The sequence below is a fragment of the Haemaphysalis longicornis genome, unplaced genomic scaffold, assembly GCF_048455015.1.
Source record: "Haemaphysalis longicornis isolate Haplotype H1 unplaced genomic scaffold, Haemaphysalis longicornis Haplotype H1 scaffold_1, whole genome shotgun sequence".
NCBI classification, from domain to species: domain Eukaryota; kingdom Metazoa; phylum Arthropoda; class Arachnida; order Ixodida; family Ixodidae; genus Haemaphysalis; species Haemaphysalis longicornis.
Genome location: NW_027526203.1, coordinates 179,228,490 through 179,372,668, shown reverse-complemented (window position 1 = coordinate 179,372,668; position 144,179 = coordinate 179,228,490). Strand labels below are relative to the sequence as shown.

At 48.8% G+C, this 144,179-nt stretch overlaps 1 protein-coding gene across 3 annotated transcripts; it reads left to right on the top strand.

The window, feature by feature from the left end:
* Positions 1 to 52,993: 52,993 nt before the first annotated feature.
* Positions 52,994 to 140,645, top strand: LOC144139792 (organic cation transporter protein-like). 3 transcript variants are annotated; one of them, XM_077672051.1, is made up of 10 exons: positions 53,036 to 53,169; positions 58,542 to 58,954; positions 78,575 to 78,678; positions 86,696 to 86,850; positions 91,776 to 91,944; positions 96,676 to 96,909; positions 98,146 to 98,369; positions 129,379 to 129,560; positions 136,876 to 137,027; positions 140,380 to 140,640. In XM_077672051.1, exons 2-10 carry the CDS (start codon positions 58,562 to 58,564, stop codon positions 140,453 to 140,455), a joined length of 1,689 nt encoding a protein of 562 aa, XP_077528177.1. In that variant the 5' UTR covers positions 53,036 to 53,169; positions 58,542 to 58,561; the 3' UTR covers positions 140,456 to 140,640. The 3 variants fall into 3 exon arrangements, with proteins under 3 accessions (XP_077528185.1, XP_077528177.1, XP_077528180.1); XM_077672059.1 differs by lacking the exon at positions 58,542 to 58,954 and having other exon boundaries at positions 52,994 to 53,169; positions 140,380 to 140,645; XM_077672054.1 differs by lacking the exon at positions 129,379 to 129,560 and having other exon boundaries at positions 140,380 to 140,644.
* The last annotated feature ends 3,534 nt before the right edge of the window (positions 140,646 to 144,179 follow it).

Below are 144,179 nucleotides of genomic sequence, written 5' to 3'. Positions count from 1 at the left end.
GACAGATTCTGGCATAGGGCAGGCGGCTGCGGCGGAGGCCATGCAGGATCCCGTGATGACGATCACCCAAAACACTGCGAAGGCGGCCCTCGTGAGGAAGGTGGCCGCCGTGCACCGATTGCGATCGCCGTTGGTCCAGTGTAGCATTGGGGCAGGATTACGCAGTAGGGGCGGAAGCCGTCCTGTGATGTCGTTATCGGAGACAGTAGCAAGACTTACACACGTTCACTCACTTGAACAATGCACTCTTCCTCAATACCGTGAGCCGTGAAATGAAGGCGCAAGGGCATTGACAAGCTCGCTACAGAAAATCGATGATGCTGCTGCTGATGATGATGATGCTCTCGATGTTTTTGGCTTGTCACCACATGGGGGAATCGGCCAGGGCTATTTCATTGACTGTAGTTTGGTTGGACATTAAAAAAACCTTATTTTTTTGCAAGCAAAAAAGGGCATCAAATGAAAGACCAGTATGACAGAAACCCGAATTCTGCAATAGTTATACATTCTTTATCAATTGAAGCCACTTTTAGCAGAAAGATAAACTTGAATAGAAATAAAATTATCCCTTTTTGCCAATATCTGTTGCCCCAAAATATAAGTCGCATAGAATTCGTAAGCCTCCCACCCTCAATCGGCTCCTTCAAAAGCACCTATCTAGCTGGCAACAAGCGGCGAGTGGAGAAAAAATCATGTTTAACGACGACGACGTTCGAACGCAAAGCTTTCTCGTGATGGATTGTCTGGATGGACAATCCCACACTGCGAGTATGTACTACTCTGGAGGTACGCACCACTTTTCTAGAATACCTACAGCAACTCTCGCGTGCTCACTACGTAGACCGGACATTTTGGTTTGGGGTGCACGTACGGCGCAAGGTACCTGGAGCTTCGCGTTCGCGTCGACCATGTCGAAATGGAGCAATGTGATGAACTCCGGCTTTATAACGCGAGGGAACAGGTTCGACACCGTCCACGGGAAGCAATTTTTCCTTTCACTTCACACATCATTATCGTCAGAGAAAGTTGGCTTTTTGGCATTGTGTATTGGCGTACAACGGCGTCAGTCAGGACACGAAAGCTTGGCTTAAAAAAAACTTTCGCTTGCGTCGGGGACCTTGCACCATGCACTTAGTTCAGTAGCAGAAAGCCCTGATGTAAAGAACGATATATTTTAGCCTCGGAATCCGGCAGCTCAGCTCAGTCAAGCTAATTCGCATTGCCGCGGACGCAAATGCAAGCATTCCGCCCGAATTTTCAATGACTGTACTCTTCGTTTGATAAGAGTTCATCGTCTAGATCCCAAATTATTCTTTATAACCAGGATGCAAAAACCGACAGGTTTTCCATACAGAATTGACCGGCAGCTCTGAGAGCGAGATCCACGAGACCGTCGGCTACCTCGTTGTCCCTGATGCCAGTATGCCCAGGGACCCTCAATAATCGTACTGATCTCCGACTTCCGGAACGAAAAACAATAGTGTGCGGTACAGTGCAGAGTCTCTGAAGATGCTAGTGCCGGAATAACTGACGTTGATATGGATAAAATGATTATGTTACATGTGCTTTACATGGAGCGAGACCTTAAAACTCAGCGCCCCCTCCGTTCTTGTCGTGTTCGCATGGTCCTAGCTTGTCGGTTCCTAATTTATTATCATTTGAGGTACTGGCCACACGGATGTTGATCGAGCCATTCGCACTTTTACTTTGGAAATAGGCCGTCTACCCCGTGGGTAAAATGCATCACTGCATTCCTTTCCCGGAAGGTTACAGTAACTATTTTGCTTTGGTTGATATATGGTTGTCATTTCTCTCATCAGTATTTTTTTTTGTTTTTACAAATTATGAACATACCTTCCGTCACTACGATTTTCTCTAGTTTTAATTCTTAACCTTCTTCCAACAGGACACCCTAGTGCACCTTAATCAATTCCACACAGTGGGTACGCACGAGAGTTTTCTTTTATTTATTTATTTATTTATTTACCCTCAGGGCCGGAAGGCATTACAGAGGACAGTGGTTACAATGTACAATACAAACACAATAAAAAAAAACCAACCAGTGAATAGAAGCGGTGGCGGCAACACCAGTGTCACCGCCAATATCGTTGCACCACTTCTGGGGATCCTGTCAACTTTCATTTCTGGCAGCGCCATCTGCCGCAAAGCATAAATTCAGCCAAACTGAGGTGGAGTTCAATCCTAAATCAGTCGAACTTGCGGGGGATAAGGTAAATCTTACAGCACGAGTGTTATTCAATAAATGTTTAGCTAAGCAGTTCGTAGTGCAGAATTCAACAAGTAGCAGCAATGTACGGCATGGAGGGGAACGCTTCCTGCTGTTGTCCTCGTTGTATTCGTAGGGGCAGCTCCTTCTCTTGCCGCAGTAGTTTAGACCTTACCCGGTCATATCGCCGTATGCAGGCTTGGAATCCCGGGTTCAGATTTATTACAGCGAGGTACGTTAGCAAATCGTAATTTTTCGTGTCGGCAGTTAAAAATACAAAGAAATTGCCGAGCGCGCGCGCGGCAACCACTTGCCAGTTAATAAAACGACGAAAATGACTAGTGCTCGAGCGTGCGTACCTCACGAGAGACCAGGCAGCGTCCCCGGCGCACATTTGCCAAGCCAAGCATACCCACTTAAGAAGATTGGCCAAGATTGGCGAAACAAAGAAGAAAACTCCAGCGTTCGCCGTGATTGTGGCAAAACCTGCTCGGAACTTGAAAGACACGTCATAACGTACGCCCTTCAACATGATGTACAATGATTATCACTTTCAAAAAAATGAAATAAGCTCACGCTTATAGCAGGAGTGATTGAGTAACGGTCGTTCCGGTAGCGAAGAAGCAAAACGGCGGCAATCCTCGACTTGAGCCTTGGTGATGGCCGTGAAGGTTGCGTAGAGCCTCGCTACCTTCACGTCTTACGCGCAAGTGTGAGCTTCCTTCATTTTCTTGTTTTTTTAATGTTCTCTATACCGCATCCATACATTTTTCTTGCATAATTTTGCGGCGCATCCTCAGTTGTTGTGGAAATAAATAAATACCGAAAACGAACCCTGGCCTTCTCCAGTACAAGCACACAGGAAATATTCCATCATCTTGACGGAAGCCCTTCGATTATATTTATGGAGTACGGCTTGCTGAACGCATTCATCAATTTCATTTCCTTTTTTGTGGAGCACTCCTGTGTCGCGAAGATGTGATACGATCAAGGATTCTTCGTATTATATTATTACTCTACGTTTACACCACAGCAATGCATTTTACCGATCTGTTGAGCTGAAGTGCTCGTAAGTGCCGCTATTAAACGTAGACGTTGTCATCGGGCTTTTGACCCCACAATGCCCGGTAAAAATCTCACAAGGATTCTTCTTTTATGCTAGAAAATAGCTGCAACGCTGACAGCGCCTGTCTGGAGGAAAAACTGCAGAGTTGCGCAAGATAAGGGGACCCCTCGAACGAGATGCGCGTGGAGCAGCGGGACGGCGAGTGGTTATCTGGCGAGTCGACAAACACCGTTGAGGCACCGACTCTCGCCGCACGGTGTCGGCCAACGGAATGATCCGCCGCGGTCGTCTTGGTGTGACAGCGCCTTTTACTGGCCGGGATATGCACTACAGATGTGAGCTAGCTGAGCTTCTGGGGTGCCGGCGGAAACGCCTCGTCGTTGAGTGTCGCCAATGACGCGGAGGACGTTGGGCCACTGTGTATGCCTCGCTCGTCCTTTGGCCCTGAATGGTATGATACGTGCTAAGCCTGAGCGATGCAGATGGGCTTGTACTGCTCATAATGCACCCTACAACATGTCAGGAACACGACATGCCGATTCCTAATGTAACGCGAATGCAGGACCAAGAATAACGTCGGAAGTCAATGCATGTTGTCGCTGGGAGCTGGAACCGGAGCTGCGCTGGGGAGCACGACGTCGCGGGTTCGATTCCCGGCCGCGGCGGCCGCTTTTCTGATGGAGGCGAAAAGGGAAAACGCCCTTGTGTACGATATTTCGGCGTACGTTAGAGATCCCCAGGTGGTCAAAATTAATCCGGAGCCCTCCACTGCGGCGCGCCTCATCGCCTGCGTTGCGTCGGCGCGTTAAACCCTACAATCAATCAATCAATGAAAACGGAGCTGCAGTGGACAACTCTCAAAAACCAAATAACTACATTCCCACACACGTACCTGTTGAAAATATAACTAAAATTTCTCCTCAAAGGAAGCACCACTGAAGCAGGCGCGAATCCTTTCGCAAAGCGGCTTCCAGGCTTGCCTCCGTACTTTGTTACCCTGTGTGACGCACCGGAAAAGCAGCAGTCGCGCCTCCCTGTTGAACAAGGCCTTAAAGTTTGTGCTGCATCATATTACGTTGTGATTTGTAAATTTGTGTAGCCACGTGCACGCTAAAGGGGCAAGAAGGGCCATGTATCCCCGTAGCTTTATTCAGACGGACCCGTCCTGTCATCGTTTATAAAGCATGGTTATGGTCATGCTGGTTTTTGACGATCACTGTGACTGAGTACCCCTGATCTTGCTTCCGAAGAACTATGTACTTCCAACCTTTACCACCTGAAAGCCGGGGACCAAGGGCAGGGCGTTAAGAAAAGTGCGTCATCGCTCCGTTTTTGTTTTTGCGTTCGCTGGGATGCTTTTTATCGTCGCAACCCGTCCTTCGAAGGCCACTTTTCAGTACTATACCTGTTCTGTATAGGGAGTGTCAAAATGACTATGTATTAAGGTGGGGACTTTCACAAATGCGCTAAATATAAATTATTCAGTTATCCGCGGATAGTGATTCATAAAACAGGAAGCCGTTCTGAAGGAAAATCTGCGATTTCCTGCTTTTGAACGTCTCGCGTCAGTTGCACGTCTCGCGCAGAGCATAAGACGTCGAGTAGAAAGTTCTGGCAATAAAAAAAAAAACTTTTAAGCAACTTTTTAGTTGCCATTTAGTAGAGAATATTTTAAATGAAAATGCACAAATAAGTATATATTTTTTAATTTGTTGTCATTCAAAACTATCCGTAATTAAGTGTCGCTTGGTGCAAGTGAAGTAACTCGCCTTCACAAGTTCCTGGCATCGTTGTTATCCGCCGTTAGACGACTGAGCTCATAACATCATTTTGGACACTAGCTCGCGCTATTTATATTCAAGGGAGAACTGTGTGCCGCAGAGTAGGCTGGATGAAAAGAATGCTTGGATTTCTGCGAATACTACGGGCAAATATTAGGCCTCGTGCACCTGCGACGGACGAGTGCGTACGGATCGCGCCAGCTGGGCGTCGGGGCGAGCACCCCATTTCACGAATGTAAAATACGACCTGCAACGGCTGAAATGGCGTACGCGCTCTGTGTACACAGCTTCGTAGAGGCCATGCATGGTCGGCGACTAAATAATCTTGAGTAGTGACCTTCGCAATTTGATTTCTCTTCCCTAGCGCAACGGTCGTAGTGCACGCCATATTTGCTGCACTGGTTCGCTGAGGGGAGATTGTAGCCTGTTGTTTCGCGCCTGTCGCGATAGCGTTCGCACGCAACGTTGGCCGGTAGAGAAGGAGGGGATATGTGTGGAGACCGGTGGCTGGTGGGACATTGCTCGTATTGCTTTCGTTCGTGTGGAGGGGCAAATACTACGGAGTATTAGCACAGCGGCTAGCGTACGCTACGTTACTATCGGGGGCTACTTTACATTCGACGGGTGCCCAGCTCTTTCTTGGGCCTTTTCTTCCCCCATCCCCAAATCTCAGCAGAGAAGCATGTAGGCGACTGTAAACGCCGGCAAACCTCTCTGCCTCTGCAATAAAGAGCCTCCTCCCTCTGTCTCGCGGCGGAAACCGCGACCACACTGGGCAGGTGGGTATTAGCTCCCGCCCGCGCATGCGCAGTAGGGTCCCGCTACATGCCGACCCTGGAATAGCGTACGTTAGCCGCTATGCTAAAACTCTCTACTCTTTGCTGGCATTGTGATCTGGTTGCTGCCGGGTAAAATTCCGCTCACACGTGCTCGCCCCACCACCTGTGGCCGCTGGCATGTTTGTTTTCCCGGAGCAGCATCGCGCCTCTATCAACAAATGCGGCTCACGCAGTCACGCTCTAACTATTGCGGCATATGGCGGGGCACAGATCATGGAGTGGGAACGCGCGCTGTTTGCGCGATTAAAGCGGGGGACACATGGGCGGAGAGGGACGCGTCTGTGCACGCGATTCCCCCTTCCGGTAGCCGGAACGCCCCCGCCTGGCACCCAAAACCGGCTCTCCGCATGCGTCAAACCTGCTAGATATTTTCCGCCGCTGCCACGCGTCAAACGTGTGGACAATTAACTGGCCGGGGGCGGCAGCCAATAACAGCACGAGGCGCGGAAGCGTCATTCATGACGTTTCGCGCGGGTTTCAAAGTGGAGCCTGCGCTCCTGGATTTCGCGAGGTGGCTTTCTCCTACACCGCAGCCACGAGCAACTCAAGGGCGGCTCGCATCGTCGAAAACGATCTCCTGATATCTCTGGTACTAGCAGAACCAAATATATGGGGTCAAAAAACAACTGCGTATCGCTTTCGCTTGCCTTGTAACTGCAAAAGACCACGCTGCATAAAGTAAAATTAAGAGCAACATCTCTGAGAAGTGTCGGCATTGTAGTGTCTTTTTCTTTCTCCGTGTAGTCAGCGTAGGCTTCCTTTATCGTGGTTGATTCGGTGGTTTTACTAAAGTTCATGTGAACAGAACAACCATCGAAACCATATTCTTGCCACATTGAATGAGAAAAGCATTTGCATAAATCCACATAATTGTCAATAATGCGTAGCATTCTTACGCCGCTAGTATTCATTGAGTTTTTTAGAGAAAGATTTGGCTATGAGTAGACTAATACGTTGGGGTATTTTATTTTGATTTTTTATTTTGTTTCTTTTCGACTCTGATCCAAACTGCACCATTATATTGATTAAGCACTTGACCAATAGTTTGGTTTTCCGCAGATGACAGGCATAGTGCTGGTTTCGTCCGTTTGCGCGATTATTTATTCGTGTTGTCGTTCTTTTTATGGGCTATTTTAGTTGAGTTTTCGTTTTTCAGAGGACGTGTATAAGATGCATTTTTTTAATTTCGTCCTCATTTTTGCGAAATGGTTATATTGTTTATTTGGGGGGGGATATTGTGTTTTACCATTTACCTTCATTACGCTATTACAACGATTAAATGCCTTACTTCCGCCAGTTATGCATTGTTGTGGAACTGCAGGGCGTTACATGACTGGATGGTCTCCGCAATTTTTTTTTTTCGGAATTTCGACGTTCTTTTGTCGGCTTTTTTAAGTTACGTCTTCGTTTTCGAGCAGATGTAAGACATAGTTTTAGTAAGTTCACTGTTGTGATTACGTATTTTTTTCTATTTTTGTAGTACATTTTAGTTTCTCAAAACTCCGCTTGGCCAACTATATCCATTTACGCTATTAATGGATATAATTGACCCCAATTACTTAAAGCAACAATCTCCTACGAGAGGAAATCACGAGCATCGCGGGGCACCCAGGAAAACTCCGTCAAGCGTCAATGCGGCGCTCGTGCGGGCTGGCAAAGGCTGCATGCACGCACGACGGAACGTGGCGGAGCTGAGCGGCCCGACGCGTCGACGGCACCCGCGCACCATGTGTCTCCAATTCCACCAAACGGCGGCGGGGAGCGGTTTCCGGAACGTTTACCGGCGCCGAAAACCGGCTGCAAAGACGGACATGTGTCCGGCCCTGCTTCTGCGGTGTTAGAACGGTGGTTTAGGCTAGTTGGTGCATACTTAGTGAAATTCAAAACGCAAGACGCGGAACAAACCAACCAGTTCCTAGTCAGCGCCGTCTGTCGTCGTTTCTTGTCCCGGTTTATTATTTTTTTTTTTTTGCGCTGTTTGAATTTAGGTTAGCTTCTGCTGTTCCAGGCCTTCCGTTCGCCACAAGCTTGCGGCGTGTCAAAGCTGGTTCGCGGCAGAATTCTACATTCATTTCACCATGTGGCGAAGTGACAAAATGTTTGGTCTGTTGCTTGACATCAAATCATATCAAATTTTTATTTCCAGAAACAGTGGACGGCTCCCTAGCTATAAGCTACTGCAGCAGCTTGACATAGACCAGGGAACCGTGACAAGGCGCAGCGAACAGCGCATGAAAAACAACACGTACTCTTTAAAAAAAATACACGTTGTTAAAGAGCACAATATTTACAAAAAATTCACAAATCGCAAAATTCACAAATTCACAAATTCACAAAGCACACAAATCGCAAAAGTACAAGAGCGTGCATTTCAAAGGTAGATACAAAAATACAACATAATACCTCATAATGCCTTAAACAATACAACAAAAGGGGGGGGGGGAATACAACCACAACAAAATCTTACATTTACAATCTCACAAAAAATCAAGTTAATTGTTCCTTGGACAAACTTGTGGTTTGCTGGTATTTCTTAAAGGCCAACTGCACTCAAAATTTCGACCGCGCAAAATCACTGTTCCTGCATAGTATGAATATAAAGACCGCGATGTACGAAGTATGACGCCTAAAATGTGCGGAATTACGCCGCAAGCGACCAGCAAAAATCGACGATTTTGAAACCGAAACTGGGCAAAACGCGGCCATTACGGGCAGGCGGAAGTGACGTATCAGCCGTCGGCGCGAGTGGCCGGACGGTCTGCCTGGCCTTCCGGGTCTGACGGCGCACCGGCCGGCGCGGCCGGCTCGGCCAGCCAGGAGGAGATCGTGAACGCGCGCGTGCGGGGGTGTGGGAGGCGCGCGGTGGAGCGAGCGCTTGTCCCGCAAGCACGACACTATTCGTGCGCTCCGACCAAGCCTCAAGCTGTGCATTCGAAATTTTAAAGACGATAGTCTTTCTTGGGCTACTTAAACCCAGAAATTTTGGTCTGTCTGTATGTCTGTCTGTCCGTCTGTCTGTCTGTGACTCGATTCAGCCACCCGGCCAAAGCAAAACAATGCCTGCGCAATAGTCTTATATAGTCACAGCTAAATCTACCCGTCTATGTCCGGTGTAATGTTCATACTTGTCAACATTGTTGAAGAACAACAAGACATTACACAAATATGAGACAACAAATCAATACAGAAGTGATATTTGCAGTGTTCCTTTATAACAAAATCAAACATGCTTGACTTTTGCGAAATTAAATACTTCATCAACTGCAGAAAAAGAATTCACTCCGCCGTCGCCTGCTGTCACCCGCGCCACTATAGCTTCTTGCAGAATTTTAAGGAATCAACCGGCAACAGTTACGAAAGGTTCCACTAGATAGTTTCCACGTTCTGCTTGCAACGCACGTGGAGTAGGGAAACGCGGTTCTATAAACGTTGAAGCAGGGCGCCTCGATTAACGCGCGTCTTCGCCGTACGGCAGCGTTCGCATCGAGACACCCGGTTTGAAGCAGTGGAACGCGGGAAATTTAAAATGATTTAAGCAAACCTTTGGCGTCTGACTCTTTACCTTTGGAGGAGTGCGACGCAAGAGGAACAACATGAGAGGTGAGCGGGAAAGCGAAGGGAGGCATTTACTTCGCAAAAGCCGATAAAGACTATCGTCTTTTGACGGCATTTGCAACGAAAGGAGCAGATACGCGGCCAATTTTTTTTTAAGAAGTATGCCCAGCGGTTGCGTACAAAGCGTGGCTCGCGACCTGTTACCATAAAGCAGTCGTCGATTCATGCCGCGAATTTCAAACCGAATTGTCTGTTCGTATAATCTTTGAGCGCCGCACTTGCGAAATAACGTCGACACAAGAACCTCAGACATGTTATACGGACGAGATGCAGTTCAATGCAAAATATTGAACTTTGGCTATGAAAATATGGTTCGTGCGAAATGCGCAAAATAAGGGTCCGCATGTTCTGCCTTTTCGTGGTACATTTATTTCAAGAAGCCTTCTCCCAATCCACGGAGTCATGAGCATTGCAGGTGCAAGTAGCAGTGGTAGTATCACCTGCAGGTTAAAAAAAAACATATCGGTCAGTTCACCGTAAACAGCTGTTGGAGTTCGGTTACGTAAACTCGCGACACGCCGTTGGGTACTTACCTACATCCACTTGAACCCCGTGTACTGGAGGGACGGGAAGGTCTTTCGGATTTTGACCACCACACAGCTGGGCAGAACAACGCGGTTGCCGGACCCGAGCTCCCCGAAAGCCCACCACACGAACTGCCTGTAAGCAGTGTATCTGTATCGCCTGGGAGAAATTTGTATGTGAAGCAGGACCGCAACTTTCCACAACTAGTAGACGAAAAAACTTTTCTTACGCGTTCACGTCGTCGATGTCCTTGAACCTTGGGTGGTAGTGCACCAATTTCTTGTATTCGACATCGAGGATGAAACGCGTCAGGCAATACACGGTGAACTCTGGGTTCTCCGTGACACAGCTGTGGCCGGTTTCACGCAAAATTTTCGCGTCCACTGCTGCCTTTTCGTGGCAGCACACGCACTCCACATCGGAGCCCATAATTGTGCAATGGGCACACGTGCACCTGAAACAATAATCTACGTATTGGCTTCATGTTTTCAACTAGTTAGGGCAAATAACTCACCCCTAAGTGTTGAGTAGTCTCTCCGGCCGGGGGAAGGACGGAGGCGACGACTTTACCTCAACATCCGAATTCAATCCTCCCTTGGCGATGGGCTCGTAATCGTACGGCCGAACCCCGAAAACAACACCTTCGGAGTAGTCTTCCTCCTCCGAGGATATGTCAAAGCAATCGACACTCGATGTGTCCGACATGATGCCCTACTGGCTAGTGTAATAAACACCACCACGCCGCAGGTGCATGCCGCCGTAGCGGCGTCAGTGGCGTTGATTGCACTAGCGCGGCATTTCATTTGGCTGACGACTCGGGCCAGAAAGCCAAAACTAGTTTATCTCAAATTTAGAAAAAGAATGAACAATTAAAAAATATTGAAACGAAAATCAATCAGTATAAAACAAGCCGAGTACTAAACAGCACAAATAAATACCGGCAGTTACTGTGGGCTGTGGGTGTTCTGGAAGCACACACCCAAATGCCAAGCAAGAATGGAGGAGGCTAGCGTGGCTGGGTGCAATTATTTATTCAGAAAAAAAAGAAAAGCTCCGGGTGGTTCCGTGAAGGTGGGGGGGGGGGGTTATTGTTCAAGAAATAAAAATCGAGGACACTGCAGTTTCACTGCATGCAAACTATAAAACAATGAGAATATGCCCAATTTACTTTTATAAAAGAAAGCCAGGTAGATTTAGATGGCTCCATGATCGATACTAAATATCAAAGCACTGTAAAGTACACAAAAACAAAGACACTGGTGTATATCACAAGGGCAAGACTTTTTATTATTGGAGCATAGCCCAACACAGCTCGCCGAAGGGTCATACATTGCTTTGTACCTTCCTGAAATTCATGGTTACTAGTGCTACACCTTCCAATCCGTGTAAACAGCACAAAACTTTTTATGCACAGGGCCTGCAGCAACTAGCACAAGCAGGCACGTGTGGTAGCAGTCACTATTATTATGAAGGACGGTTGCAAGGCTGCACCTATAAATTGGCATGTAGTGATTTTCAATTTCTCAGATTTCCTCTACCAGCTGTTCTTTGTTTCAAATGACAACATCAACTCGACTAAGCTCGGTAAGCAGCGACTAGAGTAAAATCCCAGATGACCTTGGATTCCTTGGCAATACTGCATGTTTCATCAGCCCAAGTGTCTCTCAGGATAATACATTTTTTTTTCGGCAAGTGTTCAATGCGGTAGACAAAAATGCAATCACCAAACGTACAGAAAGTACGACATTTCTGTGCCACAATTCAGTCTAACAAATAGTCAACGTCTGAAATTTCCAGCCTTTTTTGCACGAGCAAAGCGACCAATGTTTCTAGGCTTTCATTTGTGTGAACACCATGCAAAGGTCAACTACCGTGTAACCACCATCATGCCCACACTGCACCACACCATCTGGGCTTGCCCGAACACAGCAGCAGTTTCCATTATCTCCACCCCAACCAATGAGCAGTGGAAGTCCGCATTAACCAGCAGCAGTTGGTTAGGTGGCCAGTCTCTTGGCGTACGGGTTCTGCGTTCGATTCCCGAGACCTCGGTTATGAAACAAAACATTACCACATTGAAACCGAAAACACACTGTTTCAGCCCCATTTTCAGGCATGGAGCATCACAGCAGTCGTATCTCGTCACTCCATTTGGGCTCTGTGGCGCAGGACAGCACTGATAAGCAAGTTTAGCACAATACACACCTTAAACTGCACCCTTCGTGCCCATCCTCCCCACAAGATAACGCTGGTATGGGTACCCGGCCACGCCAACTTGGACGGCAATGCGAGCACACGCGCTTACCCGAGTACTCTCCCCGAGTCCGTCCATGTTGTGGCCAAATGTGTACCACCCTGGCACTCAAAAGATTTCACAACATCAGGCACACCGACAGCATCTCTGCGCGCTACGCCAAAGCAGGCAGTGTTTCCCGTTCCCCCACCTCACCCTCTCCCTTGAAGCCGCATCTGTGGTCAGGAAAGCACAAACCTCCTCTCTTATCACTCCATCCCGTATCCACTACATACATGGCATCCTCTCGCTTCCCACTTGCTCTACACCCAACTGCCCTTCCTACCCATCAGTGCGACACCTTTACTGGGAGTGCCATCCGCCAGACCTACCATCACACCTGCTTTCCCGCATCGCTTCCTGGGAGGACTGGTTGAACGAGGGTCCTGGCGTGGATGCCAAATCGACGCAAGAACTTTTGGCGGCCCACTGCCTTCATGTTAGTGCGGACCTCTGGTAGTTCTACAAACCAGCCGTCTCCTAATGAAGAGACTATGGCACGACGGCCCGGACTAGGGCTCTATAGAGAATACAGTTCTCTCTCTCTCTCTCTTGGCACAATATGGGGCAGGTAAACTAGTTTGGCGCTCAATGGCGCCAATGGCACAGCTTTTCCCACCCTGTGAGTTACCTTGGATAACTCGCAATACCACTGCACACAGAGTGTCCTTTCGAAAAATAATAGTTATAAATAGACCTACACAAGCCCTTCTACAGGCCACTGTCTTACACTACACGCAATTCATCGCACGTAACTAAAAACAAAACAGTAGCACTTAGGTACAAGCCAATTGGAATGACATACTTGTTTTACACAATGATATGTACAGAAAAACCTGGCACTGTAGCCCGCTAATGACTTGCAGAAGTTGAACTTGGAACGTGGAAAAAGGAAACAGCAGGACCCAAGCATCCAAATTTCCCATGACAGCACAACAATCACAATTTACCCAAACACCAAGGTAGTGGGAATGGCCTTAGACTGCTTGCCGCATGACTAGCACACAACAGGTCAATTCGTGTACATGCTCTGCTATGAAGGCAGCTCCAGGCTATGAAGCAAGCGACACACGGCATCTTGCCAATTTTGGCACACTACCACACATCCTCAAATTGGCTGATTGTTGGTTCACTTGGCACTACCCTATTGCGTGGCCAAATGCAAACAACGTAGATGGGCCACGGATACAACATTTACAGGGCAAAGTATGCCGATAGTCTGAAGGGCGCATGCTGCTACCACGTCAGCATGAATGATGAACTCCAACTCATTTTCATATTTGGCTTGTCTTGCTCCGCAACCATCCACCAAAGTGGCCCGGGCTTTGTGCTGCTACTGCTCCATGGAGGTCCAGGCACGTGACTGCATTTAAAAGAAAAAAGAAAAAGCAGGGGACCAACATCAGTGCCGGTGAAGTTAGGTTGCTTGCAATGTAGACAGCCGGCAGTATACTGCCGTGGCCGCTCGATTGCGCACACAAGGTGCGGCCTGCAACGTCGCCCGAAACCGGCGTGACGAGCCTAGTTCTCTGCGCCACTGCTACGAGACAAGCACGCGCGGGAGACAAGCACTGGTTCTGCGTGCTTCGTGCAGCGGTTTGCATTTCATTGACGCGACATAGTTCCAGAGATAGTTTCGCATAAAATTTGCACTGGCGTCTCCATAACAAATTCTTGCTGCTCGTCGCGCTCAGGAGAAAATGAGGCCGAAGCCGGTATTGCTGTTTCCCGGCTGTTGCTCCTTTCACTGCACCAACAACACAATCACTGCTCCGACGTCGCTTCCGACATCGGTGCTGCTCATTTTCTTTGCACATGTACACTGGATAATTCAGCAAAACAGTCAGAACAGCTGTTGGAAGCAATATCTTGAGCTTTGTGGACTTCTTATAGTCACTGTCAATGAAATGACGTGAACAAACCAATAACCTGTCATTTGGCTGCCACATGCTTCCTTTTCCAGTTATCCCTTCGAAAAAGTTCTTTAGGCATGCTTTACGATGCTTTACATCGCACGGAAACTCGTGGTCCGCATCAGTGGGTCCTTTTCTTGCGTTTGTGCCAAACAGCGACGCACAATAGTTGCCGGCATAGCGCCGCGCACTACACGAGAAGGATCTCGACGCGTTTATACCATTTATACTGCCACGTGTATGGTCAAAGGGCGTGGACGTGAGGTGCAGAATTTCTCTGACGCACACAAAAAACTCATCCTGTACTAATTCGCGGTGCCTTCTCGGAGGGAGAGCCGGGAGAGCTGTCCCGTACCAGTGGCGCCCCCTCGAAAAAAGCGGCAGCTTTCGGAGGGGGCGCCACTGGTACGAGACTTTTGCTTCACGACTCCGCCTTTTGTTCGCCACGCGATGTAGCAGGCCGCACCTAGTGCGCGCAATCGAGTGGCCGTGATACTGCTACCTCTGATTGCTTTATGTGACAAAATTTCCTTCCAAAAGGCCTTCACAATGCATTGATCTAAACAATGCCCCACACCATGCCAACACTGCTGGTTCTGCTTTATTGCTGTTACACAATTAACTCATCCCCACCATGCTGAATACCACGGCAGTAAAGTGCAACTCACCTTACTTGTCGAACCTGGAGCGATGAGCCTGCTGCTTGACCACATCCTCCTTCGAAGGCCGTGCTTTCTCAGCAGCAACACAAGGTGGCGGAACGCTGGGGCCTCCACTGGCATCAAGGGCTTCTTTGTAGGTTTTGTGTTCAGTGCAGACGTCCAACGTGCGCTGAAGTAGTGCACGCACATAGCCTGCGGAAAAATGTTGCTTATACAACGATGCCTACTACGGAACAAAATTGCGCAAATCTAAGCTACACTACAGTGAAGCAAACTGCTGCTGGTGGCATTAGTAGCTTACGGCACTTTGTACACAAACAACTTAGAAAGCATTACGCTTGCTCAGTAGGAAGTTTCAGGCATTATGGTACCTAGTCCACATATTATTCTAAACGTTTTTGTTTATACGCAACCGGTGGTGGACACATAAACACATACAAAAAAAGTGATTGCAAGAAAGCTTCGGTATTTATTATTCCACGAATCGTAAAGGAAAATATACGGCTCCTACAATATTGAGAATAGTGCTGAGGATTATATTTACCATAGGTTGGGGGTTTTTTCATCGCTGTAAGGCTGGTTTCACCCTGCTGGCCTTTCCAGTAGCGCACAGCCCATCTCAACTCCCCAGTCTCCGTCTCTGCCTGCTTGCGCCCCCGATTCTCATTGTAATGCAAGGTTGAAATTGCAACCCTGGAAAAAAAAAGACAAGACAGTGTAATCAATACCCTTTCATTGCCAAATGCAACAAAATAAACTGGTTATTTAGCAACCACTCACCTTGCTTGCATTCCACCATAGCTATAGTGGTATGTCTTGGGGGCAAATTGGTTGATGAGGCTGTGGAAGGCCTCGCAGCTGTAGGTCTGCTGTGCAGTCGAAATCTGCGGCACATCCTTGATCATTGCAGGGGACCGGACAATCTCTGTCACCTTCCGATGGGCGTCTGAACCTTTTAAAGTGAAAGCATTGGTCCAATCACACACTTTAAAGATGGCTCTGTTTTACTATGTTAGGTACCTTCATTCAGCCAAACGCGCTGCTCTTCAGCAAGGTCCCTATGGGAGCACACTGGAAACAGGGGAAACTCGTGCTCGTGTATGTTGACTATGTGGTTTGTGAGCGAGCACCACTTTGGCAAACTCTGCTCTGGGTGGCCATCACTGGATGCAGCAGACCAGTACATGTGTTTCACAATGCCTTTCACCCAACTGGCCAAAACTTCCAGCCCTCGGCATTTCGATGCAGCGACCAGCTTCTTTTTGACGCCTGAAATACAAGCAAGGCTAAGTGCACATTTATGTTCTGAGGGCAAGCTGCAACAACTTCTTGCAAGGCTTTGTTAAGCTCGCCTTTTGCCATGTGCCAGCAGTCGAACAGGTGCAGCACTGATGGGCACTCCTTTCTCAGGAACGCTCAGATGGAACTGTGCCGGTCCGTTACAATTCTCTCGATGGAGCAGCTGTTTTGCAGAAGGAATTCCAAGCCTCTCTTGAGCCCCTCCAGCTCCATTCTGACGCTGTTTCCCACTTCAGTCACCTGAATAGCATTAACAGCCTTGAAGTGTGGCAGCTTTTGTTCATCCCCTTTCATACGAATGAAAAAAAAGACATACCTGAACAAGCTCGGTGTGCAAGATGACGTCGCGCCTTGCATCCGTTAGTGTATATGTCAAATACTTAGCGCAAAAGCCTGGCGAATCGCACCTGCCATCCCCTGAAAGGCTGAGTGGCTGCGCTGATCCATCAGACAGAAGCTGCTCCTGCTCCTTCTCCCAGAGCTGCATCAAGGAAGAATGGGGGCAAGGGGCGAGACAGGACACACTTTTCAGCACACACTTCTAGTCACCTATTGAGCGAGATGACCTGCGCTGTAGCCAACAATGCAGCAAGTGGGATAAAATATCACCGGGAAAAACCGGCACAAGGCAGTGGTGCAGAACTGTGGGCCCCATTCAGTTGAGCTGTACACAGACCAGCACAACAAACAGGGACCATGCAACAAGACTGCTGTGAAGTCTCGTCTGTATTTCCCAAATTACACAGCGGATTTGCAGAGCAAAGGTTTTTTTGGATCTGTAATGTTTTAAAGAAAAGCTGTCAGGCTTTCACTGATGTCATCTGCAGTCCACCCTAAATGCACTGCAGGAAAGGCAACTTTCTGTAGCAATGATGATTATGGGAGAAGTGAAGCAAATTAAAACACTATCTTAGGTTGGAATCAAACCTGGGTCCCTCACCTTATGAAGCCCATGTCTAGCCAATTTCGCCATTCCAGCATTGTCAAAGCAGTTTAGATTTGAATAGGGGCGCATGGATGTGCAAAATTAGTAAAATCATCCACCCCTCCATCTAACGACAACGATTGCTGAACACTAGGGAAAGCCATGGAATGCCCATATCAGTAAAACACTAGCGAGCACAATGACAGTGCAGCAAACTATAATAAAAAGCAATACCTTAGGTGCATGTTAGGGTGGTGTGATGTGGGTCTGCTTAGTCCTGGCTTGGTTCGTTTGGTGTTGGACTTGATTTCGAAAACTTTGGAATTCCCTAATCGTTTTCGTTTCGACGTAGGGGTACTTGATGTCATCTTAAATTGCACGCTGTGGCTAGCAAACTTAACAGAATAACAACTATTTGTTGATCAGCAGTATTGACAGCTCGCTTCGACGATGTCACCACTGAAAGCAATTCATGTAAAAGAGGGAAAGAGCGTGTGATTGCAGGATTTGTTACCTGTCGTGGCGTCTGTTTATATCGCATGTCGTTTTGCCCATCAGCAATGCACTAAGCAATACAGCAAACACAGCTCTTGTGCATACACCTGAACAAATACAACAACGGCGGTAAAGAAGGGTTGATTTCACTCGCAGCCACAGTTCTTCCACCTCACTGCACTTTAAGAACTTTGCCATGTCTCCTTTTTAACAAGCATCTGATGGCACCAGTGGAAACTGGTAAGCACCAACCTGCTTGAACACATTACGATTCACATTACCACCAAATGCCAAACTCCAAAGTACTGGCTGCCAGTAAGGTGGCAAAGAACCCATGAATGAAAAAAAACTTACGTAGCGAACTGCTGGGAACAACACAGCCTTTTGAATGACAAAAAATTGCCGCAGCTGAGGGGTAACGACACCGATGCTGGAGAGCATGTGCAAAGACTTTTTCGGGTTGGACCCAGAGAACAGAATGGAACCTAAAAAGAAAGGTGCAATTCAGTACTACAAAAATCTTTTCACGTTCAAGTCATATGGCGAATCACAACACAACACAGCTTACGACAAACATGAAGCAGTGTTCTCGTAGCACTTAAAAAGACCCATGTTTACAGAAAACTGGCAGTTACCAACTACAGGGGCCGAATTATCTAAGGCGACGCGGTGTTGGTATGCAAATGCATGTGCAGTATTTTCTCGCGTAATGATCGCACTTTTTTTTCCCAAAAAATTTGACCCAAAAGTCTCCGCGGAAAACTTTTGAGCACGGAAAAAGCAAGCAAGTTGCGGGTCAAAATTTTTACGGTAGGTCTCATGAACATAATAAATTTCATAAAATAAAAAAAACTCACACCGCCGCCAGCCGCTTTGCAAAGTGATGCAAAATGCAGTGTTTTTATAAATTACGGAACGCGCCGGAACGAGTCTGCTGCGTGGTGACAACAAGGCAACCAATTAGTGGCTGTCACTGTCACAGTGCGGGACATCAAAACAGACATCTTTGTGTTGTGAGTACATTATCTGCATTTAGGGAGATTTTCTTCCTCATCAATATTGAACGCATGCTTGCCGATATCGCTAATGTCGGCAACTCTGCAGCAATACCGTAGCCATGTCCGCTTTGAAAGGAAACAGAGGTAAGCAGAATCATCATCACATAGACTTGGCACACATATGACATACTGCTACGGCAAGTCAGGGTGCGTTCATTGCGCGGGAAATTAAAAAAAACGAATTCTGACGACAAACTTCAGGGGTGCGATCAATTCCGCAAGTGAATACAGTATTCAGGGGTTGCGGCGTGCCTTGGAGGCGTGGTAAATGGCATTGGACGTGTCATTTTGCGCATCACTTTGCCCCCGGGTGAAGGTGCCCCTCCTAACAGGTCCCCTGCCTTTTCCACCGTTTCCTTCCTTTCCAAGCGACACCCCAACTCAAGCATACATGAATTTGCTTGACAACATCGCGTCACTCCGAAGCGACCCGTGCCACTTTAGAGAATGTGAGAGCATTAAACAGTTTATAGACTGAAAAAACTGGCCGTAGCAGTGCCCAGCTGTGACACATTCTACAGCTCCTGCCTCCTATTTTAGAGTAAATCCATTTGCTATGGTTTGCTCTACAGGGTATGCCTCAGAAGAAAAATAAAAGGAGATAACGTGCTAACACAATGGCTGAAATGTGTCCCATAGCACGTGCCTGTCAAAATAAAGTATAAGAGGCAAGGGCAGAGTCACATGAAGAACTTTCACACACCAACTGCTTCTGCCTTACTCTCCCAGCTGTGCAGCAAAGGGACATTAAAGGCCAACTGCATTCAAAATGCAGACCTAAAAACGTGATTTCCGTATAGTATGACTGAAACGAGTGCAAGATACAAAAAATGACAAACACGCGTATCCGCAGTGCAAACAACCATAAAACATTTGAGATTTTGAAACTGAAATTGAGAAGAGTGCGGCCATTACGGCAGGGTGAATTGACGTTGCAGACGGCGAACGAGCGGCCGGCCGGCCCGAGCAAGCCTGCGCGCGACCACTCGCTCGTAGCAGCCCTTGCAGAAGCCCACCCAGTGGACCTCGACTGGTTCCCCCTTTACAGTAAATAAAATCACAAATGGTAAACAAACCAGCCAGAAGGATGTTGCCTACAGCCTTCTTGTTGACAGATGGCTGGCTGTCCCACGTGAAGTCTTGCCCAGCCGGGCACTCTACTCTCACACGCATCAGGGTTCCTGATGTTGTCAGAGACAATCTGCAGTCCTGCTGGCAGATCATGCAGCGTTTCAGCAATTCCAGAAGGCAGCTTTCAAAGACTATGTATTTGGCCTCCGATATTGTGTCACCACTGAGCTGCTCCTCATGGCTGCAAAAGAATCTCATATTAGTTCTAGCAATAACCGAGTACAAGGAGACAGTGCAGACTAAGGGACCATGTTTTACATACACACTGGCTTCTGTAATGGCAAAGCTTTGATCGTCCACATCCAGGTCCATACTCTCAATGCTTTCTTCGTCGGACCCCACGCTTTCTTCGTCATAGTCGTCAGTGTCATCCTCACTGTCATAGACGTTGTAGTTGGGGCATGCTGAGTTGGAGAAGAACTCGGGAGCTGGAGGAATGCCCGCAACAGGTGAGGAGCACCAGGCCCGGTCAGACTTGAGGAATGAAGCTTCGGTTTGTGTGGCTGTAACCGAAAATTAAACGCAGATGATTGAACAACTACTTGTAACCATACCTCAAGCATTCTTGCTGCAGTTCCTGTAGAGGCCTGCTGTCTGGGTGTACTGGCTCTTGGAGGGCCTGGGAAGTTGCACCTGTGCGTACTTCGAAGCAGTTGGCACAGGAGTGTGGCCACAGGTAGGGCACTTAGTGTCCCGGCTGTCCACTGCAAAAACATAATAAGGGTAAAAAATTGCCTGACACAAGTCGAGCATTTGGATGGGTTAAAGCCAGGCAACAAATGTCTTTTGCTCCATGGGAATAAACAAAAAATCTAGTGTTACATGACTAGGTACGTGCCACAGCAGGGATTACTGGAACATTTCAATTATACCACCGGCACCACAACTGCAGAAAGAATTGCAATCACGCTAGCTGTCCACACCGATCCAGGGTACGTGACAATCCTGGCTGTCCCTGGGCGAATCTCGACCATTTGCCTTCGCATTCTTAACCATTGATCAATTCCAGACACGAGTGCTTATCCACGTATGCCGCAACACTACACTGACACCCTAGCTCATTTCCGCTGATATCGCCAGCACTTACCCCCACGCCATCCAAAGCTTCTGGGTGATCGCCTCGACACGATATCCCAGGTGCAACTGGCCACTTGTGCTTAGGGCCTCCTGGACTTAGGCCCTAATCACAACCCGCAAGAGAGGAATGGCTTAACCATCCATATATATTCTGGCTAAAATAAAACGTTCACGCCCCCACCACTATTACACCCTGGATCTTGTACCAAAAGATGTTTCTGTTTCACTTCATAAAATAGCCTATGTATCCTGGTTTACAAATACAGACAATTTATACATCCTTCTGGTGGGTGTTTTGCTTGCACGGAATTTGAGCTGTTCAAAAAGAAGTGCCAGACAGCTATATTTCATTCCTCTTTGAACGACACGCAACTGTGCTGATCACAGTGCTACGCTCGGTTTGCAGAAAGTGTGAGCGTCTTGAACTGCATATGACAACATCTTAGGTAAACAGCAGGCAGTCTTGGTATGACATTGAAAGCAACTACATACAAGCCCCAGGAATACTATGCGCAACTTCAAATAAAACCTTAGACACCGACCAGTTTTTGTTATGAATGCGGACGTGAAATGGCCCACAGGCTCCACCAAAAGAAATCACAATAACAGGAATGACCATTTGCATCGACGAAGTTCACCATATAGGAACCGCTGATGTGAAATGGAAAGGTTCTGCACTCGAACGCCACAGTGCTTTATACGTCAAACATCGATTGGTTAGTTTAATTGGGACTAAATGTCTCGTTGAACGAAAACAATTCGTTTTGAAAGCACGACGAGCACGACAACAGAGAGTGGTTATTTACCTCAAACAATAAGATAAACGGCAAGGTCCTCGGAGGCGTTGCCAAATCACCCCCATACCCGGCTGGGTAAAATCAAGACATACTGATCAGTTGCAGCTGCGAAACGACACCATCGAGGATTGCTCTACTGGATGGGGAGCAGTGTATGCAAAATGTTGGCAAAGCCAAATACCGCTGATATCGAGTGCCTTACCATTTTCCGGTGCTGAATCCGCACAAGGCTCGCTAGAAAAGCTTGCACCACAGTCTTCAGCTCCTTCGAGCTGCTCAGCAGAGCTACAGTCGTCGCTCACGGGTGTAGACGGGCGCCTTTCAGCCGCAGCTATCAAAGCGCAGTTCACAAGCTGAAAGATGCCAACGGCGAGGTTAAGTGTAGTGCGATAACCACACTTTATCAAACTTGGAGGATGCGGTGTAGTACTACTTACATCGATGCGTCGGCGCTTTAGGAGCGCAGCTTGAAGCTCCTCATCCGGGGCGTTGTGAGCGAATATTGAAGCACCACGCCGCGCTTCAGCTTTCGCCTTATCTTACAAGGCACTGCCGATTCCAGCACAGAGTCGCGCTCGAAATCTTCGCTCGTAAAGTGAGCGGAACACAGGGTACTATAATCGCTCGGGCACCAACCATCGCTTCTTTGCAAAGCTCGCACCCACAGTTCACGCGTGTCGCGGCACTTCGGGAAAGTGTGGAAACTTGCTCCTGGCGTTCCATACGTATTTACGCAGCCGACAGCAGCACACCGCGTAGGCATGGTTCACGACGACACTCGAAAAGGAGAAAACCGTACGGTTAACGAAATCTCTTCGGAGCCATGAATGCCAGGCGTACCACAAACAGGGATCGCAGGGATGGCGTACCGGCGGCGCGAAATACGAGTTTTCTGTATTCTCCCGCTGCGAGGCACGCCGATCGGCCTGGACGGCTGGCATGTCACTTCCGCTAAATGGCTGTTTGCGCGACACGCCGGCAGGTGCTTTGTCGTCTTCAAGGGCGGTATTTTGAGTGCCTGAAACTGAATAGCCACGCATTGCACAGAGCTACCGGTCGCGTCGGAGTAGTTCTCATGGTACCTACTACACATTTCGAAGGCATTTAGCCAGGGTAAAATTTGAGTGCAGTTGGCCTTTAAATGTTACTCGGAGGTCATGTTTTAACAATTGCAGTTTATAATGTGCGGAAATGCGATACCCTCCATACGTCAGTGTTTCGGGCGCGTGCGTCAGTTGGTTTGTGCTCTAAGCATGCAAGAGACTTTACAGAATTTACTACAACAACAGAAGAGAAATAAACCGTGCATGAATCGAGCAGCTCTAGGACGAAATAGAAGAAAAACAACGACCACCTTGCGCTTGTGTGCTGCTGTTTTGTGCGTGCCCTTGCTCGCTGCAGGATCCCCAAGGTGATGCACGTAAATTTGTGTTCTCGTGCGTATACGGGTTTCTGGCAGCGTCACCGTACTTTGTTAAAAAAAACAACCACAGGAAGTAACCACGCAAGGAACCCGGCGCGCTACAACGACCAGCCACAAAAACTACCCGGTGAAGCTTTCACAGCACCACTTTGCGACGCCAAAGAACAGCGAATTTGGCCAACGTTACACATAGGTAACGTTCTTATGACTGCTTCGTGTGGCAGCTGCGCGCCGTCTCTCCTCTCCTTTCCACTTTCCCCAACCTCTTCGATTCTTCACCCAGCCTGCACTGCACACACACGCTCCATCGTCGGCCACGTCGGCGCCAAAGTAGTATAGTAAGTGATTTATTCAAGAAAGAAGAGAAAGTGGCACGGAGGATATTATTGAGCTCGATATAACCTGCATTTAACGATATAACTCTGGCCGTTAGGGGAAGGGAACATAGGAGGGAGGGATGTGTGGAGAGAGAAAAGAGAAATAGGGCAGCTGGGTGTAGTTGGCGCGGGTAGGGCGGCGACAGAAGCTTTGCACAAAGTGCCACGTCCTCTCCCTCCAGGCAGAGAGCCGGAGAAGTACCCGGAGAAGAGGAAGCCGGAGAAGTACAGCCCGCGGCTTGAGAGAGGAAATGGCGGCGCCTGCCTGTCGCGAAAATTGGCGCCGAAGGCATATTAATAAAGAACAAAAATCGTGAGATATTCCACTTTGTGAAAACAGATTGCGAGCGAAGTTCAGGCGACAGAGAATTTTGAAGAAATTTACCAAGTCTTGAAGGAAGTCATGATGTAGCTGGCCGTTGCTCGACGTCATTCAGACTCTGCAGACGCTCTGGTGTTAGATGGCCTGGAGTCGCGGAGTAGACATACCCTTCCTATGGGGTACGCCACCTGTAAAGCGACAGTGAAGCATATTTGTCAAGCCTCTGCTTATGTTTGAATCACATAGACGGGCTCAATTAAACATACATTTGATAATTTACCAGTCGGTAAAGCAGTATATAATACTTAACGCCGCAAAGCCGAAAAAAATACCATGCGAAGACTTCGGCGGCCGCAACAACTACAGCAGTGACGAAGATGACTCAAGCATTTCTTGCGATGAGATGGACGATGTCCAAGACATTGAAATTCATGCAAACCCACCTGCGGCAGTGTCTATGTTAATTTTTAAGAAATAGCTTTTGTTCTCTTTCAAAAGAGCATATTTGTCGGATTGTAGTTCTTAAAGGGACACTGAAGTGATATGTAAACATTGCGGGATTACTTGCGCAAATTGTAGTCCGGAGTCCCCAGGCCATGTTTCGACCACCCTGGGCGCGTTTACGCGATTTTATTTAGTAGAAAAATTAATTCGAAAATGCTGTCCTCCTCTCTTTACGCTCGCCCATTTTCTGTGGCGTTTTCGTGTGACGTCGGGAGGAGCCGAGCTCGCAATTGGCTGCGCTACTGCACGGCTCCCCGGCCTTCAGACTGAGTCAGTCGGCCCAGCGTTTCGTCCGCCGGCCGCCGACGGGTCGTCGCAATTCGTTCGCTCAGTTGAAACGAAGCCAGGACACGTTTGTGAATGGAAAAATGTGCCTTTCTTTACTTGGTTAGTTTGTACACTGTATCTAGCTCCAAGTCAAGGTCGCTTCACACAAGCGCTGCACAAGCGCACATGCGACGCTTCGCTGACTGGTACGCCAGTAGGAAAATATAAGGCCTCTTGAAGGCGGGAGAAGAGTCAGCGAAGTCAATATAGGTACTAAGGAAATAAAATCAACTGATATTTTTACCGTACAGCGTAAAACTAGGGTGCGGGAAGTACTTTTTTGCGCTGGGCGAACAAGCACAGCGGTCAGCAGCACGACTACGCATCTGCGAACGCTTTTCCGTCTACGAAATGCAATTGCTAGACGTGAGCTATTGTGGAAACTCGGGCGACGCTTACTGCACGAGCGCAATACAACAAATAGTCACCTAAGCTGCTTGAAATGCCAAAACTAAATAGAAGTGTAAACTGGTTGTACAACCTTTTCTTTCCTCCATGTACAATATATAACCTATATTACCAAGGCCAGCAGATCCCGGCCCGTGGCCGAGTGGCCTGGGGTGCTAGGTATGTCACCGCAAGTATTTTGCAAGTCACAAGTTCGAATCCCCGCGGGTACGTGCTTTTTTTTTTGTAACTTTTTCGTTTTCCGCCGATGTTTTCTACATTGAGTTCACCTTTTTTGGGGGCGGCAACGTTCATGGCTTCACGAACTAGTTCACAGAACGCGCACAGGCTGGCACTGGCGCGCTAGCGAGTTCTCGTTGGCGTGCTGTTGCCATAAGCACCGACTGCTTGCAGGCAGTGGGCACAGGCCAGAATGAACAGACCCTTGGCCTGGTGCGAACACGCTTTTTACGACACAGGCATGAGGGAGGCAAGCTCGAAATATGGGGGAAAAGCGCATGACATTTGGGCGTCTGCGGGTACGCGGAGGGCGTTCATGTACTGTGTAGGTCTCGGCTAGTGAATGCTACGATTCCAAGCCATCCTGGGAGGCTTATCTTTATGCATTTTTACAGCTGACAACATGGCAGAAGCGCGGTACGATGATTACTGAGTTATTGAGAATGCCCATCCAACAACGCCACCGGTTGTGTTTTACAGAACCGAAACCGAAACTTGTTTGGTTGCTCACCTTGGGCATCGTCCAATCACGGTGCCCGCTCCTCCTAACGTCACAGCTTTAGTTGGTGCGGCCGCCGCAAACCGCGCATGGCAGTTTTTCTTCTTTCGCGCTTTGTAAAATAATTACCGATTTGTCAACCGGATAAACGATGAAAAGTGTGCTAATTTGAGCCAGTCTACGCAGTGCAAGCAAAAACGGGAGCTTGACAAATTCACTTCAGTGTCCCTTTAAGATTTCTTTCGACGGGTGTCCAGGGAGTTTCGGTTTCGGTTCCCGGCAACAACTTGCTTGGCATCCGATTACATTCGGTCGTGCAATATCGATACCTCAGGAATGGACATATCGCCTTGCTGCCATGTTGTTGGCGACAGAATCGCCGGAAAACCAGCACCACTATGGGTGATCAAGTATAGTATCATTCAGCCGCAAAGGACGATCCGAAGCCTACGCCGCGGCTGAACGTCCACCGCGGCGTCGGGCATGCTCAACTGGGAGGCATTTCTCCTGTAATTTCGGAGGTCGCCTAGCTCCTCTCTATGCTATCCACCGGGTCTTAAAAGGCACGTTGACACAGGGCCGGCAATCTGCCTGTTCGGGAAACAAAGAACCCGGCCCGGGATTCGAACCCACCCTGTGAGATGCTACTCGCGTAATTCTTTTATTCTCCATACGACTGAGCAGCGGGAAGATGCAAGGCAGATCAAAAATAACAAGTATACTTCCCGGAGGCCTACCCCTTCATGTTGTACATTGCTGTTTAATTCTTGATATTGTTGCTGTTTAGATGCGTCGGTCGCACCTGCATATGCAGTTTACAACTCCAGTGAGCGAAGTCAGCGAAGCGTCATAAGCTAAGTACCGCGTATGCGCTAGCGAAGATTTTTTTACTTCATTGACTTTACTGAATTTAATGCAGTCTACAACAAACAAAATTAAGCGACATTCTTTCGGCCACAAACCTTGCCGTAGCCCAGTTTTCCCTGCGCGATGGAATTGCGGCGACCTGTCTGCGGCCGGTCGACTATTTTGTGGGAGCTGTGGTGGGCGTGCCGGCGAGCCGCGCAGTCGGCGCAGTCAAACCTATCCGTAAGACCACGCGTTAAGATTTAAGAAAAATCACGCCATATCCACGGAATGAATGATGATAAGTGGGGCGAAGCTCGAGAGGGGGAGATCATCGTTAACCGTAACTCTCCCGTGAAAGTTCGCCCATTACATCATTAAGAAAGACGTAAGACTGTGTGCGTACATTGTACAAATCAACTTTTATTTTCGGAGTCAATGCTCCCAGGCCCAGACCTGGTGAAAGACCCCGCGCCATCGAGGACTACCCCGCACCTCCACCACAATTTGTCACGTAGGATGGGACACAACGGTAAAGAAAGAACTTTTATTTAGGGCGAACTTGTGCCCGAACAAGACGAGAGGAAACGAGCAAAGGTCCTTGCGTCTCGTTCGATCTCCGAGAACGACTGCCTGCGTTCGTGGCGTGATCTCTTGCGTGATCTCCCCCTCGCAGTGCACGTGCGCTCGCGCCTCCGTTGGCGAACACAGACAAGCTCGCGCTCCCGGTGCCGAGTTTGCGCTGCCGGTTGCAGCCGGTTCTTGCGCGTGCAACGCGGCCCACTTTGCGACATCTCCGAAAGCATGCGGCGGTCACGTACCACGAGACACAAGGGATGGACAGACCCATGGCTTTAGGAGCTTCGCCCCTAAAAAGTCACACCGGTGTGCCCTTATTTATAAACATCCTTCACACTGGGAAATCACTCCCCGTTACGGCGACAGAAGGGAAGTGAAAATCAAAAGTCAGAACGGCCTCTTTCTGCTATTCATTGCCGGGCTCTGGTGGCAGAATTAGTTTCTGTCCGGGGCGCCCCCTTCGGGAGCCGCTGCTGATAAGGAATCAAGAATGCGCTCACACAAGCGCAAGCAAGCAAAGAAGGAAACGCGCACACAGGAGCACCTTGTGCTATATATGGAACGCCTCGATCTTCAAAGACCCGTGGGTAACGTCTCCGCGGCAAGGCCTTTTTTGAGGACGCGGAACGGAAACGAACGGATCCCTAGCCATAAACAGCTTCTCTGTAAAAATCCGAAGACTCCCAAGCGCTTACCAGCGATGTATGCCAAACGTGTGTTGTCTGCTTTAGTGCTCGTTCGAGGTCTGCGCTGCGAGTAATGTTCGCTGTCCGCTCGCTCGGCTGCGGCATTTTGTTCCCGCCCTTCGTCCGCTGTGTATACGAGCGTCCGCAGTCGAGAAGAGGGGCAGCCGCGTGTCCTGTCAGGACGCTGCAAGGTTGCGGCCGCAGCAGACGCTCTTTCGCTCTGTGCATGCCGCGTTGTGCGTTCGCGCGCTGCGAAAGGCTTGTGTTTTAGTTATCAGCCGTTACGCTGGTACAGATGTCACTTACGCCGGCTTGTCCCTCAATGGGCTGCTCATAGCTTTCGTTTAACGGGATCGCATTTTTGTTTGGAGTCCTATGAGAGCCAGGCAGCGTTCCGCGATGTTGAGGGACTCCAAATATAAATGGTAGCGAAGCTTCGGGCGAAAAGCGGTTCAGAACCTATTGCCAGCGACATAAGCATGGGGGCTTATGGGAGTGGCGATTGAAGCGCGACTAGGTGAGGAGGGAACAAACACTAGTAACAAAAAACCAAGTTTTATTCTACAACAAAACAACATTTATATTTTACAAACGATATTTATTTCTGAATCACATTTATTTAGGCCCAGTGTGCAAATAATTTATGAAAATGCTGTTCATTCTCAAAAACCTTTTTTGTAGCGCCCTCTGAAGAATGGCACATGTCATTGCTCTGTGATGCAGTCCTTGTAATGTTCGGAAAGGCGCTCCTAAAGTTCGTCTGCTGGGAAACGCCCCTCGCGTGTTTTGGTGGTGCGCATTTGCATTCGTTCTTCCTTGTTAATTTGGTGTGCTCTTAATTTTTGCTGTGCGTGGACTTGCGAGGTGCGTTGTATCGTCGGTGAACACGTTTAGTACCGTGCCCGGCGGGCACGGTGAACTACGGGACGATGCTGCCAACGATTGGAGCGGAGCGCTTTCCTCGGTACCTATAGAAACGATGTGCTGCAAAAGGTTGCAACAGCAACTCCCGTACGCCTGGCGTTTTACTGCACCATTTTCCTCTCATTTCCACAGGTAACGCGAAACTATAGTACTGTTAATACGTGCACGGGGTTTGTGTAAGGGGACGTGGTTTTGCTTCGAAAAAAATGGGTCTAAAGCTTTGTTATGTCACAGTTATCTCTTGATTTCACCTCAGGCTGGCTCGGAGCCAGTGGTGTCAATTTTTCTAGGACTTCTCAGCGTAGTACTACTCGAATTTAAACTAGTCGCTTTAATTTTCTATCTCAGTGTCTTCTCTATTGCATTACAACGCTTGTAGTAAGCTTCCCGCACTTGTATGCACAAGCATTATTTCCATCGCAGTACTGTGTTGTGCTGCTCTGTGCTGCGCTGCTGCCAGATCTTTCCTGCTATGTGCTTTTACATACTGCCATCGCTTTCGTTTGAATTGATCCTTTTTTCCTCTTTTTACTTATCTGTTGCGACACTTGCCCATGTCTACTTGATAAGACACCGGTGCAGCTGCGGTGTGCTCGCTGCACTTTCGTGAATCGGCATTCCTGCGGCCCGGTTTTCTGCGTCAAGATGCAGTGCCTAGTTCTTTTCTCTTGTTTCGAAGTAGTTCTGCTGTTGACGCTTTCATTGCTCATAATGCTATGTGTTACGGGTAAAGTCAATTTTTCGGCGCGTAAGGAAAATCATAATGCATGTAGTGCCCACGAACATTTTGTACTTATTGTATACGTGCTAATTTTGTGCAGTGTGGTAAATTTGTTTTATGTTTATCCTGGAATAAAATTCAAATGTCTTGATTATAGCATGACTATGCGTTATTTCTTCTCTTAGAACAGAAGTACACAAACTGAGCAAGCATTATATAACCGTGATCTATACTTAAGGCACGCACGCAATCTGCGTATGTGCGACGCAATTAAACCCAGCAGTGGCGTTGGTAGAAATTGGTATCGGGGTAAAGAGTGGGCACGTTTTTTATATGAAAGGGGGGCCGGGGAGAGTGGTCAAGTGTCATTTTGGGCTCTGTATCCCAAGGCAGGAAAAAAATTCCGGTCGGGGGGGGGGGGGGGTACGTTTGCCACCCACTGCAATCAAAATAAGCAACTGATTGCTTTTATACAGCAGTGGAAGGCATGAATACAGAATACAGGTTCAGAGAAGATGCAAGATGTTTTTATAAACAGCGAAGCGAATCATACGACAGTATCTAAAGTACGTTTCTCTAGTAACGAGTATAAGCTGGCGTTGACTTGAAGCACACACGCCAAGGGCTCGCCAACTTGCGTCAGATGGCAATGACATGAGCCCTCAGCGATCAGAGGCCTGCTAAGGCTATTTTGAAGTCAAATTTTCCCGCTAATGCCACCAAAATGACGTCACTTTCTGACCGGATCTTGCGTCACATCCTGTTTATTTTTTGTTCCGCCGGAAGTGTTCCCTCCTCACACAGATGGCGCTAAGCCCCATGAGCAGCTAAAGAGCCGCCATTTTCTGAACGTATGGGCTTCTATGGAAGCTTCGCTACCAGGACTCCTCTCCAGCGAGGAAGGAAGCTGGGCCGGTCGCATCCCCAGTCACTACCGCAACCTGCAAAGCTGCTATACATCGCTTTTGCGACTCCGTGTGGAGCTTTGCATACACTGCGGAAATGTGTCACTAAAGTATAGTAATCCACAATGGAGTACGAATGAGTATCCAAAAACATCCTGTACACACTATCTTAGCTTCTCTCGGTACCCGGCGTATCGGTGCACGCATATTTCTTCACTCAAGGCCAACGCTGAAGGAGGAGGAGTTATGTGTGCTGTAACCCTCCCCCTCCGAAGAACAGTAATTTCTCTTTGATGCCAGCGTTCCATCATACTCGCTGATAAATATGCAAACATGCTGCATCCAACAAAATACCAAAGTTAATTTTATCTTTACTCAGCCACACATGTTAAAAAAGGCGGTGAAAAGTAAACATACCCCGTCGTGGGCTGGCACCCGAAGTGAAATAATAGCCGCACAAGTTGGCATTGCTATCTGAAATGTACATATGCCAGCGTGATTCCCTAAAACCATTTATTGAAAGTTTAATTAGGGAATGAGATCCAGCGCCGAACATTTCTTGCTACCATATTTTAGAAATATCCCGTATAGTCCTGAAACCTCCGCAGTGGCTCCATGACCAAAGTGTTGTGCTGATTTCCCCCAGTTCGCGGCCTAAATAACTAGTCTTAGTTACGCTTACGTGATGAACGCAAACAACGAAACCGCCTGACGTAGCCGAGATAGCGGCGCCGGGAAGCCTCCCCAGATTGCCTAAATTAATCCTTAACCCTCCAATGCTGCGAGTTCTGAGTTTGGAGGCGAGGCGCCGGGAACATGCAGCCCTCTCATGCAAATTGACGGCGTACGTACAATAATGGATAGGATAAATGGCTTGATATGACAACACCGTTGCGCCGTTCCCAGAAGGGTTAAATTATTTACAATGCATTTACGCTGCTAATTATTATCTACTGCCATACACTTTGGGGAACGACAACCAAGCAGGATAATTTAAAACTTCTTGCAGCGCAAAAACGACCAATATGGCTTATTCCTCATGTAGAGTGGAATGGGCACACTGAACATTACTTTTATGAGTTTAATATTCTTCAGGTGACTTCACTGTACGCGTTCACACGCATAAACTGCTATAGTCGCCAATAACAGTGTCAAGTTGTGTATGTTTCAGCTTGTTTATCATGAACCAGCTTACTGTGTACGCCATCGTGGCTGGTGGTTATTGCCGTTCTGTCGCACCAGTCATTGTTACCAGTATGTTTTGTAAACCTTACCAATACTTTTTAAACACAGTGGAAGAAAATATTTATTTATTTGACAATACTGCAGGTCAATAACTTGTAGCCCAAGCAGGAGTGGGTACAAAATAATGTTTATCAAGAGAATATCAAAGTAAATGTAACGAAACTGGTGTACATTTTTTATCTTTTGTTGTAATCGGGTTTATTCATTACTGAGGATGTACTATCGGCGTCAAATAAAACGCAAACACGAAAATATGAACCTGAACACACAAATAGCGCGATTTCTCTCCATGCAAGCCCAAATGACGCGTGGCTTAGTTGCAAACACAAAGTGGGAAAAGTGGATTTCCAAACATAACAATAGCAAGCCATTATATAAACTGTACGAACAGTATTTTTCAATTTTGCACGTTCTGGTTCATATTTTCGTGTTGACGTTTTATTTGACAACGATAGTGCATCTTCGTTGGTGCATCTTCAGTCTACCGGATCGGCACCCTACCAATTTCGCTTTTGATTTGTTTTCTTTTTCTATTCTGCTTCTTTTTTATGGTAGCGTACTGTGGTGTTATTACCGTTACTGTTGCGTAAAAATGATTCCTCAATTTAGTCGTTGCGTCTCCGCGCGTTACATCACTGCTGTTGTCTTACGTACGGCGTAAGGGGTGCTCAAGTTGCAAAGGGCAGCTTTTTACCTTCCGTCTCCTCCTGTATTGCTATTTGCACTGTACAGAGGGAAATAAATAGCTTGTCTATCTGTATCTATCTAAAATACACCTAATGCTGTGAAACGTAAATAAAAATCTGTCACAGTGCTATTCCTCAACAACAAAAAAAATTAGTGCCCCTCCCCTAAGAAGGACGACCTGCAAAGCAGCACGCCCTCCACGGAGTGCACGAAAAAAAAAACACGTTTGTTCGTAATTTACGACTGAGCATACTTCGCAGCCAATTCGCTGAATGAAATTTGGAAGAGACACGATCTTTATCCTAGCGGACAAACGTAGAGCTGTTTCTTTCCCTTCCGCGTCGTAGGCATCTTACCGTTTGTGTAACACGCCAACCCAATCCACTCCACCACAGATGACACCGCACCGGTCGCATTAGGCTATCTGACAGCCACGTTGAACCTCACGCCAACACAACGCACGTGTCATCAGTAAGAGTATGAAACCTACATCTGCGCGTGACCGCCTCCCCCCCTCCCCCCTTTCTACCGTCCTGCTCTCCCAACCCGTGCACGCATAAACCGGCAACCGGTCATGAGCAGGTGCTTAGAAGAGAAAGATCCTGTCGAACATGTCGCTCTGAAAGCCTTTTCGGCTGAACGAGTGATATTGGCCCAAGTCAGCGTTCCAAAGCTGGCCGGCTGCTGCTCATCCTGAAGGGATTCGCAGCTACACGACCAGGTGGAACTGAGGGCGGCGGCGGAAGCAGCTTTCCGTGGTTTTCGCGCCCATTCACGCTTCTGTTCGGGCTGACGCTTCTTAAGTTTCCGCTCTTCCTCCTCCAAGCGAGCGACATGCGTCCGTCCCATAGCGAGTTAACACCTCGAGGGCTTTGACCTCTATAGTAGTGGACACACACGTGGGTGTCCCTTTCGCTGCCCAGTCGTAGGCATATCATTGTCTGTGCAACACAGAAACCCAGACCTAAACCGCTCGTTTGCGGAGGACAGCTGACACGGCGCATTGAGCCATAAAACTGCCATCATTAAATCTCCTACCTCCCCAACGAGCATGTCATTGGTACCGGCATTAAGCCCTGCTGTGCGTGCATGCCCTCTCCCTTCGCCTTCAACTCGTGCACGCCTAAATTGGCAACGGGGAATAGGCGCCTAATTAGACGTGAAATAGACTGGCGAATGGAGAGAGAAAGACTTTATAGGCGACTAGACTAAGATTTATTATTATTATTCCACCAGAAGAACTATGACCAGTTGGTCAACGAGGGCCACCGAGAAAGTTTTACCTGACCGTTTTTGACGTGCCGCTATGCTCCCGACGGCCCGCTTATCACACCCGGAGTGTCAGCAATAGAAAGGCTTTTAGCTAAGCGATAACTGTATCTCCCTCGACGGGGTGTGATTTGCGGGACTGGTCGCTTCCTGTGCGTGTGTACACCATGACTTCATTCGAAAGAAAACATAAAAATTTGTATTTGGTCGCTCAAATAAAGCAAAATGCCGTGTTTTTGCCTCATTTAACCTTTCTTAAATAATGTTGTAACTGGCACGTTATAATGGTACTAAATAATTTAGAAGTCGAAAACCTTTGGAATAGCCAAGACAAGGCTGTCTTTGTTGGGGCTGCATAGAAGCAGCCCGCGCTTCGGTCGGCGTTTTTCGCACCCGTTCTAAGCCTCGTTGAGGTGTGTGGCACCTTTGCCTATTCGGAAGCGTTTTAGCGATATCGTAGTTCGTGTTCCAACTAATGAAACGGAGTTCACCGTAGCGCGCTCGCCTTGCGGGGGTCAGTCATGTTGGAATTCCGCGCGAAAGCGTAAGCTGCCGCGACGGTCTTCTAAGAGCGGGGCCCCGCTCCGGTATCGCCGCTAGCGCCCTAGCACGCCACGCATGCTCAATGGCGCTCCCGCTTGCTATCGCAGAGCACCGGACCGTCAGAAGCGGTAAGCTAAAACTTTCTATTGTTGGTCGGAATGCCTTTCAAGCTAAAGAAGTGTAATGTGCTCACGCCAGCGTTCCAAAGGGGCAAGTTGCTTTCAAGCGGCAGGGGCGCGCAGCTAGTGGGAAAGGTGTAATTTCAAGTGGCAACGGCCCCGGCTACATTCTCGGCGGCGGCGGTGGCGGCGGCTTTCAGGCGTTTTTAGACCCATTCGCGCTGGTGTTGATTCTCCGCAATAATCTTATAACGGCGTTACGGCCGCTGTCAGCCGACTGCGCAACTTGTCAAAAAGACATCAGTGGTGGCGAAAGGAACAGTCGTCGTGATAACTGTTGTAAAAGAGGGGTCGGCTGTGACTAGGAGGAGCCCCGGAGGGTCGCCGAGTAAATATGCTTCACCGGAATACGTAACCTCACCTTACCTCCAAACTTTTTGAGGCAGTCACAGCAGGTAGTATTCCTGCGAAGAATGACTCCTTGCCGTTCGCATTTTCGTCACAGTGCTATCAAGACGGAAGAAACGTAGCCAGGAGCAATACGGAAATGAAGATCAATAGCAGCAAAGGATGCTGTATTGACAGAGCAGCACTGCCCATGGCACTTTTAGCGGGGCAAGAAAGCGTAATTCACATGTTGGAACGCTTTTTTTTTTGCACCTGTGCAAAAGGCCGACGGCACTGCCCGCAACTGGCTGGGCAGAATGTGCCATCGTAAAAGTTACACGTTTACCATGGCTTTACAACTACACCCTCCATAACAGATTCATTTTAAAGCAAAGCTTTTTTAACGTCTCCGAGCCAAGTTTCGTCGACGCCAGCAATTTGACCTTCATATTACCGCAGCTGCTTCGTAGCCTTCGGAACGCATAACGTGACTCGCCGCACCGAGATCCGCGGCCGCCGCGTGCGCTAGCTGCTCAACGTGCACAAAGCCCGTATACAAAGCCCATTAATATAATGTCGTTTGCACTAGGGTCTAGAGCCCCCTGGCCAACATACGTCGAGGTGTGCACGTGGAAATGTGCTGGTGAAAATAATGCTCACGCACTGCCTGATAATTAACACGTGGGAGTTTCTACTACATTCCTTTCAAGAAGTTCAAACAAAATATTGAGTTGACAAGAAAAGAGTCAGTGGTGGGTGGTGGCATTGCCCTCCATTGGTGGTACAATAAAGCAACCCGTACTAAAATGTGTCAATTGCTCTTTGAAACAACAGGTGCTGCTAAAGAACCTGACCTGACGACACACTATATTGTCACTTCGTCAAGAGAGTGTTTTGATACGGAGGTGGTGGGGCATTCCCTATCCATACTCTCCAAGCACTGAAAGTCAACGAAGAGAACCAGGCTCGCAGTAACGGTTTACATGCAGTGTCACACGAAACCAATTACTCATCGGTGCGAGCGCCGAATAGGGGAGGGCGAAACCTATTGCGTAGGTGCTGCGCGGGCAAATGCAGCGTCCACTCTTTCTTCTCCGCTGTACTGTCGGCGCCATCGAGCCTACCAGCTACCGGAACACTCCTCCTTTACACACTTCAGTTGTCGCCACGACCGATTCTAGCGGCATGGGAAGTTTGTTTCATGCTGCCACTGTCGTGGCTTCCGGTAAGCGATGATGACGTCGTTTACACAGCCGCCTGGAGGGGCACGGCAGTAGTGGATGCCTAGTTTACACGGAAAATCGCTCAATGAGCCTTGTAACGCTATATTCTTAGGCGCACAATTAGAACGAACAGCTTTCTTTTTCCCTTTTTTTATAAGCTGCTTACAACCTTAATTCTCTTAATGAAAGATATATTCTTTTAATACGGGAGTATCACTCCCACATTACTTGTGCCAAGTGGTAAATAAAAAACGTCGGCGTCCCCGGATTCCCGTGGCCAGAATCTGTCATTAGAATTCCCATTGGTGGCGTGTGGCTGTCATCGAAACTCCCTTTGGCGGCGAACACGGGTATGTGGTGGCCCCACGTCCCCATTCTCTGCGAACGGGGCTATGATTCTTCGGCCTGGTGACGTAGTGGACAAACCTTGCCGCACACACGCACCCCAAGTGCATCTTATTTTCGCGTAGTATTAGAGCAATTGTATAACTAATAAACGTGCTGGAAAACTAAACCAACGTAAAAATACCAAAATTACCGTTAATTGGCCTAAGAGAACATGTTCCAGTAAACAAATAGATGGCCCTTGCAGAAAACATCTGCAGGAACAGGGGCTCGACCCCAGGCTGTTCAAACAAGCAAAATGGAGAGACGAGCTAGTCGGTGAACATCCATGAGTGGAAGCGCTGGTGTCGTTTCTCTTTCTCGTCCCTGTGTCTGTTTGCGCTTACGTTTCACTCATGGATGTTCAAACAAGAACCCACGACTGTTCCCCTGGGCCACAGAGGCCGAACACGAAAGCTGTACTAGCAGTTGCTCGTGAAATAGAAGTATTCTCAAACCAAACCGATAGATGTCGCGGTGGGGTGCGTCTACACGGTTAGGTTTGTCAAACCCGCGGCCTGGTGTCCCCATTAGCTACGAGGAATCTTTCGGCTTCGAACGTTGGTACGTGGCTGTGAACGGGAGTATGTGGAGGCCGGACGTTAGCCCTCAAATTAATCTTTGGGGTCTAGCGCATTCAACCGGTACCCGCAGCTTGGAGTGCAATAGGTTTGACGTAGCTTCACCCTTCGTTAGGCTCAACGATAAGGTCACCGAACATGAAGCCGGAATATAGGCTTAGTAATATAACCACTCAGGTGGACTGGGCAGTAACGGTGACACCAGCCGTGGGAAGGTTACGGCTGATTAATCAGTTATAATTTGGCTCGATGTCAACGTATCCACACACAATTAAAGGGGTGGGTCAGTGGTGGTTGTTAAATCTCCCGCTGGCCATGCGCCAGTCGTGATCATCATCGTGGATTTACCGTGCGAGTAAAAATATCGTCCCCGTAACGGGCAGCCATGGCTTCGGTCTCGCTTCGCTCGTTCTTCCGTTAAGATTTCCTCCCGCGCGCGCAACGTTCGTGTCTGCCGCTGTAGAAGCGCGCTACAGCACACCCTACTTGCTGGCCAGTCGTCAGCTTCTCCAGCTGGCACCACGGCTGCGTGTCGGCCAAGTTCCAACATGGTCCTCTAGTAGGTGTCTCTTAGGATGATGTACGCGCAGAGAGTCTCGCAGTTAATCCGAAAGCTTGATTCAAGTGGGCTGTGATTATACGCGCTGATACCTTGCTTTAAAGCGTCTTAAACACCTCAGTCCTGCGGCCCAACTTGAACGTACTGATCCAGTTCTTTGTGGCTTCGGAACGCTGCAACGTTTGCCCTGCAGCGCAGCGTATACCTGGCTCGGGATCTAACATTTCCACCGGCCCGCAAGATAGTTCCTACAAGGACAAAAATAGTTCCTCAACCATAAAGTTTCTTTTCGTTCCAGGAGGTCAATCCTTGTAAAGCTGTAAGCAAACCCTGTCTCCTCTTGCTCTTCCAGCGGTGCTTGCGCCGTCTTGCCGCTTTCAAGACAGCCAAGCGCCGAAAAGGTGGCGCGGACGACAATCGAACCATGCGCCCTGCTTCCCGAAAGACTTCATGTCCTTGAGTCTTGCTGGGATTGTCCTGAAGTTCACGGCGTGCAACCTGGAATGTCTTGGGGTAGAACGGTGTGCTTAGATCGGTTTTGAGCCTCCCGTGGGTTTTCTTCTTTAACTACTTTCCTGACCAGCGTATTTTATTTGTAGGTGTCAGCTCAGAATATGGTTCTCCTGCTTCTCCACCAGGCCTGCCTGTCTCCACGGAATGACGAGAAATAGTCTGCAAAGACGGTTCAGCCTTTCTGGCTACAGGTACACGGAAGGACACAAACTTGCGTTTGGGTGCAACTTCCCGGACTACGTCTGCAATTTGTGCTATCCGGCTGTCACGAAGGACCGGTGACACTTCACACTTCATGAAGTCAGGAACAAAGATGTACTCAAACTCAAACTCACACGGTGGCGGCTCGATTCTTTCATTCGCGTCCTTCCCTTCACGCGTTCCGTCGTTTACTTGGGTAAGAGTAGCTGAGTTATCCTTGTGTGAGGCTGGCGTAGCCTCACGTTTTTCACAGTTGTTTTCAGCTGGAACGTTCGACGCTAGCTCGGTGCTGGCTCCTACGTCGTCAATATCTGGATCGTGGCTGTTGTCCGTCGTCTTGACACCGCACCGGAACCCGTTGCACCCTCATGGCTCACCGGTCAAAGTTGAATCATGAAGCACCGGCAGGACAACTGGCGATGTCGACGTGTGCGACCTGAAGTGGGAGGGGTCGTGTGGATGGGGTGAAGTCCCCTTACCGGTAAACTTAATGCCGGCAGCCCGCAGATCGTTCAAAGTCGATCGTAGCCGACTGAGGGCCCCGCATATCCTTTCCTGGTAGTGGAAAAGGTCGTAGCAATCGTGTTCGAACTCGTCTCCTTCCAGCAGCTCACCTACCATATCGTTCATCTTGTTGAGTTCGGCGTCCTTCTGTTCGAGCTCGCTGATTGCCAACTCCAAGTCCAACGCCGACGGTGAGGTAAGTTGCCGGAGCTCAGTCGCTGCCTTAAGCAGCCTCGTAAGAGCAGCGCGCAGAACCTTCTTCAACGAATGCAGGGCGTCCAGGTCATCACCAGCTTGGTACTCGGGGGATGTACAGTTGATCCCAAGCGTGGTACCCTGGACGTGACGGTGCGTATCTGCGTCCTGTTGAAGGTCCCGGTCGGTAGTAGGTGGGCGGTCAGGGCCAGCCATGGTGACCTCCGGCTGAGGGCGGGGCAGTCAAATCACCGGATTCTATGAACCTCAAGCCGAAGAGGACATCGCTGTTCTCCTTCGCCGCACGTGTTCATTCTCCCGGGCTTAACGGCACCAAACTGTGAACGGAAGAACGACCGAAGCGAGACCGAAGCCATGGCTGCCCGTTACGGGGACGTTCACTTTACTCGCACGGTAAATCCACGATGATGATCATGACTGGGCATAGCCAGCGGGAGATTTAACAATGGGGACATCTCGCGTGAGAAGCTCATGATGAATTCGCCACTTAGCAATAGTTTTTAAGTCAAACTTGTTTACCATCGATACCTGCCACTTACCAAACAAGTCAACATACGAACCTACAATCCTCCCATGCAAGCCCACTCATTGGCTAGGGACGATGTTATATATATATATATATATATATATATATATATATATATATATATATATATATATATATATATATATATATATATATATATATATATATATATATATATAATCAGAATAGGAAATGAGGGGCTCGTTGAAAATAACACAGAAATAAGGGTTGGCAGTCGAGAAAACCTCGGAAAGCAAAGGGGAGGATATCATTGAAACAGATTAAGAATTTGGAAAGAAAGAAAGAAAGTGAAGAAAAAATGCCCGCCAGGTGGGATCCGAACCCACGACCTCCAGAATACCGGTCTGGTGCGATAACCACTACGCTACCGGCGGGGCGATTTTCCCATTCACTTTCTGGGGTATTTATGTTAGGTAGATTTGTTTCCTGTGCTTGGGGGTGGTAGCCAGCGCCATTAGGACTAATCGGGGTGAAGGGGACCTTCTTTTTAACCCCCGGGTCGTGACTCGAGTGTCTACGACATGTCCAGAGTGGTCGACCAGCTTTGAACCCTCTTAAGCTCCCTTTGGCAACAAGACTGCCAGAACAGAGGCCCTTCACCCCCTTCACCCCGATTAGTCCGAATGGCGCTGGCTACCACCCCCAAGCACAGGAAACAAATCTACCTAACATAAATACCCCAGAAAGTGAATGGGAAAATCGCCCCGCCGGTAGCGTAGTGGTTATCGCACCAGACCGGTATTCTGGAGGTCGTGGGTTCGGATCCCACCTGGCGGGCATTTTTTCTTCACTTTCTTTCTTTCTTTCCAAATTCTTAATCTGTTTCAATGATCTGCCACATCCTCCCCTTTGCTTTCCGAGGTTTTCTCGACTGCCAACCCTTATTTCTGTGTTATATATATATATATATATATATATATATATATATATATATATATATATATATATATATATATATTATAATTAGAATCACCACGTTTCGGCTGGGGTCCAGCCTTTTTCAAGTGAAGTATAAGGGTCGAATACAGGGGATATAAAGGATCGTTGGGAGCGCTGCGAGCACGTGGACACATGATTTCAAAAATGTACGAAATGAAAGTACAGCAGGAAACAAGTGGAAAGTGAAGAAACGTAGTGCAGGATTGGGCGCGCAGGTAATCCATCTCAATATACAACGCAGCAAAAAGCAAAAGGGAGGCACTCACGAAGTGTGTTTCCTTCAGCCACCGCCCACCCACGCACAGCAATATTAAGAAAAGTAAACCAATAAGGAAGGGGTGCTGGGCATCTCACTCCAAAGGAGCGAAAACAACCTGCCGCAAAAGGCGGAAGCGTGGAATCGGCAATTAGTCATACAGACGCTGGGGAACGCAAAACACCAGGTATGTTTCAAACACAAGCGACGTTAAAGTTCAAGAGCCCAGGAGTACGGATTAGCGAAAGGCCGCGTCCTCAAAGGAAAATGCCGCCGCTTCCCGAGGAGACCAGATAATAGCCACAAATGACTTTTCCACAGCCCGTGTTCCGTGCACAAAGTGGACAATGACGACCCCTCGACGGGAGCCGACACCGAGGGAGGGGTGCGGGAGCCACCCGAGAAGGGAAGAGCACAGGTTGTACGAGTGCCTTGAGAAATGACATGCAAGGCAAGAAATAAACAAAGAAACAGCACATAGAAAAAAGCAGTTGAACGAGGCCCCGGCTCACGACATAAAATGGATAGATATAACGAATTTGTAGCTTACATTTCATATTCTTGCAAGTACCAAGGGCTTGCCCATTAAGGAAAAAAGAAACCAAAAATGTGACGCACATACGAGAACAAATTACCAGGGCTCTAGGAAACAAATGACACTTCGTAGCCAGTAATCAATGGCAGTATGAATTCGCACACAACATTCTGTAAACAAGCTGACAAACCAGAGAACAAACAAAGAATACGCGCGTGCAAATAGCAACACATGGAGAACCATATCAGTGAACAAAAGGAGCTTACAATGTGACATTTCGGGCATAAAAGCAATGAAGCCTACGGAAAAAATAACTTAATGACAACACTAGACCGAATAGTGCTTGGAAAGTGTAATGATGTGATACATCAGGATGTCGTGCATAAGAAGCATTAAAGCATACGGAAAAGTAACCTGTTGACAACGATGAACCATCCAGCGCTTGAGAAGTGGTAAGATCCGATACGCGCCGCCACAAGGTCTAGGCTTGAAGGCACGACAGCCTTCCCAGAGACTCATTGATACCCCTTGTGAGAGTGTTGTATTTGTGTATCAGATATGATTCGCAGGCTTCCCTGTCGTAATGGGTTTTAAATCCTGATTGGAGCTCCGTGAGCGTAAACTGGTCGAGCGGGTGTTTCAAAGAGTTGATGTGTTTTGAAAGGGGGATACAAGGTTTTGTTTTTGCATCAGATCGGCGAATATTGATGCGAGTTGTAAGAGAATTTTCAGTCTGTCCAATATATTATGCACCACAAGCACCACATTCTAGAGGAAAACTATATTTGCAATGTCACAATTAAAGTTGCCCCTGATCTGCATAGAAAAGTCAGATTCTCTGCTCTGAGCGCTTGTTGTCGGTGTCATCATCAGACACAATTTGCACAGGGGTTTCCACATGGTGTGGAACCTGTGAAACCAGTTTCTTCTGATCGAGATGATGTTACAATGTCTCTGATGTTTCTTGCTCGCCGATACACCACGGGTGGTGGGTCTGGGATGACGTGCTTTATTCATTCACTCTGGAGCAACATGTTGTGGTGTCTCCTTAAAATTTCATTGACGTTTGGGCCAGATGCCGAATATGTCAAAATCAGGTTGCTTTGTGAACTCAAAGTGGAGGTTTTATTGCCACTAATAAGTCTACAACACTCCTGTTCTGATGCCTTTCTTATTGAATCTTCAATGAGTGGCAATAGGTATTTTTGTCGTGCGAGGTCAATGCGGAGCTTATCCCAATTTTAAGCAAAGTCATTTTCGTTAGAGCAAATTCTGCGGAATTTGCTTCCTGACACTTCCTGAGTGCCTCGCTTTTTCTTTTCGGGGCGTTGTATATTGAGATGGATTACCTGCGCGCCCAATCCAACACTACGTTTCTTCACTTTTTTTTATTTATTTATTTATAATACCTCAAGGGCCCCAGTCAAGGGGTGTTACATGAGGGGGTAGACAGTTCACAAACAGATGATTTGTTCGATGGCTTCTTTGAAATGGGCGATTCTGGAGTGGTGCACGATGTCAGCAGGAAGATTCACTTGTGCAGTGAATCCTCCATGATTCCTGAAGTAATTCACTTGTTTCCTGCTGTACTTTCTTTTTGTAGCTTTTTGAGATAATGTGTCCACGTGCTCGCAGCGCTCCCTACGAGCCTTTATATATATATAGTGTGAGGAGGGCTAATCACCTCACAAGGGCGCATTTCTAGGCATCACCTGTAAACCCCATCATCAGGCAGTGGGCTCCACCACTTCCTCATTTTGTAGATTATCATCATCCGGTGATCTGGTGTTCTTCGGCCCCGATCGCCTGAATAAAAGGCTGCCTCGAATCATCGCCGTTCAAAATATATACATATATACATATACAGTCGAATCCACTTATAACGATACCGCTTATAACAATATATCGGATATAACGATGGACAACGATTGCACCGTCCAATTTTGTATGCTTTCTATGGTAAAATAACCCGCTTATTACGATGCTCCCGAGCCGCGATATCGGATATAGCGATTGAATCCGCTTACCGCGTGCGCCGAAAATGCGGGCTGCCGCCGGCGCTGGCGCCGGCACTCGGCGCCGACAGCACGCGACGCGCCTTGCATCCCGTCCACCCCTCAGAAAACGAGTCGACTGCGCCGAGCGAGAGGAGGAGCAGCTTTTCTTCCCGACTCCCCTCCCGGAGCCGCTGCTTTGGCCTCGTCCGCGCGTCCGGCTGAACCAACGTTCGGCTGGTTCGGCCAGTTCGGCTCGCACTGCTCGCAGCTCGGAAGTTTCCCTCGCCTTTTTTGCGCGCCGAACTGAGTGCTTTTTTTTCTCCGCATCTGCCTCCGTTCAACGTTTCACCAGTTTCACTGCGGAGTCGGACTGAACGTTCGGACGCCATGGCCGATTCGCCTGCGGCGCTGCGGCGAGCATCTAATTGCCTGGAGCAATTAGATGCTCTCGAAAAAGATGTGCGTCAGCTTCGCGTGAAGCAGTCAAAGCTGACTGACTATGGCTTTTCTGCAAACGAGTAGTTGCACTACCTTACTTGCATGCTAATAAAATGTTTTGATCTCTCTTGTGGCTTTTTTTTTCTCGACCCGCTTATAACGATTATCGGTTATAACGATGGGATTTTTTTGGCACTTGGATATCGTTATAAGTGGACTAGACTGTATACACTTATACACATATACACATATACACATATTGTGAGGCCGTAGATAGAAGGTGACGGGACCATTGCTTTCGCAGCTCCTTTATTCCGAGGCGTCAGGCGGGGAAGAACCAAGATGGCGACTCAGCGTCCCTGCTGCTAATGATTAGCCGAAGACGAGGTTGTGCCGGTGATGATGAGTATGTACAGCAGATGATGCGGTAGCCGCAAGCTACTGCTAATGATGATAAATACCGATGGGGACAAATATCTCCTAGCAGGCAGCAACACACAAACTCAGCTCACACTATTGTCACCCTCGTTGAAAGAAGCGGCCGCCTGGCCGCGTTTCAGAGTTCGTCGCGGCGGTTAAAGGCCTTGAGCCGGGAAACGTGAACTATCTCGGTGCCACGATGGCGGCGGTCGGAACTTGGGAAAACCGGTGTGACGCGAAAGTTTACAGGAGAGGTCACCTCGAGAACCTTGTATGGACCAAGGAAACGGTGTAAGAACTTCTCGCAGAGGCCCGGAACAAGAATAGGGGTCTACACCAAGACTTCGTCACCGGGTCGGAATTGAGGAGAGCGATGCACAGCGTTGTAGCGTTGCTTTCGATCCTGTTGGCTAGCTCCAGTGCGCGTGCGGGCAAGTTGGCGGCAGTGTTCAACGCGAGCAACAAATTGTTCGGGAGACGTCGCAGAAGATGACACGGGAGCGGCGAAGAACCAGGTATCCAGAGTGTGCGAAGGGTGACGGCCGTATACAAGATAGTATGGGGAGTATCCGGTTGTGGTCTGAATTGCGGTATTGTAAGCGTAGGTAACAGGAGGTAAGATGGCGTCCCAGTTGCGATGATCAGGTTGAATATACATAGAGATCATATCAGAGAGAGTTCGATGGAAGCGTTCCAGTGTTGTACGGAACGGCGTTCCTGGAACTAGTTCCTTTTTGGAGGAACGGAGGAACGCCACCGTTCCATTAATGGTCGGTGGAACTGTAACGGTAACTCGTTAGGTTTTTGAAGGAACGGCAGGAACTGCGTTCCTGCCGTTACATCGTTAGGATTTGGCTGTTTTTGATGCCAAGGCTAGAGTACAAAAATCTACAAGTCGCTACTGCGTTTCTCTTCAGCCGTACGTGCTTCCTCGAAGGTCAACGGCAGAAGAATAACCACGCAGCAGGCCGCAGCTTGTGCTTGCTTTCATGCTGGTTGAGCTTACGCGGCGTTCGACGGGTGAATAGCGTAGCCGCGATAATTCTTTTCACCCATCGTTTGTCTGGGGAGGCCAGGATGCGCGTATGGCCGATAGAATTGTTCCCTGGCGGGGAAAGATTGTCTAAGACGGGATCCGGACATTTCGGTGTTCGACATTACGGTGCAGGACGTTTCGGTGCGGACATTGTGAGTCACGGGATGTCTCAGGCATTCTTTGAACATTTTAGCTTTCAGATTGTAATTTCGTGACTTGATATGATTTTACGTTCAATACTTGTGCTTGCGCCACCGTGCGTGGAAACGAACGCTAAACCCTGGCGGAGCATTGCCACGTAAAACCCAATTTCTGTAGTAGATGGTAAAAATCAACCTGGGTAATTTGCATCCGTTCAACCTTCTTCTTTATGTTAACATTCAAGTGTTCAAGTGAACAACCCTAATACTTTAAGTGTTACCAAAGCACTTTGCTTGCACTTCCCCCAACGATGCAAGACGCTGCTGCTTTTAGTCCATTCCTACCCCCCCCCCCCAAAGCAAAACTTCCGCAAAAAAACAAAAAAAAACCAGAAAAACCAGGTTGATTAAGCGCATGTGCGTTCCGTTTTAATAATTTTCTGAATCAATCTCGTCTTCGTTGCATTCGGTGTCGGCTCTACTTAAAACTAACCAACCAACGATCGCACTTACGGTGGCGTTAGCTGGGGAGGGGAAGGCTGAGCCCCGCCGGCTACCAGCCCCCTTGGTAGAGAGAGAGGGGTGTCACTTCAAGATTTTCTGCATTCTGGGGGGGGGGGGGGGGGGGCTAGCTAATGTTTGTTATGTTCAATATTGAGCGTGTGCATGTAATTCATGTAATTTGAGGGTGTGTAAATAAAAAAAAACAAAAAAGGCGTTAGACCACCGTAAACACCGGTTTATTGTCTTACCTAAAAAATAGCGAATATAAATTAACAACCTGTCGTAAAATACGTGTGCTGAAGAACTAAATCAGCTGCATAACAGGTCTCCCAGGAAGAGGTATTAAACAAAAATATATAAATGCATAATTTCTAAAAAGACGAACATGGCATCAATCGAAAAATAAATTCACTGCTCCAGATTGTTGTCCATGACCCACGTTAAGCGGAAATAAAAATATAATGGCTGTCGGAAACGGGCAAGCACTGGATAATTTGGTCGCCGAAAAGTGTGCGCACCGAAATGTTCGTACACAGAAATGTCCGAGCACCGAAGCGCCCGTACACCGACATGTCCGTACACCGAAATGTCCGTACACCGAAATTTCCGCACCGATACATCCTGCACCGAAATGTCCTCGACCCGTCTGGAGTTTGTCCGGTGCTCCTCCAAAAAATCCGCCTAGGCGCGTTTCTTTTGATCATTTTTATCTCCAGACAATCTGCTGCCGGTGGTGTTAATATTCGTATAATATACGTAGTTCGATGTGAGTTTTAAATTTCCCACTTAATTTTGCCCCAGGAATATCCGACACTATATTTTAATTTAAAAACCTAATTGTAACGTTAATGTAACGACACGTTCCAATTTTCGAAGTGGAACTGGAACGCGTTCCTTTCGCAATAAAAGAACGTGTAACGGGAACTCGTTTCAAAATTGGGAAGGAACGAGGAACGAGCTTTCGTTCCTATTTTAGAGGAACGTGTACAACACGAAGCGTTCTTTGACGCCGTTTGTTTGGGGATGATAGCTGGACGTAATCTTGTGACAGGTGTTGGAAGCTCGAAGCAAGTCGGCGAGAATTTGAGAGAGAAATGCCTTGCCTCTATCGCTTAGCAAAACGCGGGGCGCTCCATGGCGTAGCAAAATGTTGTCTAAAAAGTGAGCGATATCGGTGGCGCTAGCTGAAGGAAGTGGAGCGGTTTCGGCGTAGCGAGTCAGGTGATCCACGGCCGTAACTATCCAGCGATGAGCGGCCGCTGTCGGAGGCAAGGGACCGTAAAGGTCAATACCGACCACTTCAAACGGGCTTGCTGGACACGGAAGGGGCTGGAGTAGGCCGGCAGGGGGTGACGTGGAGCGTTTCCGGTGCTCACAAGGCGCACAAGAGGCGACGTATTTGGCGACACTCGTAGAACGCCCTAGCCAAAAGAAGCGCCCTCGGACACGGTCGTAGGTCTTCTGGAATCCGAGGTGGCCTGCAGTCGGGTCATCGTGCAACGCTTCCAAAATGCGTGGATGGAGGGAACGGGGCACAACCGGAGCCCATCTAGCTCCATCGGCGTGGTGGTTGATGCGGTACAGTGCGCCATCCAGAAGCTGGAACTGGCGCAGCTGACGACCTAGGCGGCTGTTCGGTGCTCGTGTGGAGCCGATGAGCCGATCGAATATTGTCCGACAATAACTGTCTGCGTGTTGAAGGGCAACCAAGTCGGGGCTATCGTTGATAGGAATATCGATGGGTGCAATGGGCAAAGGTGGCACATTAGAATGTCGGGCAACGTCATCTGAAGACTTCACCAGCGGACACCGGGAAAGCGCGTCCGCGTCGAGATGCTTGCGACCAGACTTATAGATCATCGTGACGTCATACTCTTGCAAGCGGAGAATCCAGCGCCCAAGTCGTCCTGACAGATTTTTCAAAGAAGACAGCCAACACAGGGCATGGTGATCTGTAACGACTGTGAAATGTCGGCCGTAAAGGTATGGACGGAACTTTTGTACAGACCGCACAACAGCCAGACATTCTTGCTCTCTGATGGGGTAATTTTTTTCTGCGGACGTCATAGAGCGGCTTGCGTAGGCAACCACTCGTTCACGCGAGTGAGCATCGCGCTGTAGCAAGACGGCGCCAATTCCATGCCCGCTAGCATCAGTATGAAGAAGGACTTGCTGCGAGGCATCGAAATGGCAAAGTACTGGCCCGGAAGTAAGTGCTTGCTTTAGGTTTCGAAAAGCCTTCTCGCAGTCGTCACTCCAGACAAAGGGGTTACCGGAATGCAACAGCTGATTGAGGGGCGAGGCCAGGGTGGCGAAATTGCGAACGAAACGGCGGAAATATGATGCGAAACCAAGGAAACTGCGAAGGGATTTTTGCTCTTGAGGTCGAGGGAAATCGGCCACAGCGGTAATTTTGTCTGGGTCGGGCCGTATACCATCTTTGCTGACAATGTGACCGAGAACTTTGATGGATTTGCTGGCGAAGTGGCACTTCTTGGTGTTCAGAGTCAGGCCGGCTTTGGCCAGATTAGTGAGAACTTCGTCGAGACGCCGGAGATGTTCAGGAAAATTCGATGAGAAAATAACAATGTCATCCAGGTAACACAAGCACGTCTTCCATTTAAGGCCACGAAGGACAGTGTCTATCATGCGCTCAAACGTGGCTTCGGCGTTGCATAAACCAAACGGAATTACGTTAAACTCGTATAAGCCGTCTGGAGTAGCAAACGCTGTCTTTTCCTTGTCAGGCTCGTGCATGGGTATCTGCCAATAACCAGATCGCAGGTCTAAGCTGGAGAAAAATTCCGCCCCCTGTAGACAGTCGAACGCGTCATCTATACGCGGCATGGGATAAACATCCTTCTTGGAGATCTTATTCAAGGCTCGATAGTCCACGCAAAACCGCACGGAACCATCCTTCTTGCAGACCAAAACCACGGGGCAAGACCACGGGCTGGAAGACGGCCGAATGATGTTTCGTTCCAGCATGTCCGCTACATTTTCTTCGATGACTTTTCGTTCGGACGATGACACACGGTATGGGCGACGGCGGACGATGTGGGTCCCATCCGTCTCGATCCGATGCGCTGTCACAGACGTCTGCCCCAGCTTGCTAGAAAGGCAGTCAAATGTGTCCCTGTGTTTTTCCAGGAGCTGAAGTAGCTGGTTTGTTTCGCTTTCTGAGAGATCTTTGCTGATGGTAGCCTTAAGTGTGGAAATATTTGGCTCAGATTTTGCAGGCGTTGGGACGGAAGAGACTGAGCACAGGGGAACTAATGAGAGCGTATCGTCAGGCATAACAGAAGCGATAGTAGTGCCCGCGGGGAGCAATATGGATTCGGAAGTGGTGTTGGTAGCCAGAAGGTTGGCTGATCCATGTGCGAAGCGGACAAGGCATGTCGGGATGACGACACCTTTTGGCAGAAAACGTGGAGAGGGAACTATAAGCACGTCTCCGTCACTGATTTGGTTTGAGCAGATAGAAAACAGCGTCTCGCGGCGGGGATTTAAAACACAATCTCCACTCGCTGTGAGCTGTAGCTGCGATACTTCAGAAATGCCGCTGAGCTGCTCTGTATCCGTGAGTTGAATTTCAGGGTGATCACACGAAATGACGGCGGATGCGGATGAGAGAAAATCCCAACCCAAAATAAGATGATGAGCACAGGGGGACAACACCGCACACTGAACATGATGCCGAAGGGAACCAACAAGAATCCGCACTGCGCATTGTCCGGATGGCTTAATCACGCTGCTTTTCGCTCCATGTAAAAAAAGGTCCCGTGTAGGGTGTTCGTACCTTGCGTAGACGAGCACACAATTCCGCACTTATCACTGAAACGCTCGCACCAGTGTCAATAAGGGCATCGAGGCAAACACCTTACACCAAAACAGACAGCAAGTTCGACGGACGCTCTGGAGGACTTGTAAGCTTCGCAGGAGATGCAGTTTTCCCTCCCAAAACTGCATTAACTAGTTTTCCTGGCGGTGGTCGGCGATGTAAGACGCAGGACGAAGAGGGGAAACTGAACGGCGACCTGCTGAAGGCGAGCGGGGTCGTGGCGCACGGGAGCTGCGAGGAACGTCGTCAATCTGAGGCGGAGTCGGGGAGCGGCGTGGAGGCGACGGGTGCGCACGCCGTCGGTAGCCGTAGTAGTTCGGGGTTACGCTGTCAATCTCATAGGCAGCATAGCCACGTCGTTCATCCCGTTGGCGGCGTCGACAAAAGCGGGAGATGTGACCTCAAATGCCGCAATAGTAACACACGGACCGGTTGGAGAAGGCATCCTGACTTGTTGGAAAGTAGGGCTTTGGGTTCGGCGCGTGGGGCATGGCCGCAGCATAGCCAGGCGAAGGGTGGGTCATGATCGGGGACAACGGCAGAGGTGTCCGGCCAGCGACATCCGAGTGGGACGGTGTTGATGGGGCAACTGGCTGGACAGGCGGCATAGCAGAGGCATAGCCGCAAGCTCCTCTTTAACCATCTCGCGAAGGCCAGGAGTCGTAGCGGATTGGCGAACACCGTGCGCAAAATGAGAGATGTTGCCGTACACTTCTTGGCGAACTATAGCTCGAATCATCGCACGAAGGCCTTCGTTCCCAAGATGATGGGTAGACGCCGTGTCACGTGGGAGGCGGATCGATTGAATATCGTCGATACGCTGACAGGTGGATGTTACATCTGGTACGGTGGAAAGGTTCTGCAGGACAAGTGCGTTGAAAGCGAACTCGCCGATCCCTTTGAGAATGTGGCGAACACGGTCGGACTCCGGCATATCTTTGTCGACGTGGCGACACAGCGCTAGAACATCCTCGGTGTATGAGGTGTATGTCTCATTAGCTTATTGCACGCGAACGTCCAGTTTCCTCCTCGCGTTGTCACTCCGCGCTTTAGGGGAGCCAAAAATCTTTTGCAACTCTGTGGTGCAGCCAGCCCAGTCGGTAAATTCATGTTTGTGGTTTAAATACCACGTCTCGGCAATCTGCTTCAGAGAGAAGCCAACGTTGAACAATCCCACCTATTGAACTGGCTAACACGTTTGTAGCTGTCCAGCCACTCCTCCACGTCTTCGCCCCGAAGACCAGCGAACTCGGGCGGGTCGCGCTGGGGGAGTGGTGACGATGCATTGCAGAGGCGCGGAGACTGCGCCACTCGGAGTGTCTTGCGTCATGGACATTGGTCTTGAGGGCAAGCGGCGACCGGAACGGAGCTCCAAGGGTGTGGAAGGAGAGGTACAGCTCGGGATCGAGTTGCAACTCCACCACTTGTGAGGCCGTAGATAGAAGGTGACGGGACCGTTGATTTCGCAGCTCCTTTATTCCGAGGTGTCAGGCGGGGAAGAAGCAAGATGGCGACTAAGCGTCCCTGCTGATGATGATTAGCCGAAGACGAGGTTGTGCCGGTGATGATGGGTATGTACAGCAGTGCGGTAGCTGCAAGCTACTGGTGATGATGATAAATACCGATGGGGACAAATATCTCCTAGCATTATATATATATATATATATATATACGTTGTAGACTGCCGGCATTTCTTTCTGTATATATATATATATATATATATATATATATATATATATATATATATATATATATATATATATATATATATATATATACATAAAGAAATGCCGGTAGTCTACAACGCCAAAGAAGGCATAGGGGAATGGTTAGACTATTTTTTTACCGTTAATGACGTTACAATATATTTTTTATTATTAATTATGTGAGAAAGAAAGAGAGAAAAACACGCTTCCAGAGTTGGGACCGAACCCACGCCTTTCGATTAGATCTCGAATGCCAAATTGGTAAGGCATTCCAGATCTAATCGAAAGGCGTGGGTTCGGTCCCCACTCTGGGCGCGTGTTTTTCTTTCTTTCTTTCTCACATAATTAATAATAAAAAATATATTGTAACGTCATTAACGGTACAAAAATAGTCTAACCATTCCCCTATGCCTTCTTTGGCGTTGTAGACTGCCGGCATCTCTTTCTGTATTTCCAAACGAGCCCCTCATTTCCCCCCATATATATATATATATATATATATATATATATATATATATATATATATATATATATATATATATATATATATATATATATGTATATATATATGGCGAATCAGAATAGGACATGAGGGGCTCATTGAAAATATGACAGAAATAAGGATTGGCAGTCAAGAAAACCTCGGAAAGCAAAGGGGAGGACATGGTAGGTCATTGAAACAGATAAAGAATTTGGAAAGAAAGAAAGTCGGGAAAAAATGCCCGCCAGGTGGGATCCGAACCCACGACCTCCAGAATACCGGTCTGGTGGGATAACCACTACGCTACCGGCGCGGCTATTTTTCCCCTCCACATTCTGGGGTATTTATGTCAATGTAATTTTTTCCTGTTCTTGGGGGTGGTAGCCAGCGCCACTCTGACTTCTCGGGGTGAAGGGGACCTTCTTTTTTTTAACCCCCGGGCCGTGGCTCGAGTGTCTACGACATGTCGAGAGTGGTGGACCAGCGTTGAACCCTCTTAAGCTTCCTATGGCATCAAGACTGCCAGAACAGAGGCCCTCGCTATGCATGTAGCGAATCAGAATAGGAAATGAGGGGCTCGTTGAAAATAAGACAGAAATAAGGATTGGCACTCAAGAAAACCTCGGAAAGCAAAGGGGAGGACATGGTAGGTCATTGAAACAGATAAAGAATTTGGAAAGAAAGAAAGTGTAGAAAAAATGCCCGCCAGGTGGGATCCGAACCCACGACCTCCAGAATACCGGTGTGGTGCGATAACCACTACGCTACCGGCGCGGCTATTTTTCCCCTCCACTTTCTGGGGTATTTATGTCAATGTAATTTTTTCCTGTGCTTGGGGGTGGTAGCCAGCGCCACTCTGACTTCTCGGGGTGAAGGGGACCTTCTTTTTTTTAACGAAGAAGGATGACCAGCAAAGCAGGGCGCAGTGCAAGGGGGGCACCAAACAAAACAAGTTTGTAGTTCGCCGCGGAAGAAAAATTCGTCCTGGTCCAGGCCAAATTTTCCACCGGCTGCGAAGTTTCCGAGAAAGCTGTGTAGCTTTCCCTTGGAGCCGTAAGGCTGAATTTCAGGTGCATGTCAAATTTTCCATTCGGAGAAAATGACTCTCTCTGGGGGTTTCTCCTATATACACACGCACGGGCAGAAATACGCACACACATGCACACGCACGTATATGTGGACGCACACCACACCAGCGAACTCCCTTTCACTCTCCTTTTCTTTCTTCCTTCCATTTCCCATCGGATATGCAAACGCATGGGGCGGCATATGTTGTTGAAACAGTGTCGTCACTATTAACACACAGCTGCGCCCCTGAATTCGCTAGCAGCTGTTGCTGCTTTGATGGCGAGTGTGTTCTCGATCTACTACGCATTTGCGGTGCCACTGTATACGACTGGAATAGCACCGCATATTACACTTGGAGGCTCGAACTCTGTGACAACACGAAAAACGGTAAGCCACCGGGAAGATAGTGGTTGTGACCCGACCCGCACTTTGGGAATTTTTTCCTCCGGGGAATGCGTGAAGAGATTACATTGCTGGAGAAATGTGTATTTAACTCTGGTCGTCGCTGTTGTTTACCGCGGTGAAAATTTCTTGAGAAGGGGGGGGGGGGGGGGGACAATTTCAGTACCATAATGACTGCCTTTACATGCAACGCATTCTTTGGCTAGGGATAATTGCTCCCTATTCCCTGACAGGCATCCACAGAGAGACAAGGATACGTACAAGAAAGCTATCCTGTAGTCCGAACCTTGAGGATTGTGGGAAACTGCCTCGCAATAATAGTAACGTTTACTTAACCCCTGTAAATCATTTTTACAGCAAAGCACTATACCTCTAAACCCCAACGGTTTCATCCCCGCGGCCGAAAACGCCAAGGCGCCAAGGACTCAGACGCAAAGCGCATGCATCAGACTAATCAGACATACATCATCGAGATCAGAATCAATCCGAACATACGCACTTCGGGAGATTAGCCAAAATTGTCCAAAAAAAGATGCCACCGTTCCTCGTAATCGTGGCAAATCTTGCCCGGCACGGGAAAGACACTTTATAGCGTACGTCCCTACAAGCTGATGTTCAATGATTATCACTTCTAAAAAATGAAAGAAGTTCAAACTTAAAGCAACAATGATGGAGTAAATGTCGTCGCGGCAGCGAAGAAGTAGCAAACCGGCTGCAATCACGGACTTCAACCTTCTTGATGGTCGTGAAGGTTGCGTAGAGCTTCGCTACTTTCAAGCCTTGCGCGTTAGTGTGAGCTTCCTTAATTTTTTTTATTACAGCAAAGCTTTACCCAATACTCCCTTACGGCTTCATCTCCGTGGGCAAGAACGCCCAGGCACCAAGGCCCAAGACGCCGAGCGCATGCGTCGGCCAAATCAGGCATAGAGCATAGAGTTCTTAATTCGCTTAAGGAAACCACAAAACAAGCATCGAAACCGCATTATGGATGATAAGGCGCGTGTGAACAATGGGACCCCCTCACCATGTGTTCCTCATAAAGAGTGTTTGCAGAATATCTTTGACGCCTAGGCAGGACTAGTGTCACTAAATAGAGCAGTTCTTGTCCAAGATGCCGAGCCCATGCGACAGGCTAGTCAGGACCTAGCATTTGCCGCGAGAGAAGCCAAGCGTAGTGTCGGTATAAGGCATCAGAGTACCGCCACTGAGGAACGTCAGCAGCGGCGACCATTTTGTTGTTTATCAGTGTTGCATGATTACCGCATCTATGGCCTCGTCGTTAACTTCGACCGAGTCGTTTGTTAACAACACTACCGAAGATGCAGCAAGAGGTCATCTTTGGACAAACTTCTGCTTCTTAAATACTGTTATCTTTGATTCGCATTCGGAACGACGTTAATTGCGCACAGCCGCAGAGCAGGGAGGACAAGCTAAGCCTACCGCAATTGACCGACTAAAATGCATAACAACGAAATGGCGGGCCCATGAACCGTCGCAGTGTAAACAAATGTCAAGTAATGCGAACTTACCAATGATGATGGCGGCGGCACGGAACCATAGGAGAAAAAAGTGCCGCTATATAGTGACACTAGCCGAGCGCAAGCGACAGGCCCGCCAAGACGACGAGAAATATTTCATACCCCCCTCTATCGCAATTTGTAGTGATTTACAAAAGCTTTTCTGGGCATCTACATTCTCACGGCCGGATGGCGACCAATATTGTTTCCTGGTGCACCATTTACAGGAAAATCGGCGGTAGAAGGCTCGGTGTAAGAGCCTGATAGTGTGCCACACAGTGCAAAGTCAGTGAAACGGCAAAACGATTCTTCGCTAAAGTACCACGCAGTGTTGCCCCTAGCGGTGTCCGAGTAGTCATTCAGAAAAGTGTATTGACTGAAACTACTCTTATTGGTTCTGAGACACAAGCTTGCCTTCTTTCATATGCACATTCCTGGGTCCACTACTAACAGTTATCGTTCTCTAGGTAGTTCACCCAGCTTTGGTCAGTTGTACTGATTGATTGATGGATTGATTGATCGAATGATCGATTGATTGGTTGATCGATTGGTCTATCGATCGTATAATTAATCAATAAATAATTAATAATTAATCGGTTGATTGATTGATTGATTGATTGATTGATTGATTGATTGATTGATTGATTGATTGATTGATTGATTGATTGATTGATTGATTGATTGATTGATTGATTGATTGATTGATTGATTGATCGATCACCACGCCGAAGTTGCAACTGGGCTTTGAGGCGCGTCATAGAGGAGGACTACGGGTTAATTTGGATCACCTGTGGATATTTAACGTACGCCGAAATCGCAACAGACTGGAGCCCTAGAACGCACGTTCTAAGGCTCCCGCACGTTCTAGGGCATGTTCCCTAGAACGCACGTTCTAGGGCTAAGAAGCACAACGCCCTAGTCACTGTGCCACCGCGGCAGGTTCGTTTGGGTAAAGGTGAAAGGTGGTTTTGTAGACAGCAAACCTTTCACCAATGTGTATATCGCACTCGAAAAAGTTTTGCAACCTACAATAAGCATTCTGGCCTGTTTTCCTGAGCTTTAGGGCCACCTGTTAGAGGAAAGAGCTCCTGGCAGTGCCTCTACCAGCTTCCACTTGGAATGTATTAAATCTTGACTGGTGTTCTTCTGGCCGATGGTTCTCTGTAAAAGCATTAAATCCACCCTTCAGTAAAAACTCCAACATCAGCGTTGCCCAGCGTATCACATCGAGCGGCTGTGGCGCTTCCTAAGCGCCCATTGGCGGGGGCGCATTCCATATTGGGGTTGTTTAAAAAACAAAAGAAAGTAAACGCGCCCATTGGAAGCGAACGCGGGCAAGCGTGGGCCTGACGTTTCTATTTGTGGGGACGTGTCACCTAGCTGCAAATTAAAACCAAAGAAGCGCGGCGTTTAATTGGACACTCCTTGGCGTGGGTATGCGCCTGCCGGAAGTTAGTCCCAAGTTTACGCTACGACCTTCAACGTCGTCATCCGGTACCCGCAGCTTGACCAACAGTTTGATAATACAGTAGTTGAACGTGGCTTGGCATGTCTTTAGGCTTAACGTTACGGCTACTAAACGCTACGCCTAAATATAGGCCTAGCACGGGTGACTGGCCAAGGCTTTTAGCCAGAGTAACCTATAGCAGTAAAGGATGTGAATAAAAAAGATGATGAATATGATGACGAGGAGAAGGTGACGCTTTATTTCAGCATGCACAGCGCCTATACTTGCACTGTCGTCGCTACCTGACCAAGCGGCGCTGCAGTCACCAGTGAGACAGAGACTCTGCATGTTGCACGGCAACAGGGAAAATATGGGCATATTTTTGTTCCGCATTCACAACTGATAAGAAATACGTAGGTTTCCTGGTTATATTTTGCGAAGCAGATTCTTCAGGCTGCAATGGATGGTTTTCTCGTGACTACGAATGTCACACATTATCCCTCTCCGTATTTTTACGATAAAGGCCTTAGATGGCCAGTTGAGTGAAAATACCGGCGTCTTGCGGAGTCTTTGGTAACAGAAAACTTGCGCGTTCAGAGGTGTTCCCTATCACGCAGCGTTGCAAAGCGCCAGCTTAAACACGGATGTAGCGGGAGGGGGTAGTCAACGCCCGTACACGGCAGATGAAGAAAGCGGAAGAACGCAGCCAATTAAACGAGTAAAATGGCGGCAAAATTCACCGCCTTCATCAACTGTCACATTACACGACGGCAGGAACAAAGCGGTGCGCAACGCGTTGGAGACAAATATAAGCTCTTGAGAAGCGTGACAAAGCAAAGCGTATCAAGCGGCAAGATTACAAAGGCCTTCGTCAAGCCCAATGGGCGTTCAATGGGCCATTCATACTTTTGCATTCACAAGCCATGAGAAGTCCTTTAGGTCCCCTCTTTAGTTGTTGTTGATGCTGGTTGGATTTTTGTTACCTTGTTATAGATGCTATACTATACTATTCTCACATTCCAGAACGTTGTAATATGAGCCTTGGGCTCCACTGAAGTTCTCACGTGATGGACTGTGCGCCAAAATTGAGCCGTAAAATCACGCCCTCATTTTGCCAAGCTGCGGTCTGAGTGCGAAATAGCGAGAGCCGCATACGAATAGCTGGTGCAGCAGCCCAAAAACGTCGCAATAAAGAGAGTGCAGCGAACCATATGGGAACGAAGACGCGCTGCGCGAAACAAAAAAACGTGTGTGCTTTTCCGGCTTTACACGTTCGTAGAGAAAGGCCGGATAGAATCTTATTTTCCGTATTTGTGCGTGCCCACACTGCACAGATGTTTATTTACTTATTTAGAAATGTGAAGACCTGTAGTAAAATTACTAGGTGCGAAGATGGTAGGAATATGGATTGCATTTATGTGGCCTTTCGCCTAACACAAGTAAAAAAAACTTTGTGTGTGCGAGACGGAATCACAAATAAGCTTTTTTTGTGTACTGCATTTTTCCGATCTAGCATATCGATATTCATAAGATAGCCCAGTGTTCCGAGAATCAATAGGCCAGAGTGCCGAAAATGAAATGACCCCTTTTACCAGGAGCTAGAAACAATGCACACACTGCTTAATTCTACTATGATGACCTACAGCACAGCAAACTACGCCTGGCCTGCTGATACTCGTTGATATGAGACCGCAAAAAAAGGACCTTTATCGCAAATGGAATGTAGAACTTTGCTAAATTTTTGGTGGTAGTAGTAGTACTAAACATTACTGGGGCCCGAAAAGGGGCATTGAGCTTGCTCTTGTTGGTGCAACTCGACAAGAGGAAGCCTAACTTTTGAGCTGAAGCAAGGAGCTTTAATAATAGGTGACGCTATACGACCACAGCGCACGCCGAATTCGGTCGTGCACAAAGCGCATGGCGTCGCACATTTCACTGCTACAAAAAGCTACGTGAGCGCTGAAAACAACGTTCTTGATACACACGAACTAAGTTTAAAAAAGACTTAAAACGGCTCCCTTTCGAGCCCCAAAAGTTTGATGTAATAGGTACTACAAGAACTTGCCGGGCCATTTATTGAAATAGCTTGTACACTCGCACAGTAATAGCGGAGAGCCCTGAAACTGTTATGGATAAATAAGGCTAGTACCATGCAACTTACAATCAGATCCATTTCGTACTTTGCTTCGAGATGATTTGAATTACAGAAAGTTCCATGAGTAGACAATTCTGTGAACATCACACAGCCCCGTCTGCTCTGGAGGAATCCCTACCTGCCACTTTGTGGTGCCCCTAATTAATCTCCAACTTCGGCAGACCAAACCATACATTTATTAACGGCTGCCGTTTATCACTACACGCATATTCGGTTTTTTTTTCTGTCTCGCCTCCAGCTCTCCCAGGGCAAAGAGAAATGCTCGAAGTCAGCCAGGTCATCGGTCCTCCGGGCTGGTACCACGCTCTTGTTGTGGCGCTTTGTGTCTTGCGCTCCTTTTGCTGCGCCTGGACCGTATTCCTGGGTCCCTTCGTAGTGCCACCAGTACAACACTGGTGCGCAAAGCCACCACTTGAGGCACTGGTCAACTGGACAGCGCAGCAGTGGAGGGGAATGGCTATACCACCATTAACAACGGCTCCCGCGTCCCCGAACCGATCTCTGGGATTGGCGTACGACTCGTGCCATTCGTACTTGCTCCGAGCTGTTCACCCCAACGGCTCCATCGACTTCGACGAGGAAAGCGTGATTCCCTGCGAATCTTGGGCTTTTGACCAGGAATCATCGACGGCTGCTTCTGCAGTTCCAGAGGTCAGTGCATTTGGGAGGCTAGTGCCTTTCATGGGAGTTTAATTTAGCTTCCGTTATTGCTCAGCCCACTTTTTGTTTGACACGATTGCCCATCACCTATTTGAGTATTACTGAATCAATAGCACTACGACTGGCATCGAGCCACAATAAATAACTGTTTGTCTGGGCGTCAATGTAACACGGCGTCAATAGCTCCAATACTTGCGATCCCGGTTAACACAATGTAGTAGCAGGGAGGGTTTCTTTGCGTATTTTAGGCCTATTCATCCAACGAAATGCCAGCAGGCTAGCAACTTACGTTACAAAAGTTAAAATTTTACTACTTTGCCCCGTAATGTCTAAAAAGATTCTATGGAATGTGTGCGACGCGCCGCACAAGTCTCCAACTACATGACTTCATTGTACATTTTGTCAGACAAACATCATGTACACGGCCGCATTTTTGACACAGCGATGGTGCTAGTTAAGAATGTCCATGTCTGTGACCGCATCTGGATGTCCATCGCAAAAGAGAGTTGCTAGCGGGTTGCCGCTCGTCCTTTTATTTTTACCCTAGTACTCACAAGCATAACTTTAAAAAACCCAGATATCAATTTCTCGAACTTCTGTTCATGTCGGTATTCCATATATCGGCTCAAAACAATGTATTTTGTATCTATTCGTCTATAATAATCGTGTATCCGACGTTACCACAGTGTGCACTTGATAAAATTAGAAAGAATAAAAAATACGATTCACCGTCTGAGGCGGCTCAAGCAAATTCTACAGTGTCGTTCAACTACGCGGAATGCTTTTGGAGTGTGATTCGACGATGTTAAAGGTTTTAAAGTAATGCATCCACGCTTGTGGCAGAGCCAATGTTATTTTTTGAACGAAAAATCTTCCCTTGTATTTCAAAGGAGCATATGTTCCGGAGTGCAGTTCTTTTTTTAAGAGTAGCACACACCATTCTCGCTATCGGATCTCTGCAACATGTTTGGCGTGCTGCGTTATCTTTGGTAGCGTAGTTTTTATACCTCAGGAATCAACTCTCCGCCCTTCAGCGATGTCGCCGGTCGCAGGATTGGCCGAATAAGCCTACCAACCCCGCTTAGGATGAACAACTATCGTACATTTCAGTGCAAAATGGCGAGCCGAGCCGTATCCTGCAGCGGTTGAACAACCTCCGTGTCACCGGCAACACTCAAGTTCAGAGCGTTTGCGCTGCTCTTTCGGAGCTCGCCCGGGTCGTCCCTGTGTCGTAAGAGGTGTGTTCACAACAGTCCGACAGTCGACCGACTAGGCACCGTGTCTGGCATCTGTCGGCGCCCATGTCACACCGCGCCGATGCCGTCACGTCGGTGTCTGTACGCAGTGTGAGAACTCCCCATTGGAGCAATGAAGGTCGCATCCCAAATCGTGAAGGCGGTATAGAGCGTGTTACGGACATCAAAAATCAACAACAAAAACACAATCCAACCATTCGGACCTGCACAGTGAGATGCGGTCTTCGCATTACTCTATACCCCCAAGCCAGCAAGACGGACTGGTCGCTGCAAGAAATAACAGGCATATAAATCCGTGGAATACCCCCAATGTCGTACATTGTTATTTACTTACTATTGCAGCATTGCGAGCTGCTTAGTCTAGCAATTATTGAATAACGTTTGTGGAGTAAACTTCTTCCTAGGCCCCACAAATAGCTGATCAGCGCCGTCTGCGTTAGTGAAGGCAGGAAGAGTGATCGCAAATGTCCGGTCTTCCTGCAGACCTTGCAGGTCATCCTGCCGTCGTCAGGGGTGGCTTGATAAAGCGAGGCTTTATTCGCCTCTCTCGCGGCCTCTCGAATGGCTGCTGCTGGCTGGTCCTGTCCAAGCAAAATGTGCCGCTCGTGCGCCGGGGCTCCTCCTCGGGAGCATCCCGAGTTTCTCACACAACCACCAGATGGCGCTCTGATCTCCGCGAGTGTTGTGCGCCTCCAATGTACCTACAGGCAGTCACAAAATAAAACGGACCGTGCCAGCGGTGCGCAAGAACTACAGGTGCGACACCTTCCCGTGCAGCGCCTGCTGTCGAGATGGCTAAGTGCGCATTTATGTCCTTCGCTAGTCCATGCATATCAATTTTCTAGATCTCCGCCGCAGGCCTTTGCTCCTCTCTAAAACAGCACCCGGGAGCGCCTTATTATGCGTCAGGACGAGCGAGCGGCACGATTCCTGGTAGCGTGCGGCATGCGCTGCAGCCGTGCAGCGGTCCCGTTCGCTCCGTGGTGCCTTCATCATGCGCTTCGTGATGGCAGAAGTCTTGTTTGCCGAGTACTTCGAAGCCCCAACATGTAACGCCTTGCATCCGCTTAATTATCGAAGTTAACACATTTAATCGTTATAATACTCTAAATAGGGATAATTGCTCGAAAGAAATTTTCGAACACGTGAGAAGGCAAAAAATAAAAAAAGAATGAACGAAACGGGACAATATACCCCGCATCACAGGACGGAGACAAAAATAGGAAGCTCCAAAAAAACAAACCGAAACAGCAATAAAGCCCTATGATAATCGGATAACCAATTTGTAAAACTCCGCATTTCCACAAACCTGCGTGATTAGCGAAGGTAACATGTTGATTTGTCGTAATAAAGTCAGTGTACATGATTTGCTGAAAGAAAACCGAATCTAAAATTAAGAGAAGCGGCGCAGTAATGCGTAATATTATCTGTCATTTCGGGACGTAATGACCGGCAACCATTCAGTCACATATAAAACGTTATCGTGCTGCAACATCAATCTACCATAGAGCTAACAAAATTATAACAACCCATCTCCTTAGGCACATATTTCAAAACTGCACACGTGGTTGGGCTCATGCCACACGCTGCCTGCCGTTACAAATAATCCTGCCGCTCGCACGGCGCGCCTCACAAGGCGCTCCCTGTTCCTTGGATGTCCAATAGTTCAATGAGGCGCTGCCGCCGAAATAGAGAAAATTGACATGCAGTGACTGACTTGATTTGCAAACGTACCGCACGCTAACTCAGCTATCTCCACACCAGGCGCTGAGGTGCTAGTTGTGGAGCCGATTGTTTTCGCGTGCCGATTGCTTGGTCCGTTGTATTTTGTGGCCGCCAGTACATTCAGGATGTCTACGCGAATGCAGCTGCCACCGATGCGTCCGATAGCCAGACAGAAGACATCTTACAAACTGGGGTACACCATGTCCTCAAACACATCGCCCCCTTGGCCTAACGTGCCCGACCAACAAATCGGTCATACTGATCATGGCACCTCCCTAAATCCGCCTTTTTTTCCAACCCCCAATACGACTGTTTGCGAATGACAACGTCATCCGCCCACACTAACGCGCTGAGAAACTTGGTTTCTTGCTATCCCACACAACAGATATACGCTTCCCACACTCAATCACATAAAGAAATACACAGCTTAAACTATCCACCTCATCAAACACGTCGCCAACCGCCACCACGGCTTAATGGAACTGGACCGACTACGTTTAGTACACAGCTCTTTTGATCAGCTACATACTCGAGCAACCTCCCTACATGCATACCACCCACACTCAAACGCACGTCCTGGATGCCATGCTCCAAAAGCATATCGCGCGGCCCTGCTCCTCTCCCCCTGTCCCCTGGCCCCTACCTATTGCCTAACGTCACTAGCCATCTATAACATCATCCCTAAACTTCTTGAGGCCAATCGCAGAGGCCAACTCGCCACTCTCCACCACACCCACAGGACATTACATGGACAAATTCACAGGGCATCCACCCCTCACAACATCCACTATCCTAATACCTATTCCTCGTGGCATTCGAGCCCTCATTAGCATAAAACCGCTTCCCTGTCCCAGGCACCCTATATTCCATGCCAACGTCCTAGCGAGTCACCACGCAAAACTACACCCTGTGCGTAGATGCAGCCAAATTTCGCAAAAACCGGCCTATGCCCTGCCGGTTGCCGGATCTGACATCAATGCCCCGAAAAAAATGCCACCATCCGCACCTCATGTGCAACTACGGCGGAGGAGACGACCATTTCTCTTGCACTCTCCCAGAGCCTCTCCCCCATCACCATCCTATCAGACTGGTAGCAGGCCATCCGACACTGTACCAAAGGTACTATATCACCTCTAGACCTCAAAAATCTTCTCCAAAGTCCCCGACCGACTGTCACGCGTCCTGACCGGCAAAGAAGAAGGACATGGGAAAGCGAGGCAGGCTTTGCAAAACAAACATTTATCACTAGCACGCACCTATACACCCGAAGCACAGCAAACAGTTCCACACGAACTAATAAACTACCGAACACTCCACAATAAATTATCTACAATGTCAAGACAGATATACCTTCAATATCTGGATGTTTTGATATGAGGGTCCATTAGGCACAAGGCGTACCTATGTCATTGGCGCTTACGTGAGAGTCATAAAGAGCTGTTGCCCCCTTGCTGTCGTAGCGATGTTATGCTACCGACGTACGTGCGACCCGGTTCGTGAAGTTTTCCGTTGGTAATAACTCTGTGTTGTCGTCGTAATGTGTGACTCGATTCCTAGAACGTTGCTCTCGTGGTCTTGTGTCGGCGTCGCCGTTGTGAGACCGTCGTGTCGTAGGACGACGGTGCGATGCCGCTTCCTGAATGCACGCGCCCGTCGCCGCTGGAGCCGCCAAGGCGTGGGTTGGCGCAGCGTCGGGAGACCGGAGCCGAAACGTCGTCGGCCCGCTCCCGTCCAGGCTTGCGTGGCGACGTTGGTGCCCTAGGTAGCGTCACCCCAGGCTTCGCTCTTCGGGAGCCCGATGTCTTCTTCCGCTCCCACCTGGATCTCTTTTTCCTTCTCCTCTTCCATCTTTTTCTCTGGGGTGTCATTGCGGGGTTGACCTCGACTCATGACAATACCCCCCTCTTAAAGAGTTTTTTCTCCAAAAAACTTCTCACCAACCTCCCCCGAGAAGACCAGGAGTCACTAAGTCCACACCCGCTGTTCACTTATCACGCAGTCATTGTTCATCGTCACATTCTTCTGCCTGACATTGTTCACCATCACGCACTCACTGTTCACCATCGGCTTCACCATTGTTCACCATCACTTTTTTATCACCGTGCACTACACTGATGTCGCGCACTATTCCCGTTCTGTTCACACAATGTTCAGTAATGTCCCAACCAACCTACCACCGTCTCTCTCACACCACGTTACTCATACCGTTCGATGACAATAGATCACCCCCATGGACACTTCTCTAAAACACACGGGTATGCTGTTTCGAAACTATCTTCTTTGTAAACACCACTGTACCGACTAATGTACCCCTCTATACATCCCCCAGTGCTTCTCTAACTTACTGTACTACAACCAGTAGTGCACTACAACGCAATAGTTGTCTTCCCAGAAAAGTTGTCGCCATCTTTGAAGCCTACTGTTATGGGAATCCAGTTTCATTTTAACTTTTTTCCGCCGCGTCCATTCAGAACCTTTCGCTACATTGTCACTTAGATTTTCACAATGCGTCCCCATTTCTTCCTCGACATGCCTTCAGCCCGAACACTTGCTAACCGGTACTTTTTGAATGCTATGCATCTGTGCTCTACCCGGAAGACGCCTGGGCCACTTTGCCTCCTCTAGCTTTTCGCTCGTTTGGAAAAGCTGGCCCTTTCGTTCATAGTCATGCTTCCGAACTTGCTTACTCAGTGCTTGCAAGCCTTCTTTGCATTGCATCAATGGCCCGTGCATTGGATACCGGTCAAACGCGTGAAGTCGGTGCTCTTGCATGACTCTAGACAACTCGGTTCCAGGGCGCTGCCCTACTAGGTCATAAAAAGTTGGATAGAAAGGGTCAGCCCATACGGTCAATCGGCTCCTTTAAAAGCACCTGTCTAGATGGCAAAAAGCGGCGGCAATGGAGAAAAAGCGAAACCATGGCCTCCGCGATCATCCCGCGCGCGTTTTGCTCCGGCCGTCTGTCACCCGTTTCCTTAAATTAGGGTGCACTGTCAGAAGATATGGGGAGTCGACTCAAGAGAGCCAACAAACCCCACCGAATCTACAGGGCACAGGTGACAAAGGGGGTGGCCGTCTGATGTGCGGCTTTCGCCGACTAGAGCGGCAAGAATGAGCAAGAGCCTTGAACGAAAAACAGCACAAAGACTTATATTCAGACAGGCAAGTTACAAACACAAGCACGACATAGCGGATCGATAATGACAGACAACTTAGATGGAATTCAAATACAAGAGACAGTCCAATTAGACAAAGTGATACAAACAGGAGCGCTAACAAATGAAGATTACGAATCGGAGCAGTTAACTAAAAGAAAATGAACAGTTCGATGCATATGAGAGACAGAGTCCCAGCATATTCACCGACCGGGCCGGACGATGCACCGCTGTCGGAGGCGAGTCGGCTACCTGGGAAGCGTGGCTTCGCTGTAGGCCAGGCCGTCCGAGTCGATCACGGTCATTCGAGGCCCGGGAGTACGTTGGAGTCCTCCAGGGCGCGGGTCGCCGATGGTGTGATGTACAAACTGGCAGGTGCAGCTGTCAATCACGACGTCCAAACGTAGCTGGCTTGCTTAGGCGCGGCTCCTCCTTTTATAACCGTGCCGGCGCGGAGAAGGAGAGCACACACACAACGCGCCCGCCGCCGTCAGCGAAATAACTTCCCTCTTCTCCATTCTAGAATGATCGACGCTCTTTAGCACTGGCAAGGCCACGCGCACCTCCTCGAAAGTACTGGAAGCTTCGACGAAACCGGAGCGGCGGAGGTTTTTTTGTTGTTGTTTTCTTGCCGGCGAGCCGGCGGGCGATCACGTTACTGCCTCTTCGTTCGCGAAAGTTCCAGCCTTGTCTCGGGGCGAATAGAACCGAGTGTAAGAAGAATTAGGCGCTGTACAATAAAATGAAATATTTATACGGTACTTTTAGACGTCGTACGCTCGAGTTTGTGACACCGTCCCAATCGGCCGGAGAGAGCGTAAGTTGAAAAGGGGTCGAGGCCGCGTCTTCCGCCGCGCCGCGGCGCTCGCCACCTATGCATCAACTATTCCGCGGCAGCTTAGCGCAATAGAGGAAACGCGCGTTTTCCCGCTAGGGGAAGGAGCGGCGCTGCAGTTACTGAAGAGGTCTATTGAGTTTAGCAGCCAGCATTAAAATGACAGGTACAAGACAATAACCAACAAATTTATTATGGTTAACTTAATATTATGAGGAGCCAAGTACGAAGTTTAAGCAGCAATCATACGAGCGAAGCGCAGTGGGTTCTGGCACTCTCTGCTGCGGTTCCGCGTCCCTATTTTGATTTTTTTTAGATTTGTCGAAGTGTACTTACACGCGGTGCCCTTGAAAATGGGGTTCGGTCGCCACCAGAATCCCGGGACGCTCGCCGCCGAGTCTATACACAAAGCAGCCGCGTAGGCGGATTGCCTCGTAAGCGCGTCATCCCTATTTCATATTTGCCGCGCTTTCGAGGAGCTTTTTCAAAGAAAGTGCTACGAGTTGTGCCGCGCCTCCGCCAGATGGCACCACTGGTCCCGCGACCGAGAGAAAACGCAGTGAAACATCCCCCTCGCGAGGGGCACGATCAAATGCAGAGCATTTCCGGGGGCGCACGACGTTAAGTAGTTTGCGTTACGTTAATGTTGTTGCACTTGTGGCAACTGCTCACGAGAGAGCGCTCGTCAGCAGTAATTTGAATGAGTCAACGATATAAGGCGCGTTCGTAGCGTCCCATTCTGTGTCGGCATTGTGGCGCAGTGGGTAGAGCACCATGTACATTGCGTTCCGCCCGCAGGGTCGAGGGATCAAAACCGGGCGCCGGATAGTATTTTTTTATATATAGTAGGGAGGGGTGCGGTGCGGACTACGGACGTCAACGCGGGTGACATCGTGAGTTACTGAAATGCTCTGCATTTAAAAGTGGTACTCTGCTGTTCTGTTTTGGCCTCTGTAATAACCTCTGCCCCTGAGCAGTCCACTTCATTGTCCAAAGACGTCGCTCTGTCCTGAGGGACAAAGTTCCTCTCCGCAGCCATAGGCACTTCTGAACGAACCTTACTACACCCTTCTGGCGTGGTACTGTTCACGCAGACATGCGGAGTGGCAGGCACCTCAGTCCCAGTAACGAGTATTTTGGATACTTCTAAACCACAGAAGTCATGTGTAGCGGGGGCCATCAGTCTTCCCTCTCCTGATGTATTCTCAGCATGGTGACATCCATGCGGCTGGTTTGCTGCCGTGACACACTCATAGCGTTCATGTCCCTGCGGCTGGACTCCCACTGTACCACAACCACACCATTCAATGCCTGGCGCTTCAAACTCGGCTTCCTCCTCAGTTTGCTGCTGAAAGCCCTTTTCGTTTTCTTCTATGTTTCGTGCGCACTCATCACCGCATGCGATGCGCGTGTCTTGCCTTCCACGTGCGGCGTGTTCGATTCTTTCGGCTGGTTTGTAACTTTCTTGGACGAGGCGCTGCTTCGACTCTAGCCGTTGTATATCTTCTTGCAATATTCTCCTTTCTGCTTCATACGCCTGCTGCTCTCTGCGACTCTCTCTCTCGACAATCTCAAACGCCTGCTCCTTGTTCAAACCGTGCGTTTGAACTAATGTTAGAAATTTTCCCCAATCAATTCTTCCAAGCAGCGAAGACGCGTGACAGGGCCAGTCCTGGTACTGATTGCGCCAGTATCCTGGCAGGCTCGCCAAATATTTTGTCACGCGTCCTGACCGGCAAAGAAGAAGGACATAAGAAAGCGAGGCAGGCTTTGCAAAACAAACATTTATCGCTAGCGCACACCTATACACCCGAAGCACAGCAAACAGTTCCACACGAAATAATAAACTACCGAACACTCCACAGTAAATTATCTACAATGTCAAGACAGATATACCTTCAATATCTGGATGTTTTGATATGAGGGTTCAGTATGCACAAGGCGTACCTATGTCATTGGCGCTTACGTGAGAGTCAAAGTATTGCAGTAAAGAGCTGTTGCCCCCTTGCTGTCGTAGCGATGTTATGCTACCGACTGTGTTGTCGTCGTAATGTGTGACTCGATTCCTAGAACGTTGCCCTCGTGGTCTTGTGTCGGCGTGGCCGTTGTGGGGACCGTCGTGTCGTAGGACGACGGTGCGATGCCGCTTCCTGAATGCACGCGCCCGTCGCCGCTGGAGCCGCCAAGGCGTGGGTTGGCGCAGCGTCGGGAGACCGGAGCCGAAGCGTCGTCGGCCCGCTCCCGTCCAGGCTTGCGTGGCGACGTCGGTGCCCTGGGTAGCGTCACCCCAGGCTTCACTCTTCGGGAGCCCGATGTCTTCTTCCGCTCCCACCTGGATCTCTTTTTCCTTCTCCTCTTCCATCTTTTTCTCTGGGGTGTCATTGCGGGGTTGACCTCGACTCTTGACACCGACTCCGTTCAACTTGTGTGGACCCCGGCCCATGCCGGCATAGGTGCTAACGATGCAGCGAATGCACATGGTCAAACTCTTACGTCCCGGGCCACTGTATCTCGTATACTTATACACTTATACATGGGCCTTCAGAGGACTATACCTGCGAGCCTCTCCTGAAATTCAGGAAAATTACCCTTCATTACCGCCTCCTCCGCCATACACTGCCACCACTACACGCCCACCTATCCCCCGCAGCTGCCCACATATGGCGGATACTACATGCGCACAACGTCCCTCGTGATACTCAAATAATACGTACGCATCCACATATTGCACACACCCCACTGCCCCGAGTCCGGTCAGCTGGATGCGCTATATCACCCTCTGTGCGAGTGTCCTGCTACGAGTGTCCTTCCGACACTCCGAGCTATCCCTGGGCAGCTCCGAGAAATCCAAGCAAGTGCTGGTCACCTCCCGAACTCTGGCGTTCGCGGCAGACTCTTCCTCCCACCCGACCGCCTTCCCCCCCTCTCGCCAGCATAGTTTCCTAAATAAAGTTTTGACACTCTCTCTCTCTCTGTCTCTGTCTCTCCGAAAAGCATGCGAATACGCGCTAGCAAAATCGTCCAGGACACCTGATGCGTAGGAAGCGAAACGAGGCGTAGTCAGCGATTGCATGCTGGCTCGGAGACGTGACTAAAGGCATCAACGCGCGGGGCGATGAAAGACACCCACAAACAAAAACCCGCTAGGGGGCCGCGCCAAGCGTTCGTGCTTCCCAACGGCTCCGTAGTTTACTTGCCTTAAGTGCATTACGCCTTGAACAACGACTTTGAAGCTCGCCACAGAGTCAACGGAAGCACCAAAAAACCGTAGGTAAAACTGTTTATGGTCATGCACCCCTCCAACTCGAAATTGCAAGCCTTGGAAGACTGGAACACGCCACACGCAGTGATAAGCCTAACCAGGCTTAGCCCCGCGGCTGCACTCGTCTCCAGCACGCCAGGCGGACAGCTGCTCCTTGATGTACCTCACCCGCCCCACCGCTATGGAAAGCGATGTTGTAGGTGGTCCCATCACCACGGGCGAACTGCTTCAACCTGGCTGGAAAACTATACGAAGCAAGCAGCAAGCTCTGCATTGTCCCCGGAGGAAATCCCAACAAGAAAGCCTCCCAGCAACCTCTGCAAGCTCTCTACGCAAAGCCCGCAAAAAGCCCCTGCGTCGAATAACTCCCGTCGAGCCCCTTCCTGCGACCGACGTCCAGATTGTTTTGCGTCCGCGAGGCGAACTAGCCCTCGCCAAGCTATCAATTGCGGTTCTGGGGGATACAATCCAACAGCACGTAAATGTGAAACCCAATCGTGAGGAGCAAATACGCATTCAAGCCAAATCCAACTTCATAATAATCAGTGCTCCCTCGTAGTTACGTGCAATGAAGTATGCCGGAATCTCCTCCGTGCTCGTTGGAGAACATCGGTACGACGTCGCGGCTCATGTCCCGGACCCCGCCAATTACTCCTTGGGCATCATCTACAATATTCCGGAAACGGACACTGCTGAACAAATCGCTCACAGCATCATCAATTATAACCCTCCCCCCCTTGAAAATCCTTGACGTCCGCCGACTGAACAGCTCCAACATGGCGCAAATACTTTTCAACAGAGCTCACGTCCCACATTGGATTAGGTACCGGGCGGCCACCTATCCCTGCAGACCCTGCCGGAGTAAAACCGAAGCATGCACCAGCTGTTCGAAAAGGGGTCACCGCCAGGACGCGTGCCCTACGCAACAAACTGTACCCCGCTGTTCTCGCTGTGGCGGTATCGCTTCAACCCACGCTGCATAGTGTGTGAAGGAAGCCACCGTGCAAGTTCGGCGGACTGCTTGCGCCGCTACTAGCCACAACCACGGACGCTCTCCTACGCAAAAGCCGCTTCACAAAGCCGCCATCCGCTACCTGACTCTTTCCCGCAACTACAAGCCCAAGACCGCCAGTTCGCATCGCACAAGTCAACAGGTACCAGGGCCTTCTCTGGCCCCCACCGCCAACTCCTCAAATCATCGCCTGGCTCACAGTCCCAGCAAATGAGCAGCTCAACCGCCCCTCCCAGCTCCCAGCTCCAATACGCTTCCCCAAACTTCCCTATAGGTATCTCCATAGCAGACGTACTACGAGAACTGCAGACTATCCACGCTGAAATCCCATCTCTCAGGTAGGAAAACGCTCAAGCGTGTGAACTTTTTGCTAAAAACCAATCGCACTCAACTCCCCCTTCAGAGCAGGAGAACACAGCTTGCCCACCACAAAAACGGAAAGGCTGCTCGGTCTACCAAGATGAACTTAAGGACCAGCCACCTCAGCAGCTAGAGGCTTCTCGGGAGGCTAGAACACACCATGGAAGAACAAAAAGCGGAGTTCACTAATCTACCCCAATCCTTACTTTGCAATGAGGCGGCCATGCCGGGAACCTAGAGGCAATAAGAGCGGGAATACATGGCTACCTCCAGCGAATAATGACCAACATCACGGTACCGGTAGCCCCAGAAGAAGATGCCCCCATCACAGATGCCCCCATCTCATACAGAATTCTTAGTCTGGCAGTGGGATTGTCGCGGCCTCCAACGGAAGCGCGCCAACTTACAAATGCTAACTCCCTCATCCGACGAATCCCCCCTCAATAATAGCCCTACGAGAACCTGTTCGCCACGCCATACTAGGTGGCTATCAATCATTCCAAGGCCCTATAACCCATACACCGCATTCTTAGGGCACCGTAACACGTCCCAGGCAAGCGAGTGCACTTTTACAGCGTTTCTATGGCTCATGACACGGCCATCATTTACCCCAAAGCTCCGTCATCCCCCCCGACTACACGTGCTCAACATATTCAGCGGCTCCAAAGATTACACACACAATTTCAACAAACGTTTCACCCTAGCCAAGAGAGAGGCACAAAGTTACCCACTCATAATAGTAGGCGATTGTAATGCGGAACATACAGCGTGGGGTTATCCTAGAATATCGACACAAGGCAGCCTACTTTGAGAACACTCGGAACCCTTCCTGACATACCAACCAGACTTGGCAATAGTATACAACGAGATACAACGCCAGATCTCACTCTTACCCATCGCATATCCAATGTACACTGGCACAACACGACCACACTCTTGGAAGTGACCATTGCATCACCCAGCTCAATATCCCCGTTTAACAAACTTATGTTGCACAACACAAACAATACAGAACATACTGGCACGCCTTCTGGTCAACTCGCCGCGAACAACCGACTGAACCATCTACAGTACACTCCATGGATACATGGGTAGCTGAACTCCTTCAATACAAAAAAAGCCCAAGATCAACCGCTTGACGATGAGATCCCGGCTGAAATTGTAGTCTCCTGCCTCAAAAATATGTGGAGTTCACTACGCAGCCTACGCCGAAAATTGCAGTCAAATAAACATAATAAGCTCCTCAGAAAAACATCGCACAGCTAAGCCACAAAACGGAAAAATACGCAGCAGAATTAGCCGCAGCCCGATGGGGAGAAATTTGTTACCAGCTCAGAGGTACCCTTAGCATGAAACGCACCTGGTCCCTCCTGTGTCGCCTCCTCGACCCTCATAAATCCAAAACTGCGCAGACCAACCGCATGGCCCAACTCGTCCACTCCTACCCAAGTACCCCGCAAGAACTCCTCTCCTCCCTTTAAGAAAAATACATCCCTAATGGCGACCGGAAGCCCCGGCCAAACTACCAAGGAACACCCAACGCACTCCTCGATTCGGATGTAACTGAAGAATAGGTCCGAGCCACTCTTCTCACTGTCATCACCAGTTCGGCTCCTGGGAGAGACGGAGTACCTAACAAAATGTTACGCAACCTTGATGACAACTCGTTTACAACACACAGAATTCAACAAGAAACACTGGAAAGAAAGCACACTAGCAGCGTCATGGACACATGCGAACATTTCACTCATTCCGAAGCACGGAAAACCGTTGAGCTTAGATCACCTCCGACCGATTTCTCTCACCACCTGCATCGGAAAAGTACTAGAACATATCATACATGCCGGACACACCTAACACATAAACCAAACCAAGGCCCTACCACCCACCATGCTCGGTTCCCGGGCCGGACTCTCGACGACTGATGTTTATCTCCAACTCAACCACGACATCATTTCTTCCCCCCCCCCCCAGTCTGACACAGCAGCGATTTTAGCACTAGTTCTCACGAAGGCCTTCTGGCTCTCACATCAGTCACTCTTCTATGGCATTTCCCTCTATCTCCCCTGGTTTACAAACGTACAATTCCGCCAAACCTTACCTTTCCTCACGGACCGCAACCCCCCGAGTAGGCACCTTAGAGTCAGGTGAGCTTCACCTACCCAACGTAGGCCCTAGCCGTGCTATCCCCTCTCCTTTTCAATTTAGCCCTCCTTCATGGTCCAAAGGCTCTAGATTACATTCCCAACTTACAATTGAACCTCTACGCAGACAACAGCACACTTTGGACAAGGGGAGGCAGTGATGCACTAGTACGGGGAGGCTCTCCAAGCAGCAGCGTCAGCCGTGGTGGAGGGAGCTACTATAGCCGACCTCCAATGCTCCCCATCTAAATCAGAACTTCTCCTCCCTCCGAAACGCCCAATCCGCACAACTCTCGACATCCAAATATACATAGATTCAAAGCCTGTGCCAGTTGTCCCACAAATCAAAATCCTCGGCGTAGTCATAAACCGTAATCGTTCAAACACAGAGTACATCAAGCGCCTTTCGTCACATGGTTCCAAAGCATCGGATTCCTTCGCCGCAATGCTTTCAAAAAACATGGGCTTAAAGGGGCCATGGAGACAAAACACAACTTTAATTCATTCGAAAGACTGCCTCATTAGAGTCATACTGACATCACTTTTAACATAAACTTCGCTTCAATAAGCTATATAATTAGCAAAAAAGGGAATGGCCGTGCGACCCACTGGCTCATTTCCGGCAACACAACCTATGCTTTGTTAAGCGCCAGCTCTGCGATTGGCTGAGGCCCCCAAAGGTAACGCAAATTAGACAGGGCTTACAAGCCTGTCCAACGAGTTGTTTGCGCTTGAATTGAGGGCACATTCTTTTTATAGCAGTACGAATGGAAAGGGAAACAGAGGAAGTTACGAAGTAGGCGTAAACGTAGAAGTACCGATGCGTACTTCTGTTGGTACTGCGGTCACTATGGTTGTTTTAGCTGCCCAGCACTGCCACGCTTTGGGTTTGTCTCTAGATTGACCACTAGAATCGACACTGGCCGACTGGCGTAAGCGACGGTGGCATAAGCGACGATACTTGCCGAGCGAACACCATGTTTCACAAAACGATTATTTTCTACCGTAACAAAAACAAGCCAGGTACAAACACGGTCAAAAACAAAGCAAAGCAGGAAATGGCCTTTAGCGGTATGGTGGCGCCATGTAGCTTGCCTAACGGTAAACAAGGTTTCGCAATCGGCTGCAGAGCGGTTCTTGTGATGTCATTGCGGACGTCGCGAAAACACGCGATTCGAAGGGGGAATCAAAATGTTAGCTTAAATGAATTAATTTCTCTGTGAATAAAAGGCCATTTGCTTCCGTACATGCGCAGGGGGCGCTATAAAACAGAAAATCTTTCGAATAAAACAAACTTGTATTTTGTCTGCATGGCCCCTTTAAGGAAGCAAAAAGGCATTCAAGCATTCGTTGTAAGCCGAATCACTTCTCCTGTCCCCTACCTCTTCCTCTCTAATTCAGAACTGAATAAAATCGATTGCCTTATCCGCAAAATATACAAAGATTCTCTACAACTCCCACCCGGTACCTCAACTGCGAGACTAGAAGGAACAGGGGTGTACGACACGGCCCAAGAAATTATAGAGGCGCACCGCATGAGCCAACTACACCGCCAAGCCAAAACTACCCCCGCCAAACACCTCCTTCAACGCCTACAGTTCAATGCGCCTATTATTACGGACCCAAAACTCCCCATACCTACTGACACACACGCCTGCCTCCAAGTACGTCCCCTACCCCACAATATATATTCACCACCGCAGCAGAGAACAACGAGCCAAAGTACTTGGCGGCATCTACGTAGATCGTGGGAGGGTGTATGGGGTAGCTTTCTACTAACGCTTTGGCTCGTTGTTCTCTGCTGCGGTGGTGAATATATATTGTGGGGTAGGGGACACCTCCTTCAACGCCTACAGTTCAATGCGCCTATTATTACGGACCCAAAACTCCCCATACCTACTGACACACACGCCTGCCTCCAAGTACGTCCCCTACCCCACAATATTATATTCACCACCGCAGCAGAGAACAACGAGCCAAAGCGTTAGTAGAAAGCTACCCCATACACCCTCCCACGATCTACGTAGATGCCGCCAAGTACCACCCCAAGAACACTTTCGCACTTGTAATTTTTTATGCCCCCAACACTACCCCAATCAACTCACTCACAATTCGTACCCGGGAGCCTGCAACGGCGGAAGAGGCGGAAATCGCAGTAGCGCTGTCTCACGGACCAACCCCTGAATTCATATTATCCGGATCGAAAACAGCCATTCGAAATATTGCTGCGGGTGCCATCTCATCCCAGGCACTAAAACTGCTTATGCTGCAGACCATTTACTTGGTCTGCAGTATTGTGTAAATAAAATCCAACCACCACCCAAGTAGAACTGATCTGGACTCCTGCCCACACTAGGCTTGGAGGCAATAAGGCGGCGCATGCAACGGCCCGAGCGCTCACCTCCGCATATCCCAACCCCAGTGCTTCTCACGGAGCCAGGTCAGCTCACGACAGCCTCTTTGGCTACTACGAGATCACCACGTATTACCGCCTCTCTCACCTCCGATGCCCTCCCGCCCACCCTTCCATCCACGCTACGGAAGAATGGCTCTGGAGACTCCTACAAACAGAATCGTTACCTAACAGAGCTCTCCGTCACCGTATTCACCCCTCACTATTCTCCTCTCCCAACTGCACATCATGCGGCGCGAAGGTCACAGTACAGAACCACATCTTGGCCTGCCCCGATGACCCCCCAATAACCACTCCGGAGCTATGGGAGGCGGCTCTGGCTGCTTTGACCTGACGACGAAGCAGCAAGCCCTGACGGACATAGCAGCCAAAGTCGCTGCGCAGCTGCGGCCGGTGACCACCCGTGCCGCCTAACAGGGCCCGATATCAGTGAAGTGTTTCTCTCTCCCTCTCTCTCTCTCTCTCTCGTCTACGCCCGTAAATGACAACCGAACAAAAATGTCACTGGCCCTTTCGCCTCAACCAAGTTCTGACATGACGCCCTTGCAATCACTTCCAAACGGGCTACTTGAACTTCATAGTATAGTTCGGAGCACTGCCACTAATGACGACGTAAATTTAGTTGAAAGCTTGGCTTTACATCGATTCCCGCATATGCGTAGGATCCACCAATTTTTTTCTTCGTCTGGTCCCTTTCTGAGCCTTACGAAAGGAAACCGTATGGCACAAATTAAGATTGTTTTTTAGAATGCCGGGGTTTGGGTCGTGAGGAGCGGGATAAGACGCCGTGATACATTACTAAAAGGATCACCACTGCGGCCCTTAATTATGGCAATCCTCACGTTAACACCAGGTATACAACTCCCGTTTGAAGTCAGAAGGCATTATTTCTCTCCTCCCGGGAATTAGCAGCACGATGAAAGTAAGCTGTGCCTTTTGATGAACGGGACCATGAATGTTCTCCTTCTGACACTTCAAATCTTAGTGCGGAGCGCGGTGAAATATCACTCCCGCCTTATCAGTGTTGTACGGAACAGCATTCCTAGAACTAGTTCTTTTGGCAAGAACGGAGGAACTGTTCCGTCAAAGGTCGGTGGAACTGAAAGTATAACTGGTTATGTTTACGGAGGAACGGCAGAGGGAACGGCGTTCCTTATGTAAACGTTCAATCACTTGCATTTGACGAAGGCTTTGTTATGCCGTGGCTTTAGGGCACTGAAGCTAGTACAAGATGACACAGGCTGCTACTGTGTTTCTTTTCCTATAAGCTGCCCAATTTGCCCACCCGTCCATGAAATGTACATCCTCGAAGGTCCATGGCAGAAGAATAACCACCCAGTCTGCCGCAGCCTGGCGCCAGACTGCACCGGGTGCGCTCAGCCTTGTCGCTACGGCACCTGCAGACGCCGAGACAGGTGCTTCGGCGACCCTTTGATTCTTAATACCATGAACACAAAAACTTGGACGATGCTTATGCTTCACCTTATGCGCCATCCGGATGCGCCATCCGCACTCGTAGAAGACGCCAGGTCGGAAGAGCACCTCGTGCAGGTGGACTGCACCGCATTCATCGCACACGGGTTCTCTACAGGCAGCCCAGCCAGCCGAAGGTCCCGTATGAGACTGCTCTGCTGTCTGTCAATGGACTCCTGGGTCGCCAGCGTTGCACTCACCACGTGTAAAAACAAGGCGTCAAGTTGCCATCCTAGGATTCTTGAAATACTGCAGCTGTCGCCCAAACTAGGCGAGGGCTAGGCCTCATGCGCAACAGCAACCATCCCTCAGAGCTGCAGGCCGAATGTGCCCGCTGTCGTTCTATCGCCCCAGACACTCAAATGTAACGTTAATGTAGCGCCACGTTCCAATGTTCGATGTGTAACTGGAACGCGTTCCTTTCATATGAAAGGAACTTCTCACGGGAACTTGTTTTGAAATTGGGAAGTAACGAGGAACGTTTAAAACACTGCGCCTAATCACGCCCTTCTTACTTTGCCCATGCCGCTGTGTTGCTTCCGAAATGATCAAGCTGAATGGCTCGGAAGGCTGGAACGGCCTGTAGCTTTCGCTTTCCATACGTGCAGTCGAGGAAGCGAGATGGAAAGAGATAGCGTACTGATGGCCTTATTGGGGGCAGACTAGAAATAAATGCCTCGGCTGCAAACGAAAATATTCTACGGCATTGAACGAACGAGCTTCTCCAAGCAGCTCCTCTTGTTGTGTCCTTATTTGTTAAGGTGGGTTAAAATGAGAATAAATTGTCTTTACTACTATAAACGGCAAAACGGTTGTCGTTTGGACGCATTTATTTCCACTCGCGCGCACTCTGCGACACCCCACGAAAGAAAGGGCTCTCTATTTTTAACAGACTGTCTAGTTAAAAAGGGGTTCATTCTTTCCATACACCTTATCTATACACGGCGAATCTACTCATTGGTGTAGGTTCTCAGCTAAGCTGAGAGCTAGCCGCCGCCAACACGAGAGTGACTAATAAAACAGCGTGAAACAGAAGTAATGCATGGTATGACGAATGTTAGAGTCCCGAATGCTCATATTCTTTTTTATTCTTCAGGTTCATAATCCACATTTATAGGCCTGCACACGGATAAGGGGGAGGCAAGTGGGCCATGCCCCCCCCCCACCCGAAACGGCTGTGGAACGACGCAAATTGTCCAATCATTTTAAATGAAATGAAATATACCTTCTTTAAGGTCTGAATATAAGTTCCTAGGCTTAGTATTTCATGGAAACGTGACGTTTCAACGATATTCTGTAGCTCTTTTCGCCCCAACCAAATTTCCGCGAATTTTGAGATATGACGAAAATTCGCGAACATTGCAGCACACGAAAATGATCACTTTAACTGGTAAAATTACGCTCTGATCGCTCACAACGCTGACTTTTTGTTCCGCAGATTGTCCCAGGTCGAATGTGCGGAGAGCAAAGATGAACGTTTGCCTAAGGACGAACGCACGGAACGTGAATTGCACAATACAGAGGGCTGCAACAATAAGGATCCTCTTTGAAAACGTTACTTACTGGACGTGGGGGAGGGGGCAGACAAGCTGGCGAGATTCCACTCGAACTTTGTACAGACATTGCATTTTGCGGCCTATATATATTTTTAAAAGAATGCGCGCAACTGCTATGTCCTGGATTTTATGTAATCGCCCTCTGCTCAATACTACCAATCCGCCCTCCCCCATAGTGTTTGGATTTGAGGGGGGGGGAGTTGCTCTGGTAAGAATTGCCCCCCCCCCTCGCCCCAACAGGTGGGGCCCTGTGCATGCCTATGTCTGCTCAGATGGATTGTCTTCACGTAATACTTTCCGGTCAGTCTAACCCACTTTTTCTGGCGCATCCTTTTTCTTGTCGCAGTTCCGTTGGCCCCTATTCACTGCTTTTTATTGCAAAATATGCCTGTGAACTGTTTTTTTACTTCATTTCCGCAGTGGAACTTGGTGTGTGGCAACGACTGGAAGCGGTCTGTCATAACCAGCATCGCTTTTTTCGGGTTCCTCGCAGGGGGAATCACCATGGGCCACATTTCTGATCGGTACGTAATTTTCGCCGATCCGCCCATGTCACCATCATTTCCAGACAGAGAATGCCGTTAGAATAAGAAATCTCCAGTTTATAGGGGCCCGTGCATGTATTCATCAGTGAGCTACAGCTATGCACATGCAGTATTTTTGTTAAAAAAACATTCTTTTGTTTTCAATGCTACGACGTATTCCTAAGCATCACGTATATGCGGCAACGGTAGTCATATGGCAGGGCCACAAGGACCTTACTGATTTCGCGGTGTCGCCACAAAAGTTTATGCAAGTTTCCTGAACTGCGCATGGTCGAGCAGTTATAAAATTACTATTTTCTAATTTTCGTATTTCGGTTGCATTTATAAGTTGCATTTTAAAATCGCGACCATGGCAGGGCCGCATTGGAAACGCACTGCTACCACTACGCTGAAGAGTAATCTGGTAGCTATAAATCCAAACTACTGGGGCCAAACAACAACAAACGTGTGCGTGGTCGGCATTGATGGTATCATTTCACTTCTACACTACTCTTCATCCACAGATGATTAGCAGGGAACGGGGAGGATTCCTCAGAAGAAACGAAATAGCCGCAGCCGTTGTGATAAAGCTGAACAAGAGATACAGGCGAAATATACTGCAAGCCCATGCACCAGAATGCAGCTGCAAGACACTACGCATGCAGTTACTGTGAGGATGTGGAATCAGCAATGAACTAAAGAACAGAACGGTGCACGATTGTGACTGGAGACTTTCTCACAAAACGGTGAGAAGTGGGCGAAAGGTTAGGAAGAAACTTTGGAATAGTCACTCGCAACAGGTGAGAAGATACACTGGTTTGAGTTGAGGAGAAAAGTAGCCTCGGGTAATGGACACATTCCGCAAACTGCAGAAGAGGATGTCGGCACGTGAAACCACCAACGGTATCAGTACACACGAAAGTGACAATCCGAGAAGTGACAATCCAGGTATTGTAGAGAACTTTCAAGTGCTAGTTAAAAATAAAAGCACCGATTACAGAATGGCAACACGCAGTGCAAGAGTGCAACTCCAAAGTAAAAGGATGGAGCTACCATTCATAAATATAACATGTCTTAAGCGCCCGGATAACTGAGGAAAAGTATGCTCGTTTCAACTGGTTTACGGAATAGAGACACGAACATAGTTAAAACTCACTTGAGGCTGCTTTTAAGCGCTGTCGCCATGTAAAATAATGAGCCCATTTTCCGCCATTGCTACTAAAGAGCCAACATTTACCTCTCAAGATGTACCACACCTAGCTACTGCTAACTAAACATAAATCAGCTCAATTTCATATTCATGGCATTTTTATACGGCCCCGTAGCAGTCTCAAAATTATTGGACAATAATACGGTCTAACGAGTAGGCTACAGGGAGACACCGCGGTTATATTAACTGTCACAAACACGCTGACCATTACAAAACAAAAAAAAAAACGTCTAAAGCAGTGGGGCAAGCTTCCTGCCGAGTGAATTTTGTAGCTGATTAAATGAGTTTCACTCATTCAGCTCAAAAACACTTGCAAACTATGGCGCTGTTTCAGCGGAGTCCTTATGTACAGTGGCACTTCTGCGTGCCACAACCCCGACTGCTTATTATCATCATTCCTCTCACTTGTACATGTTCTTTCACTCTTTTAATGTTTGTAATTTCATTATACCCTTTACTCATCCCATCGTTGAATATGTGTTTTCCTCATGCTTCTTCCTTGTTAGTATCTATGCCACTTCAACATTTCCACAGTAACCTTTGTCCTCTTGTATTGCTACATCAGGGTTTCGGTTAGCACGGTTTTTGACATTCTAATTATCGGTAAACTGAACTACAAAACTTTTCAAAAAGAGTGGGCGGGAACGTCCGCATTCTAGCACCGAAGCATTCCTACACCCCATTTGGAGTGTTTGCTACAAGATTGAACACGAGATTAAAGAAGGTAAGTTTGAGGCGATGTTAGGAATGCCCTCGTAGGAAGAAAGTCGCAGCTGACAGGAATGCGAAGATACATTTTTTTATGTCACAACGTGCGATAGATGGCTGTATAGAACTTTATGAGGATAATACCACACCATTTAGAGCATTAAATGACCCTAGCTCAACAGATTATCTTTCAGGATTTCGATACATAACCGAATATATCTGTTGCCAAAAGTAAAGACGACACCTTGCGACTGGAAGAGCGGGAAAGGTGGGATGGATATAGGAAAGTATCCTCGAGTTTGCTTCACGGTGAACTTTGCAGACTGTGGAATTCTTAGGACTTTCTCGGTGGATGTCATTCTCATATGTCTACATCTAAAGTGTTGGTTGCCCGGAACAGATCAACGTATAAATGATATCCACTAAAAAGTTTAGCGGGCGATTTCTCCGCTGGCAACACTCAAAACCGCCATGACAGGTCCCGCTGTGCCTGCGCATCCGCTTTGCTCCCTGATCTCGCAGCATAACAAAAAAAAACACCAGCGTGCACCGTCTGCCGCGTTTCAACCCGATTCTCGGCAGTGGTGTCAACAGATGTATCATTAATCGCACACACATTATGTGGTTGCTCTCTACGTGCCCTCGACCACTTTGCATCACTTTGCGAACAAAGTCGACACGGCGTGCAAGAGGCCGACGCTGCAGTTGCCTGCGCCCACAGATGTCGCCACAAGTACGCTCTGATGTTTAATTGAGTGCAAAAAGCAAATATAGGTTTGAAGAGATGGTTCATGCCTACACCGATAGATACGAGGGTAACGTAGCAGCTAGTACATGGGAGACCTTCTCTCTAGCCGCGCCGTGCTAGAAAGGTCCGGCCGGCGGCACAAGCGCTGGCGAATCACAAGCGACCTTTGAGCAAATCGCTTACCTTTGGCTTCCGCGCGGCAAACATTTCTGCAGCAAAATTCTGGTTGTTGTCCTTGAACAGGTGACAGACCTTGAGTGGAAATCGGCTTTAACTTAAATACGCAGGCGATTTGGTCCATCACGACACAGTTGCCCGAATACGTAGGCGAAGAAGTGTTTACCACTCTGCATTTTGCCAATACTGCATTTTGCCACACGCGGGAGGCGCATGTAGAACAAGCACCGAAGCCTCCCCCATCCCAACGTGATGTGCAAATTTTATTCTTAAAGGACTCTACTGAACTGGACTGGAATTACGTTTATTATAGCTGTATTTTGCATAGTTGCACGGGAAACCACCGGGGTCTTGTGCCCTGTGATACAGCTCCCGACGGGGCTCACCAGGGGCGGAACCCTTGTTGCAGGGCTCCATCAGCCTCTGCTGCTTTCCGTGTCCCCTGAATCAGACTAATGGGGTCTCCGCAGCGGCCGCTTGCCAGCAGTTCCTCCTACTGCTTCCCATTAGGGATTTTGATCCCAAGCGGGAAGAACAAACTCGCCCCCTTTAGTTCCAAATGACCAGTATTGATCATATCCCAAACTTTAAGACATAAACGAACTGCGAAGAACGCCGATATTCCACAGCATGCACAAGCAGGGTGTTTCTGGAATGCCCCTCCCCACCTCTGCCTCCTTTGACGTTTGTAGAATTACAAGAATTTGTACCCCAATGTCATAATAAGTGATTAATATGAAACATATACGCATTTATTTTACGGCATAAATAAAAATAAAAATACATTCCCTGAAACATTCGTCCGCAGTTGAATGAAAGGGCGTCCGATGAAACTTGTCCCATGAACGGCATTCCAGAACGTGATGTTCAAGGTAATGTATCAACGTGCATACAGGGTATCCCAGCTACCATACACCAAGTTTTCAGAAAAGAGAAACTGCGCTATTCTAAGAAAGCCTGGTGCATAATGTTTCCAGTACAGTGGAGTAGCGGACACTAATTTATTCGTTAATAAGATTTCAATAATTAATTGTAACAAATTATGCAACTCCAGAGATAATATCCTAATTATCAAGTGTCAATGAGGCGTTTTTGGGAGCCGACAAGAGGCATCCAACTGCGGCATTTTCAGCAATGAATATGCCGCGAAATATGAAAAATACCACGCGAAGACGTTCCCGCGGCTGCTTCAAAGTTAGCCAGAATGAAATAAAGAAAAGAAAGAAGAAAGTGCGACCGAGTTTCTACCATATCGGCTACACGCGCCCCGCGAAACTTGCTGTTGCTGCTGCTTCCATTCATGCCACTGTCAAGGTGATGTGCTGTCTCTTCGGGCGTGTGACAGGCAAAAATCAGCTTATTTTAGGGTGCTTGTTCATGAAGCGGGTGTGAGCGCCGACACGTGGTATTTTTATTATTTCGCGAGGTTTCTTTATCTGTCAGATTAAATGAGTACGCAATTAGTTAGTCGCTGAAAATACGGCGGTGAGACGCCTCTCGTGGGTACCTGCAAGTCCCTCATGGACATTTTAATGATTAGGGCAGTACTTCTCGAGTTAGATAATTACCATTATTTTATTAAATTCCATCAACGAAAAAATTTCTGGCCTCTACCATACTGTACTGGAAACATTACGCACTAGGTTTTCTTCGAGTAACCCCATTCCTCTTTTTTCTAAATGTTGATGCGTGATAGCTGGGACACCTGTATATATTGCAGCCAACGACACACGTGAGAGATTATTAGTGCAATCCACTAACCAACCAAGTCAGCTGTCATCTTTTACGTTCGCCAGTTCAGGGGTAATACTTGGGCCTTTTTCGATGTGGCGGCATCGCACGCTCTTGACCGGCTTCATAGACTGTAGGTCGGCTCGGGTCGTGACGTGGCACTGGGCATTTCATTGAACGCCACTTCATCTAATGCCGTATCATCGAGGGCCATTTCATCTAATACCTTTTAATCCAATTCCGTTCCCCCTTTGCCATTTCATCAAAGCCGGTATGTCGAACGACATCACATCGAGTGACAATACAGCGAAGGGTTTAGACACTTTCAGAAGTACTTAAATAATGAAACGTTTATCTCGCAAATGCTAGCTCGATTTTCCAGCGTTTCAACAGAATTTACAAAACAAACATATGAGTACTGCAAACCTCATATAAATCAGCTCAAGCAATCACTTTAAAGCAAGTTGCTTTTACACGAGTAGCGAATGAACTCAAAATATTGCACCATATTAACTTACACTGAAAAGTGCACAGGTACTTGAAGTCTTCCGTACCTTCCTCATATGTTCCTCATATATTAACTTCGTTCTTCATATATCAATTGCCGAATATAATATTTACAACGGAATGGCGGAACATCTTCAAAATCGTGTTCCGTCCAAGCTTGCCGGCCGCGGACCCCCAATGATCCACGAAGAGAAAATACAAGTTTGGACTATTAAAAAGCATGCTTAGCCGGTATTCCAAGGACGCCAGTTTTAGTGCAAATTTACAAATGGGCTAGATACAAAAGCAAAGATATGGAGCAGTTGTGACTCACCAGGCATTGTCTTGCCTGATTCTTAGGCCATCTGCCGTTGGGCGGACGCCTTCGTTGGGTAGGGCGACCGCCAACCATAGCTACCGCTTCAGTTTTGCTTCAATGCTAACCTGCAGTTAAAAATCTGGTGATTTAGTGTTACCCACACTACATCACTGGTGTGGAATGAAGTGTTAAATTCAATTTTTTTTTATTTTTTCCGTTTTGTTTAACAAAAGTGTCCTTCAGGGCTAAAATGGAGTTGGGTGAGCCCCTACAGGCTAGTTCCTTTAAACAAAACAAATAGGTATTTCCCCACGGCTTCGTTAAAATTTTTTCAGTCATTCACTCCATGCGCGAAGTCGCGGGGTTGATCCGGGCCGCGGCGGCCGCTTTTCTGATGGAGGCTAAAAGCAAAAACGCAGGTGTGCACGAGTTTATGGCGCACGTTAAAGATTCCCAGGTGGTCAAAATTAATCCGGAGCCCTCCACTATGGCGCGCCTCATCGCCTGCGTTGCGTCGGCACGTTAAACCAATCAATCAATCAATAAATCAATCAATCAACCAATCAATCAATCAATCAATCAATCAATCAATCAATCAATCAATCAATCAATCAATCAATCAATCAATCAATCCAGAAAGACGTTCGGAGTACAGTACCGAGGTCACTTTAACAGACCATCATTGATAGTACCACTGGTCAATTCTTCATTTCTACCAGTTTTATCACCAAGTACGTAATTTCAAAATTTCCATGCCGAGGGCTGAGAGAGAGTGAGCACGGCCGCTCGATAGAAACACGACCATGATTCCATCGAGCGGCCGTGGAGTGAGCGACAGAGAGATCAGCGCTCGCGTTATCCCGTTCTTTCAAATCGGCTTTGTTGTAAATCTTCTTTCTTCAGGGCTTCTCTTACTATCCATTTACCTTATCCTTAGACTTCATTATGAAGTCCTTGAGATCAACATTTCTACACTAATTTTGACCCTTACGTACCCGCTTTGCTGCGGTAGTGCGCTGTTTTCATGCGTTGTGTATATTACTGCTACACGTCAACAAAATTCCGAATATACAAAAAGCTTGGGCAGAATTTCTCCGCAGTTTGCCGGAGAGAAATCTTTAGATCTCGTTGGCGGTATCTCGCAACGAGCGGAACACGAACTGATGGATGATCAACTCGAGGCGATGCTGCAGAAGTTAAGAACCTTTTGCCTAGAAGGGAGCCAAGACCAAAAGAAAGGCCAACATCAATCTCTAAATTGACCGCAGCCACCAAATGGCTGTTCAGTACTCCCTTGGGTATATTTCTCGCTGTTTGAAGCATTAAATGACTATTGTTTAATAGATGGCCATCACAACTTCCTCTAAATTACTGAATAAAGTTATTTTGTAAAGCATAGCCGTAAAGTTGTGAATTCGGGTGGCCATAGCGAAAGTATTTTAGGACAGTGTCATCGAGTTCTCTTAATCCTGAATCTTGTGACGTATGGGTTCTCCGGACGTTCTCCCTCTTACATGTCTAGATCGAACATATTTTCCCGCATAGACTGAACGTGTCAGATTAGGAGGTGCTTCTGTGGCGTCTTTTAGATCCCAGTGCTGATAGCCCTTCACCATGCACCTGCACCTGCACCTGTACCTGCAGTGTGTGGACAGGGATAAAACTTAAGACATCAAATACTGGACTCAGTAGCACGCCGCACGCCTATGCGGAATAAGTAGCAATACAGTCAACAAATTTTTAATTTCACGTCTTGACTGATATAATTTCACCGACTTTCATGCAATTTCAACCATCCCTTCGAAGTGCGTCACTTCCCATTACTTGGGAGGAGCAGCCAGGCTGCTTAGTGGAACTATTTTAGTTTGTCTTAGGCGTAGCTAGCCTGCTAGGAGGCATTGTGATAATGGCAAAAACATTATTTGGGAAACTATATGCACAGAATAAACTCTGATGTGTCAGTGAAATTGGGGGCTCTACACATAAGGTGGTCACATTGTGCAGAGAGGTGGTAACTATGTCAGATTTAACGATTTTATTGTGTTCTGAACCCTAAAAAAGTTCTAAAAGAACTCACATGACGTAGGCAAGGAGAAAACATTTTCGACATTTTCTGGGATTGGGCATCTTTCCTGTTACGTGGCAGCCTTTAGAACTTCATGAACTTAAATGTTCCGAAAATTGCTCCTGGCTTGCAAAAAAAAGCCAATAGCAACGACTGCTGTAAGCGCTCTGCGCGATATCCCAATTTTCTTAATCACAGTTTTGGGATGACAAGTTTAAAAATATATATCTCTTGTGTGAATAAAAGTCTGCTCAAAATGTTCCCCTTACTTTTCGATGCTAGGGTCTTCATGCTGTTTATGAAAGAGTTCTTATGGGAGACCGCTGTTGAAAGGCAGTAATTATTAACGCACCGCGCCAATAATAGGCAAACCGAGGTCTTCTAACATTCACTATCGCCCAAGGTGCCGTCGATCACCCTGTTGGATGTCTAGGGCGTCAGTGAAGTTTCTACACTGCATCGATGTGTGAAGTTGTCATTCAGCAAATGTTCAAAGGCTCATAGCCCTATACACGGCGTGAGTATTCTTTTGCTGCAGGGTAAATAGTTCGTTATCGCACACTATATTTCCAGGTTTGGGCGACGTCCCACTTTAGTGACCACGTTCACAGGCACGGCCGTGTTCTCCTCGCTTTCTGCCGCGTCGCCATCTGTAGAGTGGTTCCTGGCCCTACGGTTCATCACATCCGTCTGCGTGGCTGGCATCCAGACGACATCTGCAACTATCTGTAAGCGACACGGAGCAGGCAACGCTACAGAAGCCATTCTCTACCCATCTTAAGTCAGTTTCTTGAATGTGGAGCTCTATCCGCAACAATGCTACAGTTGGCAATGAAAACAGGAAAACCAAGCGACAAACCTTCCACCAAAAATCGCCGCGGTGGCTCCGTGGACAAAGCGTTGCGCTTCTGAGCACGAGGTCGCGGGTTTCATTTCCGGCTGCGGCGGCCGCTTTTCTGATGGCGGCGAAAAGCAAAAACGCCAATGTGTACGAGATTTCGGCGCACGTTGCAGATCCCCAGGTGGTCAAAATTAATCCGGAGCCCTCCACTATGGCGCGCCTCATCGCCTGCGTTGCGTCGGTGCGTTAAACCCCACAATCAATCAATTCACCAAAAATGTCCTGTGAGAAGCATTCGAGAGGAAAGGTTAATTTTGACACGCTTCCTCATGTGAGGTTCTATACCTCGCCTCGCACCACGGCGAAAAGGTTATGAGTTCAGCGGTGTAATAAGCTCTCACGTTTGAAGAAATTCGTGGGGTTTAACGCGCGGACGATATACGTGGGCTGTCAGGCGTGCCATGGACACGAGCTACGGGATGAATTAAACCCCATGGGATGTTCGCTGAAATGTAGAAACGCAGGGGCTTTCGTGACCCGCCCCCTCTGTAGGTAAGCACGGTATAGAACGTGCGCCTTCGGTTTCAGCGGACGCTCTTACAATAATGAAGTTTTGCGCATAGTGTGCCCACTTGGTAGGCTGGGGTACAAATTTGGGATAACAGTAATTGACCCGTTTAAAGCGCAGAACCCTTGGACATGCATTTTCCTGATGTTGTAAGTGCATAATAAAGCGTACCAAGCGGGCGGGACGGGAAAACTTCTGCCGCCGCATCTCCCAGCCCAGCGCCTGCTGGCAGAATAGCTGAGGGCGCATGCGTGTCCTTCGCACGTCAATGCATGTATGTACATTTTCTGGATTTCGGCTTCACAGCCTGGTTGCACTTGCATCTGGCACCTGGCAGTGCACTGTGTGCGTACCAAGCGAGCGGCGCGATTGTTGGTAGCGTATTCTTGGCAGCGCAATTCTTCGCCCCGATTAACTTCGCGAATCACGTTCGTCAGGCGGTCTGCTTATCCTCGTGATATTTATTGTGAAGCAAATCGGCGCTGGAACGTCTACGCGGAGCAATCACGCATGATTGAACACTTCGCATTCCTTATGAAACAGGCAGCTGATATCAGGCACTAAAAACAACCGTGATAGCTATTTCGCTTCCAAAAAAAAAGTAATTTAAATTCGGTCTTTCGAAGTAAACTGCAATGGACACGCAATGAGTCGCTTCTGTCGATGTTGCCCATTGAGAAGTGATAGCTGAAAATGATATAAAAAGAACAGTAACTCGTATGGCGGGGCCATGTGCATATAGTTACCAAACATTATGACTGTTGCCGCACCGCTGAAGAGTCACGGCTGCAGGTAGTTGGTGAGGAATGGAAAACGCTGCGCGCCAGTCCAGAAATCATATATAGTCTCTGTACAACTCCCAGCCACGACGCACCCACACATTTATTGAAAACAACAGTGACTTCGCACACAATTGATCACCCTGATGGAACTGCCTGGCGAAATAAATGATACCTCTTCGTGAAGGGAATAAATTACCGCAAGTTATTTTGAGTGCTCGATATCAACTGTCGGTTTTTCATATGACGGCTGACTACGATTTAGTCACGCGGCGTGAAGCTGCTTTGTGAGCTTGCTGCAATGCCAATCTGCTTTGCAGCCAATAAAATGACAAAAAAGGAAGCTCTGGGAACGCATACAATCTTGAAACTGAACGGCAGCTGCAAAGAGTCGTGCCGCCCACTCAGCGCGCGCCGCTAACCTCCGCCGGTTGCCAAGTTCGAGATATACGATGCGCTGGGGCCAAATTATTAGCATTCACATGCATTGATTGGCGAATAATACGCTCAGCGCTCAGCTATACCGACAGTAGGCGCTGGGCGGGAAACTGTCGTGTCAATAGTTTCCACGCACCGCTTTATTGGCCATTTCATTTTGTAGCCGCCTGTACGCCTGCACTACGGCGATCACACTGGGGGAACACGGGAGCAACGGCGCCCCGGGTAAACAGCGCGCATGCGTATTGTCCGGGCACGAAGTGTACAGAGATCGCCGCGCGCATCGCGTCATCGGGCGGCAGCGTGTCGTCTGCTACTTGCGTGCTGCCGGCGCTGAAGAAGCAGTCGACGTTCTCAGTCGCCGTGAACTGCAATAATAAATACTGCGGCTGTGAGGCTGGGCGCTGATTAAAGCGTTTTTTTCGCGCATACACAACGCTTGATACAGCAAAGCAAACACAAGTTGCGCTCTTTTTCTATGCGACACACATCGTGATTCCACAACTGTGAGGTTCTCTAGCAGAAGCCGTAATCGCTAGCTGAGGAACAGTTACGCTATTAGGCATTGCAATAACTTCAACCAACGTTCCAGCTACCTATAACACCGCAGTTTTACGCCAATCAATTGGGTAGCAAAGAAGCGTCCCTGACGCACTCAGCACTGGCTCAAGTGCAGTGTCATTTGGCCTGAGATTCAGTAACTCGCGTGATGCACAATAAACGTAAGAAAAAGCAAATCTCTTTACTGAGAGCTTTTCTCGATTGTAACGGTGGACTCTGCCCTTCAACCAGCTGCGTTAAAGTTACCTTCACTGCCCAACATATTACTTTCACGGCCACCCGCTACACTCAGGGGCTAGGCGACGAAGTTACGCGTGTTGCCACAAGACTAATATCGGGACGCTATCACGTTTTTAGTGTTATTTAACGATACATGCTGCGGTGGCCTTAAAATAGAAACTTATGCAGTGAAGCCCACCATTGCCCCGAGCATTGCCGGTAAGCAAGCTTCTCAAATGAATACCCTCAACCCTGCAGTGGCGCTAATTATGCAGCAATACATAGCAAGAAGTAGAGGAAATTAACCAGATTAAAAATCAAATAAGGAGCCACTGTTATTCACGAGCCGGGACAAAACACGCAAATATACATGAGAAAAAAAAAAGGCACGGAAAAACCGCAAGGCCGAGACCAAACTTACTGGTTTAGAATGCCGTTCAAAATGAGCAAGTTTTTGTCCGTACTTATGACCACAGAGATAAAAGTTCTTTGGAAGACGACGCCCCCTGCAAATTATGCGCGCGGCAGCCGCGTATCACGAGGGTCGTCGAGCGTAAAAAATGTTCCCCAGCTCCCGGTGGCGGCTCATGGTCGCGAACTTCACGGTTGCGGGATGACGATGCGTGTTTTGTTTGCTTTGCTGCATCAATCGTTGCGTAGCACCAAAAAAAGCTTTAATCAACGTCGCAGTATTTATTATTGCAGTTCACGGTCACTGAGAAGGTCGACTACTTGTTTAGCGCCGGCAGCACGCGAGTAGCAGACGACGCACTGCCGCCTGGTGACGCGATGCGCGCGATGAGCTCGGTATCCTCCGTGACCCTACAATGCGCATACGCGCTGTTTCCGCGCGGCACCCTTAGGATGCTTTTGTAGTAGCTTGCGCCACGCGCTCCCGTGTTCCCCTTAAGTGTGACCGCACTCGTACATACTGAAGGGTATTACAGCCGTATTCAAAATTCCCGCTAGTCATAACTCATTGCGCTACTGACTGAAATGGCTGTACATTTACAGCTGCATGACTGTTTCTCATGAAAATATTAAAAAAAACATGTATTACAATACATTTCTCCGCCCATTGAAGCACACCGGGTGGTTTCAATTAAAGAGACACTGAAGTGAAAGAGCCGAATTGTTAGGTATCTCTGCATTGTGCAGTTTACGTGATGCCATCTGCAACTGCACTGTTTCGCGTCATAGCAAACGCTTGGCACCGCCACTGTTGGCCGCAGAAGGAAGAAAACTACTCGCCAACCGCTGCTACATGCACACCAACTACGTCAGTTACGCCAGGATGGTTTGCAGGGAAAAACAGCACCAAAATCGCATGATGGATGATAAGGCGCCGGGGAACAATAGGAACCCCACCCCCCCTAATGTGTTTTGTAAAGGTTAGGCTGGCAGCTGCTCTCTAAAGGGGAGGGGTGTTGACGTCATTCGGGGGCTAGTGCATGCGTTTGGCGAGGCAGCACCCAGCAGTTCACCCCTAATACGCGGATCGCACGCGTCAGGACCAAGCATTTGCCGCCAAAGAAGATGAGTGCAAGCGACAAGGCCGCCGAGACAACGAAGAACATGTCTTACTCTCCCCAATCCCCGCCTGCGGTGGTTTACAACAGCTGCACTGGAAATGCACTTTCGCAAGGCGGGAAGGCGTCCATCCTTTTTTAGTTTCATAACGCGCACTTTAAGCACATTAGACATGCTATTAATGCTCTAAATATAGCTCTGCAGATTCGCTAGTTAGTCGTCACACCCAACGTCACCAAATGGGCGGGGAAGATTCTGCTACAGAAACAGCTTTTTCAAACGCACTTTTGTGGTTCCAATCTGCACAAAAAAATAGTATGTAGACCATGTACCCAGCACTTAACGCTCGTCAGGTACTTCGACCATATTTACAACTTCCTTCAATCTTCCTTTAGGCCGCGGTGTTCCAACACATAGTCAAGGTAAATGTAGCTCATGTGCGGGAAACCGAAGGTCGGAGTTTTGAAATTTTCATTCTGGAGGAATTCAGTGATATAAATGCACGTTGTCACCTTCTATTATACTTCTGTAATACACGCCCCAGTAACACCACTCGTTAAACTGAACAAAGCCTTGCCGCAGACCGTTACTGTAGTAAATTTAACGCTGGCTTTGTATCCTTTGAAGTCCGGACAGCGCCCTTTTCTCACTCCGTCATAACTCTTCCTTGTTTGTGTCCACTGGTATGACCTGCACGCTGCCTACTCCTCTGCGCAGTCGCGGAGATACTGGAAGCACGCTACCGAACGGCGCTAAACGTGGGCTTCTGCCTGGGCTTCGGAATTGCTTCGGTGTGCCTGCCTGCAGTTGCCTACGTCATCGACGACTGGAAGTGGCTGCAAGTCGCCGTGGGCTTCAGTGCCTTGACTTGCCTCCCGCTGATGGCGTGCGTAGCCCTGCCATTATCTAACCCTTATAATGCTCTGGAATGGGAATTCCTTCCGTTATGCAGAGGGAGCATTTGATTTGCGCCTCGATAATAAATTACCCAACACTAAGAACGAACCCTAAAAACTACAGCTACATTAATATACTATATCCCGGATTATCCCTGGCAGCTATATGCTCCATACGTGAAGAAACTAAAATATTGTAAGCTATAAATTATGGGAAACTATCAAACAGAACACTGAAAAGCGTTTGAAGTGACAAACAACATGCAGAGTTCAAAAATGTTTTTAATAACTTGTAAAATTTAGTTCGTTATTTCCACAAAATTGTCATAAAATTGTACTTTTACGATTTAATGAGATACAGAATGCCCTTGATTCTTCTCAAAGACAGAGCAGCCCCTGTCAAACGAACACCCAAGTGCGAGAGCACATATAACCCAGCGTTGAAAAGAAACGAAAAAATTCAGAGAAATTGGAGGATACCACGCAAGGGTGGACAACGACGTAACACGGAGCTTATCCTGGCAAACTTGGGTTAACTGAACTGGAATGTGGCATTTCTTTAGATCGTTGTGCTTAGCGTGGTTGTTCTTTTTTTCAAAACGGTGAGCAGTAGCAAGTGCGTCCATAAATAGGAGACATAACAGAATACGTTCCACGTCTCAACCACATGGCGAAGAAGCCACCAGCTCCAAGCGCAGACAATGTGATACACTAGTGAACCCAAAGCACCCTCATCACAAGTTGTTTATCGTTTACCGGACAGACAGCTCCGCGGTGCACGAGTAAACCAGCGCTATTGGCCTCGAGGACATACCGTGGCGCCACCTACGAGTGACGTCACTTGTAGGACGCCGAATCGTGTTGTCGTCTGCTACAACACATTTCCCGTGCGTATGCGGAAGCGTGCTTTTTTGTTGTGGCCACCGTCTCGCCCGCTCCTTGTGGATTTGATGCAAATTACCAAAAAAGTTGTCTGTAAACCAAATAATTCGGGCAAGCAATCAGCGACTCGCTTATTCCCGGCGACACCGCCGCGTTTAGGTAGTTGCTACCATCGCGACCCACAGCTCTTACATACGCAGCCAGCTAACGCCAAGGACTATGCAACTGATGCCGAGAGAAGTACGCTGTAAATTCATTATGAAATACTTGTGACGGGACACGTGTGTGCAAGCAAACACCTTGTAGCAGCGACGGAAACGCGTCGCTCACTTATGATCTCACCGCGCGAACGGCTCGTATTGCCTGATAAATGAATGACGCGAGAACGGTGATCCCATTGCTTCGCCGCACATGCTTAAAAGTATTGTTATGGTTTGCAGTTTGGCTTAATCAGTGCCTATTTCCCCTACGATGTTTTTATAGTCATGCCCGGATTTGATTAACGATCGCTGCCGTAGCCTGTACTCTGCAAGGCTGATGTTTACTTTTCGCGACTTGTCCGCAATGTATGAACGGTATGCACGCGAGTTTTTAACGCCTTCCAGCGGGTTCGGACAAGGCTATATATTTAGTTTTCATTAGGTGCTCGGCGTGGTAATTTATAATTGCAGCGTGTTTTGTATGTTTACAGTAAGCCGGCATTTCTCAAGCATCAATTTCGAAACTCACGACTGCTCACAGAAGGCGAGGCTGCGTACGAGGCGAAACACGTCGTTAATGATTTCGGGTAATGGGGATATTTAGAATAGGAGAACCGAGCGTTGGGGCCCCCAAGAAGTTAGAGGAACCCAAACGCCACACGCGCGTGCGCGACGGGAGGGACTTCGCCAACATCTCGCAGCCGGCGTCGGATGCACGTAATCGGATGTTGGGAACTTTAGGCTTGGCGTTGCAGCAGATATTTCATCGCCGTTAGAGTTGCGAGTGACAGTTCCTAACAGAACGTTTCACCGCGCTGGAAACTCTGTAAGCGCGGTGATTTTCGTTCAAGCGATCGACGATCAAGATACCTGCACGGCCTCGGCCGATTCTTGCGCGCAAGCATAGCCATCCTTCGGCCGTTCGCAGCACCGTGCGTGAACGTGCCGGCGCTGCCGGGACCGACCTCCGCGGCCGTTCGGCGTAAATCGCGGCAGATATTTGAGCATCGCTTTGAAAACCACAGCTGATGGCACTACCTATCTGAATTTTTCATCACACTAACATCCACTTTCACCAATCTGGAACTTCTTTTCCACGACTCGTGTGATTTTAAAAAGTGGCGACAAGTTGTTGCTGCCGCGACCTGCGTCGGTTCGAGTCGCACCGTCGGCTGTGCGGGCAGGCACGGCGGGTGCGTGTGCTTCTGCGAGCAGTTAACGCTTCACGATTTCCTGCTTTATACATTTCTTGCAAAGAAGGGAAATCTAGAAACTTCACTCGGCGATCATTGTAGTCCACATTGTTGATCGGGGAAACAAGCCGCTGCTTACGCTTCGGTCGCATGCGTAATACACCACCACTCTCATGGTGTTTGCATGTTTGCGGATAATCCACCACAGTTGATACGGTTATACAGTCACCATTAGGTCGAATTGCGCTTGACGCACTGAGAATTAACTTCAAACGAAGGAAATTAACACAAAAATACTTTTAGAACGCGCCTCCTAAGCGAAGTGTCACGCGCTGCAAGCCAACTACGCAGCAAGATAGGAACGGTGATCCTACAAGTGACGTCAAAACGATCGCAGCGCCGGCCTCTCCAGTGGTGGGCCTCGCGGCCAATTTCGCGTAACTACTTTGGGCGCCCCCCACGACTCACTCTCAGGATCCCGCGGGCACGGTACGTGGAGGCCAGCCTTATCTAGAGTCGAAGATAAACCCCGGAGGCGCGCCAATCAAAAAACCCACAGAAACAGCAGCAGCAGCCGCCGCCCCCGTAAAAACGGGTGGAGAGGCAAAGAAAACCTCGCTCTAAAGTACAAATATTATGAGCCATTCCACTCTGGGAAGATGAATGACCAGCGAAGGTGAGGTGTCACAGAATGTTGAACAAAAGTACGAAAAAATTGCCGCAAGATGCACTAGTCGTGCAAAGCTGGGGAAACAGCAGAGCTGGGGAAGCAGCCTCTGCCTTCGTCGGCGACCGGGCTGTTGCACCTCGCATAGATTTCCAAACTTGCCGCTGAAATTTCTCCATGACTGGTAGGCACAGATAGTTTTGTCCGCAGGCTTTCACATCTCTACCAAAGGGGACCGCGTTAGCACGTGCTGTAACCCGTAGAAACCGGCTTCGCAGACTCGGCGTCTTTGCTCCCCACTTCAGGCGTGAACGCTTGTGAACTGGCGACGACAACAACACGCGAGGGATCACGCCACGAACGCTTGGCAAAGGCTTCTCGAACTCTCTGACGCCGTGCGCTCCTTACGAGAAGCGCGCTTACATCCGCTCGGTATTTCTTCTTTCTATTGTTTGTATTCTTTGTGAGCTCCTCACCTGGCGCATGCCTACGAGCAAGCCTGGCCGACACCGGCCTGTCCTCGCTTTACGGAAGAACTAACACCTTAAACAGCTCTTCTGTGAATAGCCCTATAGGCTCTTCACAGTTGTGATATTATAGCACCTCTTTTCTCGTAAAAGATGTCTTTCGAGCAACGCATTTATTCAGAAAAGTGAAGTCGACTCTTACAAGGTTTTGTGTACTGCAGGGCGGCTACAAAGACTTATTTCGCATTACCCACATTTGCCTCATAGCAGTAGTTTCCACCGAAATATTCTTTTTTTAGACCTCTTGTCTCACTGCCATTTGAATTCAAAACGTCTCCACAATATCATGCTATTTTTTATTTGTTTTTTTTTTTTGAGACGACACCCGCCCAAGCAAGAGTGTACAGTAGCATGCAGTCATAGACAAATGAAACGCGAACGCGAAAATATGAACCAAGACACAGAAATAGAGCAATTTCTTTCCATGCAAGTCACAATGACGCGTGAGTTAAATATAAAAACGAAGTTTTGACATGTTGCTTTCCAAGTATACCAACCGCGCACCCTTCATTACTGTACCTCAACGAACGGTATATTTCAATTTTCGGTGTTCTGATCCATATGTTCGTGTTCACATTTAATTTTTTCATGACTTTACATGCTTTCCATACGTTCAAACGCATGCTGATGCGCTGTCTATATTGCTCCAATGGAGGGAGTCGACTGCAAAATGGTAGGTATTTATATGGTCACACACGTGGGGGCTACAGAGCCTTGTTATAGAATCCATGAAGACAAAATACAAGTTTCGTTCGTTAGAAATGCTGCTTTGTTCTGATAAAAATGATACCGATTTAATTGCAAACTTCGAAAAAATAACGGAGACATTAAAGAAAACGTGTGGAGCTGTGGCGACTCGCTAGCCAATTTACGGCAACTTTTCTATGACGTCCCAGAATCTTGTTTGGGCGTTTAACGGCGGTCGAACTAATCAATCGCCAGGACACATGACTGGATGATTACAGGGGGGCCGCTAGTTCACTTTGATCGAATCACTTGAATGCTAACGTGCACCTAACGCACTGAAAATGTGTTTTTAGTGTTGGCCCATATGACGTCACTCGTGCCGATAACATGACACTGTGGCGCGAAATTTGAAAGTTCTAAGTATGTCTTACGTTTTTATCGGTTAAAAAACGTCTTTCGTGGCCGGAATGGAGCTAAGTGAGGTACTGAAGCCCAACACTTTAAAGTTAAACAAAATTGTATTTCTCTTTATGGACCCTTTAAGCCCCGTATAATTCGCATGCAGGATCATCCAGGAATCACCTCGTTGGCTCCTTACCATGCACCGAACCACGTCAGCGGCCGCAGCAATTAAAAGAATCTTCGCCATCAACCGGAGGCCCCTGCCGAATGTACAGGAGACTGTAGCAGAGCTGATGCGAAGTATTAGTTCGGCCAAAGCTTCCTCGTCCTTTGGCCCCGTACACATTCTCCGCTTCAAGCGACTACGGCGACATGCTCTCTGTGCGTTCGTTCATTGGTACGTGGTCACGCATGGTACTCTAACATGAAGTACTTTCTTTGTTGTAGTGAGCTACTTACACACAAAACGACTGTATTCGAAGCCCTTCGGGATTGTTAGTAGTGAGGTGTTAACATTAGTTTGCTAAGCTTGCTTTACACGTCACAACTAGACCGAAGGATGAGCCTCACATCTGGGGTTGTTGTCGCACTTAGAACGTGAACAGAGGGTTCAACAGGTACTCACTCTAACTGCCTCGCCATATCTGGGCACTCATTTATCGCAAAGCTTCGGATGCTACGCAAGATTTAATGTACCGCCAGTGCCCTCGCACTTTTCTCTCGCACATTCTGACTTACGAAGGGTTTTCAGTCCATCGTGCTAAGGAGCTGACACGCGCCGATGTCAGGCTGAGGTTACTTGACTCCTTCCACATATATCTGGGGTTTCTAATTCACACTATTTCCCGCCTGTACACATCCCTGTACTCGTCGACAACATTCAGAGTCTCCCGCAACCTCCATAATCCTTCCAGATTAAGTACGTGCTTTCCGTACGTTTAAACTTAAGATCGTAGTACACATTCGTACACAGCTGCCTTGGCCAGCCATAACGAGCACAAAGCAAGCCCAAATCGCTTCAGTGAAATGTGGTAATTTAGTAAATAGCGATATCCAGCAATCAAATATTACAATCCCCACCGAATCTCGCTTTGCTGAGAAGTTGTTTAAATACGTGGAAATGTATTCGTTTCCCAAGTGACCTGGTGACCGCCGAGTAGTGTTTTTCGTCGTAAGGGATAATTAACGACGTATCATTACATGCGGTCTCCAGGGAAATTTCTCCTGGTTTTTCACACAGAATGAAGCCACAGATAACCATCTGAACGCTGCTGTGTACGGAACACTTCAGAAAACAATAAAACTCTTCATAACACAACTCAACACTCGCCTTCGGCCTTTCCCGAGTTGTCAGTCCTGCCAAACCCTTTCCAGCATATGATAGGCGAGGCGTATGACGTCAGTAATTATCGACGTCAACTCAGGCCGAGTGCTTCCCTAGCAAATGTCCAAACTGATGCACGCTGTACGCCACTGCCACTGTTCATGGATGCGGAGCCGTATACTATGGTGTCGTTTAAAGCCAAGCTTTTCTCTCTACATGAAAAAAAAACATTGTTTGATTAAGTAAAACACATGTGGTGGCCTTATCGCGGCAAATTCACAAGTTCGTTTTCTTTATTTGTCTTTCAAGGTTCTGCGACACGTTCTTGTTGTACGCCGTAGCGCTCATGTCCGTGGACCTAGGCGGCGCTGACAGCAGTTACATGGTCAAGTTCGCCCTGTCTTCGGCGGTCGAGCTGCCCGGCGCTTTCGTGGCTTTCGCGGTGGTGTACTACTTCAGGCGGAGGACATCGCTGATATTCGTCACACTCTTGGGCTCCGCTGCGGGTGCCGCAAGCTGCTCTGTCCCATCCAGTGAGTCTGCGTACAGTCAATACCACGCTCTATAAAGAAGGCTTAACCAAAATAAACCAGACATGTGGTGAGAATTTCCATCAAAGGGCTTCTCTGGCAATCTCGTCAATAATTGGTGTCACTAAAAATTCAAGACATACTACTATAGGAGGTCCGACATCGTTTCTTAACTTAAGCACACGTGAATTTGGCAATACTCATAAATTTTTCGATTCAAAGACCAAGTGAATTACGGCATTTTAGAAATTCAAGTTATTCTACGCTTTCTAACCCGTACTAGACTTAGGCCTTACCAAACCAGAAGCGTGAATAATCACTTGAAGAAGAGTCACAACCTATCGATATCCTGCACACACCAAAATGTTGTGTCTGCAGGAACCCACAACCAAGAGACTTAAAGCGAGCTCGTTAGCACTTAATCTGGAAGGATCGTGGCGATTGCGGGTAAGCGGCTGTGTTGAGGCCGAGGTGCTGTATTATACGTGCAAGCTATGACATGAAAGCGGCAGCCTCCCAAATTAGGTTTGTTTGAGGAATCACAAAAGTGAACAATCCGATGTGGTCAAGATGCTTACGCATGCTAAATAAAAAAATATGGTACATCCGTCTTTCAGAGGTGCCGGTAGAACACGAAACTGAAATGTAATCCAAAAGGGTACCGTGTTGGGCTAGTTGGTGGTGAGATGCAAAGGAAGGAACAGCGCACATTTTCACGGATGATGGACAGCAACGCGCACCACAAGCGCTTGTGGTGTGTGTTCCTGCCCGTCCTTCGTCAAAATGATCGCTGTTCATTCCTTTGTAAAGTGAAATGTGTTTTCACAGGAACAGTTGAATGTTTATTGTGCATCAATATGAACTTGCACATCGCCATTTATGTTGCGTCAGTGTGGCACCGTTGGACGCATCAAAGTCAGTCACTGAATTCCACTAGGCGGAGCATTGCGTAAATTCGAATGAAACCACAGGGCTCGCAAACCGTGAGAAGGAAACCAAACGGGTTCTCAGCAAATCGTTTGGTGAACTCACGGTCCGCTGCCGCGAAATGAGCATGCTTTCCAGGCGGTCTTGTAGGTGTGCTTGGCGATCGACGTCCTGCTGGCGAATCGCTTCTGGGTAGGTGCGAAGAGTTCAAACGTGATCCGTTGTGTGCGGCCGACGGTTGCGTTGCGACGAGCTCACCTGCCGCAAACTGTCGGCGCTCATTAGCGTCCTGATGCACTACTTCGCTTCCCCTCTCCTAAACGGCAGCCCCATCTGAATGGATAAGGTCATAGGGAACAATACAAGGCGCCTTCGTGCAGCTATTTACGTTTGAGTAATCAGCGTAGTTGGCAGAGCGCTTGGCACCTCCCGTTTCGGCGAGATAGATCACCGGCTCTATATCTGGCACAGTCACGTTAATGGAACTTTTTCTGACGGTGTCATTTCCGTAACGGATATGGCTTTAGCCAGATCTTGGTGTACCCCGGCATAAAACACTTTGATGTTAAAAAATTAGCGCAGCTTGCACTAGTGGTACAAGGCTGGAGAAACAGCAGAACTCACGGCCCCTCTCCCTTCGTCGGACACCCGGCTGTTTCACCTCACATTTATTTCAGAACTTTCCTCCGCTGAACGTTTTCCGTGACTGGCAGGTCCGGATCGTTTCGTTCGCAGGCTTTCACAACTAGGCGAAACTGTACCGGGTTAGCAGGCGCCAGAACCCGCGGCCAAGTCTAAAGCTAACGCCCGCGCTACGAACCCAAAGCAAATGCTGTGCGCCTGGAATGTGATGGTAGCTCAATCGGATAGACGGGGACCCGCAGAAATATGTGTGCAGAAATGCGTGGTGAATAGCCATGGTTTGTATGACATATCAGTGTTTAAGTCAGAGTGCTTGGCCCGGACTCTTAACGGAAAGGAACGGATTGATTCTCGCCATCTCGGCACCCTTTGATCTCTACATTCATATGATCACCTTTGGGTTATTTTAACAGCGAAGCTCCTTAGCAAATCGTCATTCTTCGTTTCCGCAGTTAAATATACCAAGAAATCGCCGAGCGCGCGCACGTGAGCACGCGTCTCGCGGTGGGTGCCCGCTGGTTAACAAAACCAAGATAATGCCTAGCGCTCGTGTGTGCGTGCCTCGCAACGACTGCCCCGCGTCCTCTGCGCACGTTTGTCAATCCCACCATACGCACTTAGGGAGATTCGTCAAAATCGGCCAAAAAGAAAGATTCCAGCGTTCGTCGTAATCGTGGCAAATCCTTGCTCGCAACTGGAAAGACACGTCATAGTTTACGCCCCTCCAAGGTGATGTCCAAAGATTATCACTTCCAAGAAATGAAAATTCAAACTTATAGCAACAATGATAGAGCAAATGTCGTCGCTGCAGCGAAGAAGTAGCAAACCGGCTGGAATCGCGGACTTCAACCTTTTTGATGGTTGTGAAGGTTGCGTACAACTTCGCTACCTTCAAGCCTTGTGCGTTAGTGTGAGCTGCTTAATTTTTTATTACAGCAAAGCTGTAGCCTCTGCACCCCTAAGACTTCATCTCCGTGGGCAAGAACTTCAAGACGCCAAGGTCTAAGACGCCGAGCGCATGCATCGGCCTAACCAGGCATACAGCACAGAGCTCGGAATTCGCTTAAGGAAACCACCAAACATGCATCCGAATTGCATTATGGATGATAAGGGGCCTGGGAACAATGGCACCCCCATGTGTTCCTAGCAAAAATTGTTTGCAGATTATCTTTGAAGGCTAGGCAGGACTAGTGTCACTATATAGAGCAGTTCTTGCCCAACACGCCGAGTGCATGCGTCAGGCTAGTCAGCCCCCAGCATTTGCCACTAGAGAAACCGAGCGTAGTGTCCGTAGATAAGGTATTACAGTACCGCCACTGAGGAACGTCAGCAGCGGTGGATATTTTGTCGTTTATGAGTGCTGCGTGATTGCAGCATCTATGGCCTCGCCGTTAACTTAGACCGAGTCGTTTGTTCGCAACACTACCGAAATGCAGCAAAACGGCATCTTTGGACACACTTCTGCAGCTGAAATGCTGTTACACGCGTTATATTTGACTCGCATTTCGAACGACGCCAGTCGCGCGCAGCCGCCGAGCAAGTAGGACAGGCGGAGCCTACCAGATTTGACCGACTAAACCGCATAAACAACAAAACGGCGGCGCCCATGAACCATCACAGTGTAAACAACTGTCACGCAATGCGAACTGACCAATGATCATTACGGCGGCACGGAACAATACGAGAAAATAATGCCGATACTCTGCACCTTTATCTAGCGACACTAGCCGAGCGCAAGCGACAAGCTTGCCGAGACGACGAGAAATATTTCCTACCCTAAGTTAGATTTCGCCTCTCCATCTTCTTGGTGACGGAGGAAGACGAAATAATGAAGTACTGTTGATGCTAGAGGCGAGAGGACGATCTCGACTCGCTTCGATGACCGACGTCCTATGCTTGAAGCAGGTGAGGGATGAGGACTGCCTTTCTTGCTGGATATTAGTTTATTTACGCCATTTACATTACTCCAAGTATTTACATGAGGACAGAATGACGGTTACATTGTCACTCTACCCGCAGCATCCTGTTCGGCCAAGATCTTTACTGAACTAAATCCCTCTCGACCGACCACCGGACAAAACCCAACACTCTGGTTTTGATCCCGAAAACCATGCCTCCAAAGGGGGCGTTCAAGAAATATTGAAAACCCTTTTCAACATGATTCATATGGAGCACAGATTGGCCACAAGAACCAGCCACTCCTAAACATGTCCCCACCTGCGGTCACATCACCCAACACTCTCTCTCATGCAACTCCTAGTACGTTTCCCGCGTACGTTATTGCAACTGGCAAGCAAATACAAGCCATCTGCCACCTAAAGTCACTGACCGCGCGGAGTGGTCGAACCACTGCGTTAATCGGGCGGCACCTCCTTAAAGCCAAAGCCGAATGCTTAGAGCGGTCTTCGCGCGGCTAACATCTTACACCGTCCTCGCTTTGCCGCCTTTCCCAGACTGAAGGACGCCGTTGCCCGCCGCCTGACTACCGGGAAGAGCTTCTTCAACCCCAGGCGAGTATTTCAGAGGCGAATGACCCATCAACGAACAGCACCGACGCCGGCTTTGCAAATCCTCGAAAACTACGCGGCGCGCCTTTTCGACACGAAGAGACACCATCCTTTCGCTTCCAGTGAGCTCGTGCACCTTAGCCCCGTTTATATTGACCCGACGAGGGCGCGTTGAGTCGAAATAAACAGGTTTTTTGGACTCAACACCCCCTATGTATAAGGGGACGGGTTAGGTCGGGGAGCCGTCGCGGTGAGTCCAGTCGACTCGGAGGCAGGGTGTGGGTTGGCTCGTTCGTCCGGCTGAGTCGGTGGGCCGCGGGTACAGAATACCGTATTTGCATGGTTCTAACGCGCCCTCAATCACACCACACGGGTAAGTTCACGCAGGAAAATTCGAAAAAAAAAATAATTTGACCCTGATGGTATTGCCCAGAAGGAAAAGACATGACACCACGTACATCGAAGAGGGAGATTTTATTTGGCATATGCAGCTGTGGAAGCCAGATATTATCGTTCTTCATAAGAATGCTTATCCAGCTCCTGCTGGAAATAAAGTTATAGCGGGAAACACCGAAACTGTCTGCGATTTCAAGTGCCTTGATCTTCATAGGTCTAGGCGTTACGGGCTAATTGCAGCAGCACAAAAAATGTGCAACAGCTGACCAAGGTATACGGCATGCCATTGAGGAATTAGTGCGCCGAAATTCACTCACGTGGTGTTGACAGATTGAATTATTGGATTGAGTTGGATTTTGCGGGGACTTCATGTCCGTTCCGCACGGCAATCCTGCTGGCCACTTCAAAGCCTATGTCGGTTTCGAGCCCGATTGTAACGCGTACACAAATGTATAGGGTACCTTTTAGCAAAAGAGGGTGCGAGTTAGAATCGTGAAAATACGGTAACTCCTTTTCCGGGAACCCTGCCGCTCCCGTAACCTCGATTCTTTGGACGGGGTTCATATAAACGCGGGAGGGGTCGAGGTAGCTGAGCCCGCCAGTCAACTCGACCCTTTCTCGTCGAGTCCATGTATCCGGGGCTCTTGATGACGGACGACTGAGCCACTTCCCAATATCGGCAAGCCATAATCGCGGCATGCGCGCTGTCCGAGAGGGAACCCCGCGCCGGAGCTGTTTTCACTGCTGTGCACCCATCCGCCGTTCACTGACACTGCCCGGTCGAGCTGACCGCGTATCAACGCAACAAAGGTAGTCGAGCTAAGCACCACCGTCTTTTGCCACACAAAAGGAACGAACACAAAGAATGCACTCGTAGGCCCCCAACTTCGCGTCCCTGCGGCTGCATGAAAGGAACCCAGCATGGCAGCTACAAGTGGAAGCAACGCCGATACATGAGCCCTCGGCGGCTTTAAATAATTAAATGAGGACCCCCAACTTAACACCTCCGCACCAATAATGTTGTCCGTACAGCAGCTGTACGTACAACATTAACTCTCACTGAAGGTTCGGTCTTACTGCAGAGTAAGAACTAAACAAAACACACTCAAGGAGTTACGCGAGTCGTACACCCAACATCCAGGTAATAGGCACGGTAATAACATTCCCCATCGCTCAAGACATTACCCCAATACTACGGCACACACTAACGTTACCAACACCAACAGCCGGCCAACTTCACCAACAACGGATACCACACGGCACCCTTAGTGCCTTGGCCCAGCGATTATCCTCACTAAAGAAGGTGTGGCTTCCGCCACATCAAACAATAAACGAAAGCGCTCAGCCACATGTACAGAGCCCGTGAGAACAAATTCGTGCCACCCTCTACCATTAAAAGCAACCAACCGCATGAAGGGTGTAACTATTCAATCTTGGCAACTGAATGAATAACAACATCCACTCCTAAACGTTAAGCGCATGCAGGAACATTATTTCACTTTAAGGAAAGAAAAATACACAGAAACAAACCCAAACGTATAACGTTAGGCTACTCCTATACCAATAACAAAGCGTTTAAGAAAGTTCAGCGTCTGTTCACGCACTGCCCAACAAAGATTGTTCAGCCCCGTTGCGGTTCACTTGCTGTCCACTTGTGATGTACTGAAAGTTCCATTTTCAGTACTTCACAAGCGCCATAGTGGGGCCCCACTTGTGCCTTCCATGGCCCACCATGACCGCATGCCAATGAACGCAATGAAACTCGCCTTTGTACGCAAAGGTAACCTCCCTACTGTGCTGTAACAGCAGCGCTACTTCTCAAGAAGACAGCGTTAAAACCGCCAAGCTGCTCTACTCGCATACCACACGCCTTACGACAGCTGAACGCAACCAACACATGCACAAAAAAGTAACAAGGGGAAGAACGACAGTACAGGTAAAACTAACAATAATCCTCATCTGAGCGATCCCTACCCACACAAACCAAAACACGCTCATGGCTATGTGTGTGCTAAACAACACTGACCATTCCTGTTTAGCACTACGCTATTCAGCGCTAACACCCCTTCTACGGCGGTACGCACCGACCGTCGCACGGAAGTTGATTCCGTTCTATGCACCACCAGCTGATTCTAAACAAAACCTAGAGTAGCTTGCGGTGTCCTGTTCTCCCGCGGGAAAAAAAACACCCTACCCTGCGGTAACGCGTACGACCTCGGCGCGCATGCGCTGCCACACCCGCCGCCGCCTTCCGCATTCTCCGGACCGTCGCGATTATCCTACGCGCTAGACGTCGCCGGCCGCCTGAGCATTCATGCTTCGCGCACGCAAGCTCAACAATTAGGTGCGCCGTTGCGCTGCCCTTGCATGACCCCAGCGCTACCTCTGCCTCTTCTGAAATGACCATGCTTTCTACAGCTTCGCTCGAACTCTGCACCAGCTCATATACGAAGGGCTCCTCGCGGTCAGCCGCGCACGCTATGTCGGCGCAATGGGCGGTGCTACTCTCAACACTTCCTTGTGCTGCCTCGGCGACAGACAGCTGTACATTGTCCGCCTCCACCGAAAGAATTTCCGAAGCTGGGACAGCTGTCTCCCGCAATCCCATGATCTCATCTGTCGCGGTGGGAACGCTAAGGGGTTGCTCAACAACTGGAGTGGCTTCGGCCAGCTCAATTGCCTTCACACTCTCCTCATTCTGTGGCGTTTGAAGCGCCCATGAGGGAACGAACACTGTGGAATCTTTGGTATCTTTTTCGAGTTTACCAATCCTGTGAAACTTCGCTTTCTCGTTAGTGATTTCCGCTCTTCCTTGAGCTAATTTGGCGCTAAGCTCCTCGCTCGCCCATTCCGACGGCATACAGCTGCTTCGGCTACCCGATACCCTTGCTTTCTCTAAAGTGTACTGAGCGTTTTTGAGAGCTAACTCAGCTGTGAAATTCCCAATTTCGGACACAATGGCACCAACCTTTTGGCCGGTTTCGCGACATCCCATTAGCATAGCGGCCATGGTGGACCCGCGAAAACAAATCAGGGCTCACCTGTGCTCACACCGTGTTCGGCCGGGTCGCAGTGTCGCCGATGCGTCGCTTTCGCCGCTGGGCTGGGGCCGTGCTGCCAGAGCCTCGCACTTCGCGCCGCCTTGAGCCGGAGCTAACGAGGCCTCCCGATGAGGTGTCGCCTCGTTGAATCGCGGCTGCCACCGCCCTAAGCCGGAGCTCACGAGGCCTCCCACTGACGTGTCGCCTCGTCATATCGCGGCTTCCGCCGCCCTGAGTTGGAGCTTACGTGGCCTCCCGCAGAGGTGTCACCTCGTTGAATCGCGGCTTCCGCCGGCCTGAGCCGGAGATCACTATTCCTCCCGCTGAGGTGTCGTCAAATCGCGGCTACCACCGCCCTAAGCCGGAGTTCACGAGGGCTCCCGCTGAGGTGTCACCCCATTGAATCGCTGCTGCCGCCGCCTTGCCAAAGCTCACGAAGCCTCCCGCTGAGGTGCCGCCTCCTCAAATCGCGGCTTCCGCCGCTCTGAGCCGGAGTTTACGAGGCCTCCCACTGAGGGGTCGCCTCATTGAACCGCGGCTGCCGCCGCACTGAGCCGGAGCTCACGAGGTTCCCGCTGAGGTGTCGCCTCGTCGATGCTTGGAGTCTGGCTCGTCATTGGTCGGAGCCAAACCTTGCGTTGTAGGAGTCTCTCCGGAATGCCCCACCAGCTCCAGCACACGGTCGTGGGCGTCCTGCCGAATGCGCCAGTTAGATTTCGCCTCTCCATCTTCTTGCTGAATGATGAAGACGAAATAATGAAGTTCTTTTGATGCTTGAGCCGAGAAGACGATTTCGACTCGCTCTGATGACCAACATCCGATGCTGGAAGCAGGTGAGGAAAGAAGACTGCCTTTCTTGCTGGATATTAGGCTTATTTACACTATTTTTCACAGTATCATTTACTATTATACCCTATTTTACACTATTATTTACTCCAAGTATTTACATCACGACAGAATGACGGTTACATTCTCACGGCCCGCAGCATCCTGTTCCGCCAAGATCTATACTGAACTAGATCCCTCTCGACCAACCTCCGGACAAAGCCCAATACTCTGATTTTGTTCCCGAAAACCATGCCTCCAAAGGGGGCGTTCACGAAAGAGCGAATACACTTTTCAACATGGTTCATATGGAGCACAGATTGGCCACAAGAACTAGCCAATCCTAAACATGTCCCCACCTGCGGTCACACTGTCTCACATGCAACTCCTAGTACGTTTCCCGTGTATGTTATAGCAACCGACAAGGCAATACGAGACATCTGTCACCTAAAGTCACTGTCCGCGCGGAGTGGTTGAACCATTACGTTAATCGGGCGGCGCCTGCGCAAAGCCAAAGCCAAACGCTTAGAACGGTCTTCGCGCGCCTAACATCTTACAGCGTCCTCGCCATGGCGCCTCGCACCTGTTCACGCGCGCGCCGGCACAAACACAGTCGCAAGCTAATCCCTCCCGCAGACTAAGGGATGCCGCTGCCCGCCGCCTGAACACCGGGAAGAGCTCCTTCAACCCCAGGCGAGTATTTCCCAGGCAAATGACCCATCAACGAACAGCACCGACTCCGGCTTCGCAAATCTCCAACTACGCCGCGCACCTTTTCGACACTAATAAACACCATAATTTCCCCTCCCGTCAGCTCGTCCACCCTGATGACGAACGACTGAGCCACTTCCCAATATCGGCAAGCCATAATCGCGGCATGCGCGCTGTCCGACAGGGAACCCCGCGCCGGAGCTGTTTTCACTGCTGTGCACCTATCAGCCGTTCACTGAGGCTGCTCGGTCGAGCTGACTGCATACCAACTCAACAAAGGTATTCGAGCTGAGCACCGCCATCTTTTGCCTCACAAAAAGAACGAACACATGGCATCCACTCGGCGGCCCCCAACATCGCGTCCCTGCGGCTGTATGAAAGGAACCCAGCATGGCAGCTACAAGCGGAGGCAACGCCGATACAGAGCCCTCGGCGGCTTTCATAAATTAAATAAAGAGCCCGAACTTAACACCCTCCTCAATCACAATTTGTAGTGGTTTACAACAGCTTTGCTGGACATCCACTTTCGAGGACGGGATGGCGACCAATGTTTTTTGAACGTACCCGCCTTTTACTGGAAGAGCACTTTCGCCATCTATCTAGATTACTTGTACGGAGCTTCTCTCTCAACAATATTTATTCCATTGTTTAATTTTATAGAATGGTTGGAAAAAAGGCATTTTATGAAAACATAATGCCAGTTTGCGTTAGGAAAATTGAATTGTGTGTTTCTTAGGCATTATAGCTGCGTTGCGGATATTCTAATTAACTACAGTCTCTACGCTAACTAAAAAAATTATGGCTTCAACTCATGGCTCATTCCGCAGTACAACTGAAAGGGGACTCATACGTTGTACCTCAGTAATTGCGCCGCAACCATAGTCTGGAGGCAAAATTGATCTTTGTTTCTTCAAGGGATACAAAAAGTTTAATCAGCCTTTTTCTGTGTGTTTAACAGTTCTCCCAAGTCGGCAGGAGATATTCAGCCTATTGGCGGCTGCGTTTTTTATGCGTTCAAAAGAAATCGCGAGGCAACCTAATGACTCCCTACCAGTTTATTTACGAAGTACACGTGTTGCAAATACTAGACTACTGTACTGGTGTATTCCACAACAGGTCGTATACACTGTTCTGTAAGCATCTAGTTTTACCTCATTTCTATTATAGTTCAACTTTCACCTGAACAGGCGAAGTTTGCGTTGAGCGGATCCACAAACGCATTTGCTTCGTTCGTCCCAGTATAAATTGCGCGTAATTGTAACGCCGAGACACCTAAGCTGATTTGCATGTTGATGTGACCTTAGTTCCCTTTGTCAAATAAAAATAAGCAGTGGGAATATCTTGTTTCCTATAATCATGCAAAAAATATTTATAAAAATGGATTATAATCCCTTCAATACAACAATCACAAAATTTTTGGAGGCACTCATTTAACCTTCCTTGATTTTTTGACATTGTAATGCAAGAGTAAATAAGGCGCTGATGTGCAAATAAACACAGTTTTATGTGGTCCTGCACGTGTATCGGCAGTATCGTTTAAAGGAAAACAGTAAACAGAAGACACAGACATGAACGTACTAACCCAAACCCAGACGTTGTCAGTATCGTTCTTTTGTAACGGAAACCAAATTGCTTGTAAAAGAGAACCTTGCGGCTCACCAGATATAAAACTCCAAAAGATAACTTTCCGGCTACATCAACGCATTGCTTTCTAGTTTTGAGGTACGCATGAACCATTTCACCAGACATAATTTAGCAGTGTTGTTCACGTTCCTCTAAAATAGGAACGAAAGCTCGTTCCACGTTCCTTCCCAATTTTGAAACGAGTTCCCGTTACAAGTTTTTTTATTGCGAAAGGAACGCGTTCCAGTTCCACTTCGAACCTTGGAACGTGTCGTTACATTAACGTTACATATTATTTTTTGAATTAAAATATGGTGTCAGATAATCCTGAGGCGAAATAAATGAAGAAATTTAAAACTCACATGGAACTACGTGTATTATACGAATATGAACACCGCCGGCAGCAGATCATCTGGAGATAATAAGAATCCAAAAAAATCCTAGACGATTTTTTTATGGAGCACCAGACAAACCCCAGACATGTTTAACTGCGGTTTTGGTGCTCGTCTATTATAGGTGCAACACATATGACACTTTTCACTTCGGTCTTACAAATGCGCAGTAAGGTTACTGCGCTTAATACGTGCAAATAGAAAGTTACTCACATGCAGGAAAATAATTAAATTTCTTGCATAAGAAACCACGTCGACAGGAACAGTACATACGCCTTTAATGAATACAGCGCCTGATTGAATACTACAGTTTATTTTAAAAACCTTACAGGCCTCTTTGCAGGGAATGCAGTAAGGAGGTTAAAAAAGTGAAGCTTTGAGGATCATACAGCACAAATGTGCGAATAACAAAGCGCAGCAGAACAAGTAATGACTACGAGGTTCGCAATACAGGTATATGTCGGAAGACTATAACAAGAAAAAAATAAAAGTGAACAGTGTAGTCACACACGAAATCTACGCTCAAGAATTACAAAGTATGCCGACCACAATCAGGGTAGTAGATCAAGGAAACAACCAAAGGTAGCCAAATATGTACACGCGACGCACAAATCATGTGCTGTGGTTGGAAATACGCATAAGGGAAAAGCTCAGGAAATAACGCGCGGCCTAATCACGTGCGTAAAAAGCATTTACACTGCAAAAAATTTAGTCAGACACAAAGTGCGACACTTTTTAGTGTGGCACTTTGTGTCCGACTATAAAAGAAAACAACCCATAAATAAAAGTAAAAAGAAAACACGTGCTGTGGGACAGAAAAGAGATTTTTTGGTTCTTCAAGCAGAATGAAGTTGAGTACATATCAAAATTACAAGATATGGCAGAAGTGAAAAAGAACGTAGAATGAGTGAAAAAATGTGAAAACAACTAGTGAGAAAAAATGCCGGAATGCATAGTCGCAATTTAGTAGAGTCCCTTGTTTGAACTCAGCAAGAGTTGCAGACACACGAACCCGTTCTTTCGTCACCACTTCGTTGACAATGTTGAAGAGCCGTTCCATGGAAGCGCTTCAGGGTACTGACGCATTGTACTTGAGCCGGAAACCCTTCGTATGACCTCACAGCGAGTGCAACTCAGCCGACAACAACGCGCCCGCGCCTCACGCGCACTAATGCGGTAATTACCCCTGGCAATATACAGATACGGTGGTTCAACAAGGGACCTGCAGCACCGCTCAGACTTAGACAACCTTTCCCCGGTAGGGAACAATTCTATCGGCCAGACGCGCATCCTGGCTTCCCCTAACGATGAAAGGTGAAAAGCAATCTCAAAGCACAACCAGCAAGTAAGCAAGCACAGGATGCGGCGCGCTGCGTGATTATTCTTCGGCCTTTGACCTTCGAGGAAGCACGTTCCCCTGAAGGGCGGGCAAATTGGCCAGCTTTTAGGAAGAGAAACACAGCAGCGACTTGTCGATATTTGTAGTCGAGCCTTGGCATCAAAAACAGCCAAATCCTAGCGATGTAACGTTTGCAAAAAGAACGCCGTTCCTGCCGTTCCCTCATCAACCTAACGAGTTACCATTGCAGTTCCACCGACCCCTTAATGGAACGGTGGCGTTCCTCCGTTCCTTCAAAAAGGAACTAGTTCCAGCAACGCCGTTCCGTACAACACTGTATTTTAGGCAAGTTCGTACAATATCCGATTAACTTTCGTGTAACACACCCGGTTGAAAGACTTTCCAAAAATCCCACCACACAAATTTGGTTCCTATTTCATGCGTCCACAAAGGCATAATACATAAAAATGCTGCGAAGCTGTTCACAACCCCTTGCAAAAACCATGCTGCCTGCCTCTCAATTACATCTATTAAGTGCGAATGCACTTTATAAGCGACCCCAAACCATCCACCGCCGGCGGCGGCGTCCGCAGTGCTCCTCTATATTTAAAAAAGAAACAGCAACCGGCGCCAGGTTTCGATCCGAGGACTTTGCGGCCGCAGCGCGACGCTCTACCGACCAAGCCACGGACGCGACGGTGATATCAGTGTTAGTGACGCGCCTTATATCTTTAACGCATTCAAACTACGTCGTCAGCGGCGTGCGTTGGCGACTCAGCGGCGTTATAGCGGCTTGATAACTGCGTGTTGTACGATTGATACTACAAACCCGATGGAAGAGATGGAAGAGAAGGCGGCGAGGCGGTGGGCTGCGGGGGCCGAGCGCAAGCGCCGCAAGCGGGCCGACAACCGTGCATTCGCACTTTCACATTCTCCCCCTCGGGGAAATGCGGGGGAATTTTTTTTTAAAAAAGAAACAGCATCCGGCGCCAGGTTGACATCCGAGGACTTTGCGGCCGCAGCGCGACGCTCTACCGACCAAGCCACGGACGCTTTTTTTTTTTTTTTTCTTTATTGCCTGGTCATGGCTTCAACAAAACAAAAACAAACACAAGCTTACAGCAGAAGTAAAAACACTAGCGTATCATTTGCTAGTGTCAAAATTTAAAAAGGCCGAAGCCTAGTTACACTTTCTAGTACAGGCAACCATTCAGGTGGACAAGGTTGTGCTTTCAAAATTTCTACAATTTGACGAACGTTTTCGCAAAAGTACTCTCTTCCGGGTCTCGCGTCCACATCGCTGTAGCGAACTGCCAGTCGAGACCTCCATATACCATGCAGGGCCAGCAGCATTATGAGATCGTATGGTGCTCCTTCATTTTCCACAGCCAAGTATCGAATACCGTGGCTGTTTAACGGAAAATCTTTCCTCAGCGTGCGCTGTAAAACATCCCAAAAGAAAACCCCATCCCAGCAATCTAGGAATACATGCTCAACTGTCTCTGGCTTTTTGCATACTAAACAGTCTTCCCCCCACGGCACAAACAGGCTTTTTTCTACCATCCAAGTCTTCACCGGCAGCACCCCATCGTGCAGCTTAAAGAAAAAGGATTTAACATAAGGCGGTACTGACATCCTTTTTACTCTTTTCAGCACATCCTGCCCTGTCCCTGCACGGTATATGGATCTGTACAGTGGAATATGCAAAGTAGTGTCGACAAGGTCTCCATACAGCTTTTTTCTTGTCACATTCGCCAAATATTCCATTGAGAAACGTGCACTCAAAAACTTTGTCGCATCCACAACCTCTCGAACATATCCATGAATTCCAGAAACAAAGCCATCACTTGAAACAACAAATTGTGGTAAAGCTCTGCCCAGACGCATTTGACAGACTGTGCGCATAAAAGGATCACGCATGTCACGCAAAAAAAGAAAGCGGTTCACAATCTGCGGCAAAAAAAGATGCGCCAGAGATAGACCACCGTTGCGAACTCTTCGGAACAGGTTAGTTCGACTAGTTCGCTCCCACGTAGAGCACCATATAAACACTGCGCACACTCGGTGGAATCTTTGCACATTGGCTCGCGAACAATGCAAAACCTGCATTACGTACCAAAGTTTGGACATAAAAAATAGATTGCAAACGGTTGCGCGCGCAAACATCGATAGCTGTTTTCCACCCCATTTTTCTGCCTTCTCTCGCATTTCGCTCGCCTGCCTTCTCCAGTACGGGTCACTGTCTCGGTAGTTCTCGAGCGGAACTCCCAAATACTTCGTCGGCGTGTCGTCCCATCTAATGCCGCCAAATGTGCTCGGTTTACAATCCCAGTCGCCGTGCCAAAAGCCAATACACTTGCCCCAGTTCACAGCACTCCCGCTATACCGGCAGAACTTTTTGAGGGTATCTATGCCTTCTAATATGCTTTGCCTGTCGCGGCAAAACAAAGCGATGTCATCGGCATACGCAAGTATGCGCACTTCACACGCTTGCAGTGCAAAACCTCGAAAGCAACAGTTTCTTGTAATGCTCAAACAAAAAGTTTCAATGTAAATACAGAAAAGTAATGACGATATGGGGCAGCCTTGCCGTACGGAGCTCTTAACTGAAATGGGAGAACTGACCTCGTTATTAATCACTAGGCTCGTCTTGCCTTCACTGTACGCCATTTGCACTCCCTGAGTAATCACTTGTCCTACGTTAATTTGTTGGAGAATTAAAATCAACAATTCATGCGAGACTTTATCAAAAGCTTTCTCTAGATCTATTTGTAGCATGGCTACAACTTGTCATGTGCTGTCACAACAATCAAGAATACTTCGGGCTATATGCACATTAGTTGTTATAGATCTACCTTTGATGCCACACGTCTGATGTGGCCCCACTATATCCTGTACTACAGACTGCAGACGCCCTGCCAAGATCTTCATTAGTATTTTATAATCCACGTTTGAAAGGCTTATTGGACGATAGGCTCCCATGCTCCTGAGTTTTACTACATCTTCGGTTTTTGGTATAAGAATAGTGTGCGATTGTCGGAAGGAGGGTGGCAGTAGATTATTCTCGTATGCTTCGGCGTACACATCACACAGCACTGGACTAAGTTCGCGTTTAAAAACCTTATAAAACGCTGCTCCAATACCATCTGGACCTGGTGTTTTTCCTGGGCTGAGGTCATCAATTGCTTTCTTTACCTCGTTTATGGTTATAGGGGCTTCAAGGTTGGCTCTTATGTCATCTCCTAAACGAGGCATCGCATTCAGAAATTCTTCTTTAAATTTGTTTATGTCTGTGGGATGAACAGAAAATAAAGTTTCATAAAATTCCCTAAACGCATGCTCGATATCGGCCTGATCAGTCCATATCCCCCTATCATTTTCAATCTCAGCTATCTTTTTCTTGCAAGCGTGTCGTTTTTCTAATCCAAGCGCTCGCTTGGTAGGCGATTCGTCAAAGAGCATCTTTTCAGCTCGCGCTCTTACTAGGGCACCATGATATTTTTCTTTATCAAGCCACGGACGCGACGGTGATATAAGTGTTAGTGACGCGCCTTATATCTTTAACGCATTCAAACTACATCGTCAGCGGCGTGCGTTGGCGACTCAGCGGCGTTATAGCGGCTTGATAACTGCGTGGTGTACACGTGATACTACAAACCCGATGGAAGAGAAGGCGGCGAGGCGGTGGGCTGCGGGGGCCGAGCGCAAGCGCCGCAAGCGGGCCGACAACCGTGCATTCGCACTTTCACATTCTCCCCCTCGGGGAAATGCGGGGGAATTTTTATTTTTAAATTAGGCAGTTAGTTTTACGTGAGAGCCAGCTCTACAGTACCGTTTGACGCCCGTTTGAATGTGGCAATCATTGATGTCGGTATCTTAATTAACTAAAATTGAATAATTAACTTTTTAGTGGCTTTAGTAAGCAGGCATGTTTGTATTGAAAAGTTGAACACAATGGTGTTTCCACGCAGTTTCATTTAGCTGAATTTTCCTAGCGCATCTGTACTCCGAGATATCAAACTGCGAAGTTTAATTGCCGTTCACAGGATTACGCATGCAAGACATCGACGACCAGCACAAAGCTACTCCCTTTTGTGACCTGCCTAACGGGGTGCAGACACAAGCAAAAGCGATAGCTGGCACGCTTTCAGTCTAGGCTGGCGTTATCACAATCTGCAGTACTCGGAACCGCTATCGAAACACAGAATAAAGGGGAGGAGCTTTGAACCGGACTTCGCTGTCTAGCATGCGTAATCATGTGAACGGAATTTTTTAATTCGCATTTTTGCCATGTGGCATAGTAAGAAAAGATAAGACATTGGGTAAAATAAAGAGTAGGGGTACAAAAGCACAAGTAGTCAGGAAATTGATGACCCTGTACAAGTCTAAAGGCAGGAATGGAGTCCGGTCTCCTGTAAGAAGTTCAGCAGCGACCTGCAGTAGCGGTCTTCGTGCACCCAGCGGTTGAAGTCCCCCAGTTTATCCAACCAAAGACGAACCACTCTTAGTACACTGGTCGGAGCTGTTCTGGATCCTGTACACGTCCACAAGAGATGATTCACATCCACTTCAGCCACCGGAGCCGGACACTTGGGCCATGTTCCTGGGCCTTGTGGTGTGGGTCCCCAAGTCCAGGTGACTGAAAGTGTGAGAGCCACCCCAGCCCGAAGCCTCCTGAGAGAAAATTTCTCCACCCAGGAAAGATTAGGAGGGAGGGAGCAGACTCAAGTGGGAATTAGGGCACGTGTGTCCTTTCTCAGGAGGGATCTCATGGCTAAAAGGCGGGAGCGTGGATCACTAGGAAGCGTGCTAGCGGCGGATTCAGATTCAGGTGGGGCAGGAGAGTGCGAAAGATTGTCCGCTAATTGGTTGAAAAAATTGTGACCGTGCCCCTGCACCCAAAGTACGCGTACCATTAGCTGTGCTGTCATGTGGAGGCTGTGAATGTGGTGGCAGATCAGAGGAGTCTTTGTCACTTGCTTTAGGTGCTTCACAGAACTGATCGAGTCTGTGTCTATATGCGCCTCTTTGATGCTAGGGAGGCCACTTGCAGCTTTGATTGCGTAATATACAGCTTGGAGCTCCAGTAGCAGCGGGTCTGGCGTGTCGGTGGAATAACAGCGCGAGCCTTTTAGTCCTGAGTGTGTGGAACTGACGAAAGCGGTCCGTCCTCCGTGAGGGAGAAGCGCTGCATCTGTGTACAATACACAGTAACCTTCAGGAACTGTGGTATCTGAGGTTGGCGCTGGCTGTTCACGGCGACGAAGTTTCGTTGTCTTATTGGTTTTTATTGCTGTATAGCGCCATGGTGAAAGGTCGTCTATGGTTTAAGTCACAGGAGGCTCCTTACTGAAATACGAATGGAGCGCTCCGACCATAGGTATAGTATAAAAACGCTTGGGCTTTCTTGCTTCTTCACGCTGATCTACAAGCTCCATGATAGCATTGAGCTGGGAATGCTGCTGTAAGATAAGAATCGGAGTGAAACGAGGAAGTGCCGTGATGGTGCGCATGGTCTCTCTCTTGATAGCCTCAAGCCTCGCCCATTGTTGTGCTGTCAGTATGTGAAACTGTGCCTGGTAAAGTAAGCACTGCTGTAGAAAACCGCGTACAATTCGCCGAGCTACCTCCGTGCGGGCTCCTCTACTCCGTGTTGCAATCCTGCGGATCAAGTGAAAGGTGGTCGGGGAGTCTTTCCGTGCCTTTCGGGGCCAATGGATACCCGAACGCGAGAGAGAGAGAATAACCTTTATTTGGGCCTGCAGACGGTGGGGCGCCCTTAACAGGGGCCCAGGTGCCGTGACGCGGCCGCGACGTCGTTACGATAGCACCTCTTGAACCGCACCCGGGGGCGCTCTACGAGGTCGGGAGGATCGTACCCCCTTACCCGTGTCGCACTCCGGCCACTGCCATTCGAGGGCCGCCGCAACCTGCTGGACGGCCTGTAGCTGGGTGTTATAGTCCTTGCTCTTCTTCGCCGCATTGTACTGCGGTGGGAGCGTAGTGGTCTCGCTGGCCTCACGCGGTCGTAGTTGACAGTTCCAGAGGAGATGAGCCGTAGTGGCTCGCTCCCTCGCGCACAGTCTACAAATGTCACTTTCATATACCTCCAGGCACACATGTCTGCCTAGCACTGGAGTCAGTATTGAATCAGTTTGCAGCTGTCTATACAGCACCACCTCCGCTCGGGTAAGTCCCGGATGCGGGGGCGGCATAGTCCTCCTGTTGAATCGGTACCACTGTAGCACTTCGTTGTAGGTGGTCAGGGGGTCCTTGTTACCTTCTGGGGGTTGCCACTCCGAGATTTCGACACCACTAGCCACCGCGCGGTCGGCCGGTCCTCGCGCGGCGGCATGGGCCGTCTCGTTCTGGTTGTCATTGCCCCGGCGGGATATACTGGGGCCCATATGTGCCGGGAACCACTTCACACACACCGCACTGTCACGCACTCCTGCTGTACAGAGGACACGCGCCGCGACACTGCACACCCTGTTCTGAGCGTAGTTTAGCACTGCTGTTCTTGAATCACAGAGCACCGTAGTCCACTGGGGATTCACTATGGCCAGGGCAATGGCCACCTCTTCGGCGTGTGAGGCCTTGCTAGTCCGGAAGCATGCGGAAGACTTGAGTTCGCCCGTTGTAGCCGTCACCACTGCGGCCGCAAAGGTGGCGTGCTGACTCTGGTGCTCGGCCGCGTCGACGAAGACTGCGCCGGTGTCTTGTGCATGTAAGTCCACCAGACCTCGCGCTCTAGCCATTCTGCGGTCGTGGTTGTGCTCGGGGTTCATGTTCCTGGGGATAAGACATACGATGAGACGGTTGCGTACGTATGCCGGTATCTGCTCCTTGGACTCCTGCAGGCCCCCTCGGGGGAGGAGGCCCACTTGGGGGAGGATGTAACGGCCCGTCCGTGTTCTAGATCATCATCATCATCATCATCACCAGCCTATCTACGCCCACTGCAGGGCAAAGGCCTCTCCCATTATTCTCCAATTACCTCGGTCCTGTGCCAACTGTGACCAATTTATCCCCGCAAACTTCTTGATCTCATCTGCACATCTAACTTTCTGCTGCCCCCTCCAACGCTTGCCTTCTCCAGGGATCCACTCTGTTACCCTTAATGACCAGCGGTTATCTTGCCTTCGCATTACATGCCCTGCCCACGTCCTTTTCTTCTTCTTAATTTCTACTAATATGTCTTTAACACCAGTTTTCTCAATGACCCACTCCGCTCTTTTCCTGTCCCTTAATGTTACACCTATCATTTTCCGCTCCATTGCCCGCTGAGTCGTTCTCCATTTAAGTTGAACCCTCTTAGTGAGCATCCAAGTTTCTGCCCCGTAGGTGAGTACCGGTAAGATGCAGCGGTCATACACTTTCTTCTTCAGCGACAATGGTAGGCTGCTGTTCATTATCTGAGAATATCTGCCATATGCACCCCACCCCATTCTGATCCTTCTAATTATTTCTGCCTCATGGTTGGGGTGTGGGGTCACAACTTGGCCTAAGTAGATATATTCGCTTACCACTTCCACTGCCTCGCCACCTATCTCAAAACGCTGTGCTGTACCGAGGTTATTGATCATTACTTTAGTTTTCTTCATATTAATTTTCAGGCCCCCGGTTCTACTCTGTTCGCCCAGAGCGGAAAGCATGCTTTGCAATTCGTCCCCCGAGTTACTTAGCAAGGCAACGTCATCAGCAAATCTGAGGTTACTGAGGTATTCACCATTGACCCTTACTCCCACCTGTTCCCAATCCAACGTTCTGAATACTTCTTGTAAACATGCTGTGAATAACATTGGAGAGATTGTGTCTCCTTGTCTGACACCCTTCCTTATAGGTATTTTACTGCTCTCCCTATGGAGGATGATGGTAGCTGTAGACCCATTGTAGATATCCTCTAGTATTCTTACATAATGCTCATCTACCGCCTGGTTCCGTAATGCCTGAATGACTGCAAGGGTTTCGACCGAGTCAAAGGCTTTCTCATAATCTATGAAGGCTATATATAGGGTTTCAGTATACTCAGCGCAGTTCTCTATCACCTGATTGATCGTGTGAATATGGTCCATTGTTAAATAACCTTTACGGAACCCTGCTTGTTCTTTAGGTTGACTGAAATCTAAGGTTGCAGAAATTCGGTTAGCGATTACCTTGGTAAGTACCTTGTAGACGACTGACAGTAAGCTGATCGGCCTGTAATTTTTCAGGTCCTTCATGTCACCTTTCTTATGGATTAGGATGATGTTCGCGTTCTTCCAAGATTCCGGTACCTTTGCGGTCATGTTCTAGATAGACGTTCTATTTGAGCGGTGCGCTGCGCTTCGGCAATCTCATCCATGGTATTATGGACACCTAGAGCGAGCAACGTTGCAGTGCTGGTGCTCTGGAGAAGTCCCAAAGCTGTCTTGTAGATCTTGCGGATAGTGGCGTCCACCTTTTCCCGCTCGCACTGCCGCCAGTTGTGGAAGGCGGCCACATATGCGATGTGGCTGACGGCAAACGATTGTACCAGTCTAGTGAGGCTGGATTCTCTCATGCCCGCATGTCGCGTGGAGATGCTCCGGATGAGATGGACCGCCGCTGCCGCCTTCGTTGCTATCTTGCTGACTATGGATCCGTTGGTTCGGTTCCGCTCGATCAGGAGGCCCAAAACCCGTATCTGTGCTACATCGGGAATCGCCTGGCCCCCTGTCGTACACACCGTAATGGGGGTTGGTGATTGCGGTTTACGCCTGCCCCTCGGGGGGAGGATGAGCAGCTCTGATTTAGAGGGGGAACATATGAGGCCCGTGCCATCAAGCTGGTCTTCGATAGCGTCGACTGCTGCTTGCAGAGTATCTTCGATGTGGCCGTCGCTCCCTCCCGTGACCCACAGTGTAATGTCGTCGGCATAGATGGTGTGCCGAACGTCCGGCAGCTGCCCGAGGCGGTTGGCGACGCCAATCATGACCAGGTTGAAAAGCAGCGGCGATACCACGGATCCCTGGGGGGTACCTCTGCTGCCAAGTTGCTTCTAGGGTAATTGGAGCTCACCGGCTCACATTTGCGTGTAGCGGCCTGTGAGGAAGTCCCGTATGTATGCGTACGTCCGCCGCCCCATGCTCAAGTGAGAGACTTGCGCCAGAATCGCAGAGTGCCGCACCCTATCGAAGGCACTTTGTAGGTAGAGGCCCAACACCGCCTTGTTGTCCCGGGCGTTGACCATGTCGTCGATGACCTCGTGCTTAAGGAGGAGCATGGCATCTTGAGTGCTCAGGTGACTCCGAAACCCTATGAGTGAGTCGGGGTAGAGTTCGTTGTCTTCGAGATAGCGCTGCCATCGGTTGAGGAGGACATGTTCTAAGAATTTGCCCACACACGAAGTGAGCGAAATCGGCCGGAGATGGTCGATACTGGGCGGTTTGCCCGGCTTCGGAATTAGGACTGTTCTGGCTGTCTTCCACTGTCTCCGGAGGCGACCCGCATGCCAGCACTTGTTATAATAGCGAGTTCGCGCAACGATAGCCTGATCATTGAGGTTCTTAAGGGCCTTGTTTGTCACTCGGTCGGGGCCCGCCGCCGATTTGCAGTCGAGAGTTTGCAGGGCTGCCCGCACTTCCCAGACTTCGATGTCCCGGTCTAGGACGTCATTGGCAGCGCCGCCATATTCGGGGTGCTGATCAATAGGGGAATCGGGGAGATATTTGTCCTCTAGGTGTTTGCTCCCCTCGGACTCGCCCCGCTCTGGGATGGCTTTGTGAAGGATGCGAGCGAGGGTGTTCTGTTGGTAGCCTTTTGTCTTAGTCTCATCGAGCAAGTGCCGGAGCAGTCGCCATGTCCTACCCTTATGTATCTGGCCATCGGCGTCGCTGCATACCTCGTGCCACTGTTGAGCGCTGAGCGATTTGCAATGCGGCTGGATCTCTTGGTTGAGAATGGCGACTTTCTTACGGAGGCGCCAGTTGGTGCGTTGCTTCCTCCAGCGCGCTTGTATGGAACGCTTGGCCTCGAGCAAGTGGGCGAGTCGGCTGTCCATTTGGCTAACGCTTTCGTCAGTCTCGATCGTTTGGGTCGCCTCGGCCGTGGCCTGCATGACTGCTGCCGTCCACGCCTCGATGTCTTCGATTTCCGCACTTTCCTCAGGTAGACATCGCCTGAACTTATTCCAGTCCGTGAGCTCATGTGTGCGGGTGCTCTGCGCACTCTGGGGTTCAGGAGTGGAACGCGCACTTCGAGAACGTAGTGGTCGCTCCCGAGTTCCTCGCCCGTGTTCTGCCACCGCGCCCCCGGGGTGGGAGCTGCCGTCTTAATGAAGGTGAGATCCGTAGTAGTATCACGGGTGACTGATGTACCGATACGCGTGGGGTACGCCGGGTCCGTGAGCAGCTGCAGCCCGGCCTCAGTTGCGTCCTCCAGCAAGTTACGGCCTTTGACGGTCGTTTTCGGGTAACCCTAGTCTTGGTGTGGCGCGTTGAAGTCGCCCCCGATCAGAAGTGTACTACCCGCGGCTAGTCGGTTCGCTCGATGGAGGAGCGCCCGAAACCGCTGCTTGCGATGGGTCGGATTGCTGTACACCGTGACGAGAAGGATGCGTTCTTTGTGTTTCTTGCCAACAATCACTTCCAGCGCGCAGTGTTCGATCGCACTGCTTTCGATGAGACTGTGTTCTATGAACATGAGGTCTTTGCGCACGAGAATGCACACCCCTCGGCTGGCCCCCGTGGACGTCGCACGCGCGCTGGGTGGACGCGCGTCCGCCCGATACCCAGAGAGCTGCGGCGGGGACTCGCTGAGCTTTCCCTGTAGCATAATAACATCGGGCTTACGGTTGAGATGTCGGAGGTATTGCTGTAGTATGGCTTTCTTGCCAACGTATCCATTGCAGTTCCAGTGCCATACCAAGAAGTCTCGTGCGGGTGAGCTCATTGCGAAAAGTGCCCGTGCGTTTGTTGCTGATTAACCGGCTGGAACTGCTGAGGGTCCCCACCTAAGCCTAGGAGCGACATTAGCATTTGGAGTTGGGTTTGCATTTGCATGATCATGGTCTGCATGTTACAGCACGTTTGTTCTAACTGCGCACTGCGCTCGTTTGACATTTTAATGAAGGCGTCGGTGCGTTCCTCCAAGTTCTCAAGCCGTACTAGTAGCTTCCGTTCCTTGGCGGCCTCGAGTGCCCTCCGCTTAGGTGTCGGCTCCGCTTCCCGCTGTTGACTTCGTGGGTCCTGTTCTGGTCGTGCCTCCAAGGTGGCTGCCTCTGCGGGCGGCGGGTTGCCTGATGGTGATGAGTGCCGTTCGGAGGGCGCTTGCTGCTGTAGGGCGAGGAGTCTGTCCAGCTTCGTGTTGATGTCCGCGTTCATGCGTTCAAGTTCAGTGATCTTCTGGCGTAGTTGGGCGTTTTCGTTCTGGAGGGCCTTCATTGCGGTGTCCTCCGTTTGGGATGGTCGTACAGGCGTCTTGGGTGTTTTGAGGGTATCGGCCCAGGCGACTCGTTCACGGGTTACCGACGGCTGTCGGGCGCGACTTGTGCTGCGCTTGCTGGTAGAGCGGCTTCCACTGTTGCCGCGCGTTTGCAACCGCGATCTTCTTCGTGTGTTCTCGGGCGATGCGGGGCGCAATGGCGGGAAATCGGCAGCTGTGTTGTATTCCGGGAAGCGTTGGCTGCCTAGAGCATCCATCTTGCGGTTCCACTGCCGGCGCTTGACAACATAGGGCACCTTGAACTTGTTTGTGCACTCGCGAGCTCCGGTCACGTGACGGCCGCCGCACAGCTTGCATTTAGGCGTGCAATGGCGGTCGTGGTCCGCGTTAGGGGTAGCCTCGCGACATGCAATGCATACTCGGGTGTCAGGGAAGCGGCATACGTCGCTTCGATGGCCGACTTTTCCGCATTGCCTGCATACATCGAAGTGCTTCCTATATAGGCCGCACCGCAGGAGAATCGGGCCGTATTTCACATAGTTGGGGACCTTGGGCCCCTCAAACAGGACGATTACCGCTGTCGTGTTGCCGATTTTGTGTGCTTGTAATGCCAGAGGGTTCGCCTCATTTACGATATTGGCATTGATCTCGGCGGGGGAGTCCTCGATCGCGATTCCTCTGATCATACCCTTCACGGTGCCTTCGTGTGCCGCTTGATACGCGCTGACCTCGTAATTCCTGCCTCCTATGAAGAGGCCTTGCATGCTGACATATAGCCCCGCTCGGCGGGGATCGGGGGTGCTCACCACGATGATATTTTGGACCACGTTAGTGCAGATTGTGTCCGCGTTTGCTTCTTGTTTCGGGATTCCTGCCGCTGCGACTACGGCGGACATGATAATCGTCGCCTCGGTCCTCGCTATGTTCAGGCCTCCACGTGGCCGCACTATTATCTTGATATCGTCCTTTGGCAGTATCGGTGGCATGCCTGCTGCTTTCGTGGCCGCTGCCGTGGCTCTCCTGGCGTAACTAGCTCGCTCTCGCGCTCTCGACGTATGTTCAATCGATGGGGACTCACAGGCTTTCGAAGCGTCGTCGGCGGCAGCAGCGGGCTTTGTGCGCTTGCCCACTGTCGTCCATCCCGCCGTATCTCTGGGAGTTATGTCGCTGCCTTGAACTCCGATGCTCGTGCGACCGTCGTGGCTGCCGAGCTGCAGATCCGAGCTCCTATCTTCCTTCGGTGCCGTGCTAATATCCATCGCCGTGTCCGCGTGGGCCATACCGAGCGGTGGTTAGGCCTAACGGCCGGTGCCGGCGCTCCCGGGGGCCGTACTCGCGCTAGGCCTCGGCTAGGCTTAGCGGGGCGGCCACGCTGTGCACAAGAAAATCGTTCGTAAATCGAGTAATTCACGTACCACTTCGTCGACTGTGGTGTCAGTCGGTGCCGGAGATGGTACCGCCTACTGTGGTAACAATGAAACTTCGGTATAGGATAATTAGCGCTGCGATAATTGGCATATTAGCGGGAGCCGACGTGAAGCGCGTCCGCACTCGCCGGCCTCCTAGCGGCCAAAAAAAACCCCGAACCCGACTGGTGGATCTGAAGTCCGAGCACCCGAAGCTCTTCCTTTTCTGGTATTGCGGCTGAACCAATCTTATGTTAACAGTGAGCCTCGGTGGCTAACTAACTCCCCGCCTTGTTAGCCACTTGTACATAGCCAGACTTCTCAGCTGAAATTTCCAGGCCGGCTGATTGCGCAAAGGCATGGAACACACCCGGGCTTGCTGCAGATGACGACACTGCAAGTCGAGGTCTCGGTTTGTAGACCACAGTGTGACATCGTCGGCGTAGATGAGAAATTTCACACAAGGGATGTCTTTTAGCTTCCATGCCAATGGTGCAAACGCGATGTTGAACAGTAGAGGCGCAAGCACGGAACCTTGCGGTACCCCACGGTTCAAGTCAAACAGGCCAACAGGCTTTCCGTCCACTCGTATTGAAAACGTCCTTGAGCACAAGAAGGAGTGTACCACTTTGATGACAAGAAGTGGAACCCCCAAACACTTCATGTTTCCAAGTATTGTTTTGTGTTCCTTGTTGTCATAAGCATTGACAACGTTTCTCATCATCTTTCTTCTTTCTCCTCTTTCTCCTCGCCCACCGCCACAGAGAAAGAAGTATTTGAAGAGGGGAATCCGCTGGGCTGGGACCACGCGGGCGGGCGGCGCGTTAGTGTCCATGTTTCGCGAAGAGGAAATGCAGCATGCGAAGCAGCACAACAGATGACGCATCAAGTACGTTGCCATAGTTTACATGCTCTTCTACGGACGCGACGCACAAAAATCGTAATATCAGAGATTATATTGTGGAAATCGCCAGATTTGTTTCTGTAAAATGAATAAATTGAAGTGCTGGACATTTTAGCAGCAGTTATTAAAAAATACTGCCCCAGTTACAAGCCGTACCGCGCTTCAAACTAAACAATAGAAGGAAACCCGGAGCAGACGACGTCTGCCGACGTCGCCTCCTCGCCACAAATTTCTCTCGCCGCTGTGGCCTCTCGCGGGCTTCTCAGATTTGTGCCCGTTTTTCATGTTGCACAGACAGGGCATGGAAGTTAGGACAGTCTAATTATGAACTAATGGTATAGAGGATACGAGCTATCATTCACTGGAACTGGAAGCTATATTCTCAACCTCATGTTTTTTTTTTTTAGTGTAGGTTTCGCGTTCTAAAAAAATCACAGCCCTTCGTCTAACGACAACCATGTTTGAAACGGGAAGACTTCTTCCGCCGCAAACCGACTCCAATAAAAGCCCAGTCCCGTGAGCGATTCGTCGGCGTCGTCTGCCCAAGACGGCAGCTGGATATGCACTGACTGACCTTGAACCCTGAGCTTTTCGGAATGCACGCCGCGCGCGTTTTCCCTTTGGCGCCTCGCGACAGAGGGCGCCTCAGTGCCGTGCCCGGCGCCGTGATTTTATCGCGCCTCCGGAACAAGCCCTCTTGTGCCTCCTCAATAATTCTTCCTCCGTGCCCACCGCAGACCGACCTCTGCTTATGCTGCGCTGTGCTTCCCCGTTCCCTACTCTCCTCCTTCACTCTCCTCCTCATCCTTCCGCTGTGGATTTCATCCTGGCGCACTCTTCGCCGTCCATTAATTCTCCGCTGAGCTCCCAGTTCGTGCTCTTTCATCCTCCTCTTCAGGAATAGATCGGTAGGTTACGAAGAGGCAAAACGCACGAGCAACCGTTTAAATGTACACAGAAAGTTTTTTTCAAAGCTGGCTATCAAAATAAGTCAGCTGATAGAACGAATAAGGGACAGTATTTGAGGAAAGTATGACCCCTTTCTGATGTACGTATAACCTGTAAACAGTTTTTAACGATGCCCTTTCATAATGGGTGAGGGGGACTGCACAGTGCGCATTTTTTTTCCCGGCATGCCTCTTGGCGACAGATGGTGAGGCGTTTCATTTGACTTGGGTTGTTGACAACTGGTGACCTGGCCACGTCACGGCCGTATTATTCAGGTCTCTTCCTGTCCAGTTCAGCGCTAATTTTTGTAAGACCTCAGTGAGCTATAGGAATAAATTTTGTGAGTTCTGCTTATGTATCTGTTAAACCTGCACTCACGGTCTCCTGGTTAAAAGTGAATCTCAAATAATGAGTTGCTGGTTACCAAGCCAGCGGCGCCCTTAACTTTAAGCACCTAGGGGCTCTTTCGAAACATATGTGTCTGCGTGCCTCTTCGCTGCTACTCTTTGTACTGCTCGAAGTTCACGGCGCATGCCCAGGAATCTTCGTGTTTGTGGCAGGCACTTCGCACCCGTAACGTGCAATATTCCACCATTTAGGGGAAGCATTGGCTTGTAAATGAGCCTCCCCTAACCGAAAGTCATCGCCTCCTGGGTTTTTCCCAGAACACAGGGTAGTTTGTCTGACTGTCTTCGAGCCGGCACACACGTGTTCTTGCTTCTTGTTTACAGCGACACCAATTAGAGATAGATTAACAAGTATATATATCACGCACCCCATCCCAAACAATATCAGATGACTCCCCTAGTGACCAGGCAGGCAGACCCCCGCTTGCTTAGCCCTCCTGGTATACTAAACCGCCCGTGAATGTTACATACAAAAAACGCATTTAATGAATCATGGAAAAGCAAGTTGATTGTATTAGGTATGCGGCTTGCTTTAAACTGCATTGCGCTTGTCGTAAAATCCGTTGTGTAAAGCTGCTTACGTTAATTTTCTGTTTTCGCTAAACAGGGAAAAGGTCAATGTTAGCTTGATGTGGAGTCAGAGTTACTGCTTACAGTGGTCGTGCTAGTCGTGCTAGATTGCATGTAGATCGTGTTTGAGGTTGATTACTTCCGTGCATTTTTATTGTACATATGAAAAAAGGGAACTCGTCGTCTACCTGCAACGCATTTTTGTAACACTTATCGGCTGCCATTATTCGCCCGCTAAATTCATCCACACGGCTCTACACCTTCCCTAGGCAGTGTCTCAATTGTTTCCCTTTCAGAATGGCAGTGAGCAGAATTATTCCAGTGTTGGCACTGCTTCAGGATCAACTCCCGCTCACCTTTATGTGCACAGCACTTAAGGGGCTCGCCTTGTCATCGTAGCTCGTTCGCTATCACAATGTCTAGCGACTGCAGCAATCAAGCGGCGCAGCGAGGTAATTAAAAACAACCCAAGAAGCAAAAGCAAATTCGGCGCGAAGAACCGCTGAGAATGGGCAGGTCGTTATTCATAAAGCTGGTCGCGCTCCTGAACTACGCACTCATGATTCGCCTGAGCAAAAACAAGCCTTTGACTGATTACCTGGGCTGTGAACGGACAGGTGTTTCGTACGGATGTTTCGTGTTTCGTATGGACTGGAAAAGGTGCAGGTGCGAGGTGCTCGCAAAACATAGTTTACGTGAGGAGAACCCGTTTGAAAGCCCAAGCTGTAGCGTAGAATTCAAACGGTCATTTGTCATGACCGTACTTCCGGTAAAACGCAGCTGCTGCAGGAATAAAACACCAGCGCGATACTCTCGTTTGGTACAGGAATCCTTTTTTAGCACTTCATTTCGCTCTGTTTATGATCGATGGATATGACGCCAGGCTCTGTGAAAGACTGAGCAAATGCCCCCCCCCCAAAAAAAAAAAAAAAAAAAAAATTAAAGCCGTCATATTCAACGTGGAAGCTGTCGGAAGTGCAGAGCAGTGATTCCCCATAATGGGCTGTGGCGCTGTTATCCGCTTACTGCTACCACCCATCACGCCGTTCGCCTCCCTGTCTCACTCCTCTCTTGATGAATTCAACGATGGTTTCTCCAACGCAACTCAAATTTTCCTCCTTCACAGTCCTCTCGCGCCGACTGCAGGGAACAGCGCGACGAGGAGTTCTGTTCTTTTTGTGCGTGCTTCCATCCCGTACATGCCGGCGGCTTACTGCGCAGTTTGGAACGCGTTGCTTTTGGCGGGCACTTTTTCGCTTACTATTGTAAAAACTAACCCAACGGGTGTTCCTAACTAAATGAACGCTAGGGCTGCCGGTTATATACACACATTATGCCTCAAATGTGCCTGCAATTTTTTTTGGCGCAAAACAGCGGGAAGATGTATGACAAGCGCCAGCAGTTCACGAGTTTCGAACAGTTGTGACTGTTTAACCCGCTTGTTATGCAGTGAGGCCGTGGTGCTCTACTTGGGTCCATTATCTCGCTGCACCGCCGGATTCCGGCTGTCGCTAGACATGGTGGCACCGAACGAGCTACGACAACAAGGCCAGCCCGTAAACTGCTGTACACTTAAAAAGACTTGTTGCATGCTTTCATATAGCCCATCAGAAAAAAAACTGCAAAAACACTAGGTGGGTGATGAATTTCCATTGGCTTACGCTGCATTACATAGCACATGTGTAACGCACAAAGCACAAACTACTCGTGCGCATAAGAAATCTCACCCACGTTTTGTTTGGCCTTCAGCTTTTGAGGAAGCAGCGTCGCAGCCGCATGGATAGTGATCCTGCAACAAGTAATTACGATGAGTCTGAAGTCGATGTTGTAAGCTACGGTGAACAGCGGCAGAAGGGTCTGAGACAAACCTATCCAAAAGAAACGCTTTTCCGAATGACTATGCTGAAGGATCCTGAGCAAAGATTTTGCATAGCACTTTCACTGAACTCTTTATCGTACACGACCGTATATTGTTGCGTAAAGCTGAGCAAGACCGGCAGCCGCTGTGTACAGGCAATTTCTTTTCACCAGGTACCCATGAATTTGCTACGGGGGAAGTGGCTTAAAAAGACACTCCTAGGATAAGCGCAGGGCTTACCGCAGGCATTGACCGGGAACTCCTGGCATACCCAACTTTGCTATTTATGGGCTAATAAGCCACCGCTTATTTCAGTTGGGCTTATAAGCCAAACCATTTGGGGGTTGGAGCCCGGGTCTCCACAGCAGAAGCATTGTGCGATACCACTGAATTGAGTCTGCACTTTGTCAGCGGAGGAAACAATGGTATGCCAGTGTGTGCCGCGGGACAAGCGAACGTGACGGAGCGTGAGTACAACAGGTACAGCCAAGCCTCGCATACTCTGATTTTGGGGAAGCTGTGGCATGTGTCCCCAGTGTGCCCGTTGAAATGTTTTGCGCCTAAAGACAAAGAAGGGAACGCGAAGAAAAACTCGCTATACCTATGTAGCTGTAAAGAAGTCGATAACTATCGCAAGGTTTTTTCGTTTGAAGCGCGTAAGCACACTTAAGTGCCCCGAGAATATTTTGCGTTTCGAGGTCGCTTTGTGCGCTTTTGTTGTGGCTACAAACAGGGGTTTGAAGCTCCACACCTTAAAGCTTATGACATTCAGGAAAAATGTATGCGTACTCTATCCTAAATCAACACGGCTGGAGAGTTGGAATTGCGTAGCTTTACTGTGTCTCGTTTCGTCGACACTGCAAAGCGATTTGCACAGTGTGCGTATTAGGTTCCGTATTGTGTGCTGCTGATAGGTTGGAGCCAATGCCTTAAAATATCGAAAGCTCCGCGCTCATATTGCGTTCATTATCACTGCAGGTGCATTAAAAAGCGTGTGCAAAAACGGCCCAAGGGGCTTATTTAACCTCCCCCTTTGTAGGGTCGCGTGGATGAGGCAGTAAACGTCAGACTGTATCGACACTGCATACCCCGTTACTCTTATATCTATTACAGGCATACCGGATCTGAGCCTGGCGCTGAATATGACGAGCCGCTGCATGTTTGTCGTCACGACGGGCATCAAGTGGGTGTTCACCATGGAGGTGTTTCCTACTCCCGTCCGCGGTTTCGGCTTTGCGGCGGCTTTTACAGTGGGCAGGATCGGAGGAATCCTTTCACCTTTCACCAGGGATCTGGTAAATACGACTTTTTCCGCATTTTTGTGGACGTGCGATTGCCTGTTCTCTTCAAGAAATTTTGAGGGTTCAGTCTCCCGAAAGCTTTCGCAACATCGAACCATTCGATTCCCTGCCACGGTGACAGTTTTTCTGATGAAGGTTAAAAGCGAAAGCGCCCGTGTGTCGAAATTTAGGCGCACGTTAAAGGCACCTCGGTGGCCAAAATTTATCCGAAGCGACCCATTACGGCAGGCTTCCTAGCCCTGGTCAAGCTTCGGTACGTCCATCCCCAAACTTTGAATTTTTAATGAGTGGCAACACCATGAAACATGACTTTAGGTATCGGTTATACTGAACCCACCACAGGGAATTGGAAATTTGAACCTAGGGCTGGTGATGACGAAAGTACTGAGTTAAGAGGCACAGCGTAGTGGAGGAGAAGGAATTCATCTTTGCCGCTTGATGATGTTCACGTGGCGCCGAAATCCCAACACAATGGCGTTTCGGTTATTCACCTTAAGCAGAAAAACGGCCGACCCGGCACGCATGTTCCTCGGATTATCTCAGTAGCGAAACACCCCAACAACCTCGACGAGTCACACGCTCGTCCTCTTGCTCAATGCGCTCCTCCATAACGGGAATGAATGACATGAGGCTGCACATTTTCGTGTCAGGAATCATGTACCGATAATATTGTCCCGAACCATGCCTTATGACTAGGGACCGTAACTTTTGGCAAAATGCCTATGTTACCCTGTAGCACGTATCAAATGAACTAAGGGATGGGATTATTTAAAGCAATAGTTTATTGTGCCTGTAAGTGCCAATTTTGAATATATAGGTATTTTAGTGCCTATTTTGACTATATGGGCCTATGTGGGGTTTCAGCTCCAAAGAATGCCTTTTTCGTGTTACATGTGCCTTGGATTTTTTGAGCCAAGAACTGTTCTCGATTGAGAAGCCCTCAAGTTTTTTGTCCCACGCCGTTCGTGAGGAAAATCCGCGAGCCGTGACAAACATGCCGAGAAACGCAAACTGTGCACGAGCCTCCGCCACCACGAACTCACCACATCGGCCAAGCCGCCCGAGGCCCGTACGAAGCGACACCGTAGCCAACCACACCGACGTAACACCTGCCAACACGAGCTGTTTTGTAGCGCAAGCTACACTACGCTACCTCGGGCAGTCTTCGCGGGGTGACCAGTTTTGCCCTTGAGCGGTACAGGTCAAACCATACCCCCTTCCGCAAGCGCCTGGCATGGAGCAGCGGCCCAATAACGGGGACAGATAGGCGGCAGGGGAGAGATTGGCGAGGAGGGAAAGGAGACGTGCATGTGACCCGTGCGCGGGACGTGGCGGAGAAAGGCGAGGAGGCCGCCGACGCCGCAGCAATAAGAGCTCGCAACGAAGCAAGGCCACGTGGCCACGTGCGGTGCAGAACCGTGTTCGATAGAGGAAGACGAACATCCAGCTGTGGTCCCTCGTACATCGGCGAGGCTTAAACAACGCCGTGAGGCGAAAAAAGAGGAAGCAGCTACTATTGCGTACAGCTTCGCTACCGTCAAGTCTTACGCATTAGTGTGAGCTTCCTTCAGTTTTGTTCTATGTCCTTCTGAAGCTCGCTGTGTTCGCGGAACAACCACAAAATGTTTCGGCGATGTGGCGTATCCATTGCTAACGGAATAAAAAACAAGCAGTAAAGAAAATAAGCCGGACACAGCCGCGCATAAGCCACTCAAGTACAAACGCGCCTCCTAAGGGAAAATCAAGTGCGAATCTGACATACCAAAGTTTTAGCGTGACTCCACGAATACGTTCGCAGTCATCCGCCGATCCCGGCTGCACCGCCAGCCGGCAGGTTGAAGCGCTTGTACGACGACGAAGGAACGAGAAATTGAGCTGAGATGAATGAGCATCTCAGCACTATTCAGGTACTCTAGTCGTGACAGTCGGCATTTGCCGTGCCGGGTAACCTTCAACGGCATTTGCAAACCTAGCAATGAGTGTATTAGTTGCAAAGAAGTTTGCATGCATTTCTAATATTGATAATGGGTATTCATATAGTGCATAGTTACTGAATGGTGTTATTCCCGCAGCTTCGCTAGTCACCCGGTCCTGTAGAACCGAATAGCTCAGTATAGAAAATAATGTTTCTATAGCGAAAATCTAAAAAAAATGGTAAAAAGCCTTCGTTGTAATCGGATTTATTCATTACTGAGGATGTATGTACATGTACTTTTGGTTGCCGCTTTGTCGATTTACCAGTTTTGCTTTGTGTATATTTTTCTTTTTCTATAGCTGCCTCTTTTTTATAGTAATGTACAGTGTGATATTACCATCAAAATTGCGTAAAAATGTTGAATTAATGTAGTCGCTCCGTCTCTATGTGCTAAATCACTGCTGTTGTCTTCTGTAGGACGTAAGGGGGGCTCAAGCTGCAAATGGAAGCTTTTTTTCCTTCCTTCAAATCTCGTATTCTGTTTTCTACTGGACACAGAGAAATAAATAGCTTATCTAGCTGACCTTTGTTTTTGTACGGAAGTTTTTCACTCCCCTATACTATCCATGGTATTCACCGGTGTTGTGAAAAACTCAGGAGATCGTAGTGCTCTGTCGGCGAATATCTGCAGTTAAGATATTTCTTCCTGGCACAGTTGTGTTTTCAAGCAGCAGTTACCGATCTCGCCTCTTCCACCAGAGCCCGTTGTTATCCCTTGAAAATTTGGCTAAGGGTGGGAAACTACTACAACACACTCGACGGTGGTATTAACAGCTTTTCAGTCGAAAAAACCGTGAATGTTTGGCATTAGGAACACGACGATGTCGATGCATATGGCGATAACTACTACTATCACGGTGCAAAGTGATGACAGAACATTTAAATAAACACTTTGAGACTTGTACTAATCCGTGGGAATGGGTCCTTCAGTGCTCACATAAAAAGAAATCCTGCAGCTTCACTATGGTTCAAATTTTGCGCTGTTCAGGTGCATCCAAGAATTCGACGTCACCATCGTCTACAAATCCCACAGGAAGCATTCGAACGCTGACTGCCTATCATGCGCACCCCGTAGACCCACTGTTGCAGGACTGTGATGAAGACGGCGCGTTTTTTTTCTATAGTGACGGAGATCGACTTAGCCGCTCAGCAACACGCTGACCCAGTGTTGTGCACCATGATCAACTACATTGAAGGACGCAAAGCCGTCGTGCCAAGCGCGTTCAAGCGAAACTTCTCTGCATTCAGCCTGAAAACTCCGTAACCAAAATTTTGGCCCCGTAACCAGATCAAATTATCTGCTGGTCATTCCCGCAGAGCTACGTAATTAACTTTTTGAAGCCTGGCACGACTACCCGTCTTGCAGACACCTGGGCACAGCCCGCACGCTTGGAAAAATCAAAGCGAAATACTATTGGCCCCGCCTTACTTCCGGCGTCCTGGAGCTGCCGCTGGCCGAAGCTGCCGTGGTTGCCACCGGAAAGAAACTCCGCTGACAAGACCTGCGGTACTTTTGCAGCCCATCGCTATACCATCGAGACTTTGAGACTTTTCAAACAGATCGGAATGGACCTTCTAGCCCCGCTTCCTACGTACTGAGGTGAGAACAAGTGGATTGTCATAGCAACAGACTACATGACGTGCTACGCAGACCACCGCTCTTCTATAGTGGACTGCACAAAAAGTCGCCAAATTGATCAATCGAGTTGTGCGGCAATATTGAGCCCGTGAAGTCCCAGCCCCGGTACGTCGCAATGGCCTTCACTCCAGAGCTTATGCAAGGAGTCTTGTGCTAAAGAGACACGGAGCATCGAGTACACATGGCGTACCACCCCATGCAAACGGACTAACAGAACAACGGACCAGCAGCTCCTGGATGCCGGATACTACAACCATCGACGTCGAGACGCCGAATATCACACAGGTGATCTTGTGTAGGTCCGGACCCTCCACCCACGACGCGGCCTTAGCGAGACGCGTCTGCAACGGTACTTCATGCGCGTACAGAACTCTATGACGTGTGGACCAACGTGTTTACGAGGTTGTTACCGACAGTGACAGCGGGACATTACGACGACGGATGCGACCACAGTCCATCCATGTGGTTCGCCTCAAGCCTTAATATGCCGGAGAATAAACTTTCACTTTCATTATTTCGACAATTGTTTTATTTTAGCACAGGGTCGATGGATTCTTAGTGGGGGAGGGAAAGATGCCGCGAACTAGGCATTTTGACTCATTCATGTCTTAATAGAGATGCTGTTTAAGCTGGTGGTTGGGCCCGCGAATGTGGACAGTAAAACCTCGCCTAGCGATGACGTCATTGCGCGCTCCGGCACTAGCATGATTTGCCTGGCAGCGCTCGGGCGGGACTCGTGCTACCACCTGCAGGAGGCGCGATAGAAATGGTGCAAGCACAGCCTTGGAAACGCGTCGCGGGGAGTCCTGACACAATTGTTACAAGCACGACGTTGTAAACGCGTAGCGGGGTGCCTAGAAAGGCCGAGAAGCGGTAACGTTAATGAATTCTTAATTGGCGTCTCATACACCAGAACACACATGCCGAACGGTGGCTACCGAACGAGTACGAAAATATCCTGCGTCAGCTCCACTAACGTGAAACCTGGGGAGGGGCGAAGCATGCAGTGTATAAAGTGTATTCAAAGATGGTAAGTCTCTCTCTTGCCACATGGCGCGCGCTGATGGGGCGCCGGAAAAGCGCCGCTGGGAGGAGCGACCGGGCGCGTGTTGAGGGAAAGGCGCTCTCTCTTGCATTGAACCGGATTTAAGAAACTAAATCAGAGTCAGACTGGCCGTAAGTTGCCTTCCTGTCACACGCCGCCGCATGCTAAGAAGTATCCTTTATAGAAAAAAAACCTGGGGTTTGAAACCAATTCCGAGACAGAATTAAACAAAATTATGTTATTACTGCAATTAAACCATGGTTATTCATGTATTTTAAATAAGTTTAAATCATGTTAGTTTATTTGGAACTGGTTGTATCGATGATACACTTGTTTCTTGACCATCGTTTGACTTGCTTTACCGTGACGATATCAGACAACGACGACAGGAAACGACAGCCCGAGCCCCCACGGTGCTTAGCCCGTAGAAAAGGGGCCATCTCCACTAACGTGAAACCTGGGGTGAGGCGAAGCCAGCAGTGTATAAGTGTATTCTTTGGGGAGCAGAAGTTCGTTCCAGTAAAGGTCCATTTATAAAGAACCTCGCTTCGGTCTTCACTGCGGGACAATATACAGCGACAATGCCATATCATGCCCCGGCACGCTATAACGATTACGACCCGCCGCAAAGAACGCTTAGCGACAAGAGCTCTTTGTCAAGAGTTCTTTACGTTTTGCGCGGAGCAAGATCACGTGCGCCCATGCTCATAGAAGAAAATTGGTCACGAGTATTTGTGTGGCGTAGAAAAAGCAGTTCTCAGGTAGAAATGAATATAAAGTGTTGAAAAAAATGCAGTTAGTGGCGCTTGCAAGAGGGTGGCGTTTGGATGTGTACGACCCGCTGAGGAAGTGGGTTGATTCAGTCGATAGTTTGTTTTAGGCTGCCGATGACCAGCTATCTGAATGCATTGAGCTTACCGAATAGGAAAAGGAAACACTTTTTCTGTGCCACATAAATCCTCCAGCACCTTTGAAGATACGTACGGGAAGACATGGATGCATACAAGTATTGTTCCAGAAACGTGTTAACTGAGGTGAAACTTCAGGCGGTGTCATGACTGGCGAATACAATAGTAGAGTGGTACAGACATGCTTCTTTAATGTGCTCCTTGTATCATAAAGTGACCTACAAAGAAACGCTACGCAAGGAAACGCTTTCCGCCGCCTAGTGCCGCTGTCTGCGGAAACGCTGTCGGGGCACCTAGGTTTTTTTGTCATTTGAAGCGAATAATTTTTTTGTGGTTTCTGCTGTTTGCAAGAGCACGTTACAAAATGAGTTTTTTGCTCCCGTCTAACCTGCGCGAACCATTTTTGCGGCCACAGAGCCAGCATAACGTAGCACGGTGTTGTGCAATCGCAAGTAATAATTTACGCTTCTTGATTTGTTGCAGCGTTTTTGTTGAATCTCCCATAAGCTTCCTGCTCATTGCGGTCCATTCTTAAGTGCAGAACACTTTAGCGGCTCGCCTTGTCGTCGTAGCTCGTTCGCTGTAATAATGTCAGCGACTACCGTGATCAGGTCGCGCAGCGATGTAACGGACCCAAGTAGAGCCCCACGGCGTTGCGGCGTAACGGACCCAAACAGAGGCTTTGAAAAACAAGCGGTTTAACAGTTCGAATCTCCTGAACCGCTGGCGCTTAATTGTCATACATGTCCCCGCTATTTAGCCCAAAGGAAACTACAGGTACATTTGAGGCAAAACCTTTGTATATAACCGGCAGCACCCACGTGTATTTAGTTAGGACCACCCGTGAAATTGGGTTTTACGATAGTAAGTGAATAAATTGGCCGCCAAAAACGACGCGTACCAAAACTGCGCAGTAAGGCGCCGGCACGTGTGAGATCCCGCTCACGCTGTTCCAGGCAGGGGGCGCGCGAGCACTGCGGAGGCGGGAAATTGGAATTGCATTGGACAAACTTCCATTCAATTCATCAAGGGAGGAGTGAGACATGGATGCAAAGAGCGTGATGGGTGGCAGAAGTGACCTGATAACGGTGCCACAGCCCATTATGGCGAATCGGCTATAATTTTGGAACGGCTCTAAATGGAACGGCTTTAATTTTTTTCCAGAGCTCTCTATACTGGCCCTAACCTGCCACTTTCTGTTAAAGCCGTACGCAATATTAAAAGTGGGTCATCATCATTATCATCATCATCACCAGCCTATCTATGCCCACTGCAGGGCAAAGGCATCTCCCATTATTCTCCAATTACCTCGGTCCTGTGCCAACTGTGACCAATTTATCCCCGCAAACTTCTTGATCTCATCTAACTTTCTGCCGCCCCCTGCAAAGCTTGCCTTCTTTGAAGCGGGTATGTGACAGTAAATTGAACTTACCCGGAAACAGCCCGGTTTCAAAACTGAGGCAGGTCTCAGCCGTATTTAGAAACGTTACTTATGGCAAAGTGATACCCCCAAACTTTATTTGTAATAGGAAACCAGAGATCCGAGTATTTCTTCCGAAACATTTCTAAGACACCTAGCACCTAGAGAGCTCGGCGATTCGTTACGTCTTCGAAGGGGCAATGCTTGTGTTTTTTCGCGCTGTTTGTCGATATATTAGTCAAGCGTACGATGCATGCCTCTATGCTTTGTTTACATGTATTTAACCTATCAAATGCCGCTAATTCTCCACACGTCTTCGCAGATGCTGCATACCCACTGGGCAGTCGTTCCGGCAGTCCTGCTTGCCGCTGGAGTCATAAGCGCCACGGCCGTAGCTTTTATGCCAGAAACCTTGGGACTAGACCTGCCCGACACCTTCTTTCAGGCTGATCAATTAGGGCGCCGACGCTCAGGGTAGGTATTTAAAGATAATATTTGACAATAGAAAATGATAGAACACCACCACGAAAACATATTGGCCAGGGTGGCTATTTCAATAAGCGCAGTATATGCACGGTTTTGAGAGCGGTGGCCAGGGCGCGACCTTATTGGACAATGTGACGTGAATCGGCATTGCTGGCCTTTTTGGACGCGTTTCTTGCCGTGGTTTTCAATGGGCCGGGGCGCATCGGCGAGCACCGGAGCTGCTTTATGGGCGAATGTTGCGATTATTTTGAAGTTCCCTGTGAATGAGGACTGATCGGACGCGTAGATATTTTGTTGCCAACCTTCAGAGACTACTTCGTCCAGACAAATGACCCATGGTGCCAGTCGCCAAATTCATTTTCACGCGTTTCATAGCTGTTGGACGGCATCTTTTTTATTTCTACATGCACAGAAATCATGTATATCAGGGGACGGCGACCTGCCGCCCGCGGGGAAGTGTTATGCGGCCCACGGCACAACGTCGGAGCACCCCTCCCATTGCCGCTTCTGCAGGCTCACATAGCAATTCGATCCCCAAATGGGGTTAAGCAGGAAGAAAGCGAGATCGTCTCCGGTTTATATTGCTTCCCATATTCCCACTTAGCCAGATAACATATTCACTAGCTTTCTTTGCATTAGTCTTATAAAGCCATGCCTCCCCTAACTCCCTCCCTCACCCCCCCCCACCCCCCCCGCCCTGCCATTCGGCCTTTGCCGCGTCGGCTTCATGTAACTTGGCCCTCCATCTCAAAGGGTTGCCGACCTCTTCTATAAATGATATGGCTTTGAAGCACTGATTGCCACACTTTTCATATGATGAGCATGTGCGAATTCGTTCCACATAGATTATTAAAAGTTGGAAAAATTAATGCTTTTCCTCTCTGTGAAGAAGGATGACCTGCGAAGCTGGAAATAGTCGACGGAGTGCACGAAAAGAAACACGTTTGTTCTTATTTTGCTAATGAGCATTCTTCCTGGCGAATTCGCTGAAATAAACTTGGAAGGACCCGAGCTTCAATCTCGAGGACAAAGATGCAGCTGCCTGTTTTACTCCCGCGTCGTAGGCATGTTACTGTTTGTGTAACACACCAACCCAATCCGCTCGACAAGTGAGAGGATACCGGCCAAGTCACACTGGGCCGTTTGACGTCGAGTCCATGTTTAGATCTCCCGCCAGCACAGTGGCCATGTCATCAGTAAGTGCATGAAACCTATAGCTTCGCGTGTATGCCCCCCTCCCTCCGCACCCCTCCTAACTTGTGCACGCCGGCTACCGCTTGTGTGCGCGGGCCTGGAAGTGAAAAAAACGGTCGAAGATGTCGCTCTAAAAGCCCTTTAGGGGAACAAGTAATACTGCGCCACGTCAGCGTTCCAAGCGGGCAAGTTGCCGTTCATCTGGGAGGGATTCGCTGTTATTCGACGAGCTGGAACTAGAGGACGCAACGGCGGACGCTTTCTATTCTTTTCGCTTATATTCGCGCTTCTGTCCGGGCCGACGCTTTTTCAACTCCCGCTCTTCCTCCAAGCGGACGACATGCGTCTGTCCCATAGCGAGTTAAAGCTAGAAGGTCCCGAGCTTTGTTCTAGCGGACAAACATGTGACTGTCCGTTTCCCTCCCCGTCGTAGGCATATTACTGTGTGTAACACACCAACCCAGACGGAAACCTGTAGATTACGGAGGACAGCTGACAGGAAAGCATTGAGCCATCAGACTTCCATGTTTAAATCTCGAACCAGCGCAACGGGCATTAGCGGCAGCAGCATGGGGCCAGCTGAGCGTACATGCCCCACTTCTCCCACCCCCCACCCTACGCTACCCGTGCACGCATTAACCGGCAACCGGTGATTGCCGGTCACTGAAATACACCGGTGAAAATGTCACTCGAAAAGCCTTTCAAGCTGAAGAAGTATTATATGCGCCACGCCGGCGTTCCAACCGGGCAAGTGGCTCTTCAATTCACACCTACTCGGCGAGATGGAATTTCAGCGTGGCGGCGGCTTTCGGTAATTTTTACGCCCATTCGCGCTCCTGTGTGTTCTGCGCAATCAACCGATAACAGCGCTATTCCCGTTGTCAGCCGATAGCAACATGTGAAAGAGGCATCGGCGGTGACACGAAGAATAACAGTTGTGATAGAGCGGTCGGCGGTGGCGAGGTGGAGCCCCGGAGCGGCGCCGAGTAAAGCGGCTTCACTGGAATGAAAACTTCGGGGGTTAGACATAGACTGCTTCGCAGTAATAACATCGTAGCTGCAGCCCCCGCGGCAAGGCACCTCCGCTACGGGTCAGCTCTGGTTGCGCCAACGTGAATAATAAAGGCCTGGTGTGCAACGAAACACATGCAATGCTCACTGAAGTCTGTTTCTGAGCTCGTCACGAGGGGAAAGATGCGTTGACGGCAGCGCCGAACGGCGGGCCTCCGGGGACGCCAGCGGTACGATGAAACGCGTTTGATGCACTTTAAATCAAGCGAGACCACATTATTTTGCGCCGTGGAAAAGCTGTTATGCACTAGGGAAAACTAGATCAGAATCTAGGAGTCACCTCTCTGATCGGCTAGCTTAAGCTTCCAGACTGACTCGTTTTGTCGCGACGACACGCACGCAACGCGTACACACAACAGGAGGCGTGCTTTAGAAAAAGCGTTTTGAAGCAGATTGGTGTTGACTACGCTACACTTGGAAGCAGCCTTCCTTTACGGTCTGAAAAAGTCACCCTTGCCGATGTTCTCAGGGAAAAATAGCTTCGCCAGAGAATGGCGATCTAGCGATGCCTGGTCTCCGTGTCGGGCTCACTGTGCGGAAAACGGTGCATTGGGGAAAGCCACACACGCGGACGGTCTTTGTGAAGTTGCAGCCAGTTAGACTCGCATGGCAATTCGTCCCACACCTTGACGCCCCGATCGCAGCTGGTAGATCCAACTATGGCGCAAGTTGTTCCCCTGACTCCCACAGGTTATGACTGAGCACTTCACTGAGCACCACGGCAGCCTACGGCAGAAACCGAAACAGGCCCGTGCTAAACGAGGGCGGCGCTAGCGTCACCTGTTTAAGCTCAGCCCAACTGCTCGCTGTAAACGATTTATGTCTCTGCATTTCTTTACATCTGCGGTTTCACAACGATTTCTTCTCCATGCCATAACAAGTATTCGCGCTCTTCATTCTATCCAACAGTTTCCCCTTTCTGTCCAATGCCTTAATAATTGCACGGCCAAGAACTTTTTTGGTGACTTACTTGCATGATGACAGCATACTTCACATGTCGTGTCGCAGTCTATTTTTTTCTGTGCATTTCTTACCACTCACCTTACAGTTGTCTTTCATTGTTTTATCCCCACAGCTCCCGTAGCCCAGCACAATTGAAAACTGAGCTACGTTTGGAAGAAAATGAAGTAGTCACGCTGGAGACGTGCTGATAAATTTGGAAGAAAATGAAGTAGCCCCGCTGGAGACGTGCTGATACATTGAACAACTAGCAAGTTCCACTTCATCTGAAAGCACTTCGGAGATTTTCATCTAATGTTGACATTGTCAATTAAAACCTAACGTGTTTTAAGTAAATAACATTACTCACATTTAACCTCTGCGGCTTTGAATTATTTCTCAGTTCCTGAATTTATAGCCGATCATCCTGTGTCAAAGCATCAACAGCCAGTGGGCTCTGCTCGGAAGAGAGTACAATGAAAACAATGCCTGTTACATTAACTCAGGAGACACACGTTTTTTGATTACTCTCTCTATACTTAGCCCTGCTACACCCATAGTGTGCACCGGCTTTGGAATAGGAGCGTTAACTCGTTGTTGGACCTGTGACAATGGAAACACGAGAACTCTTAATATGAAGTGCCCTTTTCGCATTACACGGAGGGACATCTAACAACTTCTCATTGAAAAATCCTCTAGATTGAAAACGGATTCCAGCAGGGTACTCTTGGTCAGTACACCCGGCATGCACTTTGATGAAACTTTCTTCATAGAGAGATTAGCTTACCGTTTCTGACGGCCAGCTCCGCTCCGCTAGCAAGTGGGAGAGCCATTGCGCACGCGTGGTGGGCTAGTGGCGATACCGGAGCGAGGCCAAGGTCTATCCAAATAGGTGGTGAAGCTTTGGGCAAAAAGCGGTTCAGAACCTATTGCCAGCGACATCAACAAGGGGAGTTATGGGAGCGGCGATTGAAGCGCGACTAGGTATGGGGAGAACAAACAGCAATAACAAAAACCAAGTTGTATTCAAGAATAAAACAATATTTATATTTTGCGAAGGAGATTTGTTTCTGAATCACATTTATCTAGGCACAGTGTGCAAAGAATTTATTAAAATGTTTATTCATTCTCAAAAGCCTTTTTGTAGCCCCTCTGAAGAATGGCTAGTGCCATTGCGCTGTGATGCAGTCCATGTAGTGATTGGAGAGGCGTGCGTAAAGATCGTCTGCCAGTTAACGCCCGCCACGTGTTTTGGTGTAGAGCATTTGCATTCGTTTTTCCTTATTAATTTGGTGTGAACTTAATTTTTGCTGTGCGTGGAGTTTTGAGGTGCGTTGTATCGTGGTAGAACACGCTTAGCACCGTGCCCGACGGCCACGGTGTCTACGGAGCGATGCTGCCAACGGTTGGCACGGAGCGCTTTCTTCGGTACTCACGGAGACGATGTGCTGTACAAGGTTGAACAGCAACTCCCGTACACTTGGCGTTTCACTGCACCGCTTTCCTCTCATTTCCACAAGTTAAGGCAAAACTATATAGTAGTGTTTATACGTGCATGGGAGGTCGTGTAAGGGGACGTCTTGGTGCTTTGAAAAAAAGTTGCAGGTGAAATCTACGTATGGGTCTTAAGATGTAAGACGCGATAGCGTAACTTTGACTCCCAGGGAGCATTTTCGAATGCAGTTGATGTATTTCCGATCAATGCTTCACGAGCACTGAAGGTCAGCGAGAAGAGAGAGACTAGCAGCGAAGGTTTTTAATCGCCATGGCGTAGGAGAGACAAAGTCCCTCTGCGTTTCTGTTGCGGCTGCAGGTTGATTGTTGGTGAGTTTGAGCGAGAAGGTGTCAGTTTCAGTGTTTCAGAGTGTTTATTCTTTTATGCTTAAGCGGGACTGAACATATTTGCTTTTTGCGAAGAGAGAGAGAGAGAGAGAGAGAGAGTATCAATATATTTATTACAGAAGAAATAGTTGAGCTTTAGGAAAAAGGGGCAAAGAGATGGTAGGGAGCTCGAGGGTGGAACCTGAAGTCTAGGGCGCCAGATGCAGCCGTTCTTTCCCCTGCGCTCTCATCAGCTCGCGCTGATCTTGAGGTAACGAGCAGGTCAAAGCTGCATCCCTTGTCCTAATAAAAGTGGAATAAGTAATGTTTGAGTTGTTCCCCGCAGAGAATACCCTTTGACGTAGCTAGGATGCGTGGAATATGGACGTTTCTCTGATTTTAGCAGAGTTAAGTTAATGTTTGATGTTCCCATCAAATATATTCGCCCACATACATTTGTAGATAATTCTGTTGGTTTATCCTCCACAGACTTTGCGATTCCTTGACATTGAGACCTCCTTGTACCAAGGGAAAAAAATGTGTTTCCAGGCGTACGATGAGGAGGCATTGTTGTCGTTTTTCTTAACGGGAGCGTGGTATTCATGGTCGCAAGAAACGCGGTATGTGAGTTGCCGTGCCTCTTGTTCGGTCCCTCGTTTTCTTCCAGACCGCTGCGCCTGGGCGTCCAGGTGACGTTAATAATTTTCTGAATAGTGGAAGGGAGTATCTTACAGAAGCGTTTAGATATTATGCCTGCAGAAAAGAGGTAATGGCCTTTGAGAGCCTGTAACAATGCTTACTCCTCTATTCGATACTTCCGCTAGTACGATTTCCCTCAAACTCCGTTTATTTCTTCCTGCACTGATAAAGGTCATGCAATCACAAAGATTGCCTAAGTAGTCAACTACGACAACTGCTGCTTCGTACTATCCTGAGTGCCGGAGTCGGTGTATACGGTGGTCTCATGAGTTTGAAACTTTGGTCAAAGGAACTTGATTCTGACATATGCCTGTTCTTGTGTAGGTTTGGATCCACAATTTTCGTAAAGGAGAGTTTTTATGTACAATCACTGAATCGGTGACCTGTCTATCAAGGCGCGCAGGTGTTTCTTCCGAAGGGTAACCTGTGTTTCATGCGATTTCCTGTCCCAATTTCGTTTTCCCATCCGCTCACTTGCTGCTAAAAGAGTGGTTTCTTTGATTTCTTCAAGAGCGTTATGAAGACACAATTTGAGGGCCTATTTATCGTCATAATGATGAAAATCCAATTTAGGTCGACTGCAGGACGAAAGCCTCTCTCATATACGTTCACTGCTCTTGTCCTGCGCGGCCGGAGTCCATTCATTGCCTCGAATGCTGGTACTTCCTCTCTCCTTCGAGTTAATCGCCGTCCCCTTCTTCTAGACCCATCTCCACCAGCCCATTCTGTTACCCTGCTGAACCACCAGCTGTCAGTTCGTCTCACGGTCATAATTGCGAGGTTGAGGACTTCCTATATGCTGTCCCGATGATGGTCTTTTTTATTTTCTTCGACGCGGGACAATTTGTGGCACGGCAAGCTCTGCAATATCCAGCTCATGATCAGTGGCTTTATGAGTGCCACCGCTTCGTCTTTCTTTCTGTTCTGGCTCCTCTTGGTTAGGTGCTTTATGATGTGTGTAATCGGCTAAAATTGTTCTCTTTTTCGGCGATTGTGAGTTAGGCTCTGCCACTTTACTCTGGAGCCCCGCCAAACAACCTTACGTGACTGTTCTCTGTGAGGACATGCGTACGTATTTTACGGTGATTTTTAACTTGGCCGCGCAGCGCCCTCCGTCATTTGCCAAACACAGCTTGCAGCGGAGACAGAACCACGGGAATTTTGTAATTTAGTTTGAAAATTTATGTGAATAGACCCTTGTGTTTTATTAAATTTGGTTCATTTCTACTCATAATCAATGCCTTCCATGAGTTTTGAGAGACTGGCGTTAATCCTTTGCCACCCCACCCCATCCTTTAAGTTAAGTGACCCAATGGTGGTGGTGATGGCATCAGTCCCGGTGAAAACACTCCGGGGTGGCCCAGTGGGTAAGGCGTCGCGCTGCTGAGCCCAAGGTTGTGTTTCGATTCCCGGCCC

Excerpts from the sequence above, each read along its gene's own strand:
- LOC144139792 (XM_077672051.1), top strand. The coding sequence starts at position 58,562 with ATGCTCGAAGTCAGCCAGGTCATCGGTCCTCCGGGCTGGTACCACGCT. Across the intron at positions 91,945-96,675 it reads ACTTGCCTCCCGCTGATGGC|GATCATCCAGGAATCACCTC; the intron begins GTGCGTAGCCCT and ends ATTCGCATGCAG. Across the intron at positions 129,561-136,875 it reads CACCTTTCACCAGGGATCTG|ATGCTGCATACCCACTGGGC; the intron begins GTAAATACGACT and ends ACGTCTTCGCAG.